At 55.0% G+C, this 120,631-nt stretch overlaps 9 protein-coding genes and 2 long non-coding RNA genes across 20 annotated transcripts; 6 read left to right on the top strand and 5 right to left on the bottom strand.

Moving 5' to 3' along the window:
- Positions 1-25,108: 25,108 nt before the first annotated feature.
- LOC131590856 (uncharacterized) lies at positions 25,109-31,610 on the bottom strand. Its single transcript, XR_009280211.1, has 11 exons — positions 30,471-31,610; positions 30,207-30,375; positions 30,044-30,123; positions 28,748-29,966; positions 28,484-28,652; positions 28,321-28,400; positions 27,025-28,243; positions 26,761-26,929; positions 26,598-26,677; positions 25,302-26,520; positions 25,109-25,206 (listed from the first exon to the last, which is right to left on the bottom strand). It is a non-coding gene; the product is annotated as an uncharacterized LOC131590856 (long non-coding RNA).
- An 852-nt stretch (positions 31,611-32,462) lies between these two features.
- LOC131590939 (uncharacterized) lies at positions 32,463-39,601 on the bottom strand. Its single transcript, XR_009280222.1, has 3 exons — positions 38,246-39,601; positions 36,771-36,871; positions 32,463-33,054 (listed from the first exon to the last, which is right to left on the bottom strand). It is a non-coding gene; the product is annotated as an uncharacterized LOC131590939 (long non-coding RNA).
- A 1,567-nt stretch (positions 39,602-41,168) lies between these two features.
- On the bottom strand, positions 41,169-45,717 carry LOC131590944 (zinc finger protein 787-like). The gene is made up of 4 exons (XM_058861366.1): positions 45,187-45,717; positions 43,890-43,946; positions 43,263-43,354; positions 41,169-42,411 (listed from the first exon to the last, which is right to left on the bottom strand). Exons 3-4 carry the CDS (start codon positions 43,336-43,338, stop codon positions 41,696-41,698), a joined length of 792 nt encoding a protein of 263 aa, XP_058717349.1. The 5' UTR covers positions 43,339-43,354; positions 43,890-43,946; positions 45,187-45,717; the 3' UTR covers positions 41,169-41,695.
- Positions 45,718-46,540: 823 nt separating this feature from the next.
- On the top strand, positions 46,541-49,843 carry RNF212B (ring finger protein 212B). Of its 4 annotated transcripts, none has more exons than XM_058861364.1 (10): positions 46,541-46,673; positions 47,039-47,091; positions 47,200-47,274; positions 47,370-47,485; positions 47,783-47,831; positions 47,956-48,031; positions 48,126-48,168; positions 48,277-48,328; positions 48,410-48,458; positions 49,398-49,843. In XM_058861364.1, exons 1-10 carry the CDS (start codon positions 46,574-46,576, stop codon positions 49,547-49,549), a joined length of 765 nt encoding a protein of 254 aa, XP_058717347.1. In that variant the 5' UTR covers positions 46,541-46,573; the 3' UTR covers positions 49,550-49,843. The 4 variants fall into 4 exon arrangements, with proteins under 4 accessions (XP_058717347.1, XP_058717346.1, XP_058717345.1 ...); XM_058861363.1 differs by adding an exon at positions 48,871-48,902 and having other exon boundaries at positions 47,039-47,274; positions 49,398-49,576; XM_058861362.1 differs by having other exon boundaries at positions 47,039-47,274; positions 47,968-48,031.
- A 159-nt stretch (positions 49,844-50,002) lies between these two features.
- Positions 50,003-52,539, top strand: ASB8 (ankyrin repeat and SOCS box containing 8). Its single transcript, XM_058861365.1, has 3 exons — positions 50,003-50,349; positions 50,858-50,962; positions 51,643-52,539. Exons 1-3 carry the CDS (start codon positions 50,233-50,235, stop codon positions 52,273-52,275), a joined length of 855 nt encoding a protein of 284 aa, XP_058717348.1. The 5' UTR covers positions 50,003-50,232; the 3' UTR covers positions 52,276-52,539.
- Positions 52,540-53,142: 603 nt separating this feature from the next.
- On the bottom strand, positions 53,143-62,223 carry PFKM (phosphofructokinase, muscle). Its single transcript, XM_058861357.1, has 23 exons — positions 62,096-62,223; positions 60,914-61,012; positions 59,979-60,052; positions 59,809-59,886; positions 59,273-59,462; positions 58,476-58,641; positions 58,355-58,399; positions 58,159-58,267; positions 57,916-58,011; positions 57,725-57,817; positions 57,505-57,630; positions 57,172-57,236; positions 57,030-57,093; positions 56,620-56,766; positions 55,791-55,861; positions 55,625-55,712; positions 55,308-55,460; positions 54,737-54,901; positions 54,579-54,640; positions 54,293-54,404; positions 54,058-54,157; positions 53,583-53,688; positions 53,143-53,476 (listed from the first exon to the last, which is right to left on the bottom strand). Exons 2-23 carry the CDS (start codon positions 61,002-61,004, stop codon positions 53,329-53,331), a joined length of 2,349 nt encoding a protein of 782 aa, XP_058717340.1. The 5' UTR covers positions 61,005-61,012; positions 62,096-62,223; the 3' UTR covers positions 53,143-53,328.
- Positions 62,224-62,260: 37 nt separating this feature from the next.
- Positions 62,261-71,974, top strand: SENP1 (SUMO specific peptidase 1). Of its 3 annotated transcripts, none has more exons than XM_058861358.1 (17): positions 62,261-62,341; positions 63,098-63,538; positions 64,200-64,272; positions 64,387-64,483; positions 65,019-65,154; positions 65,413-65,516; positions 65,671-65,906; positions 66,208-66,262; positions 66,420-66,458; positions 66,551-66,635; positions 67,049-67,201; positions 67,380-67,511; positions 67,948-68,151; positions 69,058-69,137; positions 69,557-69,641; positions 70,040-70,135; positions 70,763-71,974. In XM_058861358.1, the coding sequence occupies exons 1-17, from the start codon at positions 62,279-62,281 to the stop codon at positions 70,823-70,825; spliced, it is 2,142 nt and encodes a 713-aa protein (XP_058717341.1). In that variant the 5' UTR covers positions 62,261-62,278; the 3' UTR covers positions 70,826-71,974. The 3 variants fall into 3 exon arrangements, with proteins under 3 accessions (XP_058717341.1, XP_058717343.1, XP_058717342.1); XM_058861359.1 differs by lacking the exon at positions 62,261-62,341 and adding an exon at positions 62,350-62,647; XM_058861360.1 differs by lacking the exons at positions 69,557-69,641; positions 70,040-70,135; positions 70,763-71,974 and adding an exon at positions 69,294-69,549.
- A 5,505-nt stretch (positions 71,975-77,479) lies between these two features.
- On the top strand, positions 77,480-95,176 carry COL2A1 (collagen type II alpha 1 chain). The gene is made up of 54 exons (XM_058861189.1): positions 77,480-77,627; positions 79,585-79,785; positions 80,462-80,478; positions 80,698-80,730; positions 80,846-80,878; positions 81,005-81,058; positions 81,213-81,314; positions 81,550-81,627; positions 81,880-81,924; positions 82,007-82,060; positions 82,152-82,205; positions 82,322-82,375; positions 82,459-82,512; positions 82,604-82,657; positions 82,818-82,862; positions 82,963-83,016; positions 83,123-83,167; positions 83,287-83,340; positions 83,421-83,519; positions 83,618-83,662; positions 84,035-84,133; positions 84,434-84,487; positions 85,102-85,209; positions 85,334-85,387; positions 85,467-85,565; positions 86,252-86,305; positions 86,440-86,538; positions 86,621-86,674; positions 86,824-86,877; positions 87,065-87,118; positions 87,224-87,277; positions 87,369-87,413; positions 87,703-87,801; positions 87,886-87,993; positions 88,073-88,126; positions 88,316-88,369; positions 88,522-88,575; positions 88,659-88,712; positions 88,783-88,890; positions 89,010-89,063; positions 89,138-89,191; positions 89,631-89,792; positions 89,872-89,979; positions 90,923-91,030; positions 91,210-91,263; positions 91,383-91,490; positions 91,822-91,875; positions 91,968-92,075; positions 92,192-92,245; positions 92,357-92,464; positions 92,592-92,880; positions 93,076-93,263; positions 93,763-94,005; positions 94,459-95,176. Exons 1-54 carry the CDS (start codon positions 77,480-77,482, stop codon positions 94,603-94,605), a joined length of 4,521 nt encoding a protein of 1,506 aa, XP_058717172.1. The 3' UTR covers positions 94,606-95,176.
- Positions 95,177-97,639: 2,463 nt separating this feature from the next.
- Positions 97,640-101,211, bottom strand: TMEM106C (transmembrane protein 106C). Of its 5 annotated transcripts, none has more exons than XM_058861229.1 (8): positions 101,190-101,211; positions 99,612-99,834; positions 99,451-99,509; positions 98,923-99,082; positions 98,702-98,842; positions 98,508-98,557; positions 98,206-98,259; positions 97,640-97,868 (listed from the first exon to the last, which is right to left on the bottom strand). In XM_058861229.1, exons 2-8 carry the CDS (start codon positions 99,741-99,743, stop codon positions 97,745-97,747), a joined length of 720 nt encoding a protein of 239 aa, XP_058717212.1. In that variant the 5' UTR covers positions 99,744-99,834; positions 101,190-101,211; the 3' UTR covers positions 97,640-97,744. The 5 variants fall into 5 exon arrangements, with proteins under 5 accessions (XP_058717212.1, XP_058717210.1, XP_058717209.1 ...); XM_058861227.1 differs by having other exon boundaries at positions 99,451-99,514; positions 101,190-101,205; XM_058861226.1 differs by lacking the exon at positions 101,190-101,211 and adding an exon at positions 100,283-100,340 and having other exon boundaries at positions 99,451-99,514.
- Positions 101,212-103,564: 2,353 nt separating this feature from the next.
- On the top strand, positions 103,565-117,826 carry VDR (vitamin D receptor). The gene is made up of 10 exons (XM_058861194.1): positions 103,565-103,620; positions 104,421-104,483; positions 109,527-109,677; positions 111,700-111,830; positions 114,371-114,555; positions 114,663-114,786; positions 115,029-115,200; positions 115,574-115,725; positions 116,041-116,157; positions 116,664-117,826. Exons 3-10 carry the CDS (start codon positions 109,529-109,531, stop codon positions 116,921-116,923), a joined length of 1,290 nt encoding a protein of 429 aa, XP_058717177.1. The 5' UTR covers positions 103,565-103,620; positions 104,421-104,483; positions 109,527-109,528; the 3' UTR covers positions 116,924-117,826.
- Positions 117,827-117,971: 145 nt separating this feature from the next.
- Positions 117,972-120,365, top strand: MYG1 (MYG1 exonuclease). The gene is made up of 7 exons (XM_058861196.1): positions 117,972-118,226; positions 118,531-118,643; positions 118,710-118,869; positions 119,135-119,284; positions 119,359-119,481; positions 119,645-119,826; positions 119,903-120,365. The coding sequence occupies exons 1-7, from the start codon at positions 117,987-117,989 to the stop codon at positions 120,081-120,083; spliced, it is 1,149 nt and encodes a 382-aa protein (XP_058717179.1). The 5' UTR covers positions 117,972-117,986; the 3' UTR covers positions 120,084-120,365.
- Positions 120,366-120,631: the final 266 nt, after the last annotated feature.

Here is a 120,631-nt window from a genome sequence, read left to right as displayed (position 1 = left end):
CGGGGCCGGCCCGGGGCCGGCGCGGCGTGACGGACAGCTGCGGGGCGGGGCCGGGGGCGGTGCGGCGTGATGGACAGCTGCGGGGCGGGCCCGGGGGCGGTGCGGCGTGATGGACAGCTCCGGGGCCGGCCCGGGGCCGGCGCGGCGTGACGGACAGCTCCGGGGCCGGCCCGGGGCCGGCGCGGCGTGACGGACAGCTGCGGGGCGGGGCCGGGGGCGGCGCGGCGTGACGGACAGCTGTGGGGCGGGCTCGGGCGCGGCGCGGTGTGACGCGGGGGGTGGGTGCTTGGGGCTGGGGGGGTGCAGGGGGCGGGGTGGGTGCTTGGGGAGTGGGTGCTTGGGGCTGGGAGGGTGCAGGGGGCGGGGTGGGTGCTTGGGGCTGGGTGGGTGCAGCGGTGGGGTGGGTGATTGGGGAGGGGTCAGTCGTGGTTACTTGGTGTTGGGAGGCAGTGGTGGTGTGAGAGGGCTAGGGGGTGGGTATACTGTGGGTGTGTATGGGTGGGGAACCCCCTATATAGTATATATACTATAAAGAAAAAGAATAAAAACTATAAGTCTGGTGCAGCAGTAGAAGGTTTCGTGCTCCCGGGGAGTAAATGGTATCTATTTATAATCAAGATTTATTTTCTTTATTTACTCCCCGGGAGCATGAAAGGTTCTACTGCTGCTTTTTTTAAACTTTAAAGCTAGAAAGCAAAACACAAAGTTAGAAGAGAAAGGAGTTTGAGTTGATCATTTCTTTTCACTCAAATTTAAAGTTGGAGTGAAAAGAAAGGATGAACTCAAGTTTGAGAGAAAAGAAAGGTTCTTTTCTCTGTAACTCAGAGTTAGAGGGAAAGGAAATAGAGAACAAAAAGAAATAAAGTCTAAGTCTAAGGCTGAGTTACAGAGAAAAGGGAGAGAGACTGCAAGTGGAAAGAAAGAGAGGGACAGTGCAAAGAAACACAGAGGGAAAGGAAACAAAGTTAGAAGGAAAACAAAGTTAGAAGGAAAACAAAGAGAGGGAGAGTGGAACAAAATAAAAACTCTATTTCCTTTCCCTCTGAGTGAGAGAGAAAAGAAACAGAGTTGAAGTGGAAAGAAAAAGAAGAGAGGGATGGGGGAAAAGAAACCAACTCTCTTTCTTTTCCATCTTACTCGGAGGTAGAGAGAAACAAAGCAGAGACAATTCCTGTTCACTGTAACTGAGGTACAGTGGAAAGAAATCAACTCCGTTTGCTTTCTGTCTAACTCAGAGCTAGAGGGAAAGAAAACAAAGTTGGAGGGAAAAGAAAACAGCTCTACTTCTTTTCTGTCTAACTCAGAGGTAGAGAGAAAGGAAACGGAGGCAATTCCTGGTCACTGTAACTGAGTTACAGTGGAAAGGAATCGACTCCGTTTGCTGTCTGTCTAACTCGGAGCGAGAGGGAAAAGAAACAGAGGAAGGGTGGAGACAAACCGACTCTATTTCTTTTCTGTCTAACTCAGAGGTGGAGAGAAAGGAAACAGAGACGATGCCTGGTCCCTGTAACTCAGAGTTACAGGGGAAAGGAATCGACTCCATTTGCTGTCTGTCCAACTCGAAGCTAGAGGGAAAAGAAACAGAGTTGGAGAGAAAGGAGACAGAGGGAGAGTGGAGAGAAACCGACTCTATTTCTTTTCTGTCTAACTCAGAGGTAGAGAGAAAGGAAACAGAGACGATTCCTGTTCACTGGAACTGATTTACAGTGGAAAGGAATCGACTCCATTTGCTGTCTGTCTAACTCGGAGCGAGAGGGAAAAGAAACAGAGTTGGAGGGAAAATAAAGGGTTGGAGTCAGAGAGCAAAGAAAGAAAAATAGAGGAAGTGACAGACAGAAATAAGGTTAGAAAGAGACAGAAAAGCAAGAAATAGAATGAAAATAATGACTACACCACACCAAAGACACAGGGGTTGGGGGGAGGGGGTGGGGGGGATCATCTTTATTAGGGGTGAGGCAACTTTATTGAATCAATTTATTTACAGTACAGAAAAACACATAGAAACTGGATACAAATGCATTACAATACAATTGCTGTACACGCTGAAAAACTCCTAATTCACATACAGAACAATACAGAGAAACACAGCAGCAAATACAGAACAATACAAGCCAAATACATATTAACGTAATATAACCATTTCTGAAAAGGACAATACATGCTGTTTCATTATTACTGCTCCCCCAAACCACAAGGAGCACGCAGAAAACACAATACTCATTCGCCACAGAAGCCGGCTTCTGCTCACACACACACTCACCTTCGCTCTCCTCTCAACCGCCCCGTTATAACCCTGCTGGCGGTGGTCCTCAGGAACGTGGTTCCCGGGAGCCTCAAAATCACCCTGCCTGACGAAAACCCCGGTCCGGGGCCGGTCCGTGCCCAAACTTAGGCGATGACTGTCGCCTCGCAGACCGGCCGGGACCGAGGAAAAAAAACCCCAGCTGGGAGGGAAAAAAAAAAAACCCCCCCAGCTGGGGATTTTTTATTCTAAATTTAAAAGTGAATTTAAAGTCCTGAAAAGCAATACACACAAGGTTAGAACCCCACAACACACACCCCTCCTACCCCACGGGAACTCGGTTCCCGGGGGCCTCGAAATCAGCCTGCCTGACGAAAACCCCGGTCCGGGGCCGGTCCGTGCCCAAACTTAGGCGATGACTGTCGCCTCGCAGACCGGCCGGGACCGAGGAAAAAAAACCCCAGCTGGGAGGGAAAAAAAAAAAAACCCCCCCAGCTGGGGATTTTTTATTCTAAATTTAAAAGTGAATTTAAAGTCCTGAAAAGCAAAAGCAATACACACAAGGTTAGAACCGCACAACACGCACACACACACACACACACACACCCCTCCTACCCCACGGGAACACAGTTCCCAGGGGCCTCAAAAATCAGCCTGCCTGACGAAAACCCCGGTCCGGGGCCGGTCCGTGCCCAAACTTAGGCGATGACTGTCGCCTCGCAGACCGGCCGGGACCGAGGAAAAAAAACCCCAGCTGGGAGGGAAAAAAAAAAAAACCCCCCCAGCTGGGGATTTTTTATTCTACATTTAAATGTGAATTCAAAGTCCTGAAAAGCAAAAGCAATACACACAAGGTTAGAACCGCTCGACACGCACACACACAAGCACACCCAGACCCACCAACTCTCACAGACAGACACGCTCTGACACACAGCAGGAGACTCTAACTCACACAGTGACCGCAACCCTTATTTGAAACACTGTGCTGAACAAAATGCCCCGAGACATCTTCTCGCTGCTGCTTCTCAACATCAAATGGTAGATCCTCAGAAAATAGGCATCAGAGACCTGCAAGACAACACAAGGTGGTCAGTGAGGGATTGTATGATAGCTATGACTCAGCCCCCCTCTAGGCCCACACATTTTGTACACAAAAACCTCATAGAAAACAGGACCTATAACCTTTTATACCTGTTCTACCTAACTCTATGTGCCAGGGCAGGGCAGCTCCAAGCCAAGGCACTTTACAGAGGCGAGCACAGCACAAGGCACTTTTTACAGAGGCGAGCACAGCACAAGGCACTTTTTACAGAGGCGAGCACAGCACAAGGCACTTTTTACAGAGGCGAGCACAGCACAAGGCACTTTTTACAGAGGCGAGCACAGCACAAGGCACTTTTTACAGAGGCGAGCACAGCACAAGGCACTTTTTACAGAGGCGAGCACAGCACAAGGCACTTTTTACAGAGGCGAGCACAGCACAAGGCACTTTTTACAGAGGCGAGCACAGCACAAGGCACTTTTTACAGAGGCGAGCACAGCACAAGGCACTTTTTACAGAGGCGAGCACAGCACAAGGCACTTTTTACAGAGGCGAGCACAGCACAAGGCACTTTACAGAGGCGAGCACAGCACAAGGCACTTTTTACAGAGGCGAGCACAGCACAAGGCACTTTACAGAGGCGAGCACAGCACAAGGCACTTTACAGAGGCGAGCACAGCACAAGGCACTTTACAGAGGCGAGCACAGCACAAGGCACTTTACAGAGGCGAGCACAGCACAAGGCACTTTACAGAGGCGAGCGCAGGCAATGTCTGCCGGGTGAACGTGGCGATAGCCGCGGGGACGCGAAGGCCGGTTCCTCGGACGAAAAAATCCACGACGACGTCGAGAGGCTGAGACGGCCGACGACGTGAAACGCGAGAGCGTGAGAGGATGGATTGGAACTGCCCTGCCCGGCAAAAGCTCTGGGGAGCTCGAAAAGAAACCCTCTCCCTTGGCTTCAGAGGGGCCCACCCCACTACAGCCCTGTCCTGTACCTTAACTTTAAATTGGCTCCACTGATTATAAATGCTTTTCCCCTGATCCCAACTTCCACCTGTGACGCTTACCTTTTGTAACGTAATAGGACAAGACCCATCCTCGATAGGATGCGTACGTCGAGACGTCCCCCGCGCCGGGGGCCGATCGGTGCGGCCGATCGCAAACTTCGGCTCTGCCTCTCTGCACGGAACCTCGGACAAAACAGAAAATATGACTGGCACCATCCGCAAGGTGGAATTCCTGATGCGGTTCCTTTATTCCATCTTGGACTACGAAAGCTTGTCAGCCAACCAGGGACTTAAACAGAAGAAAAACCACTCAGTCCCACCTCTCGTACTCAAAGATCCCCTGTAAAGTTCTGAAGACAGAGCCCTCAAACGAGTGTGGGGTGCTTTGCATCTAGGCATGTGCAGTTTTTAAAAAATTCGAATCGCCTCCCTTGCTTTCTAGACACTGCTCACCGGCGTGGCAGGCTAGGGGCGGCTGAGGCGAAACGTCTTTCCCCCAATAGCGAGTGCACAACAAATCTGCAACCCCTTCTGTCTCTCAGAATCCTGTCCGTGACACCGATTCGTGTCGGGATCCACGAGGTGGGATTTGTGATGTGGTTCTTTCATTCTATCTGAGAGAACTAAACATTATCAGCAAACAAGTACTTTAAACAGAAAAATCAGTCAGTCCAAACTCTTGTACTCAAATATCCCTTGTAAAATTCTGAAGACAGAGCCCTCAAACGAGTGTGGGGTGCTTTGCATCTAGGCGTGTGCAGTTCTTAAAAAATTCGAATCGCCTCCCTTGCTTTCTAGACACTGCTCACCGGCGTGGCAGGCTAGGGGCGGCTGAGGCGAAACGTCTTTGCCCGAGACCGAGTGCACGACAAATCTGCGACCCCTTCTGTCTCTCAGAATCCTGTCCGTGACACCGATTCGTGTCGGGATCCACAAGGTGGGATTTGTCATGTGGTTCCTTCATTCTATCTTAGAGAACTAAACATTATCAGCAAACAAGTACTTTAAACAGAAAAATCAGTCAGTCCAAACTCTTGTACTCAAATATCCCTTGTAAAATTCTGAAGACAGAGCCCTCAAATGAGTGTGGGGTGCTTTGCACCGAGGCGTGTGCAGTTTTTGAGAAATTCGAATCGCCTCCCTTGCTTTCTAGACACTGCTCACAGGCGTGGCAGGCTAGGGGCGGCTGAGGCGAGACGTCTTTCCCCCGATACCGAGTGCACGACAAATCTGCAACCCCTTCTGTCTCTCAGAATCCTGTCCGTGACACCGATTCGTGTCAGGATCCACAAGGTGGGATTTGTCATGTGGTTCTTTCATTCTATCTTAGAGAACTAAACATTATCAGCAAACCAGGGACTTAAACACCAAAACACACTTAGAGCTTGCACCCACCTGTCCTCTGGCATCCTGGGCTGGGATATCTTGCAAGTAGACCACCTAACATAAAAAAACAAGGGATTAAAGTTATAGCAGAAACTAAGACTCCAGCAAGAACAACTGCTTCTCTCCACCAACCGAGGCTCACCTTCACAATGCTTCGCCTTCGCTGCTGCTATCCAGCTTTACTTCCTGAAAAAAAATACAAAGAGCAGAGCTGTAACACAGTGACTGACTCCAGCCCCGCTGCAAAAGAAGAACCGTGACCGACCTTCTCAGGGGGATCGCCTCATCTGGGACGGGGCGCTCTGCCGGAAGGTCGATCCATCCGCATCTGAAAGAAAGTTAGGAAAAAGGTCAAACTGCTGCAGGGTAACTTCACAGCTCCAGACACCTTCGGCCAACATAAGAATACTACCTAGACTCCAACTACAGCCCGTATTACGAGTCTCCAATTACAAGTGCCCGGGACTTGTCCTTGAACACCTGCAACGGGGCCGGGCGGCAGGGCAGAGCAGTTCCGGACCGAATACCCCCAGACACCCGTGACACGTGAGACGAGGGGACACAACGGGGAGAGAAAACTCTCTGGGACGAGAAAGTCCTCACGAGGACCGAGAGAATGCTGAACGAGATGACCGAGGGGGGACCGAAGGCGAGCCCGCCGGGCTCGGATGACCCCGGAGGAAAAAGATGCTAACGGAACGACTTATTCCGAGAACCGCGGAGACGGATGCCTGAGAATCCTGTGGCTGAAAGCCTCTGCCTGCCTTTGAATCGGCACAAGTCCTTATCCACTGTAAAGAAAGATTACTGCATACAGCTGTCAACACAGCTGAGAACAAGACCTAAGAAGACATCCGATCGGATGCTGCTGAACAGAGATGCGATTCCGACGCCTGTCCGAGCTCCCGAATCGAAACTTCGCCGGTGTCGGCCCCGGGCCGAGGAACGCAAAGATGGGAGATGACCGGAAGGACCCCGGGGTTTCTCAAAAGCCCCTGGGAGAGCTAAGGCAAGAGACACGTTACACGAGATGCGCGGAAGACACGGAAGGCACGAGAGACATGTGACGACACACCCTGGGACTGCTCTGCCCTGCCCGCCTCAGCACTGCGAGCCAAAGTGAGGCTTTCCCTCGATGGGGCCTATGGGGTCATTTCTAGAGCCTCCCCATCCCCAAAGCTCACTCAAAAACCCAAACCGATCTGAGTCCCAACCCGCCGCCCTGCTTTGATCCCCTCTGCGGGCTCCGCTTATCTCTCGGATGGCTGAAGACGTAAGTCACGGCGAGAGGCCGGTCAGGGGCCAAACGAAGCCACCTCGCCGTCTGGGAAGTTCTTCTCTCGCCGGGCTGTTGTCTCAGACAAGCATCATCACCTATGATAAAGAAAAGCAAATACAAGTGCAGAATCTTAGTGGCATATTCACCAAAACCCAACTATGCTCCTACTCACCGTTTCTTAGGAACGCCCGGGTCCTCGGGCCACACGCTTCGGCCACGCTCCGAGGCGGACGCCGTCGTCGCGGGGCACGCCTAGAATAAACGGAGAGGAGGCGATGCAGCGTCGCTAAAAGTTGAGCGCGCCGTCGCCGCTCCTCCCGACGCCCCCGACTCGCCGCGACTCCTCGGCCGTGGCTAAAGGCTACCCAGACCGCACCTTCACGTGGACGAGGTCGAGGCTTCGTCACGGACTCCGGTAACATTTGCTGAGGCTCACCGGAGAAGCAAACCGGGTCTCTTGGCAGGTCAGTGAGGGGGCCTCAGCACAACATCAGGAGGCAGCCTAAAACACACAAACAAGCAGGAATGCTGGAAGTTGCACCAGAAACTGAGACCCCAGCAAGAACAACTACTTCTCTTCACCAACCGAGGCTCACCTTCACAATGCTTCGCCTTCGCTGCTGCTATCCGGCTTTACTTCCTGAAAAAAAAGACAAAGAGCAGAGCTGTAACACAGTGACCGACTCCAGCCCTGCTGCAAAAGAAGAACCGTGACCGACCTTCTCAGGGGGATCGCCTCATCTGGGACGGGGCGCTCTGCCGGGAGGTCGATCCATCCGCATCTGAAAGAAAGTTAGGAAAAAGGTCAAACTGCTGCAGGGTAACTTCACAGCTCCAGACACCTTCTGCCAACATAAGAATACTACCTCGACTCCAACTACAGCCCGTATTACGAATCTCCACTACAAGTGCCCGGGACTTGTCCTTGAACACCTGCAACGGGGCCGGGCGGCAGGGCAGAGCAGTTCCGGACCGAATACCCCCAGACACCCGTGACACGTGAGACGAGGGGACACAACGGGGAGAGAAAACTCTCTGGGACGAGAAAGTCCTCACGAGGACCGAGAGAATGCTGAACGAGATGACCGAGGGGGGACCGAAGGCGAGCCCGCCGGGCTCGGATGACCCCGGAGGAAAAAGATGCTAACGGAACGACTTATTCCGAGAACCGCGGAGACGGATGCCTGAGAATCCTGTGGCTGAAAGCCTCTGCCTGCCTTTGAATCGGCACAAGTCCTTATCCACTGTAAAGAAAGATTACTGCATACAGCTGTCAACACAGCTGAGAACAAGACCTAAGAAGACATCCGATCGGATGCTGCTGAACAGAGATGCGATTCTGACGCCTGTCTGACCTCCCGAATCGAAACTTCGCCGGCGTCGGCCCCGGGCCGAGGAACGCAAAGATGGGAGATGACCGGAAGGACCTGGGGTTTCTCATAAGCTCCTGGGAGGACTAAGGCAAGAGACATGTTACACGAGATGAACGGAAGACACGGAAAGCACGACAGACAAGTGACAACACACCTTGGGATTGCTCTGCCCTGCCCGCCTCAGCATTGTTAGCCAAAGTGAGCCTTTCCCTCACGGTGGCCTCAGAGGCCAGTTCTCAAACCTCCCCCTTCCCATAGCTGACTCAAAACCCTAACCGGTGTGAATCCTAACCCACTACCCTGCTTCGATCCCCTCTGTGACCACAGCCCTCGACCTATCTCTCCGAAGCGAATCCATTGGAGATACCGATCCGCTGCTAAGGAAAGCTGCCGCAGCGGTTCCCTTTTGTGTCACGATGAATCTGTTGAGAGAATCTGAAGTATCGCAGTTGACGTGACCTAGAACTTCAGGAAACTGCAATCCTCCTAAAAAAAACCCAAACAGAAGAATCATTATAAAAGCATCTTATCACCCCTGAACTCCCAACCCAAAATCATGAACTTAAATACTCCCTGTGTTCAATAATGTTTTCTTCAAGGTGTTTTCAAAACCTCTGCTGCTTCAAATGCCCAAAAGATACCTGCTAAAAGCAGGCTGGAGTAAATTGAAAGAGCCTCTTCGCTGAAATGAGAGACAAGCTCTTTAGCCCAGCTGATTCCCTTGGAGGGAATAATGGCCCTTAGCACAGCCTGGGGTTAATATACCCCTAATTGAGCCCGCCTCTTTTTCCCACGCTGCCTGGGAAAAGGGAGGCGGCAAATCCCACTGGGTATAAAAGCCCTCAGAGGGACCGTAGCTGTTTGGCTCCTCTGAGTTAAAATTGAGGTAAGGAGCTCTGCGTAGAAGAAAACTCTTTGGGAAAAGACGGTGTTTTCTTTTTTTACTGCAATTACTCAGAGCAATGGAGCAAAGGAAAAAAAAAAAGGTAAGAAGCAAAACTTTGTGTTTCAGCAGTGTTGCCGGCTAAGCTGGATGATTTATGGACTTGCATAATTATTTGTTAGTGATTACTAAGTAGCACTCCCCCTGTGATTAATTAGGGTGGAGAAGAATAGTATAGATATGAATGGTGTCTCATAGGGACCTCTAATTAGGGCTCTCTACATTATAAATGAAAATAAGAAAAAGAATAGACTCTCAGCTGGCATTACCGTTACATACCTGCTTGGCTCGCTCCTGTTGGAAATATTTGGTGCCACGGCGTGGGTAGAAGTACCCTGAAATGCAGCTTTAAACCCTTGAAATGCTGTGTCCTAGTTTAGGGCAAATTAGGGAGGAAAACTCCAAATGGGGGTTTCCCCAGGGAAATGACCCCTCCGTACCAACTGGTCCAGGAAAGGAAAAAAAAAAATTCCTTGGAAAGAAGTGGAAAAAGCTGTTTATTTAACAGAAATTGAATAATATGAAATAATAAAACCTCTCACTGTTCGATGGGATGGCAAGTTTAGGAAGAAAAGTCCTTTTCATGTGGTGTAGCTCGCCTCGCTCGAGTTCTTATCGGTCCTTCCGGCGCTGAAAAGTGCCAAGGCCCAGGCCCCGGTGGGCCAAAGGCGTGAGCTCCCGGGGTTTGGCTGGGTGTTCGATCCAGAGCAGGTTTGCACAGATCCAAGGAAACAAAAAAAGGAAAAAAAAACAAAGGTCCAGGGAACTCCTCTGCCTCAGCTAGCTAAAACCAACTAAAAGCCAGAGAGAAGCTCTGTCCCGCTGTCTGTCCGTGCTGCAGACACCACAGTCCAGGAGCGGGATGTGTGAGAGTGATGTTTGTTCCTTAACGCAAACGGCGTGCTTCTTCTTCCCCCCGCTCTCGCTTTCGGAGCCAGTCTTAAAGGTGCAGAACTTAATATATAACATAAACCAGATGATTGGGGATACCGATATCATAAAGTGACCCCAGGACATGCTGGAAAAGGCAACGCTAAAAATGAGCAAATGGGGCAGCTACCTCCACTTAAACAGATACAGTGGTAAATAAATGGCTTCTCCCCTTTAATTTAAACCCGTCAAATATTGGGAAAAAGAGTGGTTTTCCTCACTTTAAATCTCTCTGGTGATTGAAAAGGGGGCATTTTTCGGTTAATTCAGATCCATAAAAAGGCATCATCCATGCTTTCCCTTTCCACTTAAAGTGGAAAAAAATAGAAAATGGGCATTCTCTATCAATTAATATCTCTAACAGCACAGAAAAGGCAATTGAGACTCCAATTGAGACTATCAAAATTGCAGGGGAAGTGGATTTCTCTTCAATTCAAACACAGGCGATTGTGGAAAAGGAAGCTTTTTCCCTCAGATTAAACGCCTTTTTTCCTGATAACCCATCCCTTCTTTGGGGCTGTGGAGAGGGAGTGCTGAGGTAGAAGAGGAAAGCTGAAAACTGCCACCCCCCCCCCCATCCCCCGGGAGCGCACGTGCTGCCCCGCCCGCTCGGGTGCCCCTGCTCGGCAGGACGGGCTTTTCCCTTGGCTTTGTCCTAAAGTGACGCTCCCCGCCCGGGTGAAACCGCCTGATCCCCCGGTCCCTGCTGGGTGCCAGGACCCTCGTTCCTGGAGGAACTCCCGGGATGCCCCCGCTGGCCCCTCCGGCGGCTCCCTGCGCGGGTCTGCCCGGGTAACCCTCTGAAAACTGCCTCTGCCAGGAGCTGCTGCCTTCTCGTCCTCACCGGTCACACCTGGGGCTGCAGCAACTTGGAGTGGGGGTGACACTGAGAAAGGTCCTGCCGGTCGTTCCCTCCCTTACGTGTCCCGCTGTCCGTCCCCGAAACGCCGGGGTGCTGGGCTTTCATTTCCGCGATAGAGAACCGGCCTCCTCCTCCGGGTGCCGTGGCCGAAATGGGGATTCTGCTGCGTAAATCCCCTGGGTGCAGGGTTTGTGATGACCGAGGAAATTCCTCACGGGGTCCTAGGCGATTACCGGTTACTGACTTCCGCTTCCCTTGAGGGGTCGGGGGTTTGGCCGGCTGGTTTAGGGCTAATCCTGACCGACCCCGAGCGCCCCCGTCGCTGCTCTGCCCTGAATTTCAGTGAAATATCGATATGGTTTATAAATGCTCCCTTTGCTCGCCGCTCGGTCTTTCCCCGCGCGGCCGCGGGGACCGGGCTCGCTCTGCTCTTCGATCCCGGCCCCGGCGGTCCCGCCCGGATGCTGCGTGTCAGAGACGCGAGCTGAGGACCGCTACAAATGTTGGGTTTTAAAGTAAAATTTCTATTACGCCCGCCTAAATGATCAAAATAACTATGTGTATTGATGATCACCGGGGAAACCTTTTCAGGGAAGAAAATAGCCGTTTTGTTAGCGCAGATCCCGTTTTGACGAGAATTGTGTTCATTTGGGTTTGGGATTCCTGCCGGTGTAAGACATCTGAAAATTGGTATTTTGCAATTTGTTATTTTGAAATTGGATGCTTTTCATATTTTGGAACTCGGTAGTTTACTATTTTGAAACTGAATCATTTTGGTATTTTCGAACCCCGTATTCTGGTATTTTGCAATTGGATTCCTTTGGAAATTTTCAACTTGGTGATTTGAAACTGGGCTACGCTGGTATTTTTGGACTTGTTCTGGTGTTTTAGAAGTGGGTTACTTTGATATTTCTGCATTTGCTGTTTTCGTAATTTAAAACTGGGGGTTTTTTTGGTACTTTGGAAATGGGTATTCCGGTATTTTAAAACTGAGATTTTGAAATCTAGTTTTTTGCTGCTTTGAAATTTGGGGTTCTATTTACTCGAAACCAGGTCATTCTGGCATTTTGGAACTCAGGTTATCTAGGCTTTGTTTTGGTGTTTTGTGACATGACCTTTTTTAGTGTTGTCCCTTGCAGTTTTGGTAGTCTCAGTTGGAAGCAAGTCTGCCTTTTCTGTGCAGTTTGGGGTATTCATGTCCTGTATGGAGACAAAATACTGAGCAATCGGTTAATCCTACCGTGTTGCCGGCGGATAAATCCAGTCGGACGCTGCCTGGGGTGGCTGGGCGTACGCGAGAGATGATTCGGTGTGGGGGTGCGGGGCCAGTCGGAAGCCGGCAGCTGCTCCCGGTCGTTGCGTGTGCCGTGGGATTTGTGTTTACCTGATATGTAAGATTTAAGTAAAAAGAACATTGCTTTTGCATATTAGAATTAAGTTTGGATTGGTGTAGAAAGTATTGCTCTACAAGTGTGTTTTTAGCTGTTTGGATGATTATGAATTTAATCTCCTGTAATGGGGATGGGAAAAAAAAACATCCAAAGAAGAAGAGCAGCGGCACCGTCGTCTTCACGGACCGCTTTTACGGCCCGGGATGACGGAATGCCACGCCGAGAAGCTGTAGCTCAGAATTGGAGACTTTATGCCAAAAGCTTTTAGCAAAGACTTTAATTCTATGAACTCTTTGGCTTTGAGACTGATGCTTTTATACAATAAGTACCTTTCTAGCAACCATCAGCTGCTCGTGTCTGTTTGAGACCTGGAAAATTCCCTAGAATCCCCATTGAAGCGTCGACATGTATCCGGGTGAAATGAACACCGCAAACAGATCGGCGAACGACAGATGCACGGGACGCTGTCGGCTTGGATCTGTGACGAACACCTCTCGTGCCACTGTCTTGACATGGCAAAGGAAAAACATGAAAGTCTCGTGATAGAGTGCAAAATATATTGAACGCTGTTTGGAGAAACACCCGCGTCACTACTTAAAGGTATGCATCGATTAAGGGGCAATACCAACAAAGCCCCCACACGAGAAGCCCGGAGGGTCGGGGTTGGGGTTTTTTTGCCTCTCTTCCTTTCAGTGACTTTTGCAAGCAAACGCTGAAGCTGACAAGCCACGAGTGTCCCCCGGCACCCCTCGCCGGGACGCGCTCCCAGACTGGTGGGGGGGGCCGGGAAAGCCACGCGAGCCACGGCAGCGGCGGCGCTCGGCTCTCCCGGCCCCGGATGTTGCGTGGCTCCCGGCGGGAAAGCGGCTCCTCCGGCAGGCGGGGGCGGCCCCGGCTCCGGGAGAGCCCCGCGGCGCCGGCACCGACCCGAGGGAGCCCCGGCGTCACCCGAGCCCCGCGGACAGAGCGGCGGGGACCGACTCGGCTCTTCCCGTCCGGGTGCAAAGACCCGCTCCGCCTCGGCGATGCCCCGGGGAACCGGTGCCGGGAATGCTCCGCCGCGAGAGATTTCCTGCTGGGCGACGAGGGGAAGCGCCCTCGAAATCGGCGGCACCGCCCGATTTTAACCCTTCGAATGCTGCAGAAGGTGGCGATTCCTGCAATTTAACCCCAGAACCTGAGACAACGTGGGCTGTTTACCTCCATTTAAACTGATACAATAGCAAAAAAGTAAGTTTTCCCTGTCAATTGAATCCCCTAAAAAAGCAAAAAAAAAGACAGGTTTTCCTCAAATCCCTCAAACGATGGGAAAAGGGAGATTTTTACCTAAATTAAAATCCGTTAAAAGCAGGGACAATGGGGCTTTCCCCTCAGTTTGAACTTTAGGATGATGAAAATGGGGGAGTTACCTTCATTTCAAATCCACAAAATGCCGTCGATATTTTTTTCCCTTCCATTTAAAATGGAACTCGGGGATTCCCTATTGACCGAAACTCCTAAGACCGTGGAAAAGGCAGGTTTTCATTCGATCGACACCCATAAAATCACAGGTGAAGGGGGATTCCCCCCAGTTCAGACACAGACTGAGGAGTTGCTTCCTTTAGTTTCAACTTCTTTTAAACTAAATGGAAAAGGAGTAATTGAAGAGGAGTTGCTTCCCTCAGTTTCATCCTCATCATCCCCATTTTTTCTAGGGACGCTTTGGAGGGACGGGGAAGATGAAATCAAAAGGAAAAAGGAGAAAGCTTCCCCCTGCAAATCCATGCACCGGTTCATCTGCTCGGCTGCTGCTGCTTGACGGAGGTTTGTCCGATACCCGGTGCTGTTGCCCCTGGGTGAGAGGGTAGGGGCGGAAAGGGCTCGCCGCTAGTTCCCTGAACGCCTCGTTGTCTGCACCTGACGCGCTGGGCCAGGCCTTGACTTTACCTGGATAGAGAATTGACAAAGCCAGAAGTTTTCTGGATCAAAACAATACTCAGGTCAATTGGACTTGGCAATTAGTGAATTAATATAGCAGCTGGATTTTTACCGTGGGCTTGGAAAATTGTTATCCGGACATGATTTTCCAATCTTCCGTTGATTTATCAGCAGTGACAGACTCTGGGATGAGAGTATATATTTAGTATATTTAGTAATTCATATTACAGATTATTCAGATAAGTTTAATATTGCATAATATTAATTATGAATCTTCTTAATAAGTTTTTGATTTCTGTAAAAGTGTTATTTCCTATATGTGTATACATGTGCAAGTGTTTTAATTTGATGGTTTTTCATTGTCATAACAAAAAAACCAAATACCTTACTTAATTACAAAAAAAGGGGGGGAACCAAGGCTATGCCTCAGAAGTATAAAAACCTTATAAATCTTAAATTTTTGGAAAAAGTGTAAAGATCTTATATCTATTGCAAACAATTCTTGAACAGTCCTTTTTAAACAAGTCTTTTACTAAGCCAGTTCCATCAATTATCAGGTATTGTTCTAACAGTACTCAAGCAAAGTTGAGAGAGATCTCTTAAGTTCTGGTCAAAAGTTCAGAAGCAAGAAGATTAAAAAATCTATTTCAATTAATAATTTGGAGGAAAGTGTATGTTTGTGTATTCACAGGTTCAAAGCAAAAGTAACTTCCTAGCAAAGAACATGAAAACTCATCAGCTGCAGAGACGAGCAGACAGCCCAAAGAGCAGAAGAGCGAGCACGCTGACGTGAACTGTATCGAGACCACAGTTGACAGCAGAACAGCTTAGATCCAACATGCAAGAACAGTGAACTTTGGGTTTCATGTGAAACAGTGAGAAAGTCAATATTTTAAAGCCTCATTTGTTAAAGCATGGTGTGAACTGTGTCAAGATTCGGAATCTTGCATGAGAGATAAAGTCCTTGAATATGAAGGTGAATCAAGTATCACCCTTGAGCTGTATCATTTTGTTGGTCACTTTGTGATGCAATTTCACCTGCATCACTTCTTTTAGTTAACTCAAAAGAAAGTATACCTTATCTCAGTAAAAATAGATTTTAGTATAACATCCAATTTTTCTGTGTTAAAACAGAATGAAGATGAGATAATGAATGGTACTCCAAATCATGCTCTATACAAAGAGGCAACATCTTAGTGTAATCTTATATCAATCTTAGTCACACCTGATTGTGAAGAGTTTAACTTTTGAAATTTTAGATAGAGATTTATGACAACTCAGCTTTCAATTCAAGTAGCTTCAGCAGAAACTTTAGAGCAATTAGACAAATTAAGCTACCGGTCAAGTAAGCAACCTAGATCTATTTCTCTAGCTTTGGATAGTTGGTTAACTGATGTTCAGAACTGGGGCCAGAGTGCTCTGTGGAACAGAGCAGCAGTTCTGTTGTTGGTGCATAAGGCATGAGTGAAAGAAAAATAACCCTTCTTGAAAAGTAATCAAAGAAAAGCTTTGGGTTGATTTTTTTTTTTTTTTTTTTAAAGAGAGGGGCAGATGTTGGAGTCTGAAATACAGACTGTGTGCCCTTGCTTTTAATTTTTAGTTCTAAGATCCAAGAGAACACTGAATTTCATATTATATGAAATTCATGATCATGTTTTCATAGTGATAACATGAAAACAAATGCTAAAGTTAGATAAGAAAGGTAGGTGTGTAGATTAGAAAGTTTCTTAAATCACTGGGTGAAAAAAGTAGTTTAGAGAACAGGAGACAATATGGAGGATTTAGGGTGTTGTCTCTTGTCCTTCTTCTTTCTTCTTCATGTTCTTCTCCTAGAGATTTTTGGGTAGTAGTTAGTAATTGGATAGAAAATGCCGCAGTGCATCACAGAGGTGATGGGTCATTGGGTCATTAAGAAAAATAATATACGTGTCTATTGTTAATTGGGTAAAAATAGGTATAAAGATAAAAGAACTGCGTAGTTCGGGGCCATTTTGTGTATCAGACATGAAGTGTGCCACAAGGCCTTGTTTGTACCATCAGAAGAAAGAAATGTACCAAATTGCAAAGATTAACCTTGTAACCAACCTGGAGAGACCTGTTAACTTTTGTGAGGATCCTACAATAAACACGAGAAACAAGATTCTAACGAGCTCGAGAGTTTACTTCGAATAATGAGAACTGAGATAAGTGGAACTCCCCACGAGGGAGGATCCCAGAAGAATTCAGCCCAGAGAAGGCTGGGGAACTATAGAAAGGCTGTATCTACAGAAAATTCAGCCCAGAGGAGGCTGGGAGACTATAGAGAGCTGTATTCACAGAGAATTGAGCCCAGAGAAGGCTGAGAGACTAAAGAAAAGATATATCCACAGCGAACAGAGCCCAAAGGAGGCAAAGAAAAGAGAGACAGAGGTAACATAGTGTACATAGCTCCTTGTACCTTGTAATGCTGATAAGAAAAAATAAACTGAGACCGAACGAGAGAAAACTCGCCTCCCTCTCGTCAATCTTCAGTTCAAAGGGAAAATGACCCCAAATTGAAAAGTCCATAAAGAGACAAAATCACTCCATCAGATGTCACTGGTAGCCCACCAGAAACTCCTCTCCTCCGGTATTCCATGCCGATGTTCATTTGCCACTCGAATTTGGCCCTGTAATAACGGCAAAATTGTTGCCGTCCGTCAGGTACGTGTTGTTAGACGCAGGTTTTTCCATAGCCATCTTTTCAAGAACGGGGTGCCATCCCTGCTTGATTGCTAAATTATCAATAAATTCTGGAAAAACTAAATAAGAAAAAAAATCTAAGACACTGAGGAGTTAATATGGAAACCTTTATATCATTAAATTAGTATGTTTTGAAATAAAGTGAATTCTTCCAGGCCTGCTGCAAAAATCAAATTCCTAAAAATAAAATAACCAAAAAACAAACAGCATCAAATTCCCATCAATGTCATCAATAAAATCTCAGTACCTCCACCAACTAAGGGAAAAAAAATCTTAACCTAGAAAAAATGTGAACCCCCTCAAAAAGATTCAACACTGAAACACAACTCATCCTAAGACTTCAACTAACAATACCAAAACAAATTTTAAAAACAAATATTCCCCCTATCTAAACCACCAATACCACATAAAACAACTAATGTACTCTCATCACAGTGCATCCGTGTCAAAAATCTAAATTGCCCTAAAATTTTTAATTTAATCGCAACCCCAAAATAAAAACTTCAATCTCATTAACAAAAAAAACCCCAAAACAGGTAACACAAACAAAACCCACACCGTACAACCAACTACTGGCAAAAACAGATGCTATGCTCTGTCACTAACAGTTCTTATCACATCAGCAAAATTAAACGTAAATAAAAAGCAACCCTATTGAACTCCACACAACAAATCACACCAACTATTAAAAAATAATCAGACCGATGCACTGAACTCAAAACCATTCAACTAACCCTAAACAATAGTTAAAAAAAACCCCAAAGCTCTACCGTTATACTAATACATAATTACAATACTCAATAAAAAAAAATAATACCTAATGAAAAACATAAAAAATCGATCTAAACTACTAAAATGTTAAAAAAATCACCCCCAAAAATATACCTCTAAAAATCCACCATATAAATGCGTGTCCCCAGAAGTAAAACTAATAAGAAACACGCTACAGAAAGAAATCCAAACTTATCATCAACACCTAAACTAAAAAAGACAACATTAAATAAATAGAACATATACGTTTTTATACACCAACTACAAACAAAATAAAATTATACCATCAATTACTAAAAATCACCTTAAAACCACTCAATTAAAAAACTTCCAAAAATTGAAAACTGCATCTAACAAAAGCCACCTAATTAACACCCCAAACTCAGCTAAACAAACCAACCCTACCCCATCTGAACCCCTACATCCAATAAACAAAACCCAATAAGGTGTGTTCCTTCTATCCCAGGTGTGCCCAGGTGTCCCCAGATGTCCCCAGGTCCCCCCAGGTGAGTTCCAGATGTATCCTCTCCATCCCAGGTGTGTCCCAGGTACCCCCAGGTGTCCCCAGCTGTCCCCAGGTGTCCCCAGGTGTGTCCCAGATGTATCCTCTCTATCCCAGGTGTCCCCAGGTATGTTCCCAGGTACCCCCCCCAGGTACCCTCAGGTGTGCACAGGTGTGTTCCTTCTATCCCAGGTGTCCCCAGGTGTGTCCCCAGGTGTATCTCAGGTATCTCAGGTGTCCCCAGGTGTGCCCAGGTGTCTCCAGGTATATCTCAGGTGTCCCCAGGTGTCCCCAGGTGTGTCCCAGGTGTATCTCAGGGGCCCCCAGGTGTCCCCAGGTGTGTCCCCAGATGTCCCCAGGTGTATCTCAGGTGCCCCAGGTGTGTCCCAGATGTCCCCAGCTGTCCCCAGGTGTGTTCCAGGTGTGTTTCTAGAACGTGTTCTAGATTGTTCTAGATCGGGTTCTAGACCGGGTTCTAGATTGTTCTAGAGCGTTCTAGACCACGTTCTAGAGCGTTCTAGATCACGTTCTAGATCGTTCTGGATTGGGTTCTAGATTGTTCTAGACTGTGTTCTAGATTGTTCTAGACTGTGTTCTAGAGCGTTCTAGATCGGGTTCTAGAGCGTTCTAGACTGGGTTCTAGAGTGTTCTAGATCGTGTTCTAGATTGTTCTGGACTGGGTTCTAGAGCGTTCTAGACTGGGTTCTAGATTGGGTTCTAGATTGAGTTCTAGACTGTTCTGGACTGGGTTCTAGACTGGGTTCCAGGTGTGTCCCCAGGTGTGTCCCAGCTGTCCCCAGGTCCCCCCAGGTGTCCCCAAATGTCTCCCAGATGTTCTCCAGGTGTGTCTCAGGTATCTCAGATGTTCCCCAGCTGTCCCCAGGTGTGTCTCAGCTGTCCCCAGGTGTCCCCAGTTGTCCCCAGGTGGCCCCCAGGTGTCACCAGGTGTCCCCAGGTGTCACCAGGTGTCCCCAGGTGTGGTTTTGGTGTCCCCAGCTGTGGTTTTGGTGTCCCCAGGTGTGTCTCAGGTCCCCCCAGGTGTCCCCAAATGTCTCCCAGATGTTCTCCAGGTGTCCCCAGGTGTGTCTCAGGTATCTCAGATGTTCCCCAGATGTTCCTCAGCTGTCCCCAGGTGTGTCTCAGCTGTCCCCAGGTGTCCCCAGTTGTCCCCAGGTGGCCCCCTGGTGTCACTAGGTGTCCCCAGGTGTATCTCAGCTGTCCCCAGGTGTGGTTTTGGTGTCCCCAGGTGTGTCTCAGGTCCCCCCAGGTGTCCCCAGGTGTGTCCCCAGCTGTCCCCAGGTGTGTCCAGGGGTCCCCAGGTGTGTCTCAGGTCCCCCCAGGTGTCCCCAGGTGCGCTCATGTTGTCGGTCAGGGTGACGTCGGCCCCTCGGGTCAGCGGTCGCCGAATGACCTCGATGTGTTTGTGCTCGGCCGCCCAAATGATCGGGGTGCAGCCGCCGTTGTCCTGAGGGGTCATCCAGGGGTCAGCGCCGCCTCCAGACACCCAAAATCACCCCAAAACACCCCAAAACCAACCCAAACCCAGCACAAAACCAGCCCCAAAACAACCCCCAAAACAACCCCAAAAACAGCCCTAAAACAGCCAAAAAAACACCCGAAAAACAACCCCTAAACAGCCCAAAAACAGCCCCAGAGCAGCCCTGACCCTCTGACTACTGCCAGGACACTCCGGACACTGAGTGGACACTCAGGGGACACTCACACACTCAGGGGTCACTCAGGACAGTGAGTGGACACTCAGGGGTCACTCACTGACCTCTCACCTGGGTGTTGACGTCCACCTGTCCAGTTCCCAGCAGGGACACACAGAGTGGACACTCACACACTCAGGACACACTCAGGGCTCACTCAGAACACTCAGGACAGTGAGTGGACACTCAGTGGTCACTCACTGACCACTCACCTGGGCGTTGACGTCCACCTGTCCGGTTCCCAGCAGCAGCTCCACCATCTCCAGGTTCCCGTTCTTGGCCGCGTGGTGCAGGCAGGTGGAGCCGTCCTCCTCCTGTGACGTCATCGACAGGGGACGCAGTGACGTCATCGACGGCCGCGCCGTGACGTCATCGACGGCCGCGCCGTGATGTCATCGACGGCAGAGCCGTGATGTCATCGACGGCAGAGCCGTGATGTCATACACGGGGCCGCAGTGACGTAATCAATGGGGCCGCCATGATGCCATCAACAGCAGCGCCGTGACGTCATACACGGGGGACATGGTGACGTCATACACGGGGGTGGTGACATCATATGGAGGTGTGTGGTGATGTCAGACACGGGGGGGTGGTGACGTCATACATTGGGGGGGCTTGTGACGTCACACAGGGGGCGGTGACGTCACGAGCTGGCGATGACATCACGGAGTGCGGATGACGTCACCGGGCGGGACACGTGACGTCACGTGGGGAGAGAAGGTGACATCACAGGGAACACTATGACGTCACCGGGCTGACGATGACATCACAAAACCGGTGATGACATCACCGGGTGCGGGGCAGGGACAACGTCACCGGGATCAAAATTGAGGTTCCCAAAGATCCTGAAGGAGATTTGGGGCAGTTTTGGGGGATTTGGGGACAGAAGATGAGACACCCCAGGCAGGAGACGCAGCCCCGGTGGAAACAGCGCCCGATGCGCACGTCAGGGTGGCATTCGAGAAATGTGCCCTAAAATCCAGAAATCGGCACAAAATCAGCCAAAATCAGCAAAAATCGGTGAAAAAACGGCAAAAAAACAGCCTGAAATAGCCCAAAATCACCCAAAACCACCCTGAAATCAACCAAAATCAGCCTGAAATAACCCCAAATCAGCCTGAAGTACCCCAAAATGACTCAAAATCAGCCTGAAACACCCCAAAATACCCAAAAATTGCCATGAAACACCCCAAAATCACTCAAAATCACCCTGAAATCAACTGAAATCAACCTGAAACACCCCAAAATCAGTCTCAAGCACCCCAAAATCAGCAAAAAAACAGCCTGAAATCACCAGAAATCACCCTGAAATCAACCAAAATTGGCCTGAAATGCACCAAAATCACTCAAAATCAGCCTAAAATACACCAAAACCAAACTGAAGTCACCCGAAATCCGCCTGAAACACCCCAAAATCAGCCTAGTCAACCAAAATCACCCTGAAGTCACCTAAAATCAAACTGAAATAACCCAAAATCACTCAAAATCACCCTGAAATACCCTGGAATCAACCAAAAATCTCCAAAAAACCTCCCAAATCCCCCAAACTGATCCCTAAAAGGCACAAATTGAGGTTCCCAAAGATCCTGAAGGGGATTTGGGGCAGTTTTGGGGGATTTGGGGATTTTTACAGAATTTTCTTGTATTTTATGAGATTTTTTTCTAGATTTTTTAGGATTTTTCCAGGGATTTTTTGCAATTTTTTCGTATTTCATGGGATTTTCACGGGGTTTTTTTTGGATTGGGGTAATTTTGGGGTTAAATTCCGGTGATTTGGGGTTTTTCTGGACTCACAGTAGTGCAGAAGTGCCCGCAGCCGGGGTAGCAGTGGTGTTTGACCCCCAAAACTCAGGATTTTTATGGGATTTTTTGCCGTTTTTGCAAATTTTACCCGATTTTCACAGGGGTTTTTTTGGATTTGAGGATTTTTTTGGGTTGAATTCCGGTGATTTTGGGTTTTTCTGGACTCACAGTAGTGCAGAAGTGCCCGCAGCCGGGGCAGCAGTGGTGCTTGACCCCCAAATTTGGGATTTTTATGGGATTTTTTGCAGTTTTCTCATATTTTACCCAATTTTCACAGGGTTTTTTTTGGATTTGAGGATTTTTTTGGGTTGAATTCCGGTGATTTTGGGTTTTTCTGGGCTCACAGCGGTGCAGAAGTGCCCGCAGCCGGGGCAGCAGTGGTGCTTGACCCCCAAATTCGAGATTTTTATGGGATTTTTTGCAGTTTTCTCATATTTTATCCGATTTTCACAGGGTTTTTTTTGGATTTGAGGATTTTTTTGGGTTGAATTCCGGTGATTTTGGGTTTTTCTGGGCTCACAGCGGTGCAGAAGTGCCGCAGCCGGGGCACCCCTTTTCTTGTTGCAGCAGAGCTCCTTTTTGGGAGGGGGTCTAGTCCTAGAAGGGCTTCCAATAAAGCAGGGTGCTGCTGTCCAGGGCAGTTGGAGTTGTTCTGTGCCTTCTTTGGGGGTGAGGAGCAAAGGCTGAGGGGGACGGGGTGGGCACTGGGGGGCTCCCGTGTCCCTTGGGGCACGCCGAGGTCCCCGGCAGAGGGAGGCAGGCGCTGCGCTGGAGGAGCAAGGTGAGCGGGGAATGGGGAGGGCTCGTGCCGGGTACCCTTGCCCAGAGGGGACCCCGAGCTGCCAGGAAATTCCCTGGGAGGGCTGGATGCAGAATCCAAAAACCTGTGGAGTTGTTCTGGTTTTTACGGTAGGTATTGGCAAGGAACGGGAACTGATCTCTCTAAATTCCCTTGGAAAGAAACCCCCTCTCTGTGCACGCCGTCTTTAGGGTTTTGTTATGTCAGGAATGGCTTAGGGTTAAGAAAGTGGGTTTTGTTTTTCCACCTCTTACTTCCCTGTAAAATATGAGTGTATAAAACACATCTGTGCATCCATGAGGTACTAAAATGCACCGAGAGAAATTTCTGTGCCTAAGTTCCAGAGAGACGAGCGCGTTCTGCACTCGGGGTTCACCAGAGCTTTAGATTTTGGTCATTCTGACCTGTTAGCTGAATGAATGGGTAGAGTTTCAAAGAGAAAGCAATGCAAATTTCAAAAAGCAGAACATTAGAAAGAGAAATATATAAATATATACATGTAAAAGTAAATATAGGGGAGCTAGATAGATATATATAGAGAGAGAGTTAGAGAGAAAGAAAAAAGAAATAAATACAAGTAATCCAAATCTAGACAAGTAGATTAATATTCAGTATGAAAACCATATGGATAGATGCTAATATAATATATTTTAATATCAGTTGTGTATTATATCTAGGTGTGTAAAAAAAGAAGTTCAATATGATAGAAATAGGTATGAAAAATATTTAAATCAAGGGACTTTTTGTTTTTTATTGACTTACAGGCATGACATTTAAATGAATAATATAGAAATGAAAATATACACATCTATAATAAACAAATGAAGATAGATAGATAGCCATAAAATAGAAATAAATACAAGTAATCCATTTCTGGACAAGTAGATTAAAACCTCAAAAAAAGCTCAGAGACTAGAACTACATGAAGGCCTCCACCCTGAGAGACATGAACTTAAGCAACACCATTACAAAGTCCTTTATCCCACACTCCTTTTTCCCAACCCACAGGAAGTACCAATATAACGTAATTAGTATAGGTTTTTCTTACTCTTTTGAACCCCACATCGGGCAGCGAATAATGTAATGCTTGGAAAGCTAAGACAAAACTCAAAGAGCTGAAGGATAACTTCACAGCTCCAGCCACCTTGTGTCCATCTAGGAACACCCGCTAGACTCCAACTACACCCTATATGACAAATTTCAAATTACAGGGGCCTGAGACTCGGCCTTTTACACCTACACCCAGGCTAGGCAGCAGGACAGAGCAGCTCCGGGACAACTACACCCAGACACCCGTGACACACAAGACAAGAGACGAGGGGACACAACGGGGAGACAAAACTCTGGGCCACAAGAATGGCCACAAGGACCGAGAGAACGCGGAACGAGATGAGCCGGGTGAGAATGAAGGCGAGCTGATGAAGCTCGCAGAACCCGGGAGGAAGAAGATGCTGACGGAATGACAAACTGCAGCAACTGCCAAGACGGATGCCCGAGAATTTTAGGGCCACAGTCCTCTACCTATCTTTGTGTTTCTTCAAGACCTAAGCCGCAACAATGGATCCTCGCGGCGCACGGCTGTTGACACAGCTCGGAACAAGACCTCTAAAAGACATCCGATCGGATGCTTTCCAAAACAGATGCAATTCCAAGGCCTCTGCGAGCTCCTGAGGCAAAGCTTCGATGGCATCGGGCTGAAGAGCCCAGAGATCGGAGATGGTACGAGTGACGCCGGAGTTTCTGGTAAGCCCCCAGAAGAAATAAGGCGAGGCACATACAATAGGAGAGGCACAAAAGACACAGAAGGCACGACGGACAAGTGATACAACACGCCCCGGGACTGCTCTGTCCTGCGCACCTCAGCACTGTGAACAAAAGTGAGGCTCTCCCTTCACGTGGCCTAAGGGGCCACAGCCTGGACCTCCCCATCCCCAAAGCTGACTTAAAAATCCCAGGTCCAGAGTCCCGACCCGGCACCCAACTTTCAGCCCCTCTGCAATTCATAGCCTTCGACTCGGCTCTCAGATGCCCGGCGGGGTGGATCCACGTGGAGTGCCAAGGAAGGCCGCCTCGCCATCTGGGAAGTTCCTGCCATCGCCAGGCTGCCGTCTCTCGGACAGCTACAATAAATAAAACACAAAATCAGCAGCTGATCTTTGCAGGGCATCAGCCAAAACCCGACAATTCCGCGACTCACGGTCTCCTGCGAACAGCTGCGTCCTGAGGCCGCACGCTTCGGCCACACCGGAAGCCGGACGCCGTCGTCGCAGGGCGCGCCTGAGTTAAGAGAAGACAAAGTGATGCGGCATTGCTGAAACTCAAAGGGACCCTCGCTCCTCCTCCCGACATCCCCAACTCACGGCAACCCCTCGGCCCGTTCCTGAAGGCCACCCACACGGCCCCTTTACGTGCAAAAGGCTCCGTCTCACGGTCCCGTAACGCTTCCGCCGGGCTCACGGGAGCGGTGAAACAGCTGTGCCGGCCAGTTGGCGAGGGGATCTCGGCGAAATGTGACTGGACCGCCTAAAGCACGCAAACAAGAAGGGACGCTTGGCATTGGCACCAGAAACTGAGAGCCCAGCAACAACAACAGTTTCCCTCCACCTGTAAATGCTCACCTTGCCCGCTTCGCCTTGACTGCTGCTAGCCGGCTTCACTTCCTAAAAATAAAGACAAAGAGGAGACCTGTAACACAGTGACCGGTTCCAGTTGCCCTGCAAAGACAAACATTGACTTACCTTCTCGCGGGAACCCCCTTACCCTGGATGGGGCGCTCTGCCACCGATTTCATCCGTCCGCATCTGAAAGAGAGCTAAGACAAAAGTCAAAGTGCTGCAGGGTAACTTCACAGCTCCTGACATCTTGTGTCAATCTAGGAACACCCGCTAGACTCCAACTACACCCAACATGACAAATTTCAAATTACAGGGGCCTGAGACTTGGCCTTTTACACCTACACCCAGGCTAGGCAGCAGGACAGAGCAGCTCCGGGACAACTACACCCAGACACCCGTGACACACAAGACAACAGACGAGGGGACACAACGGGGAGACAAAACTCTGGGCCACAAGAATGGCCACAAGGACCGAGAGAACGCGGAACGAGATGAGCCGGGTGAGAATGAAGGCGAGCTGATGAAGCTCGCAGAACCCGGGAGGAAGAAGATGCTGACGGAATGACAAACTGCAGCAACTGCCAAGACGGATGCCTGAGAATTTTAGGGCCACAGTCCTCTACCTATCTTTGTGTTTCTTCAAGACCTAAGCCGCAACAATGGATCCTCGCGGCGCACGGCTGTTGACACAGCTCGGAACAAGACCTCTAAAAGACATCCGATCGGATGCTTTCCAAAACAGATGCAATTCCAAGGCCTCTGCGAGCTCCTGAGGCAAAGCTTCGATGGCATCGGGCTGAAGAGCCCAGAGATCGGAGATGGTACGAGCGACGCCGGGGTTTCTGGTAAGCCCCCAGAAGAAATAAGGCGAGGCACATACAACAGGAGAGGCACAAAAGACACAGAAGGCACGACGGACAAGTGATACAACACGCCCCGGGACTGCTCTGTCCTGCGCACCTCAGCACTGTGAACAAAAGTGAGGCTCTCCCTTCACGTGGCCTAAGGGGCCACAGCCTGGACCTCCCCATCCCCAAAGCTGACTTAAAAATCCCAGGTCCAGAGTCCCGACCCGGCACCCAACTTTCAGCCCCTCTGCAATTCATAGCCTTCGACTCGGCTCTCGGATGCCCGGCGGGGTGGATCCACGTGGAGTGCCAAGGAAGGCCGCCTCGCCATCTGGGAAGATCCTGCCATCGCCAGGCTGCCGTCTCTCGGACAGCTACAATAAATAAAACACAAAATCAGCGGCTGATCTTTGCAGGGCATCAGCCAAAACCTGACAATTCCGCGACTCACGGTCTCCTGCGAACAGCTGCGTCCTGAGGCCGCACGCTTCGGCCACACCGGAAGCCGGACGCCGTCGTCGCAGGGCGCGCCTGAGTTAAGAGAAGACAAAGTGATGCGGCATTGCTGAAACTCAAAGGGACCCTCGCTCCTCCTCCCGACATCCCCAACTCACGGCAACCCCTCGGCCCGTTCCTGAAGGCCACCCACACGGCCCCTTTACGTGCAAAAGGCCAAGGCTTCATCAGACGGTTCCATAACGCTTCCGTAGGGCTCACGGCAGAGGCAAAGCAGGCATGCTGGCCGGTTGGCGAGGGGATCGCAGCGAAATGTGACTGGACCGCCTAAAGCACGCAAACAAGAAGGGACGTTTGGCATTGGCAGCAGAAACTGAGAGCCCAGCAACAACAACTGCTTCCCTCCACTGGTCAATGCTCACCTTGCCCGCTTCGCCTTGACTGCTGCTAGCCGGCTTCACTTCCTAAGAATAAAGACAAAGAGGAGACCTGTAACACAGTGACCGGTTCCAGTTGCCCTGCAAAGACAAACATTGACTTACCTTCTCGGGGGAACCCCCTTACCCTGGATGGGGCGCTCTGCCACCGATTTCATCCATCTGCATCTGAAAGAAAGCTAAGACAAAAGTCAAAGTGCTGCAGGGTAACTTCACAGCTCTAGACATCCTGTGTCAATCTAGGAACACCCTCTAGACTCCAACTACACCCAACATGACAAATTTCAAATTACAGGGGCCTGAGACTCGGCCTTTTACACCTACACCCAGGCTGGGCAGCAGGACAGAGCAGCTCCGGGACAACTACACCCAGACACCCGTGACACACAAGACAACAGACGAGGGGACACAACGGGGAGACAAAACTCTGGGCCACAAGAATGGCCACAAGGACCGAGAGAACGCGGAACGAGATGAGCCGGGTGAGAATGAAGGCGAGCTGATGAAGCTCGCAGAACCCGGGAGGAAGAAGATGCTGACGGAATGACAAACTGCAGCAACTGCCAAGACGGATGCCTGAGAATTTTAGGGCCACAGTCCTCTACCTATCTTTGTGTTTCTTCAAGACCTAAGCCGCAACAATGGATCCTCGCGGCGCACGGCTGTTGACACAGCTCGGAACAAGACCTCTAAAAGACATCCGATCGGATGCTTTCCAAAACAGATGCAATTCCAAGGCCTCTGCGAGCTCCTGAGGCAAAGCTTCGATGGCATCGGGCTGAAGAGCCCAGAGATCGGAGATGGTACGAGTGAAACCGGGGTTTCTGGTAAGCCCCCAGAAGAAATAAGGCGAGGCACATACAACAGGAGAGGCACAAAAGACACAGAAGGCACGACGGACAAGTGATACAACACGCCCCGGGACTGCTCTGTCCTGCGCACCTCAGCACTGTGAACAAAAGTGAGGCTCTCCCTTCACGTGGCCTAAGGGGCCACAGCCTGGACCTCCCCATCCCCAAAGCTGACTTAAAAATCCCAGGTCCAGAGTCCCGACCCGGCACCCAACTTTCAGCCCCTCTGCAATTCATAGCCTTCGACTCGGCTCTCGGATGCCCGGCGGGGTGGATCCACGTGGAGTGCCAAGGAAGGCCGCCTCGCCATCTGGGAAGATCCTGCCATCGCCAGGCTGCCGTCTCTCGGACAGCTACAATAAATAAAACACAAAATCAGCGGCTGATCTTTGCAGGGCATCAGCCAAAACCTGACAATTCCGCGACTCACGGTCTCCTGCGAACAGCTGCGTCCTGAGGCCGCACGCTTCGGCCACACCGGAAGCCGGACGCCGTCGTCGCAGGGCGCGCCTGAGTTAAGAGAAGACAAAGTGATGCGGCATTGCTGAAACTCAAAGGGACCCTCGCTCCTCCTCCCGACATCCCCAACTCACGGCAACCCCTCGGCCCGTTCCTGAAGGCCACCCACACGGCCCCTTTACGTGCAAAAGGCCAAGGCTTCATCAGACGGTTCCATAACGCTTCCGTAGGGCTCACGGCAGAGGCAAAGCAGGCATGCTGGCCGGTTGGCGAGGGGATCGCAGCGAAATGTGACTGGACCGCCTAAAGCACGCAAACAAGAAGGGACGTTTGGCATTGGCAGCAGAAACTGAGAGCCCAGCAACAACAACAGTTTCCCTCCACCTGTAAATGCTCACCTTGCCCGCTTCGCCTTGACTGCTGCTAGCCGGCTTCACTTCCTAAGAATAAAGACAAAGAGGAGACCTGTAACACAGTGACCGGTTCCAGTTGCCCTGCAAAGACAAACATTGACTTACCTTCTCGGGGGAACCCCCTTACCCTGGATGGGGCGCTCTGCCACCGATTTCATCCATCTGCATCTGAAAGAAAGCTAAGACAAAAGTCAAAGTGCTGCAGGGTAACTTCACAGCTCCTGACATCCTGTGTCAATCTAGGAACACCCTCTAGACTCCAACTACACCCAACATGACAAATTTCAAATTACAGGGGCCTAGGACTCGGCCTTTTACACCTACACCCAGGCTGGGCAGCAGGACAGAGCAGCTCCGGGACAACTACACCCAGACACCCGTGACACACAAGACAACAGACGAGGGGACACAACGGGGAGACAAAACTCTGGGCCACAAGAATGGCCACAAGGACCGAGAGAACGCGGAACGAGATGAGCCGGGTGAGAATGAAGGCGAGCTGATGAAGCTCGCAGAACCCGGGAGGAAGAAGATGCTGACGGAATGACAAACTGCAGCAACTGCCAAGACGGATGCCTGAGAATTTTAGGGCCACAGTCCTCTACCTATCTTTGTGTTTCTTCAAGACCTAAGCCGCAACAATGGATCCTCGCGGCGCACGGCTGTTGACACAGCTCGGAACAAGACCTCTAAAAGACATCCGATCGGATGCTTTCCAAAACAGATGCAATTCCAAGGCCTCTGCGAGCTCCTGAGGCAAAGCTTCGATGGCATCGGGCTGAAGAGCCCAGAGATCGGAGATGGTACGAGTGAAACCGGGGTTTCTGGTAAGCCCCCAGAAGAAATAAGGCGAGGCACATACAACAGGAGAGGCACAAAAGACACAGAAGGCACGACGGACAAGTGATACAACACGCCCCGGGACTGCTCTGTCCTGCGCACCTCAGCACTGTGAACAAAAGTGAGGCTCTCCCTTCACGTGGCCTAAGGGGCCACAGCCTGGACCTCCCCATCCCCAAAGCTGACTTAAAAATCCCAGGTCCAGAGTCCCGACCCGGCACCCAACTTTCAGCCCCTCTGCAATTCATAGCCTTCGACTCGGCTCTCGGATGCCCGGCGGGGTGGATCCACGTGGAGTGCCAAGGAAGGCCGCCTCGCCATCTGGGAAGATCCTGCCATCGCCAGGCTGCCGTCTCTCGGACAGCTACAATAAATAAAACACAAAATCAGCGGCTGATCTTTGCAGGGCATCAGCCAAAACCTGACAATTCCGCGACTCACGGTCTCCTGCGAACAGCTGCGTCCTGAGGCCGCACGCTTCGGCCACACCGGAAGCCGGACGCCGTCGTCGCAGGGCGCGCCTGAGTTAAGAGAAGACAAAGTGATGCGGCATTGCTGAAACTCAAAGGGACCCTCGCTCCTCCTCCCGACATCCCCAACTCACGGCAACCCCTCGGCCCGTTCCTGAAGGCCACCCACACGGCCCCTTTACGTGCAAAAGGCCAAGGCTTCATCAGACGGTTCCATAACGCTTCCGTAGGGCTCACGGCAGAGGCAAAGCAGGCATGCTGGCCGGTTGGCGAGGGGATCGCAGCGAAATGTGACTGGACCGCCTAAAGCACGCAAACAAGAAGGGACGTTTGGCATTGGCAGCAGAAACTGAGAGCCCAGCAACAACAACTGCTTCCCTCCACTGGTCAATGCTCACCTTGCCCGCTTCGCCTTGACTGCTGCTAGCCGGCTTCACTTCCTAAGAATAAAGACAAAGAGGAGACCTGTAACACAGTGACCGGTTCCAGTTGCCCTGCAAAGACAAACATTGACTTACCTTCTCGGGGGAACCCCCTTACCCTGGATGGGGCGCTCTGCCACCGATTTCATCCATCTGCATCTGAAAGAAAGCTAAGACAAAAGTCAAAGTGCTGCAGGGTAACTTCACAGCTCTAGACATCCTGTGTCAATCTAGGAACACCCTCTAGACTCCAACTACACCCAACATGACAAATTTCAAATTACAGGGGCCTAGGACTCGGCCTTTTACACCTACACCCAGGCTGGGCAGCAGGGCAGAGCAGCTCCGGGACAACTACACCCAGACACCCGTGACACACAAGACAACAGACGAGGGGACACAACGGGGAGACAAAACTCTGGGCCACAAGAATGGCCACAAGGACCGAGAGAACGCGGAACGAGATGAGCCGGGTGAGAATGAAGGCGAGCTGATGAAGCTCGCAGAACCCGGGAGGAAGAAGATGCTGACGGAATGACAAACTGCAGCAACTGCCAAGACGGATGCCTGAGAATTTTAGGGCCACAGTCCTCTACCTATCTTTGTGTTTCTTCAAGACCTAAGCCGCAACAATGGATCCTCGCGGCGCACGGCTGTTGACACAGCTCGGAACAAGACCTCTAAAAGACATCCGATCGGATGCTTTCCAAAACAGATGCAATTCCAAGGCCTCTGCGAGCTCCTGAGGCAAAGCTTCGATGGCATCGGGCTGAAGAGCCCAGAGATCGGAGATGGTACGAGTGAAACCGGGGTTTCTGGTAAGCCCCCAGAAGAAATAAGGCGAGGCACATACAACAGGAGAGGCACAAAAGACACAGAAGGCACGACGGACAAGTGATACAACACGCCCCGGGACTGCTCTGTCCTGCGCACCTCAGCACTGTGAACAAAAGTGAGGCTCTCCCACCGTGTGGCCTAAGGGGCCACAGCCTGGACCTCCCCGTCCCCAAAGCTGACTCCATAATCCCAGGTCACAAGTCCCGACCCGGCACCCCGCTTTCAGCCCCTCTGCAATTTGTAGCCTTTGACTCAGCTCTCGGATGCCCAGCGGGGAGGATCCACACGAGGACGCCCAGGAAGGCCACTGCGCTATCCGGGAAGTTCCTGCCATCGCCAGGACGTCGTCTCCTGGTCAGCTACAATCTAGAAGACCAAATATCAATGCAGGATCTTAGCGGCACATCTGTGAAAACCCAGCACTTACCTTCTCTAGAGAATGCCCAGGTTCATGGGCTGCACACTTCACCCCACAGGGAGGCAGAGGCTTGCTTAACAGCAGTATTGGCTGACAGCCAAATTACCACCACCTCAAGGAGGGGAGGAAGGCTCTCCAGTCAGTGAGGGACAGGGAACCCAGGGTACCCCAAGGATGGAAACCCCAGCTTATATGACAGCAGTAGGCCCTAGCACCCACTATCTCTTCCTGGCTGGCCCTAGCACCAGGGGTACTGCCTGCAGCTCTCGGGGGTTCTGGCACTCTGCTGCTTTAGGGTTCCTGCCTGCAGCTGCCTCAAGGAAACGGGAGTGTTGTTAGGGCTGCTGTTTAGGGTTTGAATAGTCCTGTACTCTACCTTATATCGAAACCTGTACCCTTTTTATTTTCACTCTTTGTCTCCAGCCCTCGACCTCTGAAGCCCTCCCTCAGCCTCTCTGTGTCACTGCCAAGCTCCCCCGCTGAACCCTACAAACTTAGTTAGAACCCTACGCTTGCAACCGGGGATGCTCCTTATCCATAGGCCCCAAGAGATGTCCATTAGCCCGGACCAGGCAATCCACAGTTGCTCCCTACCCTACCTAAGTTTGGCCCTGAGACAGGGCAGAGGCTGACAGAGCCGAACTCTTTGCGGAGGCCAGGCACGAAGCCCTGCCAACCGCCGCCTCGAGGAGGGATGGGAGCAATCCCCGGCTGCGGAGGGACCGAGAGCCCAGGGTGGGGCGGGGCGGGAAACCCCCTGTTTCCCCAACCCTACGGATCGTCCCCCCACTATCTCCTGGCTGACCCTAGCACCAGGGGTACTGTCTGCAGTACCAGGGGTTCTGGCACTCTGCTGCTTTAGGGTTCCTGCCTGCAGCTGTCTCAGGGAAACGGGAGCACTGTTAGGGCTGCTGTTTAGGGTTTGGGGTGGGGTACACCTGAACTCCACCTTACCTATACCCCTTCTTTTCACTGTTTGCTCAGCCTTTTTTTTTCTTGGAATTCTTGTGACAGATTGAGGGCACCGGGGAGGGACTGCCAAAGTGAAATCAAAAGGGAAAAGGAGAAAGATCACCCCTGCAAATCCACACCGGCTCAGCTGTTCAGGTGCTGCTTCCTGGCAAAAAGCTTTGTCCCTCACCACCTCCTTTAAGCGGTGCTCCGGGTCCAAGTGCATCCAGGTGCTCCCCCAGACCCTATGAGATGCTCTCACCGTCACTCCATGAGATGTCACTGGGAGCCCACCAGAAACTCCTCTCCTCCAGGAGATGCATGCCAATGTTGTTTTGCCACTTGTATTTGGCCCTGTAATAACAGCAAAATTGTTGCCCTCCGTCAGGTACGTGTTGTTAGACACAGGTTTTTCCATAGCCATCTTTTCAAGAACTGGGTGCCATCCCTGCTTGATTGCTAAATTATCCATAAATTCTGGAAAACCTAAATGAGAAAAAAAAATCTAAGACACTGAGGAGTTAATATGAAAACCTTTACATCATTACAGTAGTATGTTTTGAAATAAAGTGAGTTCTTCCAGTCCAACTGCAAAAATCCAATTCGTAAAAATAAAATAGCCAAAAACAAACAGCATCAAGTTCCCACCAATATCATCAATAAAATCACAATACCTCCACCAACCAAGGGAAAAAAACCTTAACCTAGAAAAAATCTGAACCCCCTCAAAAAGATTCAACACTACAACACAACTCATCCTAACACTTCAACTAACAATACTAAAATAATTTTTCAAAACAAATATAAAAACCCTTCTAAAATCTACTGGTCTTTCCTCCACAACAAAAAAAAACCTCCTTTAAAATCAATTTAAAAACGGACTGAAACCTGCTTTCTATTAAGAAACACATTCATTTTAAAACATTTCCTCCCAGTTTGTCTCAAACCTTTCTAAGGTTTGGATCCCGTTCCAGTGCACCAGAACCAAATCAACCTGCTCTGGCTCTGGAAACATCTGAGACACCAAACCCAGAGCACGAAGCACCTCGCCGCTCCTACCCCGCTGTCCCTCGGCCCTGCTCTCTCGCGTCCTACGCTGCAGAGCGCTGGGAGCCAGGTTCAGCCCCGAGAATTGTCGCATCCATTTCCTCGGACATTCCAGCTTCCACGGGGATATTGCGGGGACCCCCTGCATTCCATTCCCTAGTACAGCAGCAAGACAAAGTTCTCCCCCAGCCCGCGTCTCCAGAAAATCGTGTACAAGCCTTAAACAAGCTCCGAGGTTTGAGAAATACGGTCTGCCCAACAAGCCCAACTCTGCATCCAGAGGAAATGAACACCACAAACAGATTCACGCACACCAGATGCACGGGACGCTGCCAGCTTGGACCTGCAGTTCACTCGGCAATGGAAAAACCTGAGCTCGAAGCCCTCACGTGAAGGTGCAAAGGGTATTGGACGCAGTTTCTAGAAAGCGTCACATCGTTATTTAAAGGCGCGGCTCGGCTAAAGAGCGAAACCGACAAAGCCCCCCAGACAAAAAGGCCGGAAGGTCGGGCTTTTCCCCCTCCCCTCCTCCCAGCGGCTTTTGCCAGCGCACTCTGAAGCTGATAAGCCACAAGTGTGCCCCAGCGGCCCTCGCCGGGATTCGCTCCCGGGCTGACGCCGCTCCAGGTGCGGGGGGACCGGGGGAGCCACGGGAGCCCCGGCAGCGGCGGCTCTCGGCACCCGGGGGCGACCCCGCGCTCCCGGCCCCGGACGGAGCGCGGCTCCCGGCAGGAAAGCGGCTCCTCCGGCGGGCGGGGGCGGCCCCGGCCCCGGGACAGCCCGGCCCGCCCAGCGGCACCGGGACCGGCCCGAAGGGACCCCAGCGGTGCCCGAGCCCCGCGCCCGGAATGGACACAGCTCCGCGCCGCGGCTCCCGCCTGCCGGCCCGGCAGAGCTCACCTCGCCTCCACATGGCTCTGTCGCTCCCCGGCAAGAGGAAATCAAAAAGGAAAAGTAGAAAAGTCCCCCCTGCAAACCCGCACTGGCTTACTTGCTCCGATGCTGCTTCGCGACACAAAGGTTTGTCCCTGGGCACCTCCTTTAAACAATGCTCCATGTCCAAGTGCATCCAGCTGTTCTCCCAGACCCTATGAGATGCTCCCGGTATCGTTCCATGAGATACCCCCGTGGAGCCCACCATAAATGACTCTCTTCCAGCTGCTCCGTGCCCATGTGAACTGAGGGAAACCCTCCCCCTAAAACAGCCCCGGGCAGGACCCACCCACTCCTCATCAACCTCACTGCTCACACCTGGGGCTGCTCTGTCCCCTCATCAACCTCACTGCTCACACCTGGGGCTGCTCTGAGCCCTCATCATCCTCACAGTTCAGTTTGTGCTGTTGCCATCCTACGGGTGAGGGCAGGGGCAGAAGGAACTTGTTGCTCATTCCCTGGACAGCTCATTGTCTGCACCTGACACACGGGGGCACCAGGCTTTCCTTGCTATGGATGAGGACACCTCTCCTCCTCCAGGTGCCCAAGGCTGAAAATGGAATTCCACCTCCACAATTCCATGTATTTGAGTTTCATAATTCCCAATGTAATTCCCCATGGATCATAAGACATCACCTCTAATTTTTCCTCTAGAATCACTGCTGACGTGCCTTTCTGTGGAAGTGTTTGACACATCGATGCAGAGTTCAGGGGCTCGTTTATGGCTTATCCTGACGAGCACAAAGGAAATCCAAACACCCAGAATTACAGGGAAATATGGATAAAGTTTAGAAATACTCCTCTTCCCTGCAACTCCCTGGCAACTTCCCACTGACCTTTTACTCTTAACCTCTGAATTTTGACCTTTGACTCTTGACTTCTGCTCTCTGAAGTTTGATTCCCTGATAATTGACCTTGGACCACACAACCTTGGAAAATTAACCTGTAACATTGGACCTTGGACCCTTTACTCTTGATCTTTGAACCCTGACCATTCACATGTGACCCTTGAAGTTTGAATCCCTGACTTTTCACTTTAACCATTGACTCCTGAGATTTTGCCCTTGACCTCAGCCCTTTGACCCTGCCCCAACATCAATATCACTGACCTCCAGTGATTTCAGCATATGAATGCTACCATAGTTATCTCACCCAGCAGTGTCAATCCCACTCTCAGTCTCTATCCCAGCCCCACAGTGATTATAGTTCCAGTCCTAGTGACCCCTTCCCTGTCCCAGTGATTTCAGCTCTTAACCCACAAGCTTTATTTCACAGCCAGCTCTTTTCTTCCAGCTCCAGATGTGTGTTTCTCCAAGTCTGCTGGCTGAAAACTCTCCAGGTTCAAGGAGCAGGATCTTCCTCTTGGCTCCAGCTCTGCAACATTTCAGCTCCGGCCCTAGGGCCTCTAAGCCCACCCCACAGTCAATATCCCTGCCCCAGTGATTTCAGCTCTTGACTGACCCACAAGCTTTATTTCACGGCCAGCTCTCTTCTTCCAGCTCCACATCTGCTTCCTTTTCCCCTGCTCCGCTAGGTGAAGCTGCTCCAGGTTGAGACAAAAGGGTCTTTGTTTTGGTTCCAGCTCCGAGGTTTCACCTCCAGGCCAAGAAATGCCACTCCAACCCCATCCCAACCCCAAATCAATCTTCACTGTATTTGCAGCCCATCCCATTGTGTACCATTCTATGGTTGCTTCCCACATCTACAGTCACTATCCCCTCAGAACAGCGTTTGCAGCTGCAGCACAGCAGTCCCCACCCCGGCCCCAGTGATTTCAGCTTCAGTCCCACAAGCTTTATTTGACTGCCAGCTCTTGTGCTGCGCTTCTGCCTCCACATCTTCCCAGCAGTGCCACATCATGCTGCTTTCTGGCTCTCCAGGCAGGATCTCTGTTTTAGCTCTAGCTCTCTGGGGTGTGAGCTTAGCTCTTGAACCCACATTCCAGCCCAACCTGACCATCCTTACTGCAGGAACAGCTCTGCAAGGCCCTATCCCAGCCCTTACATTGATTTCAGCTCCAGCCACGCAGTTCGCATCCCGGCTCCATATTCCTTATCCCAGCCCCACAACAGTTTCACCCTAAACCCTACCATATTTGTGTCTCCTCCAGCTCTGCTTCCTCAGTTCCAGCTCCTCAGCTTCCCACTGCCGGTGGCTAAAAGCTGCTCCTGCTTCTCACTGCAGCCCAGGGCTGTTGATAAGGCCACAAATCAGTTATCATCATCACATCGATGTCTCTAGGAGTTGTCCTACCCACCCTAATGGGAGCCCAACTTTGGGGACACTTGAGGCCTCAAGCCCAACAGGTACCTTCCCCCTCCCCCTGGGTCTCAGCCCAGCACTTGCCCAAAGGCCCCCTCACCTCCCCCAGGCAGAACCAGGGGCTGGGAATAGCCATTGGGCCCCTGCTCCCCCATCCCAAAAGGTGCCCTTGGGCTGGTTCTCGGGCCCTGGAGCCCTCCCAGCCCCCAGACCCTCAGCCTCTGCTTGGTACCAGCAGGCAGGGGCTGCTAAGCCCCCAGGCACCTCCTGCAGGCCCTGAGCTGCAGCTCCATCCCCTTCCCCCATGGCATTTATCCAGCTCCAGCCTCAGTATTTCCATTGCCCCACATTGCTTTAGGCCTGACTCCAGTGCCAAGGTCTTTAGTCCACACCCTGGGGCTTTATGTCTCCACTGGCCCCACAAGTGGTGTTTCAGCCCCAGCCCCACAGTCTTTACTGAATTAACATCAGCTATCCAGCAAAAAAGCCCCTAAAGTAATTAATAAATAATATTTAATAATTATTTATCAATAATATTTAATTAATAAATTAATAAATCTAAACATAAAAATATATCTTATTAAAAGTAATGATCATTAATAATAATAATTTTATTATTTTAATAAAACGAGCAAAACAAAATAATGTAATAAAGAAAATCTTTATGATTTTAAATAAAAGCAAAATACAATAATAAAATCGCAAAAAACCCAGCTTTGTTCCCGATATTTTAAACATTATCTTCAATCCAGAAACTATGAAACACCTCCTATCCGTCTCGCAGAAGCAGCAGCCCCTGTGCCACTCCAGACCCCGCACCCGCCTCCGACCGCCCGAACAGCCCAGGGCATGGCGGAAAGAACTGGCCACGACCGGCCCCGCCGCCCCAGGACACCGTCGGCCCCCAGATGCTGGCCCCGGCAGACGCGGGCGTCGCGCCCGAGCTCACCGGTGCTCCCCGGATCGGCAGCCGCCGGGGTCCCGTCCTGGCGCTCCCCGGATCGGCAGCCGCAGCTCCCGCCGCCGCTCGCACCTCACCGCCGAACTAACGCCCGCACCCCTCCAGCTGGTTGTGCCCCAGGGCTGACCGGCACAGCCGATCACAGCCCGAGGCAGCGCCGGGCCCGCCGATCTCAGCCCGCCCGTTCCCGCCGCGCTCGACTCCGCGACCCCCCGCTGTCCCCTCAGGCCCTGCTCCCGCGATCCCGTCTGCTCCCCGCCTTCTCCCTGTTCCCCTGGGAGAAGCAATGGCCGGGACCTGAACGGGGAGCCCCCGCCCACCCTTCCCAGGACCCAACAGCACCTGCCGGGGCTGCGGCAGCACGGCTCCGCCGGATCCCAAAGCGACAGCGGCCGCAGCGGCGCCTCAGCAGAACGGGGGAGCGGGGCCGGCCTGGCTGAGGGGCCGGGCCGCGACAGAGCGGGCAGAGCTTGGCGGGACCGCGCCCGGATTCAAAGGGCTGCTGTGATTGGCCAGAGCGGAGCAAGGCAGGCCGGGATTGGCGGAAGCTTTGAGGCTGCGGCCCATGGGAGCTCAGCACCCTCGGCACTCATCCTGCACCCTCGGGACGGTGCTAAGCACCCTCGGGACGGTGCTGAGCACCCTCGGGATTCATCCTGCACCCTCGGGATGGTGCTGAGCACCCTCGGGATGGTGCTGAGCACCCTCGGCACTCATCCTGCACCCTCGGGATGGTGCTGAGCACCCTCGGGATGGTGCTGAGCACCCTCGGGATTCATCCTGCACCCTCGGGATGGTGCTGAGCACCCTCGGGATGGTGCTGAGCACCCTCGGGATTCATCCTGCACCCTCGGAACGGTGCTGAGCACCCTCGGGATGGTGCTGAGCACCCTCGGGACTAATCCTGCACCCTCGGGATGGTGCTGAGCACCCTCGGGATGGTGCTGAGCACCCTCGGCACTCATCCTGCACCCTCGGGATGGTGCTGAGCACCTTCGGGATGGTGCTGAGCACCCTCGGCACTCATCCTGCACCCTCGGGATGGTGCTGAGCACCCTCGGGATGGTGCTGAGCACCCTCGGGATTCATCCTGCACCCTCGGGATGGTGCTGAGCACCCTCGGGATGGTGCTGAGCACCCTCGGGATTCATCCTGCACCCTCGGGACGGTGCTAAGCACCCTCGGGATGGTGCTGAGCACCCTCGGGATTCATCCTGCACCCTCGGAACGGTGCTGAGCACCCTAGGGATGGTGCTGAGCACCCTCGGGACTAATCCTGCACCCTCGGGATGGTGCTGAGCACCCTCGGGATGGTGCTGAGCACCCTCGGCACTCATCCTGCACCCTCGGGATGGTGCTGAGCACCTTCGGGATGGTGCTGAGCACCCTCGGCACTCATCCTGCACTCTCGGGATGGTGCTGAGCACCCTCGGGATTCATCCTGCACCCTCGGGATGGTGCTGAGCACCCTCGGCACTCATCCTGCACCCTCGGGATGGTGCTGAGCACCCTCGGGATGGTGCTGAGCACCCTCGGGATTCATCCTGCACCCTCGGGATGGTGCTGAGCACCCTCGGGACTAATCCTGCACCCTCGGGATGGTGCTGAGCACCCTCGGGATGGTGCTCATCACCCTCGGGACTAATCCTGCACCCTCGGGATGGTGCTGAGCACCCTCGCGATGGTTCTGAGCAACCTCGGGACGGTGCTCAGCACCCTCGGTATGGTGCTCAGCACCATTGGAACTCATCCTGCACCCTCGGCACTCATCCTGCACCCTCGGGATGGTGCTGAGCACCCTCGGGATTCATCCTGCACCCTCAGGATGGTGCTGAGCACCCTCGAGATGGTGCTGAGCACCGTCCCGAGGTTGCTCAGCACCATTCCTAGGGTGCTCAGCACCATCCCGAGGGTGCAGGATGAATCCCGAGGGTGCTCAGCACCATCCCGAGGGTGCAGGATGAGTCCCGAGGGTGCTCAGCACCATGCCGAGGGTGCAGGATGAATCCCGAGGGTGCTCAGCACCATCCCGAGGGTGCAGGATGAGTCCCGAGGGTGCTCAGCACCATGCCGAGGGTGCAGGATGAGTCCCAAAGGTGCTGAGCACCGTCCCGAGGGTGCTCAGGACCATCCAGAGCGTGCTCAGCATCATCCCGAGGGTGTAGGATGAGTGCCGAGGGTGCTCAGCACCATCCCGAGGGTGGTCAGCACCATCTCGAGGGTGCAGGATGAGTGCCGAGGCACTCATCCTGCACCCTCGGGACTCATCCTGCATCTTCAGGAAGGCGCTCAGCACCCTCGGGACGCATCCAGCAACTTCTGAAAGGCGCTCAGCACCCTCAGGACGCATTCTGCACCTTCTGAAAGATGCTCAGGACCCTCAGGATAGATCCAAAACCTTCTGGAAGACCCTCAGGACCCACAGAGCGATCTAGAACCTCAGCACCATTCGGGCCTGCAGAATAGTCTAGAGCCCCGCGGAATGATCTAGAACCAATTAAAATCGACCAAAGGGATTCCCTGTCAACTGATATATCTAACACCCGCTGTGGTGGTGCATGTGTATTTCTGGTTCAATATGGTGGTCTGCAGATGCATTTTGGGTTGAATATGGTGATGTGCATTTATTTGTGGTCAAAAATAGTTGTGCTCATGCATTTCTGGTTAAATGTGGTGCTGTACATTTGTGTGGTTTTCGGATGCTGTGCCACGCGTTTTGGCAGGCGCGTGCGGTGTGGTTTTTTTGGAGGGCTCTGTCACAACTGCACCCACAGAATTTGGGATCCTCCTTCCTGATTTTAGGGTCCCCCAAGCCCCCTCCCCACTAATGTGGGACCCCTTTTGCCCCCTTCAACGCCCTTTCCGGTTTTGGGTTCCCCCCGACCCCCTCCCAGTTTGGGACCCCCCCCGCGATCACCTTCCCAGTTTTTAGACCCCTTCATTGATTCCCAAAATCCTCCTGTCATCCCTCCCACGGCTTTGCAGGGATTGAACCGGGACCCCACCAAACCCTTGGGCCCCCCCTAATTTCCCCCCCAGGGCTTTTTTGTTCTCCCTCCCCCAGGGGTTTTTACTGTCCCATCTGGGGTTGTCCTCACCCTTCTTTGGGGCGCCCACCCACACCCCATTTTTGTCACGCCCCCAAAACCAACGCCCAGGTCCCCCAAAGCACAACTTTATTTGCAGCCCGTCCTCGTCCATGCCCCCTCCCCACCCCACCGGGGCGTCCCGGTGTCACCCTCCCCCCTCCCCCGAGGGTCCCCACCCCCACAGGGGCATCCTGGTGTCACCTCCCGCCCCTCGTGTCCCTCCCCCCTTCCCCTATTTACAGCTCTGGGATGTGGCACCGACGGGGGACAGTGAGGGGCACCGAGGGTGACCCAGGGCATGGGGTGAGCTTAGGGCCATCAGCTCTGTGTCACTCCACTCTGTCCTGTCCGTCTTGGAGTCACAGTGTCTTGTCCCGGACCAGGTGCCCTCTACTGTCTCCCAGCTCGGTGTCACCACACCCCATCACCTGTGGCACAACTCTTGTGACCCCAGCTCTGTCACCACATCCTGCCCACGAAACACTCCCTGTGTCCTCTGGCATGGTGGCACCGTGTCCCCTGTCTGTGGTACAGTCCCTGCGTCCCCCACCAGGGTAGCTCACTGTCTGTGTGTCCCCGCAGGACAGCAACAGCTGCCAGAGCATTGTCCAACTGTCCTTGTGTCCCCACCTTGGTGTCCCCTCAGGGCACAAAGAGCGGGCAGTGTCCCACATCTCGGTGCCATTGTACCCACATTGTCCCCTCAGGGCACGAAGAGCGGGCGGTGCCCCCGGCGGTGCCTCCTGAGCGCGGCGCTCCGGGCGAAGCTCTCCCCGCACTCGACGCAGATCAGCGGCTCCTGCCCGCAGCCGCTCTCACCCCCGGCGGGCCCCTCGCCCTCGCCCCCCGCCCGCGGCCCCTTCAGCGCCCTCGAGGCACTCGCGGAGTGGGCGCAGCGCCGCGGCCGCGCCGCCCCCGGCCCGGCGTGGGTGCGCTGGTGCTTGATGAGGTTCTTGCTCTGCGTAAAGCTCTTGCCGCACTCGGCGCAGCCGTACGGACGCTCCCCGGTGTGGATGCGCTGGTGCTGGATGAGGTTGGAGCTCCAGGAGAAGCTCTTGCCGCAGTGGCCGCACCTGTACGGCTTCTCCCCGGTGTGGGTGCGGCGGTGCTGCACCAGGTGCGAGTTCTGCGAGAAGCTCTTGCCGCACTCGCCGCAGGTGCTGGGCCGCTCGCCCGTGTGCGTACGCTGGTGCCGCAGCAGCTTGGACCAGTGGCTGAAGCTCTTGCCGCACTCGTTGCAGATGAAGGGGCGCTGGCGGCCGCCACCCCGGCGTCCCCCGCCCTCCTCAGAGCCGCCCGGGGCTGGGCCGGGGGTCCCGCGGGGCGGTGGGGGGCGCAGGGGGCTGTGCGGGATCACCGTGCGGATGATCTCGTGCGGCAGCACCTCGGCCTCGCCGTCGCTCACGATGCCATCGTCAGCTAGCGGGGGCACGGGGAGGGGGTGAGAGCACAAAAGGGGCTGGGCCTCCACCCCAAATGTTCGTTGTGACCCAAGAAGAGGCTGGGCCTTCATTTTTGCAGCCCGTCCTCGTCCATATTATTTATAAATAATATTTATAAATATTATTTATAAATATTTATTGAGGCCCAGAAAGGGGTTGGACTCCTGACCCAAATGTTCGTTGTGATCCAAAAAGAGCCGGTTCCCATTCCCAAACGTTCACTGGATCCTAAAAGGGGGCTGGGACCCCTGACCCAAATGTTCACTGCACCCAAAAAGGAAATGGACTCCCGACCCAAACATTTGTTGTGACCCAAGAGGGGGGACAAAATGGGGCTGTGGCCCCTCCTGGTGTCCAGTGCACTCCAGAAAGGGGCTGGACCCCACCCCAAATGTTCACTGTGCCCCAAAAAGGGACTGTGTCCCCTCCTGGAGTGTCTGGACTCCCCCCTTTCTTGGGGGATCTGAAACCCCCTTTAAAGTGTTTTGAGCCCCCGTCAAATGTCTCTATCCCCTTCCAGTGGTGTCTGGAGACCCCCAAAAGTGCCTTGAACCCCCTCCCAAATGCCTCTAGCCCTTTCTTGGTGCATCTGGAGCGCCCCCCAAATTTGCCTGCAGCCCCCAAGAAGAGCTCATATACCTCTCCAGGGATGTCTGGATCCCCCCAAATTGCCTGTACCCCCTTCTTGGGGTGCCTGAAGCCCCCCAAATTTGTCTGCAATCCCCCTGAAAGTGTCTGGATCCCCCCAAATTTTCCTGTACCCCCTTTGTGGGTTACCTGGAGCCCCCCAATCACCCCCCACGCACACTTTTGGGGTTCCCCCCTCACCAATGAAGACCCTCCGAACCACGTCCCCCTCGTCCGAGTCCTGCAGTTCCACCACGTCTGGCTCGTCCTGCTCCATGGGGGCTCCCGGGGGGCTGCGGCATCAAGGTGGGCCCTGAGCATGCCCAAAACCCCTTGGGACCCCCTCCAACCCACAATTCCAAAGGATTGTTTGCATCTTGGTTCCTGTTGTGCCCCCCAAATTTCTCAGTGTGATTCTAAAATCCTTCTTGTGACCCCAATTCCCTCTGGATGACCCAAAATTCCTTTTTGCTGCCCTCAATTTCCCTGTACACCCCTCCAAATCCTTCTGTTACCTCCCCAAACCCTTCAGGGTGATCCCAAATCCCCTCATGCCCCCCTAAGTCTCATCCCCTAAAAAACTTCTGTGCCTCCCAACCCATCTGTTCCCCCCCCAAAATCTGTCACCCCAAATCTCTTCATGTCCCCCTCAAATCCCTCAGTGTAACCTCAAACTCCACCACGTGATCCCAAATCCCTCTGTGCCCCCTCAAATATCCCTGTTCCCCGCAAAATCCCTTTGTGTTCTCCCAAATCCTTCTGTGTGACCCCAAATCCCTCTATGCCCCCCCCACCTGTACTCCCTGTACTCCCCAATTCTGCCCCCACCTGCTCTTTGTGGGTCGTGGGGGGTCCCGCAGATGCTCCAGACTCAGCCCCAAAAACCTGGGGGGGGGGGGGGGGGGGGGGAAATGGAGATAAGCAGATGGGGGGGGAAGAAAATGGAGAGAAGCAGATGGGGGGGGAATCACAAAGGGGGCGGTCACCCAGTGCCCCCCAAAATTACCCGATGCCCCTCAAATTACCCCCAGTCCCCCCATTTTCCTCTTCCCCCTTTAATTTTGGGAAGGGGGCACAAAAGAACAATAGAGCCCCAGAAACCTTCCCCAAAATTCACTCCCCACCCCAAGTTCAATACTGAGGGGGGACTCCCAGGTTTTTTGAGGGGTCCCCACTCTCCTGCTCCTCCTCCCAAAACAGTTCATGCACAGCCCCCCAGCCCTCCAAATCCAACACTGGGTTATCCCAAATTTTTTGGGGGCTCTCCCACATTTTTCGGAGGGGGTCTCCACTCTCATTCTCCCCCCTTCTGCCCCCCGAAACCAGTGCCTGATCCCACCCCCCAGGCCCAAATCCCTCTCCCTTCCCATCCCAAAGCCAAGACCGTGGTTATCGCCGACTGCGAGGGGGTCTCCCAAATTTTCGTGGGGGGTCTCCACTCCCCTTTTCCCCTCTTTTCCAAACCTAAAAACGGCACCATCCCCCTCCTCGTCCATTGCCGCCCCCCTGCCGTTGCCTTCTCCCTCCCAAATCCAAGATCGGGGGTATCCCAAATGGGGGAAGGGTCTCCTAAATTTGAGGAGGGGGAGTGATTTCCGCTCTCCTTTTTCCATCTTTTCCAACCCAAAAAACGGCGCCTCATTTCCACCGCCCCCCTGCCCCCGGCTCCAATCCATCGTTCCTCTTCATCCCCTGGGTATCCCCAGTTGAAGGGGGGCGGTCTCCCAACATTTTGGGGGGGATCCCCGCTCTCTTCCCTCCCCTCTTTCACCCCCAAAAACTGCCGTTCATTCCCACCCGCCCCAAATCTTTTGCCAGTCCTTCGCCATCGGCTCCCCATCCCAAATCCAAACCCGGGGGTATCTCCAATTGGGATGGGGGGAGGTCTCCCAAATTTTTTGTGGGAGGGTTCCTACTCTCCTTTCTCCCTCATTTCCAGCCCCACAACGGCACCCCCGCCCCCGCCATCGCCTCCCGCATCCCAAATCCAACATGGGGGTATTCCAAACTGGAGGGGGAGTCTCCCACGTTTTTTGGGGGGAGGGAGGCTTTCTCTGCTATTTCCCCTTCCCTTCCCCCCTAAAAACGGCGTCTCCCTCCCCTCCCCCCGCGCCCCCCGACTCACCTCGGAGGCTCCGCGGCGCGGGAGGGGCCGGGGGGGTTCCGGAGGGGCCTGGGGGTGGCTCCGAGGGTCCCGTCGGGCTCGGGGGTCCGAGGGGGTCGTGGCGGGGGCGCTCCCCGGTCGCGAGGCGGGCGCGGGGCCGGGAACAGGAAAGTCCCGTCATCCCATTCCCCGCCGGATGCGCCACTGGGAAAAAAGCGGGGAAAAAACGCTGGGAGAAGCGGGGGGGAAACCTTGGAAAGACAGGAATTTGGGCGGGGGGAACCCCTAAGGAGAAAAAAGGGCGGGTCCCGGCACGGACGCCCCCGAGCCGCCCGGTTTTGAGCGGGGGGCAATTGTGGGAATCGCCCGAATTGTTGGGGGTTTGTTGTTTTGGGAAGGGGGGGGCTGTTTTCCAAGCGGGAAATGGATCTGGGGGTGGGGGGGTGGACAGGGTGGATTTGGGGGGAGTAAGGACAGGGGGCTCCCCCAAACTTCCCCCCCCCTCCTTCCTGCTTTGTGTAACTGCAGCGACGCGTTTCCTGCCCCCCCGGGAATTAAAAATGGTTGGAATTACGCAACGAGGGCGGAGGGCTCGGCAGCGGCATCCCGGGATTCCGGGAACGCTGGGATCGGGGCTTCAGGGTGTCCCCTGCGCCCCTCTCCCCCGAATCCCTGATTGATCCCCCTCCCGCCCCCCAGGGGTTTTATTGGGGCTTTTACTGGGGCGTTTTCTGCCCCCCGCCCCCGGGAATCAAAAATGGTTGGAATTACACAATGAGGGGTCCCGAGATAGCGGGACTGGGGGGTAGCAGGACCGGGGTTTTTAAGGTGGCCCCTGTGCCCCCCCAGATTCCCCCTCACGAGGGCCTGGGGGTGCATTTCTGCCCCCCACCCCCCTCATCCCTTCAATTAAAAATGGTTGGAATTACACGACGAGGCCAGAGGGTTACACAGTGGCATGGAGGAATTTTGGGATCAGGTAATAGTAGGATTGAGGTTCTGGGGTTCCTCCTGCACTCTCCAAACCCGGAGCCCTCTCCTATTTCCTGCTCTTTTTTCTCCCTTTATGCACCGTTTTTCCTCTCACCTATCCCACCCTTTTCCCACCCTTTTTCTTCTCACCTTTCTTTCTGTTTTTTCCCCTCAGGTTTCCGCCCTTTTTCTCTCTTTTACTGCCCTTTTCCCCGCCCTCAACTTTCCCGCCCTTTTTCCCTCACATTTCCCGCCTTTTTTCACCTCATGCTTCCAGCCCTTCTTCCCCCACATTTCTGACTCTTTCCCCCTCACGTTTCCATCCCTTTTTTCTCTCAACTTTTCCCACCCTCTTTCCCTTCACCTTTCACCCTCATTCCCTCACAGGCTCTCACGTGTGGAGACATCAAAGGCAGCTCCTCACCCCGGTCCTGCCATGGACTGGTTCCACTGCGCTCGCTGCTTCCGCCAGGATGGCACCCAGTTCACCATCACCAGCTGTGGCCACATCCTGTGTGAGGGCTGTGGGGACACAGGTAAAACTGAGGAAAACCCCCAATTTGAGCCCTTAAAATGCTGAGAAAGGGAGAGTTTAACTCAATTTAATCCCTTAAAATGAGGGGGAAAGGACGGGTCACCTCAACACAAGCAAATAAAATGGGCTCTGCCCTCAAACCCTTAAAATATCGGGAAAAGAGGGTTTGCCCTCGATTTCTATCTTTCGAATGATGGAAAAAAGAGGATTTGCCCTCAATTTAAACCCTTAGCATTGTGGAAATGGAGGATCCTGCTTCAATTTAAAATCCTAAAATGAAGGGAAATGGCCCGTTTCCCTCAAGGAACACCATTTTGGGGACTTTCGGACATCTTTTTCGCTCACTTTTTTCTCCCCTTCCCACAGGTCCCTGCCCAGTCTGTGCCACCGCCTGTCGCTACCTGCCACTATCCCAGCAGGCCAGTGCCCACCATGTTGTGCCCCATGTCCACTTACCGCTTCCCACCCTTTTCCCCTCATGTTTCCCAGCCTTCTTCCCATCCTTTTCACGCCCCCATGCCCAACAGATGTGCCCGGAGGTGAAGGTTTTCTTCAAGAACCCAGTGGCCATCGCCCTCAAGCACCTTGCCCACGTGACGCAGGTGAGGAGGACACAGGTGACGGGGGATGAGGCTCCACCGCTGTCCCCAACCCCACACGCTGCGGGGTTATAAGGGGGTGGACCCATGTCCCGCAGGTGTGGCGGTTCCAGCAGGCACAGGCACAGCTGCTGGTGGACTTACACCGGGACAGAGCTCGGCAGATGCAGGCGGAGCTGGAGAAGGCCAGAGAGGAGCTGAGGGAGATGAGGAGGTGAGGGGAATGCCATGGTAGGGGGTCCACACCTCCATCTTGGGCTCCTCTGGGCATGTGGGTGAGGCAGCACTCCTTGGTCAACATCTTGGTGAGAGTCCTCATCCATCTGGGCACTTTCTTGGGAGGGTCTTATCCCCGCTTGGCTGCCACATTGGTGACAGCATGTTTTGCTATTCACTGACATCTTGGTGGGCTTCCACACCTTTGCTCTTCCCCCCTCAGCTGCCCTATGGGAGGACCCCGACCCCAAATAGGGGAAATTCACACCCCACATTAAATTCTTCCACTTCCCAGGGAGCTGGATTCACTCCGCCAGGAGAATGCAGAGCTGCGCCGCATTCAGGTGACCCCCAAAGTCGTCCTTTCCCTTCCCTGGCCCCCAAAATGCCCCCCAAAGTCCCTCTGCCCCTTCCCTCACTCCCAGACTATCCCCGCAAGCTTCCCTCCCTGCCAAAACTGCCCTCCAGATCTCCCCACAGCTGTCCCCGGGCTGGCGCTGGAGCAGCCGCAGCAGCACCCCCCGTCCCTCCCCCACACAGTCAGGTAAGTGCCTGCCAAATTTTTATGGGGATCTTCCACACTCTAAAACCCCTCCTTGCTCATAGGGGTCCTCCCAAATTTTCCATCTCCATTCCAGTCACCCCCCAGCCCCGCCGGCAGCTCAGCAGCCGAGTGGTCAGGTAAGGGAGGGGCATCCTAAATTTAGAGTGTGGGTCACTCTGAATTTGGGTTGGGGATCCCCCAATTGCACAGAGGTGTCCCCCAAAGCTCCTGCCCCTCTTTTGCAGCCGCTTAGCCCCACTGGAACCCCCCCGGTCCCACAGCACCCCAGGATGGCAGGTGAGACCTCACCCCAAATGGGGGCCACCCCACAATAGAGGGGTTCCCATAATGATCTGCGACCCCCCCCCCCTGCCCCAGGCTGGCGTAGCCTACCGAGATTCAAGGACCACTCTGGCCTCCAGCGTGGGTGAGCAACCCCAAATCCTACGGGATTTAACCCAAAATAATGCCCCATGCCCTGCTCTTCACCTCCAAGCCCCGCCCCCTTTCCTCATCTCCAGGGAGGGACCCCAGAAGCTCATATAGGACCTCAAACACCCATGGTGTGGCCCCAAGTCCCTGATCTCTCCCCATAGAGACTCCAAAACCCCTGATCTCTCCCCATAGCGACCCCAAAACAAAACCCCCAAGAGTACCTCAAACCCCCGTGGTGTGACCCCAAACCCTTGATCTCTTCCCATAAAGACCCCCAAACCCCCACAGAAGGAGCCCAGAGCTCCCTGAACCCCCTGCAGGACACCAAGCCCTCCCAGAGAAGGAGAGCTGACCCCGATCTATGGGATGACCCAAAATCCCCCTAACGCCCTTTTCCCCCTTAGTGCCCCCCCGGGCTGGGACAAGTGTGGAGCAGGTACTGGGGGCACTGGGAGGGGGCTGAGGGCCTTGGGATAAACCAGGAGATGCGGAGAGGGGGATCTGGGGGAACTGGAATAAGCTGGGAGGAGATATGGGGAGCACGAGGAGGGACTTGGGGGCAGTGGTGGGGGGGATGGTTACTGGGAGGGATTGGAATAAACTGGGAAGGGTAACTGGGGGGGGACTGGAAGGGGGATTGGCTACTGGGAGAAAAATTGGGTTCTTGGGAGCACTAGCGGTGTTTGGGCTACTGGGAGGGGTGCTTGGTGTTACTGGGAGCACCCCAGCTCTACCCCTTCCCCTTTGCCCCTTCCTTATCCCACCCCTTTTCCTTCTAAATCAAGACAAAACCTCCGAATTCAGTAGTTATTCCCCAAATTCAGTAGCCGCCCTCGCCCGAATTCGGTAGCCAAGCGCCCCCAAAATTCAGTAGCCACGCCCCAGAGTGCGGTAGCCACGCCGAAATTCGGTAGCCAGTTCCTTTATGTAGGGCTCTGCCCCGCGGCCGGCGAGGGGCGGGCGCTCCCAGTGGGACAGCGATCCACGGCCATAAAGGACAAACAGAGACCTTTGAAGGGATCCAAGGCTCCCGGACAGGAGCTCCGGGACTTCCCTGGAGGTGGCTGGGCGCAGGAGAAATAAAAATTATTTTTAAAAATGCCAATTTTGGGGTCATTTTGAGTCCGTTTGTGGAGTAAGTGGCGTGGCCTCTACCTCGCGGCCCCGCCGGTTGAGTTGCCGGTGCTGCACCCCTAGTGGCTGTTGGCTCGGTGTGGGTGTAGCCTAAGGGTAAAGCGGAGTTTGGGGGGGAAATGGAGGGAATTGGAAAAAATGGGTGAAACTGGGGGGAAATGGAGGGTTCCGAGGTGGTCTGTGGAGGAGGGGGAGGGCTTCCGTCATCTGGGGACATCGCGGATTGGTGGAAATCCGTTAGCGGGCGCTGCTCAAGGGCGGCCGGCGCTGGGGATTGAAGAAAAGGAATGTAGGGCTGGTACCAACGGGGTCGACGGAGCCGGATTGGTGGCGAAGAGAGTGGGACGGGGCGCCTGAAGGGACGTCACTTCTGGCTAGCGGTATTTCCGCGTCCTGTTTGGCCGGCGGTCGCCGCTGATCCTGGAACGCTCCGGGAGCGGCCTGGGCCCCCCCGAAGCGCCTCGGGGCCCCCGGAACCGCCTCAGGACCGCTCCGGAGCCACTGAGAGTTCCTCCGGAACACCCGCGGCTCCACCTCCGGACTCTCCTACGGCTCGGGCCGGGCCGCTCCGCCCCGCGTCCGGCGCGGGGCTCGGTGGGGCCGGCCGGGAATGCCGCGGCGCGGCCCACGCCATGTGGTACATCATGCAGAGCATCCAGAGCAAGTACTCGCTGTCCGAGCGCCTTATCCGCACCATCGCCGCCATCCGCTCCTTCCCCCGAGACAACGTGGAGGATCTCATTGGTCGGGTGAGCCCCTGCGGCCGGGACATCCCCCCCGCTTCCGCGGCCGGGCCGGGCTGCTTGAGTCCCTCGAGCGCTCCGGCTCCCTCTGACGATCACTGCCGAGCTATCCCCGGCTGTCCCGCTCCCTGCGAAACGTCCGTGAGGACTCCCTGGAGGGCTTTTCGGGTCCCGAGAGGAGAGGATCAGGGCATCTCCAGTTGGTTCAGAGACTCCAGGCTTTTCCTTCCTTTCCGGACCCCCGGGGCTGGGGGGATCTCCGGGCACGTTTGGTGACAGCGAATTAGTAAAACACAACCGGGAGCCGGTATTAAGACCGGGAGTGTCCTTGTGAACGAACCCACGAGATATCTCTTAATTAAGCCCTTCCGAAGGGGTGGGATTTTCTGACCCCGAGGCAGTTCCTGTCCTCGGCATTTCCTGCAAAACCCCGGGATTTGTGTGAACTAACCCTTTCCCATCTGGGATGGGAAGGGGGGTGTTCCTGAACCGGAGGGGTTCCTGTGCTCTCCAGGGCGCCGATGTGAACTGCCTGCACGGCACCCTCAAACCCCTGCACTGTGCCTGCATGGTGGCTGATGCCGACTGCGTGGAGCTACTGCTGCAAAAAGGAGCTGAGGTAAAGCTTTGGGAAAACCGAAAACGGGTGGAAAACACTGAGAAGAGGGGTGGGGAAGTCAGGAGGAGCTGATAAGCAGCTAGGGTTAGAGCTGATGGGTTTATGTTGGATTTTGGGAAAAAGTTTCTCCCCCAGTGTCATGGGGGCACAACCTCCGGGGACTGGGGTTTGGACAACGCTCTCAGCGTGGGGGCGGGATTTTTGAGTCTCCTGTGCAGAGCCAGGGCTTGGATTTGATTATCTTTGTAAGTCCTTTCCAGCTCAGGATATTCCATGGGTTTGTATCCCCTCACAAGGTGGCAGCGGGGGAAGGTTCATTGTGTCAGCAGGGAGGGAATTTTTGGGCAGGGAGCGAAGGAAGGACAGAAACCTAAATTATTGTGCCGAGCTGTTGGAGAGAGTGAGGGGGGGAGAATTAAAACCTAAATGTTTGCGCTGAGGTTTTGGGAAAGTGAGGAGGTAGGATTGAAACCTAAATTTTTGCGCTGAGATTCCAGGAGGCTGGGAAGGAAGAATTAAACCCTAAATTAGCTGGATTTTTTTTCCTGCTTTCCCCTGTCTGCCGGGCTGAAACCCTCCCTCATTTTTCCTTACATTTGGGATTTGTGACTTTTGTTCCCTTGCTGCCGGATCCAGCTGGGTCCGCTCCCTGACCCCCAGACCTTTATTTTCTCCCCCAGGTGAACGCCCTGGACGGGTACAACCGCACAGCCCTTCACTATGCAGCAGAAAAAGATGAAACCTGTGTGGAGATTTTATTGGAGTACGGAGCCAACCCCAATGCCCTGGATGGCAACAAGGACACGCCACTGCACTGGGCGGCCTTCAAGAACAACGCCGAGTGTGTGCGGGCTCTGCTGGCCAACGGCGCCCTGGTCAACGCCCTGGACTACAACAACGACACCCCCCTGAGCTGGGCGGCCATGAAGGGCAACCTGGAGAGCGTCAGCATTTTGCTGGACTTTGGTGCCGAGGTGCGCGTGGTCAACCTGAAGGGCCAGAGCCCCATCTCACGCCTGGTGGCGCTGCTGGTGCGGGGCCTGGGCACGGAGCGTGAGGATTCCTGTCTGGATTTGCTCCACAGAGCCACAGGACACTTTGAGCTGCGCAAGAACGGGAGCCTGCCCTGGGAGGTGGCCCGGGACCCGCAGCTGTGCCAGCGGCTGACGCTGCTGTGCTCGGCACCTGGCACGCTGCAGGCGCTGTCGCGCTACGCCGTGCGCCGCTCGCTAGGGCTGCGCTTCCTGCCCCAGGCCGTGCAGCAGCTGCCGCTGCCCGCCTGCCTCAAGGAGTACCTGCTGCTGCTCACCTGAGGAAGGGACACCTGCCCTTCCCCCAGATTGGCCCTTGCTTCTGGGACAGGTTTCCTACTTGCTTTGTGATTCACCGGGTTCCTCTCCATGGCTTTTGTTCCCCTTGGCCGCCCAGGACCCCGCTGGCCCCTTACACTGCCTCCCTTTCCTCCTCCCGCCCCTTCCATTTTGTCCCCTTCGCTTCTCACCCTTTCCCCCCCTTTCACCCTCCTGAAATGAACAATCCCCCTCTGATGGCAAATTATATCCCAGCTGTTGGATTAATCTGTTTTTCCCTCTTTATGGGTTTTTTTTTTGCCTTGGGAAAGGAAGGATTCAAAGGAATATTCTCCTTTGAGGAAAAACCCAAGGCGGGAAATTGAGGGCTGGGATGCAGAGAAATCTTGTGGGACGTGTTGTCCGGAAATTAAAGATCCGGGCGTTTCTCCAGCACGGAGACGGAAGTTTTCCCTGTTTATCCATAATTTTTATGCTGCATCAAGAGAGAAACCACCTCAAAAACTAAAATTTTGCAGGGCTTGAATTCTTGTGGGTCAAGGAAATCTCCACAGAGCTCCATGTGGAGCTCAGGACTTCCCTCCCACCTCCTCAAGCTCTTCCTGAGGTTTCCCACCAGGAATTCACCCTTTGGTGGTGGTTTGGGGGTCTTTTGGGGATCTATTCCAGGATTCAATGGCAGAGCAGCTCTCCAAGGTGAAACCAAGCAGCTAAAATTGTCATGGTAATTTTCTGGGCAGAACTTGGGGATGAAAGTTCAAATTCCACCTCTTTTATGTTATGCTGGGCAGTGAAATACTGAGGATCGGGAGGGATTTGGGGTCAGTGGGATCCAGGTTTAGCTTTCCATGGATTCACAGAAATCTGGAGCACTTGGACAAACACTGAATTTATTGAAACATCTCCATTTTGTGACTTAATCCTAAAACCCTCAATTCATCATGCCATCGCTTGGGGACCACTTCTCAAAATCCCATAAAATCCCCAAAAAGCCAAAGGCTCTGGGAACAGGGGATTTCTGGGGTTCCCCAGGGCTGGCGGTGACAGCTGTCCCTGTCACAGAGGGGCCTCGGGGACCAGGACCTTGCGGGTCAGGTGCTCCAGGTGTGCCGTCTCTGACGTGTCCAGCTCAGTGTTGTACTTGGCCAGGATTTTGAGGATGGGCCGCAGCCTCAACCACCACTGCTCCTTGGGGATGCGGTGCCTGAGGGGACAGGACAGGGACAGGCTAGGGACATCCCTGGGGAGGGATCCCAGGCTTCGTCCCACCTTCCAGGGCGGGGAAGGGAGGGACAGGGAGGGACACGCACTCAAAATCCGTCTGCTGGCGCAGCTCGGCGATAGGCTGGAACACCAGGCTACGCTTGCGCATCCCCAGCAGGCACGCCGAGTCAGCCGTGTTGGCAAAGATCCGGCCTGGGAGGGACACGGGTATGTTTGGGAACATCCTGGAGGTGAGTTGGGAATACTTGGGATCCTCCAGGGATATGGGAGGGAAGGTTGGGAATGTTTGGGAATCTTCAGGAACGGGGGAACATCTGGGAGGAGAAATTGGGAATGTTAGAGATCCTCCTGGAGCAGGGCTTGGGAATGTTTGGCACGCTTCACGGGAGGGTAGGTGTGGAACATCTGGGACCTTCCAGGAGCATGGGAGGGGAGGTTGAGAACGTTTGGGATCATCCAGGGGTGGGGAACACCCCCTAGATTAAAATCTGCGGGAGGGCCTTTTGGGAATGTAAGGTCACTCTGGGGTCCCTTTGGGATCCCTGCTCCAGCAGCACCCACCATGCCGGGAGCACTCCTTGATCTTCCCAGTGATCCAGGCCACGGCCTTGGCGCCCATCTTGGTGCCAAAATTCCGGTCAAATGGAGTGGGGCTGCCTCCCTGCACCAGGAGAATCCAGGATGAGCTGGGGAAATCCCCCAAACCCTGATCCCCTTCCTTGGAAAATCTCACAAACCCCAGTCCTATTCCTGGGGGAATTCCCAAACCCTCACCCCCTTCCCAGGGAATTCCCACCTGCTGCATGTGCCCCAGGACATTTTTCCGGCAGTCAAAGACCCCTTTGCCCTCCTCGGAGTAGAGGTTGTAGATGAAATCTGTGGTGTAATTCTCATTGCAGCGCTCGTTCCTACAGCAGGGACAGGATCAGGCCCAAATCCCACAGTTCATCCCAAATAATTCCACTGATCCCAAACACCAGCACCACAGTGAGACCCCAAATCCCGTGATCCCAAACCCAATCCATCCCCATGGGAGTGACACGAGGTCCCCCCCAAGTTGCCCTGCCAAAGCCAGGGCCCACCTGAGCACAAGTCCCCTCTTCACCGTGGTCTTCATCTTCTCCGTCAGGTGGTCCACGTTGGCCTGCGGGGTCAGGAGTGGGATCAGGAATGGGGGCGGGAATGGAAACCCACTCACTTCACACCAACCTGGTGACACTGGGGACAGGGCTGTCCCCACCTGCAGGTCACGGCTGCTGAAGGGCTCCTCAAAGATGTAGGCAGCGTCGGCGCCAGCCGCCAGCCCTGCCATGGTGGCCAGGTAGCCACAGAAGCCGCCCATGGTCTCGATGATGAACACACGGCGCTTGGTACCCGCAGCCGACTGCTTAATCAGGTCACATGTCTGCAATGGGGACAGAATTTGGGGTCAGGAAAAGGGATTTAGGTCCAGGGGATTTGGGCTGCCCACTGCAGACTGCTTGATCAGGTCACGTATCTGCAATAGGGCAGGGTTTGAGGACAGGGGATTGGGATGCCTACCACAGACTTCTTGATCAGGTAACATATCTGAAATGGGCGATTTGGGGTCAAGAAAAATGGTTTAAGGTCAGGGGTGTTAGGGGATTTCCCCTGGGGTCTCAGCGTGGTGATGGTGGTGGGAGAAGTAAGTGCTTTGGGATCAGGTAAATTTGGGGACTTCCACTGGGGTTTCACTATGGTGATAGTGTTTGGGATATGGGATTTGGTGTCTGACCGTTGTGATGGTATTTGGGATGAGGGGGATTTAGGGGGAATATCTGGGGTCTCACAGTGGTGATGGTGTTGAGGGCGGTGTCGGCGCCAATGCTGAAGTCAGAGCCGGGGACGTTGTTGGAGACGGTGGCGGGGACAATGCACACGGGGATGCAGAGCTCCTCGAAGCGTGCGCGGCCCTCCACCAGCTCCAGGCCACCCATGAATGCCTGGGGGACAATGGGGACATCAAGGGACAATGCAGAGAGGAGAGGGACAGTGAGGACGCTGACCCCACCCTAACCATGCCACTCTGACCACACCCCAAGCCATGCTCTGACTGAGCTGCACTGACCACACCCTGCTGGCCACACTCTGCCTACATCCCACTGACCTCAAAGCCGCCGATGATTACGAGTGCATGGATCCCGAACTTGCTGATGTTGGCGCTGATCTCCTCAAAATATTTCTTGGGCAGAGTCCTGGGAAGGGGAAACCCCCCTGGATGAGTCTGACCAAGGTGGGGACCCCAAATGATGCCACACAGCGTGGGGAGTCACCTCTTGGTGCCCAGTTTGGATCCCCCCAGCCCTGTCCAGCTGCCCACAGCATTCCAGCCAATCTCCTCCACCTGGGGGGTGAAACAGGGTTAATGGAGCGTGAGAAGGATCTGGGGTCACACGACATACCCTCAGCCCTATCAGGCCCTATCCCCTCTACTCATCATAATGTCCCCGGGCTCGGGGACAGCGGCGGATCAGACCCACAGAGGGGCTGGGGTTTGGACAGGGGTTAAACACCTCCATGCCGAGGAATTCCCATCCCTGCAGGGCCACAACTGCCCTTTCCCAGGGCCTTTTCTTGCAGCCTTTTCCCACAGGGATCTCCCCGTTCCAAAATCCAACCCCTCAAATCCATCCTGCACTTCCAAAACTTTTCCCACCCTATTTTCCCACTAGGATCTCTCCGTTCCAAAACCCTACCCTTCAAATCCATCTCCAATCCCTCAAACCCATCCTGCACTTCTCACCCCCTTCCCTTCCTCCCCCCCCCCCCTCCCCCCCTTTCCCTACAGGTGTCTCACCAGCTCAAAATCCAGCCCTTCAAATCCATCATGCCCTGGCCACCCCTTTATCCCACAGGCATCTCCCCATCCCAACTCCTTTCCCCCATAGGATCCTCACCATCCCAAATGCCAGCCCTTTGAATCCATCCCAAAACCCATTCCCTTTAGGAATCTCCCCGTCCCAGACCCTTTCCCCACTCTTTTCCCACCCCAGTTCCCCTCTGGACCCTGACCATGCTGAAGGCCACAGTCCCTCTAATCCATCCCAACCCCATTCCCAGTAGGATCTCCCCATGCTAACCCCATTCCTTGTAGGGTCTCACCATCCCAAAGGCCAGCCCCTCGAAGCCGTCGTGCACGGCGAGCATGCGGTGGCCGTGGATGAGGCCAATCCTCACTGTTGCCCGCACAGCCGCGTTCATCCCCGCAGCTGGAGCGCCCACGTTCATCACGGCCACTGTGTACCCACTCTGGGGACAGGGTCAGGGACACGGGGACAGGGGTCAGTGGGCCTTGGGGACAGCAGTGGATTGGGCTTGCCTGGGGCGGCCCTGGGGACAGCGGTGGGATTGAGGTGTCCTGGGGAGGGATTGGGGTGGGTTTGGGGTGTCCTGGGTGAGATTGGGATTGGATTGGGGTGGTTTCCATCCCTGGGGTGTCCTGAGATGGAATTGGGGTGTCCTGGAGTGGGATTTGTGTGTTCCAGGTCAGGCCCCTCCCCAGTGTCCCCTACCTTGGTGGCAGGTGGGCGGATGTGAGCCAGCAACTTGTAGACATTCCAGTTGTTCTGGAAGCTCCTAAAAATTGGGGAAATTGGGGGTTTGAGACATTTTGACGCTGGGGTCCAGGGGCAAGGACAGGGAGGTGTCACCTACCGGCCCCGCAGCTTCACCGCATCCTCGAAGCGTCCCTCATTCATGGCCGTGGTGACATCCTTGGTCTGGAGGCACAGAGGGGGATTGGGGTGGGATCTGTCCCTGGGGTGGGATTGGGGTGTCCTGGGGTGGGATCAGGGTGTCCTGGGTGGGCCTGGAGTGTTTTGGGAGTGATTTGGGTGGGATTAGGGTGGAATGGGACATCCTTGGGAGGGACTGGGGTGTCCTGGGGTGGGATCCATCCCTGGGGTGGGACTGGGGACATCTCAGGTGTGAGAACCATCCCTGGGCTGGGTCTGGGGCCACTCTCAGTGTCCCCTCATCCCCACTCACCACCTGGACGCACTCCATGAGGGGCAGACGCACGGCCTGGTTGCCAGACAGACTGACCACGCAGGCTGGTGTGTCTGGCGTCCCCTCCAGCAACGCCATCACAGCCTCCACACCCATCCTGCTGGCCTGAGGGGACACGGGGGTGTCACCTCCCAAGGGGGGCTGTCAGTCACCTCCAGGTCCCCTTGTTTGGGGCTGGGGTGAGGAAGGAGGTGCCCACCAGGATGCGGTCGAAGGCTGAGGGGGTCCCTCCACGCTGGACGTGGCCCAGGATGGTCACCCTGGTGTCGTACCCCAGACGTTTCACCACCAGCTGTGGGGACACAGGAGAGCTTCGGGACTGGCCCCAAAATGGGGCGGGGTGGGGGGGGAGAACGGATTGTTCCCCCGTGTTCCCCCGTCCCCACTCACATTCTTGATGTCATCCGAGGTGATGGGCTTGCCGTGCTTGTCAATGGCACCCTCGGCCACAATGATGATGTTGAGCCTGGAGCCACCGTCACGGGTCTGGGGGAACACAGGGGTAACAACGGGGATAGGGACAGGGGGAGATCCTCTCTCCATCTTTCTCCCATCCATCCATCCATGCATCCCCGTGTCCATCTCTCCCTCCCTCCCTGTGTGTCCACCCCTGTGTCCATCCCTCCCTCCCACCTCAGTCAGCCTTCTGCACAGGTGCTCCTCCCAGTCGTCCTCGGGGGGTGACTCAGGGATGAAAACCCAATCTGCGCCGCAGGCCAGGGCTGTGATCAGTGCCAGGTACCTGAAACAGGGCCAAAAACAGCTTTTGAGCCACTTCCCCCAATTCTGGGGGTAACAAAAACCCCTCCCAAGTGTCTTCAGGACATACCCACAGTGCCGCCCCATCACCTCTAGCACGAAAGTCCTCTGGTGGCTGCAGGGACAAGAAAGTGTCATTCACCCAAAACAGGGACACCGGGGCTTGGGGACAAAAAGGGTGTTCCTGTCACCTCTGCGCCGTGGTGGTGATGGCGTCCACGATCTCCATGATGCGGTGCAGCGCTGAGTCGGTGCCGATGGTCATGTCAGTGCCACAGAAGTCGTTGTCGATGGAGCCCACCATGCCCACGATGTTCAGGTAGCTCGAGCGCTGCGCCTCCTCTGCCGTGATGCCACCTGGGGAAGGGGTGGGCAGGAGGGGGATGTCACCCCCAGATGGTCACTCAGGGGGTAGAGGTGTCACACAGATTGTTAGGGAGGAAAATGCTCAACTTTGGGTGACAAAACCCCATATTTTTGTGTAGGACACCTTGATTTTGCAACCAAAACTCCTTTGGAATTAAACCTTTCCATACCTGGTCCCTTTTCCTGATGTGGGACCTCCCCAGAATGTCCCCTCAGAGGGAAGCGGTGTCACAAATCCCCGTTTTGGGGGAAAACTCTTGAAGTTTTGAGTGCCACATCCTGATTTTTTGAACCACACCCTCTTTTCCCTCTGTGTCCCCCCGCTTTAAGACATCTTCAATAGTACTCCAAACCTCCATAATTAGGGGCAAAAAAACAATTTTTTAGTTTCACATCCTGATTTGGAACCAAACCTTTCCACACCCACTGTTCCCTCTGTGTTCCCACTCCAAAGTATTCCCCTGGGGAGCAAAGGTGCCCTAAACTTCCATAATTAGGGGAAAAAACCACATTTTTGTGTGTCAAAACCCGAATTTTCGTGTGATTTTAAACCCAAACATTTCTCTTTTGTCCCCAACCCTTTCTATGCCGCTCTCCCTCATCCCGGGATGGCCCCCCGTACCTGTTTTGAGCAGCTCTGCCAGCAGCCCGCCCCACTCGGCGCGGAAGGTGTCGGCGCCGGTGAGGCTGCCGTCGCCGCCGATCACGCACAGGTTGGTGATGCCACGCTTGGCCAAATTCCGCGCGGCGCGGAGTCGCCCCTCGCGCGTGCGGAAATCCTGGCAGCGCGCGCTGCCGATCACCGTGCCGCCCTGGGGACGGCGGGGGTGAGTGGCCTTGGGGCTGTCTGTCTGTTCATCCCTCTGTCCGTCCACCCATCCCATCCCTATGTCACCCCCGTGTCCGTCCCCGTGTCCATTCCTGTGTTCGCCCGTCCGTCCGTCCGTCCGTCCGTCCCTCCCTCCCTCCCTCCCTCCCTCCCTCCCTCCCCCCCTCACTCCCTCCCCCCGTGCCAGCTCTGGTTTTGGTTCATTTTCTGCGGAGTCCATTTCTGGGCTCAGACTGGGACCAGTGAGGAGCACACCCAGTGCCCCCCCTGCCCGGGCGGGGATCCCCCAGTGTCCCCCTGTCCCCCCCGTCCCTGTCTGTGTCCCTCACCAGCTGCAGCATGCTGGACACGCTGTCCCACGTGGCCTCCTTGATGTGGTCGCCGCCGTCCACCAGGCCCTGGTAGCCCTGGGGGGACAGAGTGGACAGTGGTTAAATGACACCTTTTCCCAAATTTAGGGACGAGGATGTGGAATTTTGGGATTGAGGTTGGCACTGACCTCACACACGAAGAACACCCTGGCCCCGGTGTAGATCCCCACGCGCACCACGGCGCGCACGGCCGCGTTCATGCCTGCGGGACACCGCGGTCACTCTGTCACCCCCACCAAACAGATTCGGGGACATCCCCAAAGCTGTCACCTCCCCCCCATCCAGCCTTGCAGCTGCCACCCCCAGGGGACACCCCCAAAACCACCCTCAAAGCTGTCATCCCCATCTCCCCACCAGCCGCCACCCCCCTGAGGACACCCCACATCCATCCTCCCCACCCCCTCGCGTCTCCCCCCTCGCAGCTGCCACCCCCTGGGTTATTTTTGCCCCGGTGACCTTTGGTGGCAGCGCCTGACGCAGGTGACAAACTCGGCGGGGGAGGGGACAGTCCGGGGGGGCCCCGTGGCTTGGCACCCCCCCCCCATGTTCGTCCACCCCCCATCTTTTGGACCCCCGGAAAAATCCCAAATTTAGGGATGAATTCTTAGAATTTTGGGCAATCCCGAGTGTTTTGGTTCGGTGCCAAAGTGCCACCGGTGTCCCCTTGGAGTCCCCTCCCCGAATTTTGTCACCGTTGTTCCCCACTGTTATCGCAAAACTCCCCCGGAGCTCTGCTCAACCCCAAAATTCCCCCCAAGGTCATTCCCAAAACCTCAATCCAGGGAAAACCCCAATGATTGTGGGCTCAAAATCCCGATTTATACCCCAAAAGGAGCGGGTTTAGGGATTTGGGGGGAATTTCGGGAATATTTGGGGCAGGGGTTTTGGGATCCTGGGGATTTCGGGATCCAGGGGGATTTGGGAAATTTTGGCGGGACGGGGGAGAAATTCTGGGGGATTTGTGGGGATTTATAGGGATCTGGGGTGGGGTTTTGGATCCCGGGGATTTTGGGGTCACGGGGATTTGGGATCTTGGAGATTTGGGGGTTTGGGGTCCCCTTACCCTGCGCGTCCCCCCCGGAGGTGAGGACGGCGATAGCTTTGCCGACCCCCAGGGTCTCGGTGTGCCGTGATCCCGCGGGGCTCGGGGGCATTTTCCTGCCTGGAAAAAATCGGGAAATTCGGGCGAATCCCAAGGCGGGAAGGACGGCTCTGTCCCTCCGGGTGGCGCTGCCAGCGCAGAGTGGCACCGCTGTGGGAGGAACACGGGGACAGGGACACCGGGACAGCCCTGCTGCCATCGCCAGGACACTCCCGCCCCGGGGGGGTGCTCTGGGGGACTCCTTACTGGGGCCAGTTTGTCTTCGTTACTCGTCCCAGCCTCTATTCCCTGTTGAGACCAGTCTGTCCTTACTGGTCCCAGTCTGTCTTTACTGGTGCCAATCTTGTGTCCTTACCGGGGCCAGTCTGTCTTCACTTGTCTCAGTCCCTGTTCCCAGTGGGAGCTGCTGTGTCCTCCTTACTGGTTCCAGTTTGTCTTTATTGGTCCCAGTCTGCATTCCCCGTGGTTACTGGTCTGCTCTCCTTACTAGTGCCAATTTATCCTTACTGGTGCCAGTCTGTTCTTACTGGTTTCAGTCCATATTCCCTGTGGGAGCTGCTCTGCACTTCTTACTCGTGCCAGCCTTCTTTCCTGACTGGTCCCAGTCTGTCCTTACTGGTGCCAGTTTGTCCTCCTTACTGGAGGGCTGATGCCACATCGTCCTTACTGGTTCCAGTCTGCAGTCCCTGTTCGTCCCAGTTTCTATTCCCTGTGGTTACTGGTCTGCCCTCCTTATTGGTCCCAGTCCATCCTTACCAGTCCCAGTCTGTGTTCCCTGTGGACTTGTTCTGCACTCCCCACTGGTTCCAGACTGCTTTCCTTACTGGTGCCAGTTCCCATTCCCTGCGGCTGCCTCTCCCGGGTCCGGTTTTCCTGCCGGTCCCAGTCCCTGTTCCCTGCTGATTCCAGTACCTCTCCCTGACCAGTTCCAGTCCATCGCCGGTCCCAGTCCGGGGCCGTTACCAGTCCCCGTCGCTGTTCCCAGTGGGATCTGCTCTGCTTTCCTTACTGGGCCCAGTCCCCGTTCCCTGCCGCTGCCTCTCCCGGCTCCAGTTCAGAGCCGGCCCCGGTCCGCGGGCGTTACGGGTCCCCATCCGGGGCCGTTACTGGTGCCAGTCCCCACTGCCCACTGGGAGCACTGACCTGCGGAGCGCCGCCGGCTCGGGGCGGGGGGCAGGAAAGACAGGAGGAGGAGGAGCAGGAGCGCGGCCAAGGAGAGGGCGGCCGGGGCCAGGAACCGACCCAGCCCCGGGGACAGCACCGGAGACACCGGGAGCGCCGTCATGGCCCGGGGACAGTTCCGGGGACAGCTCGAACAGCGCCACCATGGCCCAGGGACACGGGCTGGGCCCTGGGATTGGCGGCGGGGAGCGGTGTAACGGGATCGGGGTAACGGGATCGGCCGTGATGGGATCGGCTGTAACACGAGCGGCTGTAATGGGATCGGCTGCAGGGACCGGCTATTATGGGATTGACTGTAATGGCATTAGCTATTATGGGATCGGCTGTAATGGGAGTGGCTGTAGAGTCCAGCTATTGTGGGATTGACTGTAACGGTTTTAATGGGATCCTTTATTATGGGATTGGCTGTAACAGTTTTGGATGTAGGGACCAGCTGTAACAGGACTGACCACAGGAAGAAACTGGAATGGATCAGCTGGAATGGGATCGGTTGCAGGGACCAGCTGGAATGGGGTACACACATATAGAGTGACCCCCTATGCGATGACATCCTCACACGGTGATGCCTTATGGGGATCCATATTCCACCCCCCCCTCCCAGGGTGACACCCCTATAGGGTGACCTGCACACACAGAGTGACTCCCTATACGGTGACACACCCCCCCCCCCCCCGGGGTGACCATGGTCCTCAAAGGGTGACCATCACCCCCAGGGTAATCCCCTATAAGGTTACAGACCGCAGAGAATGACATCCCCGCAGGGTGATCCCTATAGGGTCACAGCCCCTAGACAATGACAACCCCGCAGGGTGATCCCTATAGGGTCACAGCCCCTAGACAATGACAACCCCGCAGGGTGATCCCTATAGGGTCACATCCCCTAGACAATGACATCCCCGCAGGGTGATCCCTATAGGGTCACAGCCCCTAGACAATGACAACCCCGCAGGGTGATCCCTATAGGGTCACAGCCCCGTCCAGGGCCACCTCTGCGCTGCCACTTTGGACCTCCAAGCCGCCAGGGCCCGGTCTCTTCTCCAAGCAGGGCGCCGCTCGCTCCCCCGATCTTCACGCCATTTCCGGCGGCGCCTGACCCCGGCGTTCACTTCCGCTTCCGTCGCCTCCTCCTCGCTGCCGCCGCCGAGTCCGGGAGAACCGCGCGCGCTCGGGACGCTTCCGGTCCCACTTCCGCTTCCGGTTGAGCGACCGGGCCGGCTGAGGGGAGCGAAGCGGCGGCGGCTCCGGGCCCTGCTCCGCTCCCGGAGCAGGCTCCCGGCGGCTCCTCGCACCGGCCTTTCCCCGTGCCCGGTTCTGGCGGCGCTGCCCCCGATGAGGATGGAGGCCCGGGAGGCGGCGCGGGCCCGGCCCGGTTCGGCCTTCAAGGGCTTGGTCGCCGAGAGCAAGGTGCGGAGCGGGGCAGCGGCCGGGGGGCTGCGCCATTCCCGGGCCCCTTTTCTTTCCCTCGGGGCCGGAGCCCCCGACTCCTTCCCTCGTGGAGTTACGGCAGGGTTTGCGCGGGAAGCTGATTTTGGGAATATTTGGGACAATTGCCCCATCCCAGGGTGCTCCTGCGACACTTCCAGCCGCGATTTCTGTGGAAAACAACCTGTAGACCCCTAAAGTCAAATCCCAAACCCGTTTTGGCGTTTTTCCGGTTCCTGACGTGGGAATTCTGCCTGGAATTTGCCGGGAATGGGGAGCCCACGTGTGGGATCCACGCCGGAGCTGCCGGCAGAGCTGCGAAATTCAGGATTTTTCCATAAATTCTCTCTGTAAAATATGGGAGTTGTGAATTTTGGGATTTCTGACCTTTAGGAGCTGTGAATTTGGGAGTTGGGAGTTTTAGGAATTGTGAACTTCAGGAGTTTTGCGTTTTGGGAGCTGTGATCATTAGGACTTGTGACCTTTAGGAATTGGGAATTTTAGGAGTTGTGAATTCCTGCCACCATTCCCAACCAACCCCGGGAACACCTTTCCTTTTTTCCTATAATTTTCCTGGATTCCTCCCTGACGTTTTTCCACTTCTAACTAAAATATAGGAATTTCCCCCACTCTTTTTTCCCAGTTTTTGCCCCCCAAACTCAGCAGCTTCTCCTGCCCTGCCGGGAACTCCTCCTGCTCCCTCAGCTACGTCCCAGGTGAGTTTTCCCTCTGGAATTTGGGATTTGGGGCTGTTTTCCCTAAAAACAACCCCCGGAGAAGGGGAAATTGTTGTGGTTTTTTTGAGGAATTCCTGGTGTTTTTCCCCCCAGAAATTCCTGAAAGATTCCCAGGAGCCAATGGGCAGTGGAGGAGCTCCAAGCCCCGTGGGAGCCGAGGCTCATTCCTAGAGACACGGAAAAATTCCAGGTGGGTATGGCAGATTCTGGATTTCCAGGTTTTATTTGATAACTTGGTGGGGGGGTTTATTTCAGATTTTGGAGTTTTGTGATTTGAGGATTTTGGGGGGATTGTATTTTGGGACTTTTTTGGGAGTCTTGGGATTTTTTGGGGTATTTTAATTTCCTATATTTGGGGATTTTTTGACAGGTCTTATTTGGGATTCTGGTTATTTGGGGGACGATTTTTGAGATTTTTTTGTGGGGTTGGGGATTCTTGGCATTTCATTTTATTTGGGAGTTTTGAATGGGGTGGGATTCTGGGGATTTATTTTGGGGTTTGGGGATTTTTTTTTTTTTTTATTTCTGGGTTTTATTTGGGTTTTGGGAAAGGAGGGTTGGGGATTTTATTTGGGATTTTGAGGATTCTCTGGGGAATTTTTTGGGGGGTTTATTTGGAATTTTGGGCATTTCATCTTTTGTGCCATGTTTTGTGATTTTATTTGTGATTTTGAATCTATTTGTGGGATTTGCAACAAACCTGAGGTGCTTTTCTCTCCTTCCAGCGGGAATTCCAGCACTTTTGGGGGAAAATCCGCCCTCCACGGAGCCTCTTTCCCCCTCAAGCCAGCCCTGAGCCCCTCCTGGAGTCGCCGCAGCCCCAAGAAGGCCCCGCGGCGCTTCCTGAGCACGGCTGAGGAGGTGATGGGGCTGGGAATGAGAAATCTGAGGAAATCCCAGGGTTTCCTGGGATCGGGGGTTCAGGCAGAGCTGGGGGCACTGCTGGGGTTAAACGTGAAATTCTTGGGATTTTCCAGCCCTAAATCCCAATTCTTTAGAGTTTTTCTCATTGGCTGCCTTCATGGAATCCCACCAGACCCCTGAATTTGGGGGAAGTCTCTTGGGATTAGTGAATCCCAAGATTTTGACAGGAGTTTTTTCCATGGTCTTTCCCTGCAGACAGTGCGGGAGGAGGAGCGGGAGATTTACCGGCAGCTGCTGCAGATGGTGACCGGGAAGAGATTCTCCAGCTGCAAACCCTCCCCACTGCTGCCCTTCCAGCTGTGAGTTGGGAATATCTCAGAAAACCCTCCCCAAATCCCTCAAAGTCACCAAAGACCCTGCCCAAATCCCAGATCTCTCCGAAAACTCTTCCCTAATCCCAAATCCCCAGTCTTATCCTGGGAATTTCCCTAACTGAGTTTTTTTTTTTTGCAGCTCCCGCTGTCCCAGTTCCGGCCCCTCCCTGCCCCAAGAGGCTCCCAGGGATGATCCCAAGGCGCTGGAAAGTCACAAAATTCCGGGTCCTGTTCAGTGTCCCACGCAGCTGCCCCAGAATTCCCAAAATCCCCCCCTGGGCCCCTCTTCAGGGTTTCCTGGGGGGTTCCAGCCCCGGAATTCCGTGGCCCCGCAGCAGCAGGAGGAGGAGCCTGTGGCCGGGGCGCAGAGTGAAGGTAAAGATTCCCAAGAATTCCAGGAAAATAGCCCCAAAAACTGAAAAAAGTCCCCCCAAAATACCAAAATCCCAAATAAAACAAAAAAAATACCCCAAAATATCCCAAAACCTCCCAAAATTCCAGATGAATCCTAAAAATTCCCCAAATCCCAAACAAAATGAAAACTAAGTTCTAAAAAACCCCAAATCCTGGGAAAGGGATTTAAATTCCCTGGCCATTCCGGGGTTTTTATTTGGGATCAGGCAGGATTTGGGGTGGGAATTGAAGGGGACAAAATTCCCATTTTTCCCATTTTTAGGGTCAGATTCCGTCATTTTGCTCAAGGTCAAGGATTCCAGGACTCCAGCTCCAAGGTGAGGGGTGGGAAACGGGGGAGTTTTGGGGGGATTTTGAGGGACACAGGGAGGTGACAATGAAGAGGGACAGGGTGAGAATTTGGGAAATGAGGGAATTCTGGGGAAATTCTGGGATTTTGGGTCAGTTCCAACCCTCCTTTCTCCCACTTTCCAGCCTCCCCTTCTTCCAGGCAGAGCTATGGATCAAAGAGCTGTGAGTTAATATCCCCTGCTGCCTTTTCCTGGGAAAAACCAAAATCCTGATGTTTTAAATCAAATTTTCCGTGAAAATTCTGGCTTTTCCAGGACCAGTGTTTATGATTCCCGAGCCAGAGAGAGGTGGAGGCAGATTGAAGAGCAGAAAGCTCTGGCCCTGCAGCTCCAGAGCCAGGTGAGAATTACATGGAAAAACACCCTGGACTGGGAAAATTAAGGGAAAAAAAGGTGGAAAAATGGGAAAAAACAGGAAAAATCAACTTTTTTGAGGCCTTTGTGCTTTCCAATCCTGGAATAAACAGCAAGGAAAAGAGGGGATGTTGTTCCAGATTGGAAATTATGGGAAATTTTGGTAGTGGGAGGGTGGTCAGGGCATGGAAAAGGGGTCAGAATCCATGAAAATGGGGAAAAAATGCAGGTGTGGCACTTGGGGACAGGGTTGGTTGGCTCTGGAAGGGTTAATTCTGTGATCCTGGCGGTTTTCCCAATTGTCTTGGTCCCAAATCCTCCTTTTCCCCAATCCCAAATGTCTCCCTGAGGAGAATCCCTGATCCCAAACCTCTCATTCCCAAATCTCTGCTATCGCAGCGTCTCCAGGAGCGGGAGCGCTCTGTGCAGGACTTGGTGGATCTGCACCTCCGAGTACCCCTGGAGAAGGAGATCCCGGTGTCCGTGGGGCCGGAGGGACCGGAGCGTGCCCGGGCGGGCCAGGGAGACGAGGAATTCCCTGAAATCACTGAGGTGGGGCTGGCGGCCAGGAAAAAGGGAAACGTTAATGGAGTTCCTGAGGGTGGGCACAGGAATGGAGCCCTGCGCCCTCAGCCCATTGAATTTGTGGATTAAGGGGGAAAGAATAAATTTGGGATTAAATCCTTGGGGATTTGGAGTCAGGAAAAGCAGGAATTCTGCCTCCCCGCAGGAAATGGAGAAGGAAATCAAGAGCCTTTTCCGAGGAGGGAACCAGGACGAGGTGCTGAGTGAGGCTTTCCGCCTGACCATCACCAGGAAGGACATCCAGACCCTCAACAACCTCAACTGGCTCAACGACGAGGTGAAAACCCCAAAATTCCCATTCTCCACCGGTTCTGGCAGCTTGGAAGGGAAAAGTGGATGGATTTGGTGTGGGCTGGGATTCCCACCCTGGAGTAGTAAATCCATGGGGAAAGCTCTGTAAAATAAAAATAGTTTATGTGGGGAATTAATGATGGTGGGAAGATGGGGGTTGATGTGAACAGGGAAAACAACAAATAAATACAGACTTAAATAAAGGCAGATTCCTAAAAATCCTTGGATTTTTCTGGAATGTTTTAATAATATGGAGCTACTGCAAACCTCCCTGGGTTTTTTGAAGGTTTTAATGCAATTTCTGCTTTTTGGGGGCTTGTTCCCAAACTTTACACAGGGCCACAAATTTAAACCCCGTGATAAAATAAATAAAAATGTATAAAAAATCAAAAATTCTGTCTATTTTCCCTTTCTTTTGCCAGATCATCAATTTCTACATGAATTTGCTGATGGAGAGGAGCAAGGAGAAGGATTTGCCCGCTGTCCATGCCTTTAACACCTTTTTCTTCACCAAATTAAAGACTGCGGGGTACCAGGCTGTGAAAAGATGGACAAAAAAAGTGGATATTTTCTCTGTGGATCTGCTCCTGGTGCCCATCCACCTGGGAGTGCACTGGTGCCTGGCTGTGAGTGCCTGCACTATCCTGAAAAATACTCGCTTTGGGATTTAGGGACTGAATGTTGTTGGTTTTGGGTGATGCTGAGGGGAAAGCTTTGTATTTGTGGCTTAGATTAAAGCCTAAAGTGGATACAAGGCTAGAAGCAGCTTTTTGGGGAGTTCTAATCCTTAAATTCAGGCTGGAGGTAACTTTATTACTAAAATTCTCAGTTTGGGATTTAAGGCCCAAATTTTGTTGGTTTTGGGTGATGCTGAGGGGAAAAGTTGGTGTTGGTGGCTCGAATCTGAGTTTAAAGGGAAATACAAGGCTAATAACAGCTTTTTGTGGCGTTTTTGGTCCTTAAATTCAGCCTGGAGATCATTTAGTGGAATATATTCCCTTGGGAAGATCTGATTTCCCTGTTCCCACCAGGTACTGGTGCCACAGGATCTTGCTAGAGAGATTTAGGCCACAGATATTTCACTTTCCCCCTCCTTTGTCCCATCCCCTCCCTTGGCTCCTGCAGGAATTTTCAGGTCCTTTAGCAAAAGCATCCTCAATTTATTAATTCCTGCTTAAATTGTTAATTAATTCCAAAGAAAAAAGGTAATATCCAGCACAAACTATGTGGGAACGGGGAGGGCAAGCACCAAAAAACCACCCAGACTGGGGCTTGGAGAGGAGGGGCAAGATCGCTGTAAACCTGTGGGAGGAGTATCAGGAATAACAACAATAGTAAATAATAGTAAGTCATAATAAATAATAATATTAGAGGCTGATTTAGACTTTCAGGGATTAAAAACACAGCAGGAAACGGGGATTTTTGGGGGAAATCCTTCTCTGGTGTGAAATAATCTGAATTTTTTTTTGCTGGCAAGGAGAATTCATGATTTTTTTTTTTTTCCCCATTTTAAAGAATCTTTCTCTGTGCAGGTTGTGGATTTCAGGAAAAAAACCATCACCTACTACGATTCCATGGGGGGGATCAACAGTGAGGCCTGCAGGATCCTACTGTGAGTAAAATCCCTTCCCTGGGAAAATCCCATTCCTGCTTCCCTGATCTTGGAAACAGGGACTGCCCATTTGTGGACCCTCTTGTAGTCATTTGTAGGTCCCTTTTTGGTCTTTTTTTTGGGCTCCTTTAGGGTCATTTTTGCTTCCTTTTTCAGGCTCATTCTCCCCTTCCAGGACCTGGAAAATTCCTGCTCTTCCCTGGAATTCTCTTCCACAAATCCCAGGAATTCTTTCACTTTTTTTTTTTTTTTTTTTTTCTCATGAGATTTGGCCTCTCCTGATCCAATTTTATATTTTGGGGGGGGGATTAATTTATAAATCCCACCCCTGAATACCTTTGGGAATGGCCAAACAGAGAAAAACCTCAGAATTCCCATTTTTCCATGAATTCCAGCTTTTCTCGCACCTTTTCCCACAGGCAGTACCTGAAACAGGAAAGTTTGGATAAGAAAAGGAAGGAATTCGACACCAATGGATGGGCCCTGCTGAGCAAGAAGAGCCAGGTTTGGACACCCCAGAACTTCAAAAAAAATTGGGGTTTCCTTGGATTCCTGGCCCTTTTTTGGGCCCCTTTCCCCTCAGGGCTTCGTGGGAAGAAAAAGGGGGAACAAATCCCAGGTCTTGATAGAGGAAATCTTCCACAGGGATGAGATCAAGGGGAAGGGTTTAGGTGGGATTTGGGGAAGGTGAAAATGCAAGAAGTACTGGAATTCTGGGACCTGTGCAGCCCAAAAAATTCTGGAATTCTGGGACCTTTCCGGTTTTATCAGCGGCAGGTTCCACTGGAATTTCCCCCAGATTTCACTGGGATGTCAGGCATTTTGAGGATTTTCCTGGCCTGGGGGTTTGGGGGATGGGGGAATGTGGGAATTTGGGAATGTTGATTCCTGATTTTCCGCAGGAGATCCCACAGCAGATGAACGGCAGCGACTGCGGGATGTTTGCCTGCAGATACGCCGAGTGCATCTCCAAGGACAAACCCATCAACTTCACCCAGGTACCTGCACTCCAGGGGCTGCAATTCCCACATTCCCAGATTCCCTGGCTTGCAAACCCCCAGGGCCAGGAGAATCCCAAAAATCCCCAAATTCCAGTGAAGTTTGGGGGAAATTCCAGCATTGCTCACCCAATCCCAAGGAAATCCCATCTTATTTGCCGTTTCCAGCCCCCCACAGGGAATTGTCGCCAAATCCCTGTCTCAAGTCCCTGGGAAAATCGCCCAGTGCCAGGGAAAATCCCAGAAGTTCCCCCCAAAATCTGGCACAAATCCCCCATTCCTCCCCAAAATCCCAAGAAACTCCTGGGTTAATCCCCATTCCCAACCTCCAGGATTATCCCACTTCCTTCCTCCAGCCTTCCCAGATCCCAACATTCTCAAAGCCCCTCAGGTCCCAGACCCCCAGGGCCAGGAAAACCCAAAATTCCCCAAAATCCCAGCAAAGTCTGAGATAAATTTCAGACATTTCTTGCCTGAGTCCCAAGAAATTCCCACTTTTTCCCTCATTCCCACAACCCCAAAGCCCCAAATTTCCTCCTTTCCCCCAATTTTCCACGGTGAATCCACCCCTGGACGAGCAAACCCTGACCAAAATTCCCATTTCCCTCCCCCCCAAAATTTACAAAGCAACACATGCCCTACTTCCGAAAGAGGATGGCCTGGGAAATCCTGCACAGGAAGCTCCTCTGATGCTGGAAAAGCCCCGAAATTCCATGGACTTGGATCAGAAGAATCCCAGGATTCTCCTCGGGATGCAGCCAGGGGAACTCCGGGTCCTGCTCTTCCCAAAACCCACCCCCCCCAGATTTGGGGGGGGAATAGAAAAGCTTGGAAGCACAGCTGGGATTTTTTGGAGTTTTTTTCCCTCTTTCTTGAGGTTCCAGAATGGATTGTCCCACTTTTCCATCTGCTGGGATGGGGAAATTTGGGAATTTTGGGTTTTTTGGAGCTGGATTTTGGGAAAAGGGAGTTGCCTCCATGTATTTGGTTTGAAAAAATTCGGATTTGGGAAAAACGGGAAGGGTTTGGTTCTGGAGGGAATTTTTGGGGATCAGTCCCATTTTTTCCACCTCACTGCCAAAGTTTGGGGATTCTATCCGTGGGAAAACCTGGATTGGGAAAATTCCTGCTTAAATCCCCTTTTTTCCCAATTTTTCTTCCCAAATTCCCACTTTTTCGCACCATTTTTCCGGGATTAAGCATTGGAATGCCAGAATTCCTCTGGATTCATACCCAAACTTTGCTTTTCTGAGGGATAAACCCCAAAACCTGAGCAAAATCTGGGATTTTTGGAGAATTTTTGGGAATTTTCTCCTCCCTTTCAAGCTGATTAATCCCGGCAGCTTTTGTTGCTTTTTCCAGCTGCTTTTCCCACTTTCTCCAGGAAAAAAAATCCCTCCCAAATCCCAGGAACTGCAGAACCGTGGGAAAAGTCCCAAAATCCTGTAATCCCTTCAATCTTTCCCAAAAAAACCAGGATTTTTTTGGGGACCTTTTCCCACCCTTTCCCTGGATTAATTTATTCCCAGTTTTTTTTTGGAGTTTCCCAAGCCTCTGGATTTGCTTTTCCTGGTGGAAAAGAAGATTTTTAAGAAGAAAAGTGGGAAAACATCCCAAATTTTTGTATTTTCCCTCTCCTACAGGAGCTGGGAATTTTTTCTATTTTTCCCGAGTTGGGAGCTGAAGTTTTGTACCGAATTCCTGAATTTTTGGAGCCCTTTTTCCCGGTCTTTCCCAGCCCTTTTGTCCCTTTGGATCCCAAATTCCCTCCCCTCTTTTATACCATGTTCGTTTTCCTACTTTTTTTATCTTTTATTGGAATTAAAGATCTGAAAAAAACCCTGGAATTTTCCTGCACTTTGTGCTCATTGGGTGGGAATCTCAGGAAAAGGGTTTGGGGTTGTTTGTCCTTGGCCGAAGAAATCTGGGAAAGTGCCCCAAAATGTGGGAAAGATGCCCCCAAATTCATCAGAGAATGACCCCAAATTCCACAGGAACCCCCTCGCATCCTGGTAGGAATTCCCTCCCCTGCTCCAGGTGACAAAGGGTCCCTTCACACCCCTGCCCCCCTGCTGGATCCATTGCTATTTTTACAAAACTTCCCAGAAAAAGCCGGGTTTTGGGATAAAAGCGCCTTTGTGGGGCGGTGGTTGGGGTTGGCAGCGGCCGTGCCGGGCAAACCTCGGCTCTCCCGGGAATCCCGGGATTCCAAAAATCCAAAGACATTTGGGACATGGAGACCCCTGTGCTGCCCAGGAGAGGCAGTGCCACCCTGAAAACCGGGAAAACACCCCAAAATCCCTGAAAAATGCCCCGAAACGCAAAAAGATACCCCCAAAACAGGGATGCCTGCCCAGACACGTCCCCCAAATCCAGGAATGATGCCCCAAAACCTGGGAGAGATTCCCCAGAATTCAGGGTTGGGAGACCCCAGAATTCAGAGCTGCTCCTCCAAGCCCCCAGTTTGGGGCATTTTGTGCCATTTTTAACCCCAAACCTGGCCTGGTCTGAGCTGCCTTCCCAAAACCCCAATTTGGGTTGTTCTGGGGTCATTTTGGGTCATTTTTAACCCCAAACCCCAAATAGGGCATTTTTAATCCTCCAAACTCCAGTTTTGGGGTAACTTTGGGGGTAACCTCAGGGTAATTTGGGATAATATTTCACCCCAAACCCTCCAGGTCAGGGTTGCTCCCCCCAAACCCCAATTTTGGGGTGATTTGGGGTAATTTTGGGTAATTTTTAACCCCATGACCACACACTCCAGGAGCCTCCTGATCCTAATTCTTCCTAACGATCCCTAACCCCCGACCCTGACCCCATTAATCCCGTGAGCCCTCTTTTAATTAATTAATTAACCCACAGCCCGCTGGACTTTTTTTCTGGTTTTTCTAAATAAAAATTCACGCAAAAATCCCCAAAAAATCCCCTAACCCGATCTCCCTTCAAACCTTGGGACCCACAGCCCAGCCCCCATAAAAAAATCCCTTTTAGGGTCAGGGGTTTTTTGGGATTTTGGGTGTTTTTGGTGTTTTTATAATTTTTTTTTCCCTGGAGTTATTTATTTTTTGAGATTTTTCCGGTTCTGAGACACAGGGGCAGCTTTGTCCCCGTGGCTTTTGGGGCCCTGGCTCGGTGCCACCCCAAATAGGGTTTTTTGGGATGGGGGGATGGGAGAATTTGCCATCAAAGGACCCTAAATCCCAGGTTTTTTTGGTCTCTTCTTGACTCCACACAGGGAAAAAAAAAGGAAATTTATAGGGTTTGCAGCTAGATAAAAATCATGAATTTCAGGCATTTAGGGGGGAAAAAATCCCAAAATCTGGGGGGGATACTAAAAAATTAAGGGGTGAAGCAGCTCCCTCCTGCTCAGAGTGACCCCGAGGGAAAAAATCCAGGAATTCCAGGGGAAATATCAGCTTAGGGAATGGGAGAGAACCCTAAAAACAAAAAAATCCCAAAGAATCCCCCAAACCCATTCATTCAGTTCCCAATCTTTCACCGCAAAAACCCAGGATTTTGCCCCAAATTTCCAGCATTTCACCCCAAAATACCCCAAAGATAAAAACCACACAAAAAATACCTCCAAAATATTTTAAAATTATTAAAAAAATTTCTAAAAAATAAAAAAATGCACAAAAAATTTTAAAACCCCAAAAATATAAAAATACACAAAAACACACTAATAATATAAAAAGTTACACTAAAATACCCAAAAAATGCCAAACAGTACCTGAAAATTGCACAGAAAATACCAAAACATATTAAATAAATACAACTCCCCAAAAAACCAAAAATAATACACAAAAAATACCATAAAAACATACAGAAAATAACTTTTAAAAATCTAAAAAAATACCAAAAAATGCAAAAAATCTCCAACAAATCAACATATTAAAAAATAAAAAAATAAATCAAAATAAATAAAAATAACCCCCCAAAAAATCCCCATAGGGGCCCTGAGCTCCCCCCTCTGCTCCCTGAAAGGATCCCTTTGTACCTTTCCCAAAAAATTGCCTTTTCATCCCAAAAAAAGGGGAGGAGGGAATGGAGGAGGAGGAGGAAGAGGCCGCGTGCGGGGGGGAAGGCTTTGACCTCATCCCACAAAAATTCCCGGTTTTTTCCCCCATTTCGGGCCCCTTCCCACCTTTCCAGGGGGAAAAGGGACAAAGGGTCTCTGTGAGACAAAACCCTCAAAAATGGGGAGAAAAAAGGGAATTTTTTGGATTTTACCCTCTGGGAAAAGGAGGGGAAAGGAAGACCCTAAATGGAAAAAGGGATTTCAGGCCAGGATTTGGGGTTTAGATTTTTTTTTTAGGATTAAAAGTGGATTTTATGTCCCTACAATTAATTTTTTAAGGGGTAAATTTGCCCCAGAATCGGGTTTTCTGTGGGGCTTGGGGTCTTCAAAATTGCTTTTTTCACATGAATTCACCCCAAAATTCGGGATTATTGGGGTTTTGACTTCCCAAAATTTGGGATCTTGGGGGTTTTGCATCCCCTAAAAAAATAAATTTGAGGTTCAAAAAACGTTATCATGCTTATTATTAAATATTAACTTTTAATAGGAAAATTTATAACATAATCAAAAATATGGAGTGAAACAGCTGTGAAATTAGGAGGAAAAAGTAAAAATTGGGTGTTTTGGGGGAGACAAAGATCTTTCTCTGCTCCCCAATTCCAAAAGAATCCCAGGAAACATTTGGGGCCAGATCTGAGGTTATTGTGAGGTGCCAGAGGGGAAAAAAATGGAATTTGGGGAGTTTTTGTGTAGAAAAAAAATCCCTTTTTGAAAGGAGAAATAAATTCCTGGCTTCCCCCCTCCGCCGTCCCCCCTGTGGTGAGGAATTCCCTCTCTGGCTTTCGAGATTTCATGGGATAGGGTGGTTTGGGAAAGTGGGAAAGATTGTGAGGGAAGGGAGGAAATGAGGGGAAAATGGGGGGAAATGGGGGGAAAAGGGGGAAAAAAGGGGGGAAATCTGGGGGAAAAATGGGGCAGGAGTGGGGGAAAAGGGAGTAATAATGCAATAAAGATTGGGGGGAATGGGGCAAAATTAGGAGGAAAATGGGAAAACTGGGTAAAAATGGTGCAGAAATAGGGGGAAAGTGGCACAGGAATGGGGAAAAATTTGGGGTAAAATGGGGTGAAATGGGTTTAAAATTGGGCAAGGTTGGTATAAATATGGCCGGAAATGGGGCAGAAATGGAGCAGAAATGTGGGAAATGGGGGGAAAATGAAATTAAAATAGGGAAAGATGGGGAAAAAATGAGGCAATATTTGGGCAGAAATCGAGAAAAAAATGAGCCAAAATGAGACAAAAATAAGGCAAAATTGGAGTCAAAATGGTGGAAATTAGGGGTAAAAATTGGAGGAAATGAGGGGAAAGGGGGAAAATGGTAAAAACTGAGTTCCCCCTCCGCTCCTAGAGCAGTTTTGAGCCTAAACTGGGGGATTTGGGGTGGGAAAATTTAGTCCCAAATCCATCGGGACCGTGCCGGGTGACGCTCGCGGGTGGTGGCGCCGGGGTGGGGACAACCGAGATCCTATGGGGACAATGGGGTGGTGCCACCCACTGGGCCGGTTCGATCCCAAACCACGCCCCCGCTCTGCTCCCCCCACTGTCCCGGTGTCCCCTCGCTGTCCCCGTCCCAGTCTGGGATCCGTCCCCTTTTGGGATGATTTGATGCCAAACTGGGATGGTTCGATCCCAAACTGGGATTTCTGGACCCCAAACTGCGATTGTTCAATCCCAATTCCGCCGCTGTGTCCCCCCCATGCCGTTGTTCCCTCCCTGTCCCCTCCTGTCCCCGAGCTCTGGAGAGGCCATCAGGGACCGGGGCCAAGGGACAAAACCCCGGGGCCCGGCCTTACCTCTGGCACCTTTGGCACCAGTGCCACCGGTGCCACCTGCATGTCCCCACTCCGAGGAGAGCTGGGAGCGAAGTCCCCGCCCCGCGGCAGGGCTATACTCACACATTGTCCCCACCCGGGTTTTGTGGGAGTTTTGTGGGGATTTGGGGGTGATGTGGGGGGATTTGAGCCGGCCCCGCCCAGGCTCTGTCACCCTGGGGACAGCGGCGGAGCTCCCCCAGGAACTGGGGAAGGGTCGGGCAGCACCTCCTTGGCCGTTTGATTTATTCCCAGTTTTTCTGTTCCATAGGAAAGTGGCGGCTGGAGCCAAGGCCTGGCCCCGATCCCGGCCAGATCCGGCCACGCCGAGTGCTCTTCCACCTGCTGGGGATGAAAACCTCGAAATCCCACAAGTCGCCCTCAAAATCTCCCCCCAAACCCCTCAAAATCTGGCCCAAAAAAATCCCCCCAACCTCCCCCAAAATATCCCCAAAAACTCCCCTCAAAGCACCCTCAAATCCCCCCGAAAAAAACATCAAATCCCCCCCAGGCTTCCAAATCCCCCTCAAATCCTCCCCAGAACCCCCTAAAAACCCTTCCAAATCCTGCCCTAACTCCCAAATATCTGGGGGAGTTTTAGGGGCCAATTGGGGAATTTTGGGGAGGGTTGGGGGAGGGGATGACCCCGATCCAGGCTGCACAACCTGGGGGAGGGCTGCGCTTGGTTTGGGGTCGGGGAGGTTTCCCCGTGTGCCCCATCCCGATCCCACATTTGCTGCCGGGAATTCCGTCGGGAATGGGGACAAGGAAATGGGGGAGGGGTCAGGCTGGACCCGAAGGGGTCACCCGGGGGAGGTGGGGATTTGGGGACACTGCGAGGGGGGCGAGGGAGGACGGTGTTGGGGGGGGGGGGGTCCATCGGGGGGCAGGTCGGGGGTATCCTGATTTTCCTACGACCCGGGAATGGGACGGGACGGGACGGGACGCGATGGGATGGGATGGGACGGGACGGGACGGGACGGGACGGGACGGGACGGGACGGGACTGGATGGGATATGGGATGGGATGGGATGGGATGGGATGGGATGGGATGGGATGGGATGGGATGGGATGGGATGGGATGGGATGGGATGGGATGGGATGGGACGGGACGGGACGCGCTGCGCCCCCTCACCCCCCCCATTCCCAAACCCCACATCCCCAAATCCCACATCCCCAAACCCCACATCCCCAGACCCCTCATCCCCCCTCAGCCCGGGTCCCTCCGTCCGCTCTAACCCCGGTGGAGGCCGGGGGAGGGCCGGGGGAGGGCTCGGGAGGGCCGGCCCGGCTCGGGGGCCGGGGGAGGGTCCGGAGCCACCGGGGGAAGGTCCGGGGGGCCCGGCGGGGCCGGCCCGGCTCGGGTTACAGCTCCGGGGGGCGGTGGGGCCGGGACTTAAACGGGGCCGCTGGGCCGAGCGGGCACTGCCGGCTCCGGGCGCGGATCGGGCGCAGCCATGCCCGGACACCGCCCGGCCCCCGGCGGCCGCCGCACCGAGCCCGCAGCCACCGGCGCGGTCCCCGGAGCCGCCCCCCGGCCGGGGCTCCTGCTCCTCCTACTCCTCTGCCTCGCCGCTGCCGCCGCCGCGCAGGACCGAGACCTCCGTGAGTGACGGCGATGGAGAGGGGACAGAGAGGGGACGGAGAGGGGACGGAGAGGGGATGGAGAGGGGATGGAGAAGGGTCGGAGAGGAGACGCAGAGGGGACACAGAGGAGACACAGAGAGGACGGATCGGGGACACAGAGGGGTGAGGGATGGGAAAGTTTTGGGGCATCGCCGGGGGGGGGGTGAGGGGGACACGTTGAGGGAAAGTTGGAGAAGGGGGGGCGGACAACGCGGGGACAGCGGGGAACAATGGGGACAGAGGGGAGAGGGAGCGGAAAGGGGTGGGGGACAGTAGGGGACGACGCGAGAGCGGGGACAGTGAGGGGACATCGGGGGACTCTTGAGGACGTTTTGGGCTGGACAGGGAACTTTTCAGAGTGGCAGAGGGGCACAGCTCGGAGAGTGGGGACGCCGGGGGGCCTCGGGGGACAGCGTGAGACGGAAGGGGAAGGGTTCAAGGTGGCGGGGAGGGGACAGACCGGAGTGTGGGGACACCGCGGGACTGCGGGAGGAGGGTGGGGGATAGCAGGAAGGCAGCGGGGGACAGCGTGGGGACACTGCTATGGAGGCACAGGACACGGGGCAAAGGGGGAAAGTTCCGAGGTAATTCTGTGGACGGCAATGCGAGGAGAGGGGGGAACACCGCGGAAAGTGCCGGGAAATGTGGGACAATCTTGGTGGCGCGGGGGGGGCAGTGGGAGACAGTGAGGGAGACGGGGGGACCGCACGAGGAGAGTTGGGCACATCGGAGGACAGTGGGAAATGAAGTGGAACAGGGAGGGACAGCGTGGGGGACACCCGGGGGCAGCCTGGGGGACAGTGGGGGGACAAGGTGGGGCAGGGAGGGACAGTGTGGGACACTGGAGGATGGCACAAGGCGGGTGGGGGACACGGTGGGGACACTGGAGGACAGTGGGATCCAGGTGTGTGGCGAGGACAGAGTTTAAGGACAGTGGGCATGGACAGGGACAGGCTGGGGCAGGAAGGGGACAGCGCGGGGACAGCCTGAGATGGAGGAGGCGGGGCACAGGTGGGGCATGGGGACAGCTGGGGACAAGGATGGGACAGAGGGACGGCCGGGGGTGTAGGAGATGAGCTGGAGCAGGGGCATGGTGGGGACAGGCTGGGGACAGCAAGGTCTGGTTGGGGTCACAGGGTCCAGCTGGGGACAGGGGGTCCACTGAGGCCCAGCCCTGGGCTGTGTCCTGGAGACATCCCTGGGGACTGACCTAGGGATGCTGGGGACATTCCAGGGGCCCTGGGGACACCTGGGAACCCCGGTGTGCAGCCCGGGGACCCCGAGGCACTTTCTGGGGACCCTGGGGGACCCCCGGGATCCTCCAGCAGCGCCCGGGTACCTCCACATCACCCCTGAGTTCAGCCTGGGGATATCAACTCCCCTTTTCCCCGAGCTCGTGGGGACACTGGTGCCACCAGAGCTGCGGGGACCTCGGGGACAGTCGGAGGGACCCGGGAGAAGGGCGGGGGTGTCGCTGCTCAGGGCTGTGTCCCCTTCGCTGCTTCGGGGCCTTCTCGGGGGCTCAGAGGGAGCTGGCAGTGCCACCACCTCCCTGCTGGCTGTCCCCGCGTTGTCCCCCTCACTGGGGACTGCCAGGCCCCTTTGGCATCCCCTTCCTCCTCCTCGTGCTCAGGACGAGGCTGGCAGCGCCATCCCCCTTATCCTGCGCTGTCCCCGCGCTGTCCTCGCAGCCGATGCTGGCAGCTGCCTGCAAGACGGGGCTGGCAGTGACACCACCCCGCTCCTGGCTGTCCCCGCGCTGTCCCCGCGCTGTGCCCCTCACTGGGGGCTGCGGGGCCCCTTTGGCGTCCCCTTCCTCCTCCTCCTCCTCCGCCTCCTCCTCCTCCCCGCGCTCAGAGCGAGGCTGGCAGTGCCACCACCTCCCCCGCGAGTGTCCCCGCGCTGTCCCCACGCTGTCCCCGCGCTGTCCCCGCAGCCGAGGCTGGCAGCTGCCTGCAGGACGGGCACCGCTACAGCGACAAGGACGTGTGGAAGCCGGAGCCGTGCCGGATCTGCGTGTGCGACACGGGGACAGTGCTGTGCGACGAAATCATCTGCGAGGAGCTGCGGGACTGCCCCAGCCCCGAGATCCCCTTCGGAGAGTGCTGCCCCATTTGCCCCACCGAGCAGCCCAGTGGTTGTAATTTATTTATTTATTTCCCTTAATTAGCGAATTAATAAATAAATTACCCGGCCATGGATGGCGCCATCCATGCGGCAATGCGGGGAAAAGGCAACTTCACCCCAAAACAACGGGGAAAGATCGACCCCAGGGGAAAAAATCATTGAGGTTTTTAGCCCTGGTTGAAAATCTGGAGGTTTTGGGGGGGTTTTAGACAGAAAAAATGGGGCAAAGGGTGGTGCGAGGGGATTTTGCACTCCCAGAAGAAGGGCTTTGTTGGAAATCCCCCGAAATTGTGGGACTGCACCCCAAAATGAATGGAAACCCCACAGAACGCCACGATCCGCGTTCCCAGCTGTGGGATTTCACCCCAAAATGAAGGAAAACCCAAACTCCACATCCCCCCAAACCTCCAAAACCCCAAAAGTTGCCTTTTTTTAACCCTTCTCTTCCCCAGATGGGGGGAGGAATTAAAGGGTTGAGCACCCCCAAAAAGCCTCCCAACTGCCACAAAAAGCCCCCTCGACCCCCTCGCTGCTGGTCTCGCTTTGGGGGAGCCCCCAGTGCCCCCCAGTTTGGCCCAACAGCCCTCCCAGGATGGAACCACCTCGTGTTGCCCCCCACCCCAAATTCGTGTGTCCCCCTCCATTAATTTCTCTTTCTTTTTCTTTTTTTGCGGGGTTTCCAACAGGGCAGCCAGGCCCCAAGGTGAGCAAATTTGGGGGGCAATTGTCCCGAATTTTGGGGTGGTTTTTTGGGCTTCTGGGAGAATTTGGGGGAGGGGGGGGAGGGACCGTTGGGGTCTCTGGGTTCATTCTTTGCTTTGCCTTGGGGGGCTCTTGGGGCAATTTTGCACTCATCCCTGGGGGGACAGAGAGACGAATTCTTGGGTGATTTTGGGGTCTCACCCTTTGTTTCTCCTCACAGGGACAAAAAGGTGAACCCGGTGACATCAAAGATGTGAGTGGGGGGGAGACCACAAAAAGGGGCTGAGGCGGGCGTGCGGGGTTGGGACACCCCAAAAAGGGGCCGGGACCCCCGCAGCCCTGATGTCACCCCTTTTGTGTCCCTGCAGGTCGTAGGACCCCGAGGACCCCCAGGCCCGCAGGTGGGAGCAGCTCCAGGCCTGGATATCTCTGGAATTTTTGGGGGAGGGGGGTCCGGGGGGGACGGTGGGGGGGAAGGGGACTCCTGACCTCCCCTCCCCCATCCTGTTCCTCCCCTCCCCCCGCAGGGCCCCGCAGGTGAGCAGGGACAGCGAGGGGACCGCGGCGAGAAGGGCGAGAAGGTGAGAGAGACACCCCCTAAATCCCCAAAAATCCATTGTGAAACCATAAAATCCTCTTTGTCTTCCCCCAAAACCCCATAAATCAACGGGGAACCCCCCCAAATCCCTTGTGACCCCCCCCCCAAAATCCTTATTTTTATCCCCCCCACCCTAGGGCGCCCCTGGCCCCCGGGGCAGGGATGGGGAACCTGGAACTCCAGGAAATCCCGGCCCCCCCGGGCCCCCCGGACCCCCAGGACCCCCCGGCTTGGGGGGGGTGAGTATTTGGGGGAGGGGGGTAGATGGGATTTGGGGGGGGAGGGGAAATTGGGGAGATTTGGGGAGGTTTTGAGGGAGATTTGGGGGATTTGAGGGAATTTGGGTGGGTTTTGAGTGCAGTAGCAGAGATTTTGATGGGAATTGTGGGGTTTTAATGGGAATTGGGATTTTTCTGAGGGGAATTCAGGGTTTTTTTGGGGTCTCCGGGGTGCTGAGCCACCTTTCCCTGGCAGAACTTCGCGGCTCAGATGGCCGGAGGCTTCGATGAGAAGGCCGGAGGGGCTCAGATGGGTGTCATGCAGGGACCCATGGTAGTATCACCCAAAAATCCCCCTCAATTCCCCCCAAATTTCCATCAACCCCCCCAGATTCCCTCAATTCTCACCAAATCCCCCTAACCCCCCTTCCCACACCCCCAAACCCCTCCTCACCCCTGTGCAGACCGATCCCATTTGGGACCCCACTCTAGGAACCCAAATTTTGGGGGCTCCCTCGCTTTGGCGGCTTCGGGGTTGTCCCCCCGCAATGTCCCGCCCTCGTGTGACATCACTGTGTCCCCCCAGGGCCCCATGGGACCCCGCGGCCCCCCCGGCCCCTCTGGCTCCCCCGTAAGTATCGCCCCCCTCCTCAAGTTTCGGGGTGTCCGGGCTGGCTGGTGCCACCCCCGCTGATGTCACCTTGTCCCTGCAGGGTCCCCAAGGATTCCAAGGCAACCCCGGCGAGCCCGGCGAGCCAGGCGCTGCTGTGAGTGCCCCCCAGATGTCCCCAAAACCCCTCAAATCGGGGCACTGCCACCCCCCAGTGCCCCCCACCGCCACCTCTTTGTCCTCTTCAGGGTCCGATGGGTCCCCGGGGACCTCCGGGACCTCCTGGCAAACCCGGTGACGACGTGAGTGACATTCGTGACATTCAGCTGTGGTGGCAGCCACCGAAGCTGGGCTGAGAAGGGGCAAAAAGTGACATTTTTGTGTCCCCAACCCCTCAAAAGTCCCATTTTCCCCGCAGGGCGAAACCGGCAAACCCGGGAAATCCGGCGAGCGCGGCCCCCCCGGCCCCCAGGTGAGCGTGGCACCGGTGGTCCCGCGACAAAGCCACTGCTGTCCCCTTCCTGTCCCCAACTGTCCCTTCTCCACTGCCCGCAGGGCGCTCGTGGCTTCCCCGGGACCCCCGGCCTGCCTGGAGTCAAAGGCCACCGGGTGAGTGTGCGTCCCCTGCCCGTCCCCGAGTCCCTGTGTCCCCCGAAGTGGCTCTGTCATTGTCACAGGCCCGCCTTGTTCCTGTCCCCAGGGCTACCCCGGCCTGGACGGCGCCAAGGGAGAGGCGGGAGCACCCGGAGCCAAGGTGAGGGGGGGTGACAGTTCCTGGGGCTGGGGACAGTTCCCTGCCAGTAGTGACGACCCCCGTGCTGGGGTGACTGTCCCCTGGCTCTGGTGACCGTCCGTGTGACACCAGGGGACCGTGCCCGTGCCCGCCCCGTGCTCACCTTTGTCCCGCCCCGCAGGGCGAGTCCGGCTCCCCGGGCGAGAACGGCTCCCCCGGCCCCATGGTGAGTCCGGCGCTGCGAAAGGGAAACTGAGGCACGGCCGGGTGGGCTCGGGAAGGGCCAGAACCCCCCGGGCCTCACCTGTCACCCTCTGTACCCACAGGGTCCCCGCGGGCTGCCCGGAGAGCGAGGCCGTCCGGGCCCCTCGGGCGCTGCGGTGAGTGCGGTGGCACCTACGGTGCTGGTGGCACCTGCGGGTGGCGGGGGGGACCTGTCCCCCGCCCTGGGGACCCCCCGTCATCCGCGGCACCGTCTCCCCCTAGGGCGCTCGTGGCAACGACGGCCTCCCGGGCCCGGCCGGACCCCCCGTAAGTCCAGGGGAGGTTGGCGCGTCCCTGTCCCTTTGTGTCCCCCTCCCGAGGGGACCGCGGGGTCTCCCGAGGTCCCCCGGCGCCCGGGGAGACCCTCACGCTCCTCTCGCCCCCAGGGTCCCGTCGGCCCCGCAGGAGCCCCCGGCTTCCCCGGCGCCCCCGGCTCCAAGGTGAGGGGACAAGGATGATCCCGGTGGGGACAGGTGGGTCCCGAGGTCACCCCTGACCCTCTTTGTCACCTCCCCCTCAGGGTGAAGCGGGTCCCACCGGAGCGCGAGGACCCGAGGGTGCCCAAGGGCCCCGCGGAGAATCCGGTACCCCCGGCTCGCCCGGCCCCGCCGGTGCCCCCGTAAGTCACTGTGTCCCCTCACCCTCGTGGCTTTGTCCCCCCGCCGTGGCCGGATCCGGGTAAACTGAGGCACAGAGCTCAGCGTGGTCTGCTTGCAGGGGAACCCAGGGACGGATGGCATCCCCGGAGCAAAAGGATCGGCGGTGAGCGGGGACGGGGACAGGGACGGGGACGGGGATGGGGTGTCCCAGTGAGCCCCTGGGGATGGGGACAGGGACTGGCCCGCGGTGAGAAGCAGATGCCGAGGGCTGCGCTGGGATCTGGGGAATTTTGGGTCCCCTGGGGGTCGTGGGGCACTCAGGGACGGCGGACACTGGGGGACACCGGTGGACAGGGAGATGGGTGGGGACACGGGGGGGATGCTGGGGCGGTATCGGGGGACACTGGGGCTGCAGGGACAGGGTGGGACTTGAGCTGCTGGGCGACAGGAACTGCCGGCAGAGACCGGGACACTGGTGACACTGAGGGGGACACAGGGACATTGCGGGGTCCCTGACGTCTGCCGGTGTCCTCAGGGCGCTCCAGGCATCGCCGGCGCTCCAGGATTCCCCGGCCCCCGTGGCCCACCCGGACCCCAGGGAGCCACCGGCCCGCTGGGCCCCAAGGGACAGACGGTGAGAGACCCCCGATGTCCCCCCGGGGACCCGGCCCCTGCCACTGGCCACGCCCCGGCCACTGGCCACGCCTCTTCTGACCCAGACCGTGCCTCCTTCACGCCTTCCCCCTTTGGGTGTCCCCTCCCCAAGTCACCCCCGGGTCATCCCGGGGTCACTCCAGGGTCACCTGGCCCTGACCCCTAAGGGGACACTGGGGGTGGGAATGGGATGGGATGAGATAGGGACAAGGACCTGAAGAGCAGGCCAGGGTTGGGGTGGGACAGCTGTGGGGACACTGACATTGTCCCCCATCCTCAGGGCGAACCTGGCATCGCGGGATTTAAAGGCGAGCAGGGACCCAAAGGAGAGACGGTGAGTCCAGGGTGGGGGACACCCGGAGGCCCTCAATGTCCATTGAGTGTCCAGATCCAGCCCCTCACTGTCCATCCCAGTGTCCATCCCCAGCCCAGTGTCCATCCCCATCCCAGTGTCTGTTTCCTTTCTGTGTCCGTTCCCAACCCCTGCCCACCCAAGGGTCTGTCCCTGGCCCTCACTGACCATTTGAGTGTCATCCCCTGACCCCTCACTGCTCCCCTGAGGGTCCATCCCCAGCCCAGTGTCCATCCTCAGCCCAGTGTCCATCCCTGACCCCTCTCTCCCCTCCAGTGCCTCCTCGCCCCTAATGAGCCGTTCCCCTAACGAGGCCCCTGGAGGGGCAGCGTCCCCCTCCCGTGGGGGACAGGGCCGGGGGGGCTGTGGGACAATGGCCACAGTGTTTGCGTGTCCCCCCTTGGGGACATTCCCCCCCCTTGGGGACATTCTCCCCTCGCCTCATTAACCACCATCAATGGGGCCCCCGTCGAGCCCCGGCGCCAGCAGGGACACGGGCAGGATACAAGGGGGACGCGGATTTATGGGATTTGTCCCTGGAGGGGTCAGGGAGGGGGTGAAGGCTCCTTGTGACCCCTTTTCCTCGTCGTCCTCAGGGCCCTGCAGGACCCCAAGGTGCCCCCGGACCAGCTGGGGAAGAAGGGAAGAGAGGAGCCCGCGGAGAACCCGGAGCTGCTGGACCTTTGGGTCCACCTGGAGAGAGGGTCTGTGGTGTCCTCGACCCTAAAAAACGACCCTGATCCCAAAGAACCAAACCCAATCCGAGAAATCCTCCCCTTGACCTTAAAACACTCCCCTGACCCCACAAATCCTCATCTTCTCCTGCAGGGTGCTCCCGGCAACCGTGGCTTCCCTGGGCAGGATGGGCTGGCTGGCCCCAAGGTGGGACTTTGGGGACACTGGGGGTGACAACCCCAAACTGACCCCAAATCCCCCAAACTGACCCCAAATCCCCCCACAGGGGGCCCCAGGTGAGCGCGGCCCCGCTGGCCTGGCCGGCCCCAAAGGAGCCACCGGCGACCCCGGACGCCCCGGAGAGCCTGGCCTGCCTGGAGCCAGGGTGAGGGACAGCAGTGACCCCAAAAACAGGGATGGGGTGGCACCTGTGGGGTCTGGGGGATGGATGAGGGGGAGCGTTTGGGGTTGGTTAAGGCACTTTTAGGGTCAATGAGATGATTTTGGGGGTGGTTAAGGTGTTTTTGGGGTCACTAACATGTTTTTGGGGTTGGTTAAGGCACTTTTGGGGTGGGTAAGTGTGGTTTTGGGGGTGGTTAAGGTGGTTTTGGGTGTCAATAAGGTGATTTTGGGGTTGGTTTAGGGTGATTTTGGGGGTGGTTAAGAAACTTTTGTGGTCAATAAGATGCTTTTGAGTTGATAAGGTGATTTTAGGGTTGTTCAAGGTGCTTTTAGGGTTGTTTAAGGACCTTTTGGGGTCACTAAGGTCCTTTTGGGATTAGCCAGGATGCCCTTTGGTATTAAGACCTTTTTTTGGGTTGTGCTTTGCGCTCTTTGGTGCTAATTAAGAAACATTGGGGTTAATTAAGAAACTTTGGGGTTAATTCAGATGTTCCCTGCTAATTCAGGCGCTCTTTGAGATTCTCGAGGTGCATTTGGGGTTCCCAAAATTCCTCCTTGGGGTTTTCTGTTCTTTGTGGGGAGCACAGGTGCCCTTCGGGGTCACCCCACCGTCATGGGGTCAGGCCTCCCACACCAGGGGACATCCTCAAACCCTTTTTGTCCCCACAGGGTCTCACGGGCCGCCCCGGGGATGCTGGGCCCCAAGGCAAAGTTGGCCCCACGGTGAGTGACACCCCATTAGGGGTGGTTTGGGGTTTGGGGTTGCTTGGGGTGGTTTGGGGTGTGGAGTTTTTGGGGTTTGGGGTGGTTTGGGGTTTGGGGTGGGCTCCTGCCCCTGCTGACCCCTGTCCCCACAGGGCGCCCCTGGCGAGGATGGACGCCCTGGACCCCCCGGCCCCCAGGGGGCTCGGGGCCAGCCTGGCGTTATGGGGTTCCCTGGTCCCAAAGGTGCCAATGTGAGTACAGACCCTTTTTCCTCTAAAAATACCTGGGAATTCTCCCTGGGGCTGGAACCCCAAATCCTCCATTCTTTTTTAGGGTGAGCCTGGAAAAGCCGGTGAAAAAGGACTTCCCGGAGCGCCAGGGCTGAGGGTGAGGTCTTCTGTCCCCACAAACCCCAAAAATCCATGTTTTGGTGCCACTCCAACCTAAAAGCCCCCAAGGGGGGAAACTGAGGCACGAGAAGGGGGGAAATGGGATTTAAGGGATTTGGGGCTCAGTAGGGTTTCCCTTCTCTGTAGGGACTTCCTGGCAAGGACGGAGAGACTGGAGCTGCCGGACCCCCAGGACCCGCCGTGAGTGCAACGGGGCGAGCTCAGGACTGGGGCTAAAAAACCCCCCTGGATGTGCTGGGGGATCCCAAAACCCACAAATCCCCAGCTCTTGCAGTGCTGGGGCTTGTGGGATCCCCAAAATCTTGGGGTGGGGGAAGTCTGAAATCCCAAAGGTTTTTGGGGTCCTTGAGCATCGTCCATCCCGCAGGGCCCAGCAGGGGAGAGGGGAGAGCAAGGAGCCCCCGGCCCATCCGGCTTCCAGGTGAGCACAGGGATTGGGGGTTTGGGCTTTGGCGTCAGGCTGATGCCAGCTCAAGCCCGGGGGTCTAACTGTCATTGTTCTCACATGGCTCCTGTCCCCTCCCAGGGGCTGCCAGGGCCACCAGGACCCCCCGGCGAGAGCGGCAAACCCGGAGATCAGGTGAGACCCCCCCCATTCCCCCTCCAGCTGGGATCAGGATCCCCCAAATCCCCCAGGTCTGACCCCAAACCCATTTGTCACCTTTCCACAGGGTGTTCCTGGAGAAGCTGGAGCCCCCGGGCTTGTGGGTCCCAGGGTAAGTGTCACCTCTGGAGAGGTCCCAGTGTCACCTCTGGGGGGCTTCCAGTGTCACCTGTCCTCCCAGCTTGGGAACATGTTCATCCCATGGGGACTTTGGGGCATCCCAGAGCCTGGTTGTCCCCCCCCACGGCCACCCACTCTGTGCTGGTTCTGTCCCCACTCCCTGTCCCTTCCAGTCCCTCCCAGTCACTCCAGGGCAGTGAGGGATGATGCCCTGCCCTCCCCCTGGTGCCACCCATGCCAGTGTCCCCATGTCCCTGTTGAACCATCCCTGCTGTCCCCAGGGCGAGCGCGGCTTCCCCGGCGAGCGCGGCTCTCCCGGCGCCCAGGGCCTGCAGGGGCCTCGCGGCCTCCCCGGCACCCCTGGCACCGACGGACCCAAGGTGGGTGACACACAGGGACAGCGCCAGCTGGCTTGGTGCCACCATAGGGGGTGACACCCCAGTAATGTCCCTTTGTTGTTTCAGGGTGCCACTGGCCCTGCCGGCCCCAACGGAGCCCAGGGACCCCCGGGACTGCAGGGGATGCCTGGGGAGAGAGGAGCTGCCGGCATCGCCGGTCCCAAGGGGGACAGGGTGAGTGACAGTGATGTGGGGGTCACGGGGTGCCACCAGGGTTCAGCTGGACTCATGCCAGCCCTGTCCCACCCCACAGGGAGACGTCGGAGAGAAGGGACCTGAGGGAGCCCCCGGAAAGGACGGAGCTCGTGTGAGTGGGATGGGGATGGGGCAGGAGGGGGCCAGTCAATGACACTCATGGTGGCCAGCCAGAGGTTCTCATAGTGGCTGGCCAGGGATGCTCCTGGTGGCCTCATCCTCCTGCTGGCCAGTGAGGGATGTCCATGGTGGCCACCTAGGGCCCCTCACAGTGGCCTCACTGTACCCTCTGTCCCCACAGGGTCTGACCGGTCCCATTGGCCCCCCTGGCCCTGCTGGCCCCAACGGCGAGAAGGTGAGACCAGAGTGGCCCCGCCACTGCTCCCATGGGGACAGATCCCACCCGATTCCCAGGACAGATTCCACCCGATCCCTGGGGTGGGCCCGAGCTGCCTCCACCCAAACAAACCCCTCCATCTCCCACAACTCCCCCTCCTTCCTTTCCAGGGCGAGTCTGGCCCCCCTGGCCCGTCTGGAGCTGCCGGTGCCCGTGGTGCCCCTGTAAGTGCCACCTGTCCCCCTGCAGTGCTAGCAGTGCTGCATTTTCCCCATTCCCTTGATTTTTCACCCCGTTTCCCCCACAGGGAGAGCGCGGAGAGCCCGGAGCCCCCGGCCCTGCCGGATTTGCCGGACCCCCGGTGAGTTTTGTCCCCAGTCCATCCCAGTGTCCCCAGTGACAGCTGACCACTGACCGTGGTTCTTTCCCAGGGCGCTGATGGCCAGCCCGGAGCCAAAGGCGAGCAGGGAGAGCCTGGCCAAAAGGGCGACGCCGGAGCTCCTGGGCCTCAAGGTCCCTCCGGGGCTCCTGGACCGCAGGTGGGTCCACCCTGGGACCCCCAAAATTGGGGCTGATCCCTTGTGGGGGCCCCTCATCCCTGGAATTCCGGGAATCTCTGGGTCCTGACTGTCCTGATTGGTTTTCTACCTCCTCCCAGGGTCCCACAGGTGTCACTGGTCCCAAAGGAGCTCGAGGCGCTCAGGGACCCCCGGTGAGTAGGGGGAAGGGAGAGGGGGAGGGGATGGGGAAGGGCGGGGTCTGAGCCCCTCTCACATCTGTCCCCAGGGAGCCACCGGATTCCCCGGAGCTGCCGGACGCGTCGGACCCCCTGGCCCAAACGTGAGCTGGGGAGAACTGGGGTCACTGGGGATCGCTCAGAGCAGCCAGAATCGCTTGGGAAGATCTGGGATCGCTCAGGACAGTTGGGGTCACGGGGGAAAAAGTGGGATCATTTGGGAACAGCTCATTTTGGGACAGTCACGATCCCTCGGGAAGCTCTGGAATTGCTCTGGACAGTCGGGATCAGCCGGGATCGCTGACCCCCGGCTTCGGAGGTCTGGGCAGCCACCGCTTCCCACGATGTCCCCGAACCAAAGCCATCCCTGGGTTGCCACCGCTCACTCCTTTCAAAGGAACATTCCCAGCGCTCCCCAATCCCTGAGCAGTGCTTGGACTGGGATCAGGAATGGATTGGAAATGGGATCAGGAATGGGCCTGGGACGGATCAGGAATATGGAAACCCCTCCCGAGTTCCCTCTAAGCCAAATCTCTCCTGCAGGGTAACCCCGGCCCCCCCGGGCCCCCCGGCTCCGCGGGCAAGGACGGCCCCAAGGGCGCGCGGGGCGACGCGGGACCCCCGGGCCGAGCAGGGGACCCAGGGCTGCAGGGCCCTGCCGGCCCCCCCGGCGAGAAGGGCGAGCCCGGCGAGGACGGCCCTGCGGTATTTGGAATTTGGGCACCCCCCCCCGGACCCCCTGCCACCCCCCCGAGTGGAGCTGACCCCCGTTGTGTCCCCGCAGGGTCCGGACGGTCCCCCTGGTCCCCAGGGGCTGGCAGGACAGCGCGGCATCGTGGGGTTGCCGGGGCAGCGCGGCGAGCGCGGATTCCCAGGGCTGCCCGGGCCCTCGGTGAGCAAAAACCTAAAAATCCCCAAGAAACCCCAAAAATCCCCAGTCTGGGAAGAAATGGGAACTCATTAGAGGCAATTTCGTGGCGCGGAAGGATTTCAGTAGGGCGGGGGGTGGGGAGTGGTGAAAGCTGCTCACGACCATCCCGGTGTTTTTGGGATCACAGCTCTTTCCATACCAAAAATGTCCCAAAATCTCTCCAGGCTTTTCCCTACTGACACGACCACGCACCAGACCAGCGTGACGCATTTTCCATAAAAATGTGCCATCGATCCCACCTTTATTCCACCGGGAATTTGTGCCCCCCGAGCTCTGGGCAAAGTTCGTGGCCGAGGAGGGTTTGAATTCCCTCCCGGTCTCCTGATTTCCTGCTGCTTTTCCGCTCTCAATGCAGCCGGCACGAGGGGTTTAGGGCCAAATCCCGGCTCTGCTCCGCATCCCCGGGGCAGCCAGGATGTGCAGGGACTCGGGGGAATTTAATTCCCGCACGGCATTTAATTCCTGCCTGGAAATTCCAAAAGCTGTGAGCGGGAGCCGCAGTTTTTGTGCTTCTCCAGCCTGGGAAAAGGGATCGGCGGGGCTGGGAGAAGAGGGGGATGGCTCGGGGATGTGGAGCGACAGGAGCTGGGATCCCCAGATCATCACGGAATGGTTTGGGGTTGGAAGGGACCTTAAGGATCGTCATTCCTATCCCTGGAATTGTCCCTGCACGGGGCTTGGAGCCACCTGGGAGAGCGGCAGGTGTGGGATAAAAGGGGCTGGATGAGCTCGAAGGTCCCTCCCAAAAAATCCCTCGATTGCACGATTCCGTTCCAGGGCTCAGAAATCCCTGAGGGACACACAGAAAAGTGGGAAAAGCCCGATCCGGTATTTCTCTGCCCTTGGAGCAGCGATCCCTCATCCCAGACTCACTCTTGCGGGGGTTTTCCTGATTTTATTTTAGGGAGAGCCTGGAAAACAGGGAGCACCTGGATCTGCCGGTGACCGGGGACCCCCCGGGCCCGTGGGACCCCCCGGGCTGACGGGGCCAGCCGGAGAGCCCGGCAGGGAGGTAGGAAAATTGGGAATGTCTGGAATATCCAGGATGGAGCTCTGGCTGATCCTGGGCAGGGACTGTTCTAAGGTTGATAGCAGAAAATCCCGGCGTGTTTTTGCTGTAGAATTTTGCTTGGAAAAAGGAGTTTTACCCCCATCCCAAAGGCAAAAGCTGAATTCCTTCTGTTTTCCCAGGGAAATCCCGGCTCTGATGGACCTCCAGGCAGGGATGGGGCAGCCGGAGTGAAGGTGAGCTCATCCCGGATTTCTTAAGCCCCAGTATTCCCGGGATTTCCCATTATCCCTGTGCTCGCCCCCATCCCAGAGCCGGAATTCCTGGGATTCCTGACCCCATTCCCTATTCCCAGGGTGATCGTGGTGAGACCGGCCCCGTGGGTGCTCCCGGTGCTCCCGGAGCTCCTGGCGCTCCCGGCCCCGTGGGACCCACTGGAAAACAGGGAGACAGAGGAGAGACGGTGAGCAGGACATGCCAAGATGGGGGGGAGAGGAGAATTACCAGGAATCATCCCAAATCTGGGCCATGGAGCTGTTTGGGATCATCTGGGAGCAGCTCTGAGCATCTTCCTGAGGATTCCTGGGAGCCTGGTTTGGGATCCACCTGGGAATTCCAGGAGAGGGAACTGGGAATCTGTACTGGTTTAGGGCAAATTTGGGAGAGTCACCCCAGGACAGAACCCAGGAGATAAAACTGGGATTACTAAATTCCACATCCGACATCCCAAATCCCACACCTCAAATCCCAAATCCCATTCCCACTGTTTTTGACTCCCCTCCTTTCTCCTGCAGGGTGCTCAGGGTCCCATGGGTCCCTCTGGCCCCGCTGGCGCTCGGGGAATGCCGGTGAGTGATTCCCACCTGGAATTCCGAGGATCCCGGTTTGGGAATGCAGTTTGGGATCCCCCCGCTCCTGACCTGCTGTGTCCCCCTTGCAGGGTCCCCAGGGGCCGCGCGGTGACAAAGGCGAGGCGGGTGAGGCCGGCGAGCGTGGCCTGAAGGGGCACCGGGGCTTCACAGGGCTCCAGGGGCTGCCCGGGCCCCCCGTAAGTGCTGGGATTTGGGGTCACAGCCCCCCATAGATCCTAAATCCCACATCCCACGCCCCAAATCCCACATCTCCCGTGGGATCCCAAATACTCCACCCTCCCGTCTTTCCCAGGGTCCTTCTGGAGACCAGGGTGCTGCCGGGCCAGCGGGTCCCTCTGGGCCCAGGGTAAGTCCTGGAATTTTGGGGGGAAAAGGAGGTGTGCGCAGGACTGGTGCCGTGCCTGGGGGTGGCAGTCCCATCCCTACTGTGCCCTGAGCCTTTTTCGGGGTTTTTCAGGGTCCCCCTGGCCCCGTGGGCCCCTCGGGCAAGGACGGCTCCAATGGGATGCCCGGACCTATCGGCCCCCCTGGGCCCCGCGGGAGGAGCGGCGAGCCCGGCCCGGCGGTGAGCGGGGACAGTGGGGAGAAGGGATCCTGTGGGGCAGAGGGGATCTTGTGGGGCAGAGGGATTCAGTGGGGCAGTGGGATCCACCCCTGGCCGATCACCCTGTGACTGCTCCTCCTTCCCACAGGGTCCCCCCGGGAACCCTGGCCCACCCGGCCCGCCCGGGCCCCCCGGCACGGGCATTGACATGTCAGCGTTCGCGGGGCTGGGGCAGCCTGAGAAGGGCCCCGACCCCGGGCGCTACATGCGGGCAGATGAGGCGGTGCCAGGGCTGCGGCCGCACGATGCCGAGGTGGACGCCACCCTCAAGGCCCTCAACAACCAGATCGAGAGCATCCGCAGCCCCGAGGGCTCCCGCAAGAACCCGGCCAGGACCTGCCGAGACATCAAACTCTGCCACCCCGACTGGAAGAGCGGTGAGAGAGAAGCTCCGTCCCTGTATCTACCTGTGTCCACCTGTGTCCGGCCCTGTGTCCATCCCTGCGTCCATCCCCATGTCCCCTCCTTCCTCCTTGTCCCCTCCACTGCCTGCCTGGACACCAAGGACCACGCTGACCTCCTTGCTGACCTCACCACTGGGTGGTCACTCACTCCGCGCCCTCTGGCCACAGGCGATTACTGGATCGACCCTAACCAGGGCTGCACCCTGGATGCCATCAAGGTCTTCTGCAACATGGCCACGGGGGAGACGTGTGTGTACCCCAGCCCCGGCAGCATCCCCAGGAAGAACTGGTGGAGCAGCAAAGCCAAGGAGAAGAAGCACGTCTGGTTTGCCGAGACCATCAATGGTGGCTTCCATGTGGGTGTTTGACCAGGATGGGCATGGAGAAAAAACAGGGAAAAGGAGTGGGGGTGGAGTTTTACAGAAAAGTTGGAGCTGATATCCTTCCTTGGGGTGAAATTTTTGGTGTTTCTATCAGATATTGGGTGATTTGAGGTTTACATGGAAACCTTGGAGCTGATGTTCATCCTGGGGGTGGAATTGGTGGTTGTTGGATCAGAACTGGTTGATCCAGAGGACTTTATGGAAGTCTTGGAGTGGTGTCCTTCCTTGGGGTGAGATTGAGGGGGTTTGGATCAGATATTGGCTGATTTAGGAATTTTATGGAGAACTTGGAGTGATGTCCTTCCTTGGGGAGAAATTGATGGGTTTTGTACCAGAACTGGTTGATTTGAAGAGTTCCATGGAAATCTTGGCATCAGGCTGTGACACCAATGCCCCTCTGAGAAAGCAAACCCTGGAAACTCCCCCAAAACCCCCCAAAAAAGCCAGCTGAAAACCTCCCTCCTCCCTGCAGTTCAGCTATGGCGCTGAGGACCTGGCACCCAACACGGCCAACATCCAGATGACCTTCCTGAGGCTGCTGTCCACCGAGGGCTCCCAGAACGTCACCTACCACTGCCGCAACAGCGTGGCCTACCTGGACGAGGAGTCGGGCAGCCTGAGGAAGGCGCTTCTCATCCAGGGCTCCAATGATGTCGAGATCCGTGCTGAGGGCAACAGCCGGTTCACCTACAGTGTGCTGGAGGACGGCTGCACGGTGGGTGCTGGGGAGGGATGGGGAAAATCAGGGCAGAATCCGGAAATCATGGGGTTAACAAGGTTGGGAGAGGTCAGCGAGGGCAGCCTGGGAGGTGACAGCATCTTGTCACCAAGTGCTACCGTGTCCCGGCTTTGCGTAACACCTGCAGCTGGCCATGGTGGTCCAGGGATAGAGACTCCAAACTCCATTTTCCAATGTTTTCCCCTCAAAAATGCACTGGGAAATGTGGCCCTTCTGGGTTTAACGATGAAATGGGCACAAACTAAGAAGGAACTGGAAGGTTCTGGAGGATTAAATAACCCCATTTGGGCCCATTTTCCCCTCAGAAACACATCGCGAAGTGGGGTCCCTCTGTACCTGATGATAAATTAGGGTTCAAACTGGGATTTGAAGGGTTTGGGAAGGATTTAATGGATTAAATGACCCCATTTGGGCCCATTTTCCCCTCAGAAACACACCGGGAAGTGGGGCAGGACTGTCATCGAGTACCGCTCACAGAAGACCTCGCGCCTGCCCATCGTGGACATTGCACCTATGGACATTGGGGGACCCGAGCAGGAGTTTGGGGTCGACCTGGGCCCCGTCTGCTTCTTGTAAAAAAAACCAATTTTTTTGGTGTGGTTGTTTGGTTTTGGTTGTCGTGGTTTTTGTTTGTTGGTTTGGTTTTTGTTTTTTTAAAAAGCCCAGCCTGATTCCTTAAAAAAAAACAAAAAAAAACAAAAAACACAAAAAACAGGATCCACCCAAAAATGGAACTGAAAAGTTCTGCACTGAAAGGGCTCACCCCAAATCAGGGAGCAACCACCTCATCCCAACACCAGAATCAAAGGAAAAACCCGTTAATATTTATTTATTCTCTTCCTGGAAGACCTGTTTTTGAGGTCAGGTGGAGGTGGGAATGTCAGTGATCCTTTTTTCCCTGAAAAAAATGGGATTTCACCAATCCAGGTATCAAAAATCCCCTCCTCACCCAAATTCTCCCCTTCCCCCCAGCAGGAGTGTTCATATATAATACGAGTTAAAAAACACCAAAAAAAAAACAAACAAAAAAAAAAAACAAAAACAAAAAATGGTGCTATTCTTGTAAAACAAGTCTGTATTTTTTAACATCCGTTGGTATAAAATGAAAAAAGTCTTTAAAAAAAAAACCTTTTGGTGGAAAGTAAAAGTTGAGTTGAGTCTTTTTTTTGGGGGGTGTGTTTGCAGTGATTCAAGTATTTCTTCCCCATTTCAACCACTATAAAGTTCTCCAGGTTGGGAAAAAATCCCTTTAAAATCCTCATTTTGCATTTAAAGAGCAAATTTTTTGGGTTGTGATACTTCAAACTAAGGGGGAAAATGGAAGAAAATTTCCCCAAAGAAGCCAAGAAAAAAAAAGAAGGGAAAAATCTGAAAAATTATGAAGTGGGAAATTTTGGAAAAGCAGGAGGTTTAATTGTGGAATTCTTGTCCCATAATTAGGATTGGGACAATCCCAGTGTCACCAGGGCAAGGGGTGGCTGTCCCCTCCTCCTCAGGGTTTTTATCCTGTTTTTTACCTGCAAAAACTCCAATTTGGGCTGTTTTGCAGCGCTGGAAGTAGGAGACTCCATGGTCCTCCCCTCTTGCTGTGCCATAAAAAATCCCAGATGGAAATTCCTCTCCTCACCAGGCTGTTCATTACAGGCAAAAAGCTCAGAAATGGGATTTTTTTAATGATCTTGACGAAAATCAGACCGGTGACCCTGAAGAGCCCCAAACCTGCTCTGATTTCTCATGCAGGAGGCCCCAGGCAGCTCCTGGGTGAGGAATTCCTGAGCTTCATCCCAATTCTTTGGGGTTAAAACTCCTCTTTTTACCTCTGTTGATGGCAAAACTCCACTTGGAGAAATTATAACTTGAAAACAGCTTTTAAAAAGCCATTTTGGGGCAGAATTTGACTTTTAAACCCTCCCAGTTTCAAGCACAGCAGCTGCCAGTTGTAGCCCAGCACCAAAACATTGGCAAGGGAAATTCATTAAGGAGGATTGAGGGATTAAAAAGGATTTTCCACCCAAAAATGCCCTTTGAGAGGCTCTCCTAATGATGGGGGCTCTGCACAAAGGGCTTGGGGTCAAACCTTTCCCCTCCTGGCGTAGCCAAGTGGCAAATTCGGGGGTCCCTGCTGGGGACAGCCCCCCAAAAAAATCCCTCCAGGATCCCTGGAAAAGTGGGATGGGGCTGGGGATAAAGAGGGGGAAAGGGAGTGTGAGGAGATGCCTAGAAAATCAGGATTGAACTCAGCCAGAAGGGGAAGTAAATGGAGGAAAAGCAAAATTTGGGATGTCTTCCTTTTCCTTAAAAAAATATGAAAAGAAAAGTCAGTGGGAATTGGGGTATTTGTGGGACAAACTGGGATTGGGATTCTGGGCACTGGTCCCAGCTGGGAATGGGCACCTGGCTGAGTTTTTTCCCCCTCATTTTCCCCCAAAAAATCCTGGAAAGGGCTGGGAAAAATGGGATTTTTCAGCCTGGAGAAGGGAAGGCTCCAGGGTGACCTCTCAGGAGAGATGAGGATGGATTTAGGACAGAGGACAGAGGGACAGGACACGAGGAGTGGCTTCCCACTGGGATCTGAAGGTTTGGGTGGGATTTTGGGAAGGAATTGCACCCTGTGAGGGCAGGGAGGTCCCCGGATGGAATTCCCAGAGGATTCCCCATCCCTGAGATGGTGGGAGATGGAATGGGATGAGCTCTAGCATCCCTGCCAACCCATTCAGGGATTCTGTGGAAATCCATCAGCAAAACAGGGATTTTTCGGCAAGAAAAAACACAGCACCAATCTCAGCAGAGCACTGGATTTAGGACAAATCCACAGCTTTTCCTTAAAAAAAAAATAAATAAAGGACAGCACACAGAAATATCCAAATCAGGTTTAATGAAGGATTCAGCCCTAAAAACACTGCAGGGGCAGGAATCTCCTGTCAGAAAAGGGAGCAAAATGTGGATTTTGTGTCACTCTCACCCAAAAATCCAGTAATTTTTCCACTGAAGAAGGATTCCCTCACCTGTAGCTGTGCCTGGCTCCCAAATCCCATGGGAAATGAGGGCTGAAATTCCAGAAAAAAACTCCCAAAAAGGGGCAAAATGCCAAAGGGCTGCGGGGGCTGAGCTGGCAGCTGGATTTTCCTCGGGATAGCGACCGGCAGGAATGTCCAGCTCCCGGCAGGGAGGCCTTGGAATCCCAGCCTCCCACAAAACCCCTTCCAATCCCTGCTGCTGTGGGAAGTGGAGCATAAAAAGCAGCAAATTCCCGGATTTCAAACCCCAGGAAAGAGCCTCTGGATGCCAAATAGGTTGGAGCCACAGGGGAAAAAGGAGGAAAAAGTTCATTCCAAAGATTTGGGTTCCTTTGCCTCCTTCCCGAGAGTAACAGAGCGACATTCCTGGTGGGAACTGTCCTCTTTTTGGGGTCCTGAGGTGCTGCCACTACTGAGCAGGAAAATAAATTAATTTCCCCTGAAAAAATACATTATTTATTCTCAAAAATTAAATCCATTTACCCCAAAACACCCTGACAGTGCCAAGCTTCCAGAACAGGTGCAAACCACTGTAAATCTTCATGACTTCAGCCCTTCATTCAGGAGGGAAAGTTCCAGATTCGTTCCCAAAAAGGAAGAGAAGGAGCCTCGGAGCTGCTGGGTTTGCCCCCACACACTCCCGGTGCCTGCTGCCAGCCTGAGGTAGCCCCAGGTCGCCCAGAGCCCCCCGGGAGCCCTCAGGGAGCCCCCCGGGCCAGGGCAGGCAGCGGCGCCGTGGAGTTGGAGCTGCAGTCCAGGTAATGGAAGGTCTCCAGGGCGCTCTGGGTGCTGTGGCCGATGTAGGAGAGCTTCACCGAGGTCCTGGCAGGGCAAAGGGACAGCCCAGTAGTTTCTATTTATCACAAAACTCCTCTTTTACTCAAAAAAACCCAACCAACCCATTCCTGCAGGTTTCAGTGAAAAAGGGAATTGCAGCCTCTGGAGGAGGATGTGTGCTCCACCCCATATTTACCCGCCCCGGGCTGGATTAAAACCTGACCCTGAGGTGGATTTGGGGGGCATTTGGGGAAAATCCAAGCAGGATTTTCTCCTTGGAGCCCAAAACTGTGGCTGGAATTCCCTTGGGATTCAGGAACCACAGAGGAGAATCTTTAAGGTGGAAAGAGCTCCAAGAGCCCAAAGCAGGAGCGGCACCCACCTCATGAGGATCACGATGTTGTGGACCTTCACCTTGGGCAAAGTGCAGAAAAAACTGGAAAAGATCAAGGAAATTGGTCAGCAAGTGAAAAACTTGAGGAATTTGGGGTTTTTTGGCAGCTCCTGCTGGTATTTTTCACCTTGGTGTTAACAAAACCATCTCACAGCACCTTGAGAAAATTCCTGGCAAAGAAACTGAGCAGGAGAAGTGAGCAATTTCCAGATTAATTTACCAAATTTGAATCAAAGCAGCTCTAACCCTCTCCCTCCCACAGGTATCTCCAAGGAGCAGTTAATCCTTACTACACATAGGATAGGGATCCACCCAGCTCTGCCTTCACGGTGAAATTCACCTGCAACAGAGTGGAAAAATCAGATTTCAGTACACTTTAATCACCCTTCAACCCCATTTTTGAGAGAGTGGACAGAACAAAAGCCGCTGTGGCCACTGGACACGGAAATGCCAAGGTGCAACTCCCAGAACTCCCAGTCAGTACCAGTTTGTCCCTCAGGGGCTGGATGCTGGAAACGTTGGTGAGCTGCTGGCTGCCCACCACAGTGTTCATGTACTGCACCTGGCTGCTCAGGCTGCTCACTGCCACCGAGTAGAAGTTGGAATTTCTGATCCTCAGGGTGGCCTGGAGGGGACAGAAACAACCCTGACCTTGCTGGCTCGTTCCCCCGGTGGTTTATTTTCCCAAATCCACAGAAAATTTACCGTGATGGCCAGGAGGACAGCAGAGTTTTTCCTGTCAAACCACACCTGGACCACTTTGATGCCATCATCGTCCACCAGCACGGAGTGGGGGAACAGGAAGAAAACCCCCAAGCCAGACAGCAGAAGGCAGAGAAGCACTGAGAGCAGCACATAGAGTTTCCTGCGAAAAAAAAACAAAAAAATTAAATTCTTCAGCTCCTCTGCAAGATTTGGATTCTAAAAAAACCCCATCCCCTGTTTGGTTTCCTTGGAAGAGGCACACAAGAGCTGCTGTCACATTTTTAATATCAAAATGGCTCAAAATCCTCCCTTTACACATTTGGAGCTGGGTAATCAGCAACCAACCAAAGCAAGATTTGGGGTTTTTTTTTGCAGTTGCTCCCAAAACTTCAGTGAGGGGATGGAAGGTAGGAGTGGGATTGTGATGTGCACAGTAGAAATATTTAAAATCGTGCTTTAAATCCTATTTTTCGGGGTGAAAACAGCCCCTAAATGCGGCAATAAGTGATAAAGGAACTCCTCCCTTACGTTCTCTGAGGGCGAAGCCGTTGGTCACTGTAGGGGATCAGAGCTACCAATTCGTTCACCTGCTCTGGGAAGCAAAAATGGGAATAACACATTAAAAAGTGAAAATTTTTGGCTGTTTAGAGCTGTTTTTTGTCGTGTTTAGGCCCCAGAGGAGCAGCCACCTGTAGGGATGCATCCAGTGCCTTGGCAGGTGGGACAGGTGACGCTGTCCTGGCCTGTGAATTCCATGTAGGGAATCTTGGCCATGTCCTCCACAGGCTCCTGGCTGGCCAATAAATTCTCACCCTCCTCATCCTCGGCCTTGCTGTGGCTCAGGGCAGAGCTGACAGCAGACAGGGAACGCACAGAGCCCATGGCGGTGGCTGATAGGAACGGTTGTGTCACCTGGGAGAGGTGGCAGGAACAACTCAGGACTGTCAAAGGGGGGTTTAAGCAATTTCTAAGCTAAAATGCCCCTCTCAGGCGTCCCAAAACCACTAGAAAGTGTCCCCATCCTCAAGGGGCTTCCCTGGAGAAAAGGACACCTCGGTGGGTTTCATTTCCAGCCCGTCAGAACCAAGCGCCCTCCAGGGCATCCCCTCCTCCACTGAGAGCAGCATCCCCTCAGTCAGACCCTACCCCAAGAAACAGGTCCGGGGCTCGTCCAGTCCCCTCAGGAACAACCCCAGAGCCCCTGAGACCCCACGAGAGGAGCAGGCCCCGCAATGGCCCCCGAGACCCTCACCTGAGAGACTCCCTCATTCTCAAGGATCCCCTCCCTCAAGAACCCCTCTTTGAAGACCCCCTCCCCTCAGGAACCCCTCCCTCAGAGACCACCCCCTCACAGCCGCACGCCCTCACAGAGCCCTTCCCGTAGGGAACCCTCGCCTCAGCGCTGTCCGGCAGGGGGCGCCTGGCCCCCGTTCCCGCGCGCAGCCGCCGTCGCCGTGGCAACGGCGCGAGTTGGAGGTGGGCGGGGGGTGGCCATGGCCCCGCTCATTCACCCTCGTGTGGGGTGGGGCGGGCTTGTTCTGACCACGCCCATCACGTGGCCATTTCGTCACAACGGATGGGCGGGGGTTCAGCGAGCCACGCCCCCTCGATTCACCCAGAGCGCACGTGACCATTTTCGGGGGTGGGGCCATTGAACACAACTTCATTTGCATGTGATGGGCGTGGTCAGAATTGCGCACGCGCAGAAGCAAGGCGAGGTTCCGGTTGGGCGGGGCAGGGCGATGAAGGGCGGGGCGTGATTTAATTGCGCGCGTGCGCACAGCGGGGCCTCCCCGGCCGGAGCGTGGGGAGAGGCTTTGGGGGACGAGAGCCCGCATGGAGCTCTGAGCCCCCGGTTTGGGGCTCTCTGTCACAGTGTGAGCCCCATCACACCAGCACAGACTCGGGCTTTACCGGTGTGAGAGCCCTGCTCCCGGCACGGAGCGCTCCCACACCAGTCTGAGCCCACCTGTCCCAATATGAACCGTCCCAGTTCAGCCCAGCATCACCTCCAGCACCTCTCAACTTTTGCGGTAAAATCCACTCCAGGCCATTCCCTCCCCTCCCCTCCCCGCCCCCCCCCCCTCCCCCAGCCCCGACAGCTCCCGGGTCCGTTTTCCTTCAATAAATTCCCTCCCGTAGGATTTTTTTCCCACCACACCCAAGAGAAAGCCGATAGAAAATGAAATCCCCCCCTCTCCCAATCACCCAAACTATCAAAATGAAATTCAAGGCAAAATTTAAATATTTGTGAGCTCCAGAGATACCTCCTGCCCGGCCGCGGGAGCCGTATCCCATGGCAATGTTATGGATCATTTCTTCTCTCCTTCCCAGGAGCGAAATTCCAAGTGGGGCGAGAATTCCCGGCACTCCTTCCTTCCCACGGCTCCTTTCTGCGCCTTCCCGGGGCTTGTGGCATCCCAGGGAAGAGCTGAAAAAAGAGCAGGGAGAGGGATCGGGAAACGAGAAATAGCTGCCAATCCCTTGGGATCCGCTGCGGGATGAGCTCGTCCCCGTAGAGAATTCCCAGAGCAGGGAGAGAACCGAAAATTCCCCGCGCAGCCTCCCCTCGGCTCCTGTTGCGTCCTGGGTTTGATCCCATTGGTTTTACCCATTGTTTTCTGTCCCCAAACCCAACGGGAATGGGTGGAAAGGGGGAAAAGCCCCTTTCCCAACCACCAGGTAGGATTGTGGAAGCGTTTCCCGGGAAATGTCTGCTCCCCCGGAATGGGGCGAGTCCGGATCCATCCCGGGAGGAGCTCCGGGATGAGGGATCGCTGCTCCAAGGGCAGAGAAATACCGGATCGGGGCTTTTCCCACTTTTCTGTGTGTCCCTCAGGGATTTCTGAGCCCTGGAACGGAATCGTGCAATCGAGGGATTTTTTGGGAGGGACCTTCGAGCTCATCCAGCCCCTTTTATCCCACACCTGCCGCTCTCCCAGGTGGCTCCAAGCCCCGTGCAGGGACAATTCCAGGGATAGGAATGACGATCCTTAAGGTCCCTTCCAACCCCAAACCATTCCGTGATGATCTGGGGATCCCAGCTCCTGTCGCTCCACATCCCCGAGCCATCCCCCTCTTCTCCCAGCCCCGCCGATCCCTTTTCCCAGGCTGGAGAAGCACAAAAACTGCGGCTCCCGCTCACAGCTTTTGGAATTTCCAGGCAGGAATTAAATGCCGTGCGGGAATTAAATTCCCCCGAGTCCCTGCACATCCTGGCTGCCCCGGGGATGCGGAGCAGAGCCGGGATTTGGCCCTAAACCCCTCGTGCCGGCTGCATTGAGAGCGGAAAAGCAGCAGGAAATCAGGAGACCGGGAGGGAATTCAAACCCTCCTCGGCCACGAACTTTGCCCAGAGCTCGGGGGGCACAAATTCCCGGTGGAATAAAGGTGGGATCGATGGCACATTTTTATGGAAAATGCGTCACGCTGGTCTGGTGCGTGGTCGTGTCAGTAGGGAAAAGCCTGGAGAGATTTTGGGACATTTTTGGTATGGAAAGAGCTGTGATCCCAAAAACACCGGGATGGTCGTGAGCAGCTTTCACCACTCCCCACCCCCCGCCCTACTGAAATCCTTCCGCGCCACGAAATTGCCTCTGATGAGTTCCCATTTCTTCCTAGACGTTGTTTTCCCCTCTTCAGCCTCATTAAATCAATTTAAAGGCGATTTCGAATAGTTTTCCCCACGCAAACCGCGGCAGCTGAACCCGGTGCCCGCGGCTGTGGGGGCTCCGCTGCGCCGGGGGCTCGTTTGCTCCCGGGATTTTGGCTTTCTGGGACACACGATAAACCCTGGGAGCAGCAGCAGGAGTTTTCTGGGAGCGTTTCTCTCTGCTTTATTCGGTGTTGTAGGTGGCTGCATTCCGGGTAGGAGTTTGAGGATGGGAAGAGGAAAATTGCCGAATATTCCGATATTTTAGACTGGGGTTGCAGCGTGCCCAGACCATGGAGCATCTTTGGGTTGGGTTAGGCTGAGCTGGCTCTGCCCAAAATTCCACATTCCAAGTCACCAATAATGGGATTTTCGATTTTCAGGGTCTGTTTTTGCTCTGTCCCAAACACTCTCAGATCTCTCAGGAGCAGCCAAATCCAGGTGTCCTGTGGGTCCCCAGGCTCGGATCACCCTCAGGGCTCTGTGGGGACAACGGGAGCATCTGGAGCCTGCAAAGAGCCAGGAGTGCTGGGGGTGGCACTCTGGTACTGGTGGCGTTTGCCCTGTCCCAGTACAGACCTGGGCACTCACTGGGAGCTGGATCGGCTGCCCGAGCCCACACGACTTTCTGGAGGGGTGGCAGCCCCCAAAGCGCCGGGCGCTGGCACCTGCTCAGCTGGGCTGGTGTGGGAGAGGGGTCGGGCGGCCACCGGGAGCCGGGTGGGCAGCGGGTGGGCAGCGGGGGTCCGGAGGGCACTGGGTGGTCGGCAGGAAGCCGGGTGGGCAGAGGGGAGCCCGAGGGGACCCCGAGCGGCCCCTCCGGGGAAGCCCCCGCGCTACCGGGGGCCACGTGCAATTCCCCGCCACGCCCCCTCCGCTTTGGCCACGCCCACCCCTCGCCTTGTATGGCGCGTGCGGCCGGGGCCAAGGCGGTGCCGCGCTGGCATTGGCGGGGCGGGGCGCGGAGGGGGCGGGGCCAGGGGCGCCGGTTCCCGTCAAAAGGCGGCAGCGGGCGGGGCGGGGGCAGCAGCGGGGCCGGGGCTCAGGTACCGGGGGACACCGGGGCCGGGGGACACCGGGGCTAAGCCAAGCCCTTCTCAGCGCCTGCCGTGACTCCGGCGCTCCCCGGGACGCTGGGGTGGCTGTTCCCGGGGTATCCGGGCTGTGGGGGGACCCTCGGCGTGAAGGGATGCGGGCACGGGGTGGCACCGCCGGCGTGAGGGACACGGGGCGGGCGCTGACGCTCCCCGGTGCTTCCTGTTCTGGGCTCGCGGTGTTCCCGCTGCTCTGGGGGTCCCGCGCGTGTCTGACCCCTCCTGTGCCCTGGGAGGGGTCGGGAGTCCCCGGCCGCCCGCGCCCCCCCCTCCGCTGGGGACCCTCCAGCCAAAGTTCGGGTCTCCCTGGGGCTGGGGCTGCCCCGGTCCCGTTCAGGGGGTGGCTCCTGGTTTTAGGGGGGTCAGGGACTGTCTAGTCTCAGCCTATACCGCCCCCAGAAATTTGAGATCACCCGGGAGTTTTGGGGTGCTCTGGGGCGTCCCCCCATCCCGGAAAGCACCGCCGGCCTCCCCGCTCCGGGGCTCCCCCTCTCCGGGGGGCTTCGGAACCGGGGAATTCCGGGAGGCTGTGCCGGTGTTAATGTGACTTTAGGGTTTTTTATAGGGTGATTTTAGGGTTCCTGGGTGCTGTGGGGGTGTTTATGTGACTTTAGGGTTTCCTGTAAGGCAGTTTTACGGTTTCTGGCTGCTCTCGTGGTTAGCTGCCCCATTTAAACCCACATTCAAGATCCCAACTCGGGTTTTTTGGGGGGCTGAGCCCCCGGCACGGCATTAATCACCCTCCTTTTTAGTTCCCCAGTGCCTTCCCGTATTTTGGAGCGATCCCGAGCCGCGCCAGCACCAGGAAAATCAAGGTACGGGGGGATTTTTATGCATCAGGAATTGGGAGATCTTCCCCTGGGCACCCCAAAAGAGTTTTGGGGGCCAGTAGAGGCGGCTGAGCCTCTCATTCCTCTCCTTTTCAAGGCTGGAGCTTTGAGAAAAGTTGAGGTTTTTTCTCGGAAAGAGGTTTTCGGGAGAGGCGACGTTTTTGCGGCGTGTCCTCCTCCCCCGGAGCCGCTGTGACTCATCTTCCTCCGGCTCGGGGAAGGAGCCGCGGCGGGACACGAAAACCCAGGAAAATTGGAGTTAAACCCCGGGAAATTGGGGTTGAGCTCAGGGAAGAGGGAGGGAAAATCCGGGGAAACCAAGGGGAGCAAAAATCCAGGGAGGTGATGGGGAAAGAGAGGTGTGAGTGGAGCAAAAATCCCGTGAAATCGGGGTTTAAACCCAGGGAGGGAGGAAAAATCGAGGGAAATGATGGGGAGATCAAAGGCAGCAAGAATCCCAGGACGTTAAGATTAAACCCAGGGAAATCGGGCAGTGAGGGGACAAAAATCCAGGGACATTAAGATTAAACCTAAGGGTGAATGGAGAGAAATCTAGGGAGATGGTGAAACCCCAAGGTCTGAGGAGAGCAAAAATCCAGGGAAATATGGGGAAACCAAAGGGAGTAAAAAGAGCGTAAATAAAGTTAAATAAAGTTTAAAAAGCCCCGGGGTTAGGCTGGACCTGGCAGACATGGGGTGAAATAAAGGAAAAAAAATGCCAGGGTGAGGTTGTGTTCCCTCTGGAATCCCTGCATGAGGAAAATCTGGGAGAAGATGATGAGGGTGATGGGAGATGTCTGCCCCAGATCTCCAGGGTGTGACCAGATCAGGACTGAGATGTCCCAGCAATAATAAAAATCCCAAAAATCAGATTTTTCCCAGATAAAAACACGCCTGGGATCATGGCTGGATCCTGTTTCCCGGAATCCCGCTGTGTTTAGGGAGGAATACATGGAAAATCCAGGAAAATCCATTTTTTTCCCATTTAATGGCTAATCCTGCTCCAGAGAATAGTTTTTAACCTCTTGTGGCCTCTTTAACCTCTTGTGGCCAAAGCAGAGCTGGCCTGGCCCAAGCTCCCTGAGGGGAAATTCTGGAATTGTCAGGGATTGGGAGAGGGAAAATCTCAGTTGAAGGTGGGCTGGGACAGAAATAGGAGCCTAAAAAGAAGAGGAATGGGAATGAAAATGGTTCTGGGTATTAAAAATGACCAAAAAAAAAAAAAAAAAAAAATCAGGGAGATGATGGTGAAAGTGAGATGTGAGAGGAGAAAAAAATCCAGGGAAAATATGGGGAAAGCAAGGGGAGCAAATTCCAGGGAAATTAAGATTAAATTGAGGTGTGAATGGAGCAAAAAATCTGCCAGGGTGGCACTGCCGGGATGTTGCCGGTGCCACAGCTTCATCTCCAGCCTCTGCTGACTCAGCTCCTACTCAGGCCCTTTCTCTTATCTCAGCCCTTATCAGCTCAACCCTCGCTCTTTTTTGCCGCTAATAAACGGAAAAGGGGTGGAAAACTACACCCGGATTTTTTTTTTTTTTTTTTTTCTGGACATCCAAAGCTGTTTCCTCATGCCCAGGAATCCCAGGAGCTGCTCCATGTTCTCCTGGGCAGGAGAATAGCAATGCTGGGGAGGGATTCTCCTTCCCTGGAGTGATTCCTAAGCGTGCTCCTGCTTCCCAGAGGGTTTTGCTGGAGGCAAGTCAGGTCAAAAAGGGATTTTTGGCATTTCTAGCGTTTTTCTGGAAAAGTTTGAGATGTTTCCTGAGATTTTTCCCACTGTCTCTGTGCTCCGTGTGTGACCGCTGCTCCAATTTCACAATTTTCACCCATAGAAGTGGTGGAAAACAACACCTAGAACCTTTATCTGCACATCCAAAGCTGTTTCCTCATTCCCAGGAATCCCAGGAGCTGCTCCACATTCTCCTGGGCAGGGGGACAACAACACTGGGGAGGGATTCTCCTTTCCTGGAGTGATTCCTGAGTGTGCTCCTGCTTCCCAGAGGCAAATTGGGTGGAAAAGGGATTTTTGGCACATGAAGCCTTCCTGATTTTTCTCTGGAAGAGTTTGAGCCATTTCCTGAGCGTTTTCCCACCTTCTCCATGCCCCAGGTGTGGCTGCTGCTCCAGTTTCCCAATTCCAGGCTGCAACAGCTCTGGCTGCTGCATCATTCCCACTCCTCCTCCTCCTCCTCCTCCTCCTTCCTTGGGCAAGCTGAGGTTCTGGGGAATGAGAATTCCCTTTTCCACTGGGCATATCCCAGGGATAGGGAATGGTCAGGGATTTCAGGCCTCTAAAGGCTTCTTTTCCAGCTCCAAGGGGGGACCTTCTGTTAAAATTCCCTTTTCCTCCAGTCACATACCAGGGAAGGGATTTGGGCTCTCCTGTCCCTGCTGCCCAAGAGAACTCCCTAAAAACAATCCGTCCTCTCTCCATAAATCCCCTGTTTGGGAGCTCTATTTTTAGACCACCTGGGTGGCCCTGGGAGGGGAGAGCAAACCCCAGATTTCCTGGGAATTGCCACAGGTGGGAATCACTTGTGTGGCTCCACACCTTGCCAGGGCTCTTGTGGGGCTGCTTCCAGCACAAAAAGAGGATTTTATTCCACAGTGTGGGGCTGGTGCTGTCCTTTCACCTCTGCTTTGGGAATTTTTTCCGTACGGAGAGCCTTTCCCAGTGTAGTTTTTCTGGAATTTTGCAGTCTTTTCCCATTTTCTCCTGGTGTTCTGGTGCAATTCCTGTGCCTGGGGGCACCCTGGGCTTCACAATCCCTTCCTGAGGGGCTGGGACACTCCAAGAATTCCATGGGAAAACCTAGATTTGTGTCCTGCTGCTGCCCAGGGTGGCCCCTGTCCTGCCCTGCTGCTCCTGGGGACACTGCCTGGGACAAGGCCCAAAAATTGGGATTTTGGTGCTGCTTCATTCCCAGGAATTTCTCTTCCCCACTCCCAAAACTCTTCCTGCTGCTCCCAGGGGTGGCATTTCCACCCAGGGAAGTTGGGGACGGTTGTGTCCCAAGCTGGCAGGCAAAGGGCGAGGCAGGATCTGGTCCCTGAATCCAAGGGGGATTTGGGATCCTTGAAGGAGAGGGAACAGGTCCAGGGCAGGGTTTTGCTCACAGCTTCAAAAATGTCATTTTGGGATCTTTTTGCAGCCCAAGAACAGCTGGGAAAAGCAATTCCTGCTCCAGCTGGGCTAGGAATGCTGCTGCTCCTCTCGGGAAGGGGAACAGCGGGGGAATTGCCAGGGAAGGAGTGGGGCAGGGCTGGGCCCCATCACGTGCTGGGATCAGTTGGAATTTTCCTCCAGGCTTGTCCAGACAGGTGGGGAAAGCCGGGATTTGGGATCCAGCTCATCCTTGTCACCCTCCCCATCACCTGGTTTGGGGTCTGGAGCCCCTTTTTGGGGTCTCTGAGCAGCACAGGGGCTGTGATCCCATCCAAAATTCCTTTTCCAAGGAAAATTGGCAATTGCTGGGGAGGTTTAACAGGCACTGGGTTGGGTTTGTGTCCCTGGAGGCTTTTAGAGACTGGAGTTTTTGGGAAGGCCTTGGAGCTGCAACTATTCCTGGTTTGGGGATGATATCAGATTTTCTTTCACTCCTGTCACGCTGGATATTGGGAGTGAATTTTGGGTGGATTTTGAGTGGATTTTGGACATCCCACACCAAAAATCCCCCTCAGCCAAATCCATAGGGTTTCCCCTGCTGGGAATGGGTTTGGAAATTGGCCTTTAACCACCGGGAGTGTTGGGAAATGAGTTTATTGTGGGGCAGGGCCATGGCCTGGAAAGGCCCCGATCCCACGTGGGATCCCGGGACCTTGGATTCCGGACTCTTCCTTGCAGGGAGGAGCTGGAATCTTGGAAAATCCTGAGTTGGGATCATCCAGTCCAGCTCCTGGCCCTGCACTGGACACAAAAATCCCAAATATCCAAGAGTGTTTTCCAAAAATTCCTTGGGCTCTGGCAGACTCAGGGCCCTGCCCGTTCCCTGGGAAGCTTTTCCAGTGCTTGACCACCCTCTGGACAAGGAGTTTTCCCTAAAATCTACCCTAAACCTTCCCAGGGGTCCTGTCCCAGCAACTTTAGATAATCCTTGCTCCAATCCAGGGAATTAAGGTTGAAATTTCCCAAATTCCAGCTCCTTTCCCCTATCTTCCAGTGTAAATTTCAGGAGCATTTTGCTGGAATTTTCCTTCCTCTGGAGCAAAAAAAGCCCAAAAAAAGAGAGGCTGGAGATCATAAAAGAAAAAAAAAAAAAGCATGTTGAAAATTCCTGGGAATTGCATTTTCCTGGGGTGGTTTTCTCTCTCCAGAGGGAGCTAGAACCTGTTTGGGAATATTTCGAAATCCAGGGAGAAGCTCCGGAGGAGTTCTGGAATTTGCCACAAGTAGGGGCAGCTTCTGCCTGTTGGCTGTCCCTGGATTTTTTTGGGGGATACGGGAGGAAGAGTTCCTTGGACAGCCTGGAATTAGGGATTGGAAAATAAAGGAGGAAGGGGAAGGATTTGGGGCAAGAGGAGGAAATCCAGGAAGGGTTCAGGGGATACCAGGGAAGATTCTGTGGGAAAAATTCCCATTCCTAGGGTTTTTTTTGAGTTTTTCCTTGGAAAAGGGTGAAAGCTTTACCATGAAGTGACCACAGTGGTGCTGGAGGGATCTTTTTTTTTGGGAAAATCCTGGGAAAATTTCTGCACTGTTGGATTTTCCCATTTAAAAGGAGCAGTGGGATTTGTTTGTAATGAAGCTGTTTTGCCTCATTAGTGATTAAGCCAGGTTAATTGAGCCTCTTCCAATCCCAGAGCTTTCCTGGCTTTCCAGAATCCCAAAAATGGGAATTTTTGGGGTGCTTTTAATGCCAGAGCCAATGGGAATAAAAATTCCTTGCCCATAGCAGGGGAAATCCAAGGAAAAATCCTGAATTTTAGGGATAATTTTAGGACTAAGCCCCCTATCTTGCCCCAGATCAAGTGGAATGAAAAGTCCTGAACATTCGTGACAAATCCCAGTTTTTTCCCCCCTTCCAGCCATGGATCCGGGCGCTTCCAGCACCTCCCTGGCCGATCCCACTGGAGATGCTGAGCGGAACATTTCCAGGATCTGCGGGGTCTGCGGGGACAGAGCCACCGGCTTCCACTTCAATGCCATGACCTGCGAGGGCTGCAAGGGCTTTTTCCGGTGAGCCTGGGCTCCCGGGAATGCCTCATCCCGAAAAACCTTGGAGTCCCAATGGGGTCCCGAAACAGACCCGGAATTCCAAGTGGTGCCGCGTTCCTGTGGTTTAAGGAATCGATGGGCTTTTTTGTGGGTTTGGAACCTTGAGATGGTTTTTTCCCTATTTTTCCAGAGTTTTTCATGGATCTGGGAGCCTTGCAGCACTCTGGGAAAAGTGGGGAGTGTGTGGGAAACTCCCCTGGGGTCACAAACTGGGATTTTTCCTGAGCCAAAAAGCCCTAAAATCTTCTCAAAAACCTCTTGGACTGGGGGACAAGGAGGGGCAGGGGATCCACTGGAGCAGCTCTTCCAAAATCCAGCATTTCCAGGGAATTCTGTGTCATTCTGGGAATTCTGCCCCCATCCCCACTTCATCCTGGATCTCTCCCCACTCCCAACGCAATTCCCTCATTCCAGGCTGGGAATGAGGTTTGGAATCCTCTATTTTTACCCCCTGGGATCCCAAATCTGCCTGGGAATGGGCGGCTTGGGAATGTTTCCATGGAATTCCAGCCCAGCCTGGCTCCGGTGTCACCCTGGGAGCCTCCGGAGCCACCCAAGCTGCAATTTTCATTCCAAACCTGGAATTTTGGCCTGTCCCAAGCCCCGGCAATGTTTTTCCCTGCTCCAAGGCCTCGTTGTTTGTGCATTCCCGGCCTTTTCCTCAGTTTTTGTGGAAAAAAAGGAGCTTTTTGTGCACCATAATTGGGAATTTGGGGGTGTCCAGGGCTGAATTCTGAGTGCTGGATTGTTTGTCCCCCATTGGGAACAGCAAAGTTCCAAAGGTTTTGGAGGAATGGGGAAAAACAGGCCTCTGCCATCCATTTTTCTGGGATGAATTCCCAAAAATCCCAAATTCCCGGCAGGTAAAGGCAGAGTGAAGCTGCTCTGTTTACATCTCCCTTTCTAAAACCATCCTTTAATTCCTGGGACTGCAGCCAGAGGAAATCTTAAAGATTTTTACCCATATTTGATTTTCTTACCCATTTTTAAATATTTTCTTCCCCATATTCAATATTTTAACCCATATTTGACATATTTTACCCCTATTTCGTATTTTTTGCCCAGATTTGATTTTTTTAACCCATTTTTTACCTGAGTATTGGCCTTGGGCACTTCCAGGGATGAGGCAGCCACAGTTTTTCCAGGAATTCTATTCCAGGACCTCACAGGGAGGAATTTCTTCCCAATATCCCATCTACCCCCTTTTTCCTCCGAAGTTCTGGCTCTGACCCTTTGTCCTGGGAAGAGTCTGACTCTTTTTCCTTGGGAGTTTCTGTCTTTGACACTTTATCCCAGGAAGATTTTGGCTCTGACCTTTTGTCCTGGAAGGTTCTGACCCTTTTTCATTGGAAATTCTGGCTCTGACCATTATTCCTTGGAAGATTTTGGCTCCGACCCGTTGTCCTGGAAGGCTCTGACCCTTTTTTCCTAGGTTATTTTGGCCCTGACCCTTTGTCCCGGTGGCTCCACGTTCCCATTCCGCTGTGGTTTCTCCACAGCCCAGGGTTGTCATTTTCGGGCTCCTTCCCCTGTGTCCTGCAGCAAGAATTCCTCTCCCTGCACACCCAAAATGTGCTCAGGCCAGTTCTGCCAGCAAAGCCGGGCTTAGGGCGGCTGGGTTTAAACCACACAGCCCCAGCTTGGGGCTCTTTGCTGCCGGGGGGGTTTCTCTGCAATCCCGCAATCCTTCCACGCTCCTGGCCTTAAAAATCCCTGCTTGGACCCAAAAACCTTCTCCAGGCAGTGGGCTGGGCTTAGGGCAGCCTGTTTTTGGGGAGTGGGATCAAGGGGGTTTAAGGTCATTCCCACCAAACCCTTTTAGGATAAAGCTGTGGCTGAACCCCTTGGATGTTTCCTCTTGAAAAATTCTCCTTTTCCAGCAGTGCTCGAAGCTCCCAACTCAACCGATGTTTGGAGCATCAGCCAGATCAGTGAGAATTCAACCCAAAAAGGGGCTTTTTCGCTTTTCCTGCCCTTTTCCAGGAGGAGCATGAAGAAGAAGGCCACGTTCACCTGTCCCTTCAGCGGGGACTGCCACATCACCAAGGACAACCGGCGGCACTGCCAGGCCTGCCGGCTCAAGCGCTGCGTGGACATCGGAATGATGAAGGAATGTGAGTGTCCAGCTCCTGGGAATGACACTGGGAATGCTCCGGGGGCCTTTTCCACATCCCTGGAGCCAGGGGTGGCACTGGCACCGTCCCGGGGGAATGCAAAGGGCAGGGGAAGCAGCAGGTAATGATTGAGAGGAGCTGGTTTAATGATTCCTGCCCATCCAGGAGTTGTTTTCTCATGGGCTCTCCTGGTTTTTTGAGGAAAATCAGCTCCATATCTCCCAATGGCTCTGAAAAGCCTCTTTTCCATGCTCCATGGGGAGAGCTGGATGAGCTTCCCCATCCCCATGGAGCCGGGTTGGGTTTTCCTCTTCTTCCTCTGGGATTTTTTTTTTCCTAAACCTTTTTTCCATGTGGGATAAAGCAGGGACTTAAGTCAACAGCAGAGGGAATTAAAGTGGTTTTAAAACCCAGTCCAAACACACAAACGTGGCCCAAATGTTTGTTTTCTCTGGGTGTATTTAGAGATAAGTGGCTTTTAAAAATAAATCGTGTTTGAGGTGCTGGGGAGGAGCTGGGTGCTCCTGGAGAGCTCCAACCAAATATTTTCTGCTGGGAAATTGTGGCCAGGGTGTCCATGGAGCTGGAAATTCGGGATATGGAAGCAGGGCCCTTTCCCTGATGTGCTAAACAGGGCGCAAACAGAGCCTGATGTCACCCCGGGGCCTCCAGAAAATCTGAATTTGTAGGTGTTTGTGGGTTAATAAATGCTTAAATTTTCAGTGTTCCTGATGGAAATCCCTGGATTTTATTCTTTGGGATTGGCAGGTTGATGAGGGAGGAGAAGGCCACACACCCACACTGGCTGTCCCCAAATTTTGTGGAGTTGTCCCTGGTTTTTGAGGAGCCCCTAATGAGGGAGGTGCTTTAATTTGCACCAGCAGCCAATTAATTAGCCAGAAAGGACTGGAAAGTTCCTGGGCAGTAATTCCAGGGGTTTTTCTCCAAGATTTCTCCATGTTTTCCCCACAGGAGTTAACGTGTAAACGGCCCCGTTAGCAAATCCTGCCCAGATTAACCAAAACTGACCCAGAGAGGCTAAAAATAGCTTAAAATGGACTTTGCCGCTGGAAAAACGAGGGAGGACGAAGGGTTGGGGTTATTTTTAGGTGGAAAAAGGGAATTGGGGAGGTTTTGAGGCCTTGTTTTCCACAGGGATTCGAGGCTGGCAGTGTGGGAGAGGGAGGAAGAGGAGCGGGGCAGAGCCTGGTGCCGGGCTTAATTTGGGCTCTGACCAAATTCCAGCCCTGAGCCATCCACTGGGGCAAACATTTGTGGGTTCCTGCCTGTCTGGGGCCAAGCGGGGGTGGCAGGCAGAGAAAATGCCCCTGCAGGCTGTGGGATTTGGGAATTCTCCTGTGTCGCTCTTGGAGCTGAGGGAGGGGCTCAGGGATGTTTGGGTTCCCTTGGATGCTTCCCTAATAATCCCTAAAAATCCTTCTCTGCGGATTGTTAACAGCTCCTGCTCTTTGTGCAGGGCCAGGGATGGGTGACCCAGAGCAGGCAGTACCCACGTGGATCTGATCCTTTTTGTGATAAAAACTGGGATGGGGGAACAGCAAAATCCTGATTTTCCTCCCCAGGCAGACATGGAGCTGTCAGTGGTGGAGGTGGGAGTGACCTTTCAGCCCCTTCTGAGTGTCCCAGGCCCCTCTGTGATTGTGCAAGGCTAGAAAATGGAAAATGGAGAATGGAAAATCGCCCTTGGCCAAAGGAGCAGGGGAGGCCGAGGGTTCCTTGCCTTGAGCTCCTTCCGCTGCCCTTCACCGACCTCTCGCCCTAAATTCCACCTTGACTCTCCCAGCATCAGATCCCTGCACCCAGGGAATTCACAAACAACCCTTGGGGGGCCTCCAGTGCCTGGAGAAAGGGCTGAGGAAAGGGAACCCCTGGTTTTAGGGGGCTCTGTCCCACCCTGCGCTCTCGGGAGTTGTGATCCCAGAGATTTGTGCAGCTCCCTGCAGCTTTTTTTCCCTTCCAGCCTCTCTCAGCTGCTCAGGGCTTGGAGCTGTTGATAAAAAGTGAAGATTTGAGCCCAAATTGCCCCTAGCTGCTCCTTTTCCCTAAATAAACAGGCCCAGCCTTCCGTGGAGCCCAACCTTTGGCCGCTGCTGAGCGCCACCACCCCAATAAAAGCCATAAATCCCCAACCCTGAGGGCGGGGAGGTTTGGCTGTGCCTTGACCTTAAAAATCAGATTAAAACTGCCCTGAAGCAGCGCTGGACACCCCTAGTGGCAGCCGGCAGCTGAGAGGAGCTGGAGCTGGGTGAACCCAGCAGCCCCAGAGGTTTTGGGATTGGGATTTGAGAGTGCTGAGCAAACAGGGAGGGAGCAGAGCAGGCACGGCTGGCACGGCCTCGCTGCCCCCAAAGCCTCACCAAAAAGCACCAGAAACCTCCTGGGCACAGCAGGAAACCGGGGCCAAGGGGCTGTAGGGGGGAAAAGGTATTTTTCTGGGTGGAAAAAGTGTTTTTCCAGGGGCTGGGTGAGGCATCCAGGGGTCTTTCCAACTCCTAATTCCAGCCCTTTTCCTTTCCCAGTCATCCTGACAGATGAAGAGGTGCAGAGGAAGCGGGAGCTGATCCTGAAGAGGAAGGAGGAGGAAGCACTGAGGGAAAGCCTCAAACCCAAACTGTCAGAGGAGCAGCAGAAAGTCATTGACATCCTGCTTGAGGCCCATCGCAAAACTTACGACCCCACCTACGCTGACTTCACTAGATTTCGGGTACTGACCTCAAAATTCTCTTCTATCCCTCAAATTCCCCCCACAAAATTCACCAACCCCTTGCTCTGCCCTGCTCTTCAGGGAGTTTTCTCTGTTTTCTCCCCCAGCCCCCTGTGAGGAGCCACGCCAGCAGCAGAGGGGCCACGAAATCCTCGTCCCTGCTCACCCAGGACCTGTCCTCAGAGGATTCCTCAGATCTCTTCGGCTCCGAGGCCTTCAGCACATTCCCAGGTGTGCCCCGCTCCCTCCTGGCCCCAAAGTGGGACTGGCAGCCAGGGAGGGACCCCGGGACTCGCTTTGGGCCGGAGGTGATGCCCCAAATTCTAGGGGTGGGGGATGGTTGTGCCAGAGCCCAAATTAACCCCAGCAAGGGTCTGCCTTGCTCTTTTTCCTCCTCTTCATCCACATTCCCAAACTGGGGTCCCAAACCAGCCTGTGCACACAGGGTCCCCTCAGCGTTTCCCTCTCCACAGATTCCGTGGAGCCGCCGCCGTTTCCCAGCCTGGGGCTGCCTGAGGAGCAGGACGAGAGCTCCTCCATGAACCTGGAGTTCTCGCAGCTCTCCATGCTTCCACACCTGGCTGACCTGGTCAGCTACAGCATCCAGAAGGTGATCGGCTTTGCCAAGATGATCCCGGGATTCAGGTGAGGCCTGGGATTCCAAACCTGGTGTTTCCCGCTCCCAGGAATCCTGTGCTGCCCTTCACACCCTTCCCTGTTTCCCCTTCCCAGCTCTGTTTTCTGTCTCTCCCCCTCCCTGGGGTTCTCCTCTTTCCCAAATGCTCTGGAAAACACACACAAATTCCAGCAGGGAGACACCAGAGCTCCTGCAGCACTCGAGTGGCTCATGAGGGGCCTCAAGTTCTGTTCACCCCAAGATCTGAGGCAAAAACACACCCAAAAAAAACCTCCTGGAACAGGAATTTCTGAGGGGTGGCAGTTCCTCCTGGCCCTGCCCTGTGTCCCCTCTGTCCCCTGAGCATCCCAATCCCCATCCAGAGGGCAAATCCCCCTGCAGGGATCTGTCTGCGGAGGACCAGATCGTACTGCTCAAGTGCAGCGCCATCGAGGTGATCATGCTGCGCTCCAACCAGTCCTTCACCCTCGAGGACATGTCCTGGACCTGCGGCAGCAACGACTTCAAGTACAGGGTCAGCGATGTCACCCAGGGTAAGGGAATCCCAGCCCAAATCCTGAAATTCCCTGGTTTTCACCGTTGAGCCTTCCCTCCACACCTGGTTTTGTGTTGAGAAAGGGGGTGGGTCCTGCCCCAAATTTTGGGGGTTTGGAGGATGACAAGTGGTGCCTTAATTTCTCCAGTGCCACCTCAATGGCCCCCGTGCCACCTCAATGTGTCCAAAAAATCCTTCTAGAGGAAATTATCCCCTTCTAAGGGAAAGAAGATCCCATTTCAAAGGGAAAAATCCCCTTGCAGAGGAAAAGAGCCTTTTCCAGAGCCCCTCTGAGGCTCCGTTCTCTCCACAGCTGGGCACAGCATGGACCTGCTGGAGCCACTGGTGAAGTTCCAGGTGGGGCTGAAGAAGCTGAACCTGCATGAGGAGGAGCATGTGCTGCTCATGGCCATCTGCATCCTGTCCCCAGGTAGGGACAAACCCATCCCAAACCCTAAAAACCCACAGAAGGGAGAGGAAAACCTCAAATCCAAAAAACCCACAAAAGGGAGGGAAAACCCCCAAGCACAGCTGGCCCTAAAAAGGGATGAAAGAAAGAGAATCATCTCCCCAGAGCGGCAGGGAATCACCACCCCAGAGCGGCAGGGAATCACCTCCCCAGAGCGGCAGGGAATCACCTCCCCAGAGCGGCAGGGAATCACCTCCCCAGAGCGGCAGGGAATCATCTCCCCACAGCGGCAGGGAATCATCTCCCCACAGCGGCAGGGAATCATCTCCCCACAGCGGCAGGGAATCATCTCCCCACAGCGGCAGGGAATCATCTCCCCACAGCGGCAGGGAATCATCTCCCCACAGCGGCAGGGAATCATCTCCCCACAGCGGCAGGGAATCATCTCCCCACAGCGGCAGGGAATCATCTCCCCAGAGCGGCAGGGAATCATCTCCCCACAGCGGCAGGGAATCCTCTCTCCGCAGACCGGCCGGGCGTGCGGGAGCCCCGGCGGGTGGAGGCGCTGCAGGAGCGGCTCTCGGAGGCGCTGCAGAGCTACATCCGCGCCCGGCACGCCGCGCCCGGCAGCCGCCTGCTCTACGCCAAGATGATCCAGAAGCTGGCGGACCTGCGCAGCCTGAACGAGGAGCACTCGCGGCAGTACCGCTGCCTGGCCTTCCAGCCCGAGCACAGCATGCAGCTCACGCCGCTGTTGCTCGAGGTGTTCGGCAACGAGATCTCCTGAGCGCCGGCCCCGGGTGCCCCGGAGAAGGGAGGAGCCGCGCCCGGCTGTGCTGGGAGGATCGGGGGGCTGAGCCCGAGCTGGGGCTGGGGTTTGGTGTCTCCGCTCAGGATTTTCCCCTTCCGGGAGCTGGATCCCCCCGTGGATGTTCTGGGGCTGGGCTGCCTCGAAACTCTTCCCGAACGCTGGGAAGGGGAAGTGCTAGGAGATGAACTCGGGGTGCCGCTGTGGATGCGGTGCTCTGATCCCCCCCGAAATCCCACAGCAGCCGTGGGCTCGGACACCCCAAATCCCGGCCAGCAGGTGCCATGGGCGATGTCCCCACAGCTCCCACACATCCCGTGTGCTGCTGCTGCCAGACTGGGATGAGCCAGAGGCAGCTGGGAAAGCCCCTAGAGGGGAACCTTTGTCCTCGGCCCTCAAAGGGAAGAGCAGGATGAGCTTTGTTTGCACTCCCTGGGAATGGGGGAGCAATGGGATCTCCAGGTGACACCCCCACTTTGGAGCTGGACCCCTCTGGGGGATGAGATGATGACCCCTGGGCTGGGGCAGGGACCCCAGTTCCAGCTTGGCTTCCTCCTCCTGCCACGTTCTGGAGGCAGCTCCAGGCCCTCGTTCCTACTCACAGCAAACTGGGAAGGGGGGTTTGGCAGCTGAGAGGCTCCAGACCCCTGAGAAGAGTCATCAGAGCCCCCCTGGGCCATGACCAGTGGCCGGAGGGTCCCCAGTGTCCAGAAGGTCTTCGATTCTGGCCAATAAATTCCTGCTTGGGCAAATCAACTCAGCCCCAGGCTCGTGTGTCTGGCCATCCATCCCTGTGTGTCCATCCCTGTGTCCCCAGGGGGGATGTGCAGAAGTGTGTGTGTCTGTCCCAAAGGTAGGTGGAGGTTGTCCCCCGTGTCCCGCTGTCCCCCGTGTCCCGCTGTCCCCCGTGTCCCGCTGTCCCCATGTCCCGGTCCAGCCCGCGTGTGCCCGGTACAGGCCGCCAGGGGGCGCTCGCCACACCCAACCGGCGCCGTGACCCGGGCCCCTGCGCGTGCGCACTCGGGCAAGCGCGGGGGCGGAAATGGGAGGGGTTTATGCTGATGAGGGCGGGGCCTCGGAGGGGCGGGGCCTCCCCGCCGCCATGCGCGGGGCAGCGCGCGCCGCCCGGGCCGTGGTCATGGCGGCCACCGGGGCAGTAACCGGCACCGGGCACAAGCGGCCGCACCCCGAGCCCGCCGCTCGCATCGGCACCCACGACGGCACCTTCCACTGCGACGAGGCGCTGGCGTGTTTCCTGCTGCGTCTCCTGCCCCGCTACCGGGTACGGTGCAGCGTGCGGGGGCACCGGCAGCGCGCCCGGCTCGGGGTTCCGCCCCGGGCATGAAGGGACGGGGGAACCGTGCGGGTTCCCAGGGTCTTCCTCCCGGGGTCGCTTCTCTCCCGGTCCCACGTGGGGACACTTGAGCCCGCGCAGCGGTCCCCCTTGTGTCCCCGGTCCCACCTGGGGGTCACCCCGGTGTCCCCTGTTCTTCCTCAGGGGCCCTCCCCGGTGTCCCTCGTCACCAGGAGCCGCTCCCGGGGGTTCCCGGTGGCCCTGGGGATCCTCACCGCGGTGTCCCCTGCAGGACGCGGAGATCGTGCGGACGCGGGACCCGCAGCGCTTGGCCGCCTGTGATGTGGTGGTGGACGTGGGGGGCGAGTACGACCCGGGGCGGCACCGCTACGACCACCACCAAAGGTGAGACACCGGCCCCGGGACAGCGGCATCCCCGGGGGACCCCGGGGTGACCGTGTGGCCCCACAGGTCCTTCACGGAGTCCATGCGGAGCCTGCGGCCGGACAAGCCCTGGAGCACGAAGCTGAGCAGCGCCGGGCTCGTCTATTGTCATTTCGGGTCCCAGATCCTCGCGGGGCTCCTGGGGCAGCCCGAGGATGGGCCCGTGGTCACAGCGCTCTATGACAAGGTAATGGGGGGTCTGTCACCCTGCCAGGGTCACAGTCATGCCCAGGGCTTGTCCTTGGTGGAGAAAGGGGACCAGTTTGTGGCAGCTGCTGGGGCAGTTGGGCTTCCAGCCAGGCTGAGCTCTGCTGTCCCCTCACTGTCCTCTCTGCCCCGCTGTTCCTCCTGTCCCCCCTCTACTGCCCCCTTACTGCTCCGTCTTGCTGTCCCCTCACTGTTCCTCACGTTCCCCCCTCCTCTGTCCCCTCTTTCCCCCTCCCTGTCCCCAGCTGTACGAGAACTTTGTGGAGGAGGTCGATGCTATGGACAACGGGATTGCGCCAGCGGCAGGGGAGCCGCGCTACGCCCTGAGCACCACCCTGAGTGCCCGTGTGGGGCATCTGAACCCCCGCTGGAACGACCCCGACCAGGACACCGAGGTGGGGACAGCCCCCAGGGACACCCCTCTTAGGGACACGGTGCTCAGGGACACTGCTGACCCCCGTGTCCCCAGGCGGGGTTCAGGAGGGCCATGGAGCTGGCAGGCAGCGAGTTCCTGCAGCGCCTGGACTTCTACCACCGGGCCTGGCTGCCAGCAAGGGCGCTGGTGGAAGAGGCTGTCCGGCACCGCTTCGAGGTAATGCCAAGCCAGCCCAGCAGAATCTGGAATTCTGGGGGAGAATTGGGGCGTGGAGGAGGCCAAATCCCTTTGGTAGAAACCTCCCGGGGAGGGGCCCCTGCACCCCTGCCGGAGGCCACTCAGATGTTTGGGGACACTGAGCCCCGTGTCCCCCATGCAGGTGGATGCCAGTGGGCAGGTCCTGGAGCTGTCCCAGGGTGGCTGTCCCTGGAAGGAGCACCTATTCCAGCTGGAGCGGGAGCTGGCCCTGCCCAAGCCACTGCAGCTGGTGCTGTTCCCGGACCGGGGCGGGCAGTGGCGGGTGCAGAGCGTCCCCACAGCCCCCCACAGCTTCCAGAGCCGGTGAGACCCCTCCCCTGCTCCCACCACTGCCCCCCGCGGGGCCGGGGTCACTCCCAACCCCTCTGTCCCCCCACAGGCTCCCCCTGCCCGAGGCCTGGCGGGGACTCCGGGATGAGGCGCTCTCGGAGCTGGCTGGAATTCACGGCTGCATCTTCGTCCACGCCAGCGGCTTCATCGGGGGGAACCAGACCCGGGAGGGGGCACTGGAGATGGCCCGAAGGGCGCTGGAGCTCGGGGGGGGCACCGAGAGCACGTGAGCCCCCTCCCCAGCAGGGACACCCCAAAAGGGGCCCGGTGTGGGGTCCCAGGAATGCTGCAGGGACCGTTTTCACACAGATCCTAGATTCTCCGAGGGATTTGCTGTGCTGGGGGTGGGAGCAGCCGCTGCTGGGAGTCTCAGAGCACCCACCCCCTGTGCTGGATGGGTGCCAGCCCAGCCAGAGACTTTTTGGCTCCATTTTCTGGGAGTTTGTCCCCATTCCTGTCATGTCCCTGCACCGAGGTGCTGCCAGCACCAGTAAAAACCAGTGTGCCCAGTGCATTGGCTGTTGAGGGGTCCCAGGGGGGCTGCGTGTGACATTTGGGGGTTGCTGTGATTTGGGGACAGCTGTGGTGCCCCCGCAGCACGGAGACAGCAACCAGTGCCACCCCCCTGCTGCCACCCCACGTGTCACCAACACCGAGGGGGGGTCACGGTGCGTGCCCTCACACGCCTCCTTGCCAGGGCCATGCGGGCGGCCGGGCTGCTGCTGCTCCTGCTGCTGCTGCTGCTGCTGCCCCAGCACCCCCGGGGAGGCTCCCGGTG

This window comes from Poecile atricapillus, chromosome 35 (assembly GCF_030490865.1).
Source record: "Poecile atricapillus isolate bPoeAtr1 chromosome 35, bPoeAtr1.hap1, whole genome shotgun sequence".
NCBI lineage: Eukaryota > Metazoa > Chordata > Aves > Passeriformes > Paridae > Poecile > Poecile atricapillus.
The sequence above is the reverse complement of the archived record's forward strand: the minus strand, read 5'-3'. Positions and strand labels throughout refer to the sequence as shown.

Bases quoted from the DNA above. Each gene is read 5' to 3' on its own strand.
- LOC131590944 (XM_058861366.1), bottom strand. From the start codon at position 43,338: ATGGAGCAGGACGAGCCAGACGTGGTGGAACTGCAGGACTCGGACGAG. The intron at 42,412-43,262 runs GTGAGGGGGGAA...TGCCCCCGCTAG, and splicing joins GGTTCGGAGGGTCTTCATTG to CTGACGATGGCATCGTGAGC.
- RNF212B (XM_058861361.1), top strand. From the start codon at position 46,574: ATGGACTGGTTCCACTGCGCTCGCTGCTTCCGCCAGGATGGCACCCAG. The intron at 48,032-48,125 runs GTAAGTGCCTGC...TCTCCATTCCAG, and splicing joins TCCCTCCCCCACACAGTCAG to TCACCCCCCAGCCCCGCCGG. The intron at 48,459-49,397 runs GTGAGCAACCCC...TCCTTTATGTAG, and splicing joins CACTCTGGCCTCCAGCGTGG to GGCTCTGCCCCGCGGCCGGC.
- ASB8 (XM_058861365.1), top strand. From the start codon at position 50,233: ATGTGGTACATCATGCAGAGCATCCAGAGCAAGTACTCGCTGTCCGAG. The intron at 50,350-50,857 runs GTGAGCCCCTGC...TGTGCTCTCCAG, and splicing joins TGGAGGATCTCATTGGTCGG to GGCGCCGATGTGAACTGCCT. The intron at 50,963-51,642 runs GTAAAGCTTTGG...TTTCTCCCCCAG, and splicing joins TGCTGCAAAAAGGAGCTGAG to GTGAACGCCCTGGACGGGTA.
- PFKM (XM_058861357.1), bottom strand. From the start codon at position 61,004: ATGCCCCCGAGCCCCGCGGGATCACGGCACACCGAGACCCTGGGGGTC. The intron at 58,400-58,475 runs GTGACAGGAACA...TTGTCCCTGCAG, and splicing joins ATCACCACCACGGCGCAGAG to CCACCAGAGGACTTTCGTGC. The intron at 54,405-54,578 runs GTGGGCCCTGGC...TCCCTGCTGTAG, and splicing joins AAGAGGGGACTTGTGCTCAG to GAACGAGCGCTGCAATGAGA.
- SENP1 (XM_058861358.1), top strand. From the start codon at position 62,279: ATGGCCCAGGGACACGGGCTGGGCCCTGGGATTGGCGGCGGGGAGCGG. The intron at 65,517-65,670 runs GTGAGTTGGGAA...TTTTTTTTGCAG, and splicing joins CCACTGCTGCCCTTCCAGCT to CTCCCGCTGTCCCAGTTCCG. The intron at 67,202-67,379 runs GTGGGGCTGGCG...GCCTCCCCGCAG, and splicing joins AATTCCCTGAAATCACTGAG to GAAATGGAGAAGGAAATCAA.
- COL2A1 (XM_058861189.1), top strand. From the start codon at position 77,480: ATGCCCGGACACCGCCCGGCCCCCGGCGGCCGCCGCACCGAGCCCGCA. The intron at 88,891-89,009 runs GTGGGTCCACCC...ACCTCCTCCCAG, and splicing joins CCGGGGCTCCTGGACCGCAG to GGTCCCACAGGTGTCACTGG. The intron at 92,881-93,075 runs GTGAGAGAGAAG...CTCTGGCCACAG, and splicing joins CCACCCCGACTGGAAGAGCG to GCGATTACTGGATCGACCCT.
- TMEM106C (XM_058861227.1), bottom strand. From the start codon at position 99,804: ATGGGCTCTGTGCGTTCCCTGTCTGCTGTCAGCTCTGCCCTGAGCCAC. The intron at 99,515-99,611 runs GTGGCTGCTCCT...TTTGCTTCCCAG, and splicing joins CACTGGATGCATCCCTACAG to AGCAGGTGAACGAATTGGTA. The intron at 98,260-98,507 runs GTAAGGATTAAC...GATCTTTTCCAG, and splicing joins GGATCCCTATCCTATGTGTA to TTTTTTCTGCACTTTGCCCA.
- VDR (XM_058861194.1), top strand. From the start codon at position 109,529: ATGGATCCGGGCGCTTCCAGCACCTCCCTGGCCGATCCCACTGGAGAT. The intron at 115,201-115,573 runs GTGAGGCCTGGG...ATCCCCCTGCAG, and splicing joins AAGATGATCCCGGGATTCAG to GGATCTGTCTGCGGAGGACC. The intron at 115,726-116,040 runs GTAAGGGAATCC...TTCTCTCCACAG, and splicing joins GGTCAGCGATGTCACCCAGG to CTGGGCACAGCATGGACCTG.
- MYG1 (XM_058861196.1), top strand. From the start codon at position 117,987: ATGGGAGGGGTTTATGCTGATGAGGGCGGGGCCTCGGAGGGGCGGGGC. The intron at 118,644-118,709 runs GTGAGACACCGG...GTGGCCCCACAG, and splicing joins CGCTACGACCACCACCAAAG to GTCCTTCACGGAGTCCATGC. The intron at 119,285-119,358 runs GTGGGGACAGCC...CCGTGTCCCCAG, and splicing joins ACCCCGACCAGGACACCGAG to GCGGGGTTCAGGAGGGCCAT.